Source organism: Adelges cooleyi, unplaced genomic scaffold (assembly GCF_023614345.1).
Source record: "Adelges cooleyi isolate 19-005CV unplaced genomic scaffold, UGA_ACOO_1.1 ACOO_flye_CR_arks_rails_tigmint_CR_PRNA_732, whole genome shotgun sequence".
Lineage (NCBI taxonomy): Eukaryota > Metazoa > Arthropoda > Insecta > Hemiptera > Adelgidae > Adelges > Adelges cooleyi.
The window spans coordinates 1-115,206 of NW_026096439.1; the positions used below are offsets into that span (position 1 = coordinate 1).

The 115,206-nt window shown below is 30.9% G+C and overlaps 2 protein-coding genes across 2 annotated transcripts; one reads left to right on the plus strand and one right to left on the minus strand.

The window, feature by feature from the left end:
- Positions 1-3,037: 3,037 nt before the first annotated feature.
- LOC126845283 (protein mono-ADP-ribosyltransferase PARP12-like) lies at positions 3,038-70,542 on the minus strand. Its single transcript, XM_050583933.1, has 4 exons — positions 70,466-70,542; positions 6,115-6,269; positions 5,172-5,430; positions 3,038-3,492 (listed from the first exon to the last, which is right to left on the minus strand). Exons 2-4 carry the CDS (start codon positions 6,250-6,252, stop codon positions 3,038-3,040), a joined length of 852 nt encoding a protein of 283 aa, XP_050439890.1. The 5' UTR covers positions 6,253-6,269; positions 70,466-70,542.
- A 19,781-nt stretch (positions 70,543-90,323) lies between these two features.
- LOC126845284 (putative uncharacterized protein DDB_G0286901) lies at positions 90,324-101,067 on the plus strand. Its single transcript, XM_050583934.1, has 8 exons — positions 90,324-90,445; positions 90,559-90,581; positions 91,340-91,687; positions 92,021-92,533; positions 93,017-93,253; positions 99,869-100,018; positions 100,953-101,024; positions 101,063-101,067. The coding sequence occupies exons 1-8, from the start codon at positions 90,396-90,398 to the stop codon at positions 101,065-101,067; spliced, it is 1,398 nt and encodes a 465-aa protein (XP_050439891.1). The 5' UTR covers positions 90,324-90,395.
- The last annotated feature ends 14,139 nt before the right edge of the window (positions 101,068-115,206 follow it).

Sequence of the window (115,206 nt, forward strand, 5' to 3'; positions counted from 1 at the left end):
CCGAATACTCGTATGGAATTTGTGTATTTAAAATTAAGGTTGTATGTAATATTGTTGTTGTTGGAAGAAAATCAATAATGTTGTAGGTAAACAGGCAACACCCCGTATCGAGCCACTACGGTCTACGCCGCCTGTGTAGTTGTACTGACATTATCTTCTTAATAATGATACACCGTACAATTTGTTTTTTTATTACATTTAATTACAACTGACATTATGTTTTAGTTAGTTTTCATAATTTAGTTGTTGAAAATTCAAAGCCAGATTTAAATGTTTACATCCTTATTTTTACTGAAACTGATTATTATAATGATTGAAAAATGATGTTGTCGACTCCATATTATTATTATATACAAATCTATATAATCGTATTTAGCTGTTTTTGCATACTTTAGAGAATAGCCCAATAGGATGTGTATGAAGTTGCATAATATTGTTGAAATAGTTCTAAAATAAAAGACATTTTATAAAGTATCTACGTTATCAAATATTAGCACTTCTCAAAATATTACCTTTTTTTAGCTTCGATGTTGGTTTTTCAACATTATCTTGTCAATATACAATTAGGCAGCTCCGACAGTAACACCCAAGTATCATACATTAATCAATATAATAATAATAATACACGACAATAAATAATCTTAATAATAAACCTAAGCCAAGTTCTTAATTTAATAATCAAATTTTATTTATTTTTATTTTCCACGAGTAGCAGAATCATATGGCATCTCAAAAAGTACTGTACTCGACCCATTCATGTTTTTTTTATTTTTTATTTTGATAAGATTCATTAAAACTACGATACTGTTTTCCAAACTCAATGAGAGGGGAATTACAATTTTTTTTTTTTTTAATTAAAAACAAAAATTGTTAAATGTATATATTTTTTTACAACATTTATACCTAGATGCAAATGATAATCTACTAAACAACTTCCTTTGTTCCTTAATTGGATTGAAATATTTTTCAATAGGTTAACAATTAACAAAAATTTAGAAATTCAAATGTCTAGTAAACAATTTACTTTTTTTGTAGTGAAAATAAAACATTACATTAAAATACTAAAAAACAAGCAGAGCTGTGCATTGTTGTTCTAATAAAAAGTTATCTAAACAATCGTCTAGATAGTACAAATGATTCGGATAACTTTCAAACATATTATATTCGAATAAATTTCGAGTGCAGGTTTTCAACTAAATTTTCTTAAAAACATTTTTTTTTTAAAATATAAAAAAAAAACAATGACTATTAAATTATGCTAGAATAGTATAATTATTTTTAAAAAATGGTTTAGAATATTTTTTTTTTTTTTTTTTAGTAAATAAATCTTGACATAATTATTTGAATAACGTTTTATTTAAATAATTTGCACGCAACTCTGATAGCAAGTAAAAAATAATAACTTATGTAGACTTAACAATAGATTGAAAATTATAGAATATTTTTAAAAATTTTTAATTACCTTAGTTCTATATACTCGATAGATCCTGAATGTAGTTTTGCGAATATGCGTCATATTCGCTGTGTTTTGTATAAGTATTTTTTTTTACAGTTATATTGACTAGAGAGAGATGAGAGAAAAATCAAAGTCCATCTGAGTCAGCATAAGTTTTGGACATTAGTTAACTTTATATTATATTCTAGTAAACGTTAATTTGTCAAAATATTATTTCCAAATGTAATTGGGGGTACCTTTATTGGAATAAAATAAAAAAATACTTACACAATCGAGAAACATTTGCTCTGAAGAAAGAGGTAAATTTTGTTTGACCTTTCAGGTATACAGTCGGGACTTGCTTAGTCTGCTCAGTGTGGAATCTACAAAATACTATTAAAAATTGCGCGTAAATTAGATGGTTCTTAAATTTAAAGCCGAACTGAAATAAGCGTGTTAAAAATGACTGGCGCGTTCAATTTTTAAATAAATAATAATACACACACACACACACACACACACACACACACACACACACATACACATATATATACAACGAATAAAATAGCGATAAAGTCTGGTTACAATATAATGTAAAGCTGAAGAATTCATATTTTTTTTTTTTTTAATTACTTATCATCACCCCCCGTAAGAACGTTTGATGTTTTTTTATGTGATTCACGATTTAATGTCTTACTTATATTTGTTGTTGTAAACATAATATAATGTAATGAAAGCCATAATGGCGCATTTGGTGTTGTTGTCGTATGCGTTTGGCTCATTGATAATAATTATCTATTATTATAAATTATCACTATAGACTATAGTCACTTGGGCTATACACAAGCGTGTATAGGTCAGTACAGTACTATACCTAGCACTGACAGTGCTCTCTACATGGGAAATGGTTACCTGGCCAAAATAATTTCTAATACCTAAACTAGTTAATTACCCAGGTAAAAAAATAAATAAATGTATACACAGACTCAGATTAACACTATCCGGCATATTAGGCATACCATACTATGATGTTTTTATATTTTATACTCTTATAGACGTACATTTAGGTGAACCTCCCCCCCTCCCATACAAACATAATTATCTTGACTTCTTGTACTTGTACGAATGCCTATGTATAAAACAAAAGACAGTTTTCAATAGCCCCCCCGATTATGCCTTTTGATTTATGAACAAACCAAAAATAGCTGACCGTAAGGTAATACCGTGTCGTCCATTCAATTATAGTTATAATTATTATAAGATAATACACAATATGTAGAAGTGTGAAGGAATATCAGTGTGGTCGTAGAAAAGTAAAAATATAATAATAATAAAATACAATATATCCGTTAAAAATAGGTAGACATACGTATACATAGGTACTATGTGTGCCGTTTTCAATAATTGCTGTTTAAAAAAAAAAAAAATAATAATAATGTTCAATTATCAAAAATAACAAAGCGTAGTAAAAAAATCAAAGCGAGATTAGTATTTTAAAACTAGACTCAGCTATTATTAGCGCGACTGCAATGTTATGTTTAACATACAGCTAAATGTTTATGTTTTTTAATGGTATCAACACAATTAATATTATATTATAAACTAAAAATATTTAGAACACATTTGTTCGAGGTAGTCATATATTTCGTCGTCCATCGATCCCCAGGAATTCGGCATGTCCACGTGTGATGTGCTACGCGACCGCCCTGTATTCCCACCGGTTGTCGTACCGCCGTCGCCGTTGCTGACCCTAACCGCGGTTGTGGTAACGCCGTCGTTTTCTTCGCGGAACTCTGTGGCCGAAATTGGCCGCACGTACCCTCTGAACTGGCCGACGTTGTTGGTCAACCGGATGCGCACGATATGGTCGTAGTGCACCATGTACATGGGGTAGAACTCGAAATCGTCGTACTTGACGTACACCCGTTGTGTGGAGCTCATTGTCGTGTCGTACCCGTCGCCGGCGTGGTGCACGTCGTGAACGACCATGCGAGACCCGTGGTCCAGCGTCTTTACTTTTGATATCAGCACGGAACACACGATGATCACACGGCCTCCTGGAGACAAGCAAAACAAAGAAAAAAGAAAACATTGTGAATAATCTCGTCCCCGACCAGAGACTATTTTAACACGGATATCATCGGGTTGGTTACAAGACCTTTCGTGTCGCCATTTTCGCGCGTAAGTTCATTCGAAACATTTAAAAACATTGAGGTATGAGTGATAAGAGATAAGTGACAAGTGATAAGAGGTAACATGTCCATGATTCAATGTTTAGGCATTTAATTATCTAGCTGCCAAAATAACAACACACACGTATATTTTACGTTGTATACGAACAATAATAATAATTAAAGGCATAAAAAAAAGAACACGAACAAATTAACTACAGAAATACCAATTAAATAACGTTAACTTACGGGAAGTATTAGGAAAATAAAATAAGCTGCTATCTATAAAACTATGATAGTTAACAAGACTTGATAAGTAAGATGGTCTATTTTATTTTTCCAAAAAAATTCCATAGGAATCGATTCTTCTAACCGAAAGAGATTCAACATTTAAAAAGCTTAATAAGTTGTGTTCTCCAGCAGAATGAGGAGGCCTTTCGATATTAAATTTTAAACTAATGAAGCGAAGGAATGTTTTTATTGTAACTATCCATCATTGTTGGCAATGCCACGTACAGCCGACTCCTATTCGTGTGTATAGTGATCAGATATCAATAATAATTAAATATGTCTTATAAAACCGACATTTGAACAAATTTACACCATCCCTGGGGTTAGGCCATGGTTGAATATACAGGTTAATGCACACCGTCTCTAATTGAAATCTTCAGAAATAAGATGGCAGCGTAAGGGATATCAATTATATTTTACCTTATAATTTACTGTGTACTTACTACTTGTATGTTTGATTTTGATTGGCTAGCTTTTACGTTGACATATTTGTTTTTATCATATCAAATATTAAAGAGGGGGGGGGGCATTGTGCAATAACCTTGTATATTTCAATCATGGGCTGGGTTAGGTTAGCTTTTAGCCGCTTAAAAACTTTAATGCCGCTAGACTCCTTTTGGGGATCTCATGCGAACTTTTACTTCCCTACCATGACATTTAAAAAAAATTATAAACTTCCAGAAAACGATAAGATTTATTTTGTTGTTTTTCGATTCTAATATTTCACATACTTAATATATCAATAGCATCTAAACAAAGAGTTTCCATGGCTTTTTAGAATTTTAAAACGTCAGATCCCATATTGAAGGATCTCGCGGCACTGATTCCAAATGGAATCTCATAGCAGGCAATTGAAGTTTTCAAAGTGGGGCAGTCAATTAGTTAAACATTTAATAAACGATTATAATATGATGTATGAATAATCTGGCTTTTTACTGCCACCAGAGCCTGACTTAGAATTTTTGATGCCCCGGACAAAAGAAAAAAATGGGCATATTATTATAAATTGTAAATTTAACTAAAAGGATTAAATCTAGTAAGTAGGCCCCTGATCCACACGGGCCCTGGACAAATACCTATAATGTTCTTGGCTCTGACTGCCACTCTCTAACGTTGTGGGTCAATCGTTTAAATGATGATTTCTATAAACATATGACACCAGAATCAAAATCTATCACATCAGTGGAGCATCATCCCCATTTCTTGCTGTTCTTCCCTCCTCCCTCATTGGCTCAACACTATTGCCCTAAAGCTAATGCTGTGTCTGTTCTCACCGGTGTTTCTGTTGTCGGCGTAACAATCTGCGTACTTGGCGTGATCGCTAAACGAAACCCCTCGGCCGAACTTGGCTCTTTTCGTCCTGCGCCAGTCCAGCCCTTCTTGCAACGATGCCGTTGCGTTGGCAACACCGGTCACGTGGTACAGAAGTCGTTGCTCCACTCTGCCACCGTTGAGTTCCAGTTCCTCTTTGCGCAGCAAGTACATGCCGTACATTTGTCTGTGGTTCACCGATCTGATCTTCGTTATGGAACACTAAAAGTCATAAATATCATTCATTGAATATTCGTGTATCGTTTGGAAAATGTTTAGAGGTGTTTGATTTTTAACAGCAGGCAAGATGCCCATAGCAAGATTTTTAAAGTTGACAATTTCCTCCGGTAATTTTGAAGATGTATTACTAGCTGATTGCATTAGAGTAAGTTAAAAGATTCTTAAAGGAATTGTGGGATATCAAGAAGGTCTTCTTATTGTGAGGATTTATATTGAGTTTAATTTGACTAAGAAGGAATAGCAATCGTCAGTCTCATTTGCTAATAATAATAATGGTATAACAATAATCTCTCCTATCGTTTAACGATTTAAAATTTTATAATTGGACAGTATTCTCATGACCAGAGTAGGCTTGTCTTGTAATGTTACATTTATAGGTTATATGACGAAGAACTTTGTTCTGAACAGACTCAGTTTGGTTGCTATGACTTATAGTTATGGTTAGGGTCTTTAAACTTATTGTAACGGTTACTTTCTAATTTCTAATGAAAATGTATGTTGAAAAACAGTTTAAAATAAAAATTATATCCAAGATGTTTAGATAAACTCGAGTTAAACTATAATTGGCTAAATTATATTTAAGTGTTATTAGGTTGCGTTGAAATGCCATTATATTCATAGTGGGTTGAAAAAAAACTAACAACTTGGTTTTTGTCTTGTACCTACCGACGGGAAGGTCTCCAGTACACATTTCTTGACCCATTCCTTTTCTTTGCTCTCGCATTCGATCAACACGTTGTCGTCGTCTAACGGTAATTTGCCCAGCTTGGCAGCTTTTTTACTGATTTTTCCCACCAAACTCATTTTGTTCAATCGGCTACCTGCGACAAAACCATATACAGGTATGTAGATTAAGTTCAATTCCTTAACTCCCAAATTGGGAAAACCTTGGAAAACTTTTGTTGTACATTATAATTATTTTATAAATCTATATCTTATATTTTTTACACTTTTATAGAGCTCTGATGTTTCAGGCACGTGTCTGTCTACAAATTGCTTCAAATCCAAATTTTGACGACCCCTAATCCTCCTCGCGGGGGTTTGGATGTTCTAATTTTATTGGGCTGGATACAAGAAATGTCATGTCGCTATTTGCCCTTTACACTTAAGATTAGAGATAAGAGAGACGTGATAAGAAATAAAAAAACAAAATATGAGTGATAATAGATTAGATATATGTGATATGAAATAAAATAAAAAATATAAGTGATAAGAGATAACATAATTATGTGTAAAAATAATTAAAAAAAACAAAAAATGATCCGAATTTTAAATATAGTTATACTTTTCTATGAAATTTCACCTCCTGTTTGTTTCATTTTCGGAGCGTTCTTTCAGAGAACTCAATTTGAAATTTACAAATTTTATGAAGAATTATCTCAGCTTTCCGAAAAGAATATTAGAAAATGTTTCAAATTTTGCGCAACACGAAAAAAACAACTTTTTAGATTATACTCAATTTTAATGACTTTCCGTTAATTGATAAAAAATAAATCTTTTTTTTCAGAAAGTTGAGATTATTTTACATAATACACTGGTTTTATACATTTTTGTGGCAAGAAATAAACTCGAAATATTTTTTACGAGAAAATAATCGAAAACAATTTTTTTCATCGTAACAGACATGCAGTGTGATTAAAAAAAAAAATAAATAGAGGATCGCTTCAAACGTTTGTTCGTATTTGGAGTTCTGACCCATACACGAGGCGCTCAGATGCCAAACCGTTTAACTCCCATTTTTTTTAAAATAGCGAATAATAGCATAGTTAGATTAAATAAGTGTATAATTTTCAGTGGCGAAGATAAATAACTCCATAGTTGAATTTTTCACGATGACGGGAAATAGTAACTTCAATTGTCTATGTTGGCGGCATGTACTAAAGCTTTAGCATACCCCGGCTTTTTCTTGGATCTAAATATTACATTACATTATATTGATCATGTCCCCCTTATTACCCAAGGGTCCCAGTTCCAGATCCCGTTCCAACAGTTAAAAGCTCGCCCAGAATCGTGGTACATAGAATCGGACTGTTCCTTAGGTTAGATACCTTAAGGGTAACACAGGTAACCACGATAGATAAAGGCGGTATCACAGCTATGTCGTCTGTCGTGTCGTGCGATTTAAGAAGTGGGCGTGGCCGCTTTAGGTTACTTATGGTAACTATTTAATACCAGTTTGGTAATTATCGATCGTGGTTACCTAATCAGTGAATGCCATAGAGTACTCGCGAAATAAATTTAAATTTGATAAAATAATTTCTTATAAATATACCGTATACGGCCCATCAACGACAAACCGGCATTTAATGCAGATAGTGATAGTAATAAGTATGTTCAAGTTGATAATTGATAAAAAAATCAATTGACCGTGGTTACCATACTGTAACCACCTATACCACACGATACAAAAGTTGAGCTCAGCTCAACTCTAGCAATAACCCGGTAGGTCATGGTTACTCAATGATACCGTGATTCCAACGGTCAAGAAAGCGGAGCCAAAGCGTTTCATGGGAAAGCGGTATCAGAAGGCGATATAAGGCACACGACAGACGACGTAGCTGCGATACCGCCTTTAACCATCGCCTACCATTCGCTCGAGTACCGTGGTTACCATGGTTACGAACAAAGTGTTTATTTTGGGTTAGCAAAGGAAAATATTTCGTATTTAAAGTACTAAGTTCGTGACTGTTGACTTCAATTCTTATCACTAGTTAGCAATCTAGTTTATTATACATGAATATCTGTGTAGATAAACAATTAGTGATAATAGATTAGAGATAAGAGATAACATATTCGTGATTAAATGTTTTATCCGTGGAGCGGAGAAATTACTAGGTTTTTTTTTTTTGAGTTGTACAAGCGCAGTTCTAGTACTGAAAATTAGACCGAAAGTAGGTCTAACTTATATCTGAAAAAAAATCTGTAAAGAAGTACATTTATGCCCAACTAGAAGATAATAATAATAATTATCCAATACGATTTATAATACTCCCGGCGAGATGTATACATTAATTTACTGGCCTAAAAATAAAATGGATAATTTCTCGAGTGTTCTTATCATTATTATTGTTTATTTTTTTTTTTTAGCTTCGATGCGATATTTTTTTCGAAATTTTGTTACCATGTAGTTATCCAAATTGTTTCTGCAAGCAGATTTTATGTTATCATGCTGGTGGACGATAAAAAATTGAAAGCGGCTGTCGAGCGCGCCTTGCAAGAGGACCCGTACGCCTTGCAAATCCGGTTCGACCAGTTCGTGTCGCAAGCGAACGACTGCAAGCTCGACGACCGGCCGGCGCTGTGTCCCGCCGCTTATCTGACGCCGGACAACGCTTGCGACGTCATCTCGCTGCTGGTGGCCATCAAGGACGTGCCGTCGTTCCCGCTGTTGAAGGCCATGCTGCTCAGGTCGGAGCCCGTCCCTTCGCCGGACATATTCCGGCATCTGTTGTACGGCCTCCCGGCGGAGCCGGACGTGCGGTCCGTGGACGCCGACCGGGCGTCCCGGTTTCTGGAAGCGGCGTTGGGCGGCGCGGCCGTGCCGGACGAGTCGCCGCACTGCACGGTGTTCCAGTTGGGCGGTCGGCTGGTGGACGCGGGCCAGTTCGGTTTCCACGGGTGTCGGCTGTGCGACGTGCACGACGTGCTGTCCGACAGGCCCGAAATCCGCGTCGCCAACAGCCTGGCCGCAGCGGTGGCCGACGCGCCGAAATCGTACGGCTGGGGCAAGAGCCTGTTGGGCGGCGTGCTCCGCACGGTGATCGCGTGCCGCGTGCCGGACGCCACCCGGTGGGACGACGGCGGCAACGCGACCGCCGACAAGTACGTGCCGCGGTATCTGCTGGTGTGGACGACCGGGCCGCCGTTGCCGGTCAACGTCAGGTCCGACTGGCCGCGGAGACTGGCCGGATTCGTTGGCGAAAACATGGACCTGGTCGGCCTGGCCTTGTCCGTCGGGTTTTTAATCGGCGTCAGCCTGGCCACCGACCCGGAGTTGTCCGGTTGTTTAAGCACCCTGTATAAATGGGCCAACGCCCGTGTTTCCAAACACACTGTATAATAAGTAATTGTATTAAAACAAAAAAAAAACGGTTTATCGTTGCTATTTTTTTTTTATGAATATTTTATTAATTGACACAAGTCACGAGTGACGACATTGAAATACACAGACGCACAGAGGCAACGGAAAACAGCTGTTGTTTTTCGAGATGGTAAAAATCCTACAAAGATAAGACGTAAACGCACGTGAACCTAGTACACGCCAGTGTTGGGCAAAATGTAATCAGTAATCATAGTGATTTTAGTGAGTCAATTAATAATTGTAATCGCAGTAATCATAGTGTAAGATTAATATAGGTAATCATAATCAGAAAAGTAATCACGTAGGTATGATTACTGTATCATGTAATAATTGTAATCATGATTACATTAATCACTCAATTTTAATCACGAAATGATTAATGGTTATATTTGTTTAACCGCCTTAGACTCAGTGGCGCAACTAGGGGGAGGGGCTAGGGGGCTTAGCCCCTTGACTAAAATGTAGCCCCCCCCAAAAAAAAATATTCCTTGTTGAGTTGAGTATCAGTTAAACTTTTTTTTGTCGTTTAATGAACGTTATTAAAACTTAAAATGTTTTTTCAAGTATAACAATTTATTATATAAATTCAAAAATTAACAGTAATGGTTTTAGATTTTTTATATTCCAAAAAATAAACTACTTGTTGGCTAACGAAATATTAAGAAAAAGCAGAGTTAAAAAATATTGTTTTTCTAGAGATATTACAAAAGTCAAATTATCATATATATATACATATATATATATATATATATATAATCTATTTTCGAGAAATCCCAAGGAGGTTAGGTTAAACCATGATTTCAGGGTTTTCATGATTACAATTGTAATCACGATTACTGATTAATTTTACAAAATGATTAATGATCATTTTAATAATCAAACTATGTAATCATGATTACATAGTTGTAATCGACTTCGTTTTTTAATCATAAAGTAATTGATTATGCCCGACACAGTTGTGTTAGCATTGGTTATGCTCACAATGTTAACAGTCCTTCTTTTAAGGGGATTCCAAAGGGGTTGGTTTTAAAGAGTAGGGCATAAAATATTTGTATAAGCAATATATTTAAGAAAAAAAAAAGGTTTAAATACATTTTGACCATGTCGATAAATGTATCAGCTAATTTGTCATTTGTAATTTACAATTTCAATCCTGTAATGACATTAGAATTCGTTGACTATTTTACTATGTTTTATAGGATAAACCGATTTTTATTTAAACATTACAGTTTCTTGTAATTAAATAAATTTGCAATTTTTTTTCAGTATTTAACCCAATTTTTTTCCCACAAAAAAAACTAACAATTAAAAATCTGTTTCCTGCATAACCCAGTAAGTTCCAAAAAACTCTCATATCTTTACAGAATTAAAATCAAACTATCCTAAATAGTCGAAATTTTGTCGGGCTTTTTGGTCTAAAACGTCAAAAAAAAACAGACATCACCTAAATATTGAAAACCTGTTTTACCATTTTTTTTTTTAAAAAAAGGTAACTATTATAATTTTAATAGTAAGTTTGAAATAACTGAATCTTGAAACAGTTATTGACATTAATTGTATGTCTTTGCTTTGGCACATAATCGACACCAGTTATTATAACAAAAAAATCAGCTGAGATAACAAATGAAATTGTATAAAAAAAAAAATACGTTAAATTATTTCATTTTCTCATAAAAAAAAAAAACTATTTTAGATTTTATTATAATCAATTATCAAACTCTAAGATATTACAAACCTATTAAATTAACACTTAATAGCTGAATTTTTTAAGATAAAAAATAAAGCATCGTCACAAAATTAGGTCTCTAAAAAGGAGCTGTTCACATTTTAATGATATTTATTTCTTAACTTATCCCTTTTTCCAATAGAAGTTAAAATAGGATAGGAGTAATCGATGGTTTCAAAATTCGTTTATTGCAACAAGAGGCGCAAATCTGGGATAAATAAATTGGTAATAAATATTTTTTTTTTTTGGTGTCTTATTTACCATATAACTTCGTATCGATATAAAATAACATAATATGAGTAATATTCGTACACACATTAAAAAACATAACAATGCGGTCTATGTACCCAGATTTTTACTAAAGACCTTGAAGTATTATAATATGGAAAACACACACAATATTATTTATCATTGTTTAAGAGCACAAAAACACCACATACTAAAGCAACCATATAAACGGTTTACACATTTTAAACAAAGTAAGCAATAATACAACGAAAAAAAACATTTTCAAATCAACATACTTTTCAATTTAAAATCCATAGGGTGAATTTCGTACCCAGAATATTGTTCGTATTATGTAAATCTAAGTCAATCCAATACCAATGGAATTGGCCTGACAGGATATTTTTCTTGATGAACAAAGATTTATATTTATTAAAAAAATAAAACAATTTACCCGTCACCCACATTTAAAATATTTTGATTATATCATATGGATTTATCATTGTTATTATATTTCTGCACAACAATTGTATATTTGCAACATCTTAGACCAGTGTTACACGATTTTCATCTGGAAGTTTTCTGGGTCTAATTTTTTACACAATTTCTTAGCGATAAACGTTGACAAACTAAAAGAATATCATAAAGAAATTATTGATTTAAAACCCTTAACCATAAACTAAATAAGCTGGGAGAGAGTAAACTTGAATAATTCATGTTTTTTAATAAATCAGATGGACCAATCACAGACTACTAAACTAAGGTTGAAGAACTACAAAATATATCTATTGAATCGATAGAAGGTTTTTTTAATCAACCATAATGCAACTTAAATTGGGGTTTATACCATAAAAGCTGTTGAGCTTATAAGCCATCAGAATGTATACATATCCGGTTTCTTAATTAAAACAGAATTAAAAAATTAAAATATCCGTAGATTCGCGTCAGAATGATTTTTTTAATTTTTATAAAATTACTTATATTTATAAATATATATACTTGTAGACGTTTCACCCCCTTAACTGAGTTTGTACTTGTAAAAAGTCAATTAAAAAACAAGTTAAGAGTATCCACACTTCATGCAGATACATATGTGTCCTACAATCTAGTATCTCTAATATCTTACCGCTTATCTATTATCTCTAATCCACTATCTCTATTAATTCACCTCCATAATCCACCCCCATACTCCTCCATACCTCTCCATAGTCCGTGTGTAATTTACAAGAAAATGTATTGTATTTAGAAGAAAGCTTGATAAAGCAAAATAAAAAATCGTTTAACAAATCATTGTAATAGCATAAGAGCCACTATTGATTTTTTTTTTAAATTTTGACTTGAATGGTAAGCAATTTTACAAGTGCTTGAACACTTAAGTGCTTAAATCAAATTATTTGGTATGACTTTATAAAATGTGTAAGCAATATTATAATTTCTGTTGTTTTTTTTTCAAAACGATATATTTACATATATTAGTATGTAACTTTAACATGTTTTGCCTATAAAAACATAACTTTTGTTTTAAAACGATAAACTTGTATTATAAAAACAAAACTATTATTTATTTTGAAAAATAAGACGTAAAATATAATTTTTTATAATATGATTAAGTTCAAAGTGATTTTATCGTAAAAACTATTGGTTTAAATAAAAAAGTATAAAAAAGCATTATTTTAGGAAATCATGTCATAAATAATTTTTGTTTTATGTTTTTTTAAATATTTGTAATGTTTTTCAAGTTATTGACAAAATCTCAAAATTTGTAACTTTCCGCTTATAAAAAAAAAGCTCCAGTTCGATCGACGGGGACTTTTACAATATTTAAAAAAAAATATATCGACAAGGCTTTTAAACAATTTAAGGCTTTTGGTTGGGAATTTTTCCGCTCTTTCATTAAAATTCCAATAATTCCCAAATTTTTTTTCAAAATTGTTAAATAATTGTGTCACTCCGATTTGTAATCAAATTTTAACTAATGGACAACCCGGATTTCGAGGGGGCCGTTCAACTATAACTAATTTATGCATTTTCAAGCATAAAAAACCAGTACAGTGGGGTCGGTGCATAGTGGGGACGGAGCATAGTTGGGTCGGGGCATAGTGGTGACGGGGAGGTCACAGGTTTACAGGAATTTTTAAATCTGAAAGTGATAAAATCACTTTCGAAAAAACGCTTCGATGCAAATCGGTAGTTAGTATTTTCAAGCCAGTACAGTCCAAACCAAGCACAGTATAAACCAGCAAAGTTAGAAAGTTTTAAATGAAGATTCTGTATTTACAAATGAGCATCAAAGCGTTAATTTGAAAGTGATTTTATCCGAGAGGACTAGTACAGTAGAGTATTGGCATAATGTAATCAAAGCAATGAGGAAACGGAGAGGTCACAGGTCTACAAGAATTATTATAAATAAAAGTGATAAAATTGAATAAAATCGCTTTCAAATAAACGCTTTGATGCTCATTTGTAAATACAGAATCTTCATTTAAAACTTTCTAACTTTGCTGGTTTATACTGTGCTTGGTTTGGACTGTACTGGCTTGAAAATACTAACTACCGATTTGCATCGAAGCGTTTTTTCGAAAGTGATTTTATCACTTTCAGATTTAAAAATTCCTGTAAACCTGTGACCTCCCCGTCACCACTATGCCCCGACCCAACTATGCTCCGTCCCCACTATGCACCGACCCCACTGTACTGATTTTTTTTTTTTGCAAAAACTTAGTGGACCAAATAACACATATACAATGTCTTGTTATATTTTGTTGGAATGGTCGACGATTCATGTTTCAATCGTTTGTACTCCATAGTTTAAATTATAATCGCTTATTCTCAATAAAATTAATATTTATGTATTATATACTTCCATTAAAGCAATCTCATACAAACTATTTATACTTCACAGATTATATTATTTCAAAGCTATATTATACTTCTATTTTACTAGATTGACAATGTACAAAATAAAATGCAACTAAAAAAACCTTTTCATAGATCCTTAAAATGTAAAGGGTGGGATAGTGAAACGGGTTTTACCATTTAAATACATTAGAAAATCGCCGTTTTACTGCCTCATCCTGTATATTAATTTCTTGTTATTTTCTAAAGAAAAATCGATTTTCTTACATTTAAATTAAAATAAATCGTATTCTGGTACTGTGATAGAGAAAACAATAAATTTTACCTACATATATTACTTATAAGTTAAATATTACTAACGTGTATAGCGGTCGGCTGTTGCCTGTTATTTAACAATAACCTTTTATGGAGATTTTAAAAATTTTGTTTTTTTAATAATAGAATAGGAGCAGTATCATGATGTTAAATGTTCACGAGATTTGATCTAGCCATAAAATAAAATATTATCATTTATGACTTAATTATTATTAAAATTTATCTTAATAGTAATAGTACATAGTAATAAAATAATGAAATATTTTTTACAAAATTAGAGCTACAAGTTGATAAACTAAAAAATTAAAATTAGCACGAAGCAGATTATCTAATATTAGACAATTTAAACAATCAAGCGTGAATCTCTTTAAATGAATAACAGTATAACATTATACAAAACATTAGTTTTCCTTTAAAAAAATTGTATATTAAAAAAAACATTTTGAGGCGGTATACTGCATAAAAACCAACACTTAATCTGAATACAAAAAACAACAGTCCTCTTCATAATTTGCAGGTAGTTGGAAATTATATACTCATAGTTACACTTCGGTAAGGTTATATAACGCAGGCTATAAAATAACGAGATAACGACAGTGGTTTTGTCGTATCACAATCATCAAGTGTTTTAATAAGTACACGGATAGGTTTTTTTCCAAATAAATCGAGTTTCTACTAAAATCAGTTACACGATTTAGTCGCCTGTGATATCATGTAATAAACACAATATTATGATACCGATCATTGGGCCCTAAACTAATCTAACACGGATAGACGTTACCAACTGATAAATTTTAGTGTCTGTTCGTTTCTCACATCTGGTACACCGGGTTTTGAGTTAAAAAAAAAGAAAAAAAAAAAATTGAATTTGTGTAAACTTTAAGTCAAAAGTGGTACTTGAGCACAAAACCTAATAGTATCATTCTGCATAGATATACATAAAATTGTTTTAATGATTTGATCAATTTTTTTTAAAGATTTTAGGTGTTTTTGTTAAAATATACAAAATCTGCGAAAACACAGTTTCCCGGCAATTAAAAAAAAACTGTAGTGCCGAATTTTTTTCCCGTTTAATATGTTATGGCTACATATGAGTTCCAACTACTGGCAAATTTTCAATCCAAAAGTTTCAAAATTACCGCTAAAAACCCCGAAAAACAATACAAATTGTACCCCCCCCTAGGGGGGTGGGAAATGGGTATAGTTTAAGTTTGACACAACTGACGTGTGCGGGCATACCAAATAATTATTTCTTATACATTTCAACTCGATCCGACTATTTTTCTCGAAATTATAGCCAGTAAAAGTTCTAACTTAAAAACTCGTACGGTTTTTTTTTGTTTTTTCAACTTTCGTCTGTGAAGAATTAAACTTTTTCAACTTTTACCCCCCCCAAAGTACCAACTAGATAAAATTTGCGATTTATAGAGTTGCTACTCGAAGGAATTGGTCCAGTATTAAAAAAGTTACAGTGTATACAGATAAAAAAAAAACACACATCAGAGTAAAACCAATACCTTCTCGCTTTGCATCGAAGCTAAAAATAGTGGATTCGTTCAGCAATGGAGCAATTTATAAATGATCTATCAAAAGTTATGATTCGTTCTATTATATTATTATTCCTAAACGATGCAAAAATATTCAAGGTACTAAAGAATCATTTGGTTATTAGATAATTGAAACGGCCAGTCATTAGTAATAGTAATAATAATCTTTATTAACGGAAATGTATTCCAATTTACAATAACATAATATATACCAGAGCAGTTAAGTATTTATACATAAATTGTAAGTACTTAAAATATTACACTAATACTATAATGTATGAATAAAACACGAAAAACAAAATATAATTTGAAAATTTATCAAAAAACTAATTATAATAGCAATGAAAATTCATTAAGAGTAGAAGAAGAAAAATCGACATAATTTCTAGTGTTGCCTAGAGTCATTAAGACATTACATGGAGAATTTATTTGGTAATTTCTTGCAGTATTTTTTAAATAAAATAGAGACTTGTCGCGTGATCCACCATGTTTATTTTAAAGTAAATACATTCTGGTAATTCAGCCATTCAGGGCAATCGATTAAGTTGTTTAATCATTTTAATAGGAAATTTAGTACATTTTTTTCAAACACTGTTTTCAGATTCGGTAAGTTAAAAAATCCCTCAAGACCCGCATATGCCGAATGCGGTATTCTTTCGACACAACATTTAAATTAAAGAAACCCAACAAAGTTATTTTGAACTCTAGATAACTTTTGAAGTTGACCTGAAGAGTTAGAGTTAGGGAGCCACAAAAGGGGACCATATTCCAATTGTGAACGAACCAAATAGCAATATAATAATTTTAAAGAGGTTTCATCCTGAAAGTCACTGCATGTACGCTTTAATAAGCTTAGTTTATTTAATGCTTTGTTTTTTATAATTTCTAGATGGTTACCAAAAGATAATTTTCTATCAAAATGCATACCAAGGTCATTTACAGTATCTGACCTTTGTATTTCCTGATCATTTAAATAATATTTTACTATGATGGGATTTTTTTCTAGGGAAAAGGATAAATTGATACATTTATTTATGTTCATAGATAAATTGTTTTTAATGCACCACTCATGGATATTATTCAAATCAATTTGTAACATTCTGTATTTTTTAGATTCTTTAGCTATGAATATGTAACAACGACGAGTTGACTTATTTCCTTCAAATGTTATTTATACGTCGTAACCAGATGGTCTTTAATGGTCTTTAACGGTGGTCCATCTATTATACTAACCTCTTAATATGTTGGTTTGTAATCGAGCTACACAATTAGTGACCGGTACCTAATTATAGAACCTTCAATCAAAATATGCTAAATTATATAGAACTAGTTTAGCAGTATGCAGTTCTACTAGATCTGTTATTTAGATCTAGTAGTAATATCACATTCAAGAAAAGGCTTCGAATATAATCAATGGATACTGGACTCCAATTTGGTCAATTCTTACTGTCCTTGGGTTATTTAACTTATAAGACAAGTAGCTTACTTTTCTCCGCCCAAAAAGTTATGTGTAAAATTGAAAACTTATATTAAAATCGTTTTTTTTCCTTATTAGTTTTTGTAATATAATGTTTTTTTTATACATTATGTTATTAAATATGTTTTTATTTATTACAAGCTGTCCGGACCCGGCGTTGCCCGAGATTTAGTCTGCCAGGGCTGAGTAAAATAATTCACATCCTCACCGCCATCCCCAACCTCACCCTAATCCTTCATCTTTAGTCTCTTATCTTTTATCAGATAACAGCGTTTTGACATTTTCATGTTTTAGCTCCGGCACATAACCGAAATCAATGTTAGTGACAAAAGCGTCAAAGACATGAAAATGCTTTTTCGTGGTTGCTGACTTGGCTGAAAAATGATTTATGTATGTGACACTTTTTTCGGTTATTATGTCCTCCTCTTACTCAAGGGTCCAAGTCTTAGTGTCAGATCCTGTTCTAACAGTTAAAAACTTGCCCAGAATCGGCCTGTTCCATTAATCATCACCAACCATTTACTCGAGTACCGTGATTACCATGATTACAAACCAAGTGTTTATTTTGGGTTACATTTAATTTATTTACATTTCGTATTTCAAACACAAAGTTCTTGTGTTGAGGTCATCGTTAGGGGTGGAATTTTCTACTATGCCAGTTATCTTTGCGGGAGTGAACTCAACAACTTCCCAAAGTTTCATGGCGATCGGTTGAATGGTTGACTAATGCATAAAGGACAGACAAACAGACAGAAATTCATTTTTATATATATAGATTAGCAAAACGTCGACTACATTTTTAAGAACGTTGCAGGACCATAAACCAAGTTCAATATAATAAGTATTGCTATATAATTTTAGCAATACACAACAATTATATTACTATATATATTATAACTATAATTGGTGTAATTGATGATAAAAAAATTGCAACGTTTTAGTAAACAATAGCGTACCAGTAGAACCCGGTTATTAAACAGATATTTGCAAACCAATACTTGAATGAGATTTGCACCCTTTACTATACCAACCATCGAGTCAAGCTATACTGATACGGTTGCTGAATTCAATTGCTACTTTGGCATGATCTGTTAATTAACTACTACAAAAGTCAAATTTATTCAGTTTTTGGACAAAGTTTCCTGGCTGATGTATAATAAATAGAACGCAAAATTACAGTGTACTTGTACATATAATTTTTTGTACTAATTTCAAATAAACCCATAACCGAAGTAATAAAAACGAATGTGCATTATGGTGAAATAAAAGTGCCTTATATGAATAATTATTTTTTATGGTTAGATAATATAATATGTTATAGGTCAATTAGCTTCATCGCGAGACGTAGTAGTAGTATTAGGTAGTATTTTTTCAAGGACCATAATCCAAAACGATTTCGCCAACCTGATCGAATGTGGTATAATAAAATTTTCAATTTTATCTACAAACATTTTGCCTACTCTAAAAAAGTCATCAACGGTAGGCTTTGATATTACGTTCTCGCCTTGACAATCGCTCACTATTGATTTGATTTTGGGTAAACGAATATTATTCGTGATTACATTAATCAACCTATACATTTTTTGTTGAACTTTGCTCATGCAATCTATAAATTTAGAGATATCTTTCTTGCACAAGAGGCAACTTGCGAATATATTATAGACGTTTTTGAATGCCACGTTATCGTGCAACGACATTATGTCCATAAACTTGCCTACGATTTGTAATTTGAACGTGTTTGTGTAGTTTAAAAACTCACTGAATTGGTAGGTTTTCAGATCTTGAGATTTAAGAGTGTAAGACAACATCATTTCCAGCATTATTATTTTCAACGTGCCGATAATCTTATGCTGTCTCTTCCAAAGTTCTTTGACTCCCTCCAACCCACTTAAGATATTCGGAAAAGGTGCGCTGATAAAGAGTGTTGACCTATCGGAATTGTCGGCCACAAATTCGTCAATAATCGATTTGTATGTTTTCTTGTCGTGGAAAAGGAACAAGCAGACCGTTAATGATTCGGACATTGAGAACTCCAATAGTCCTTTCTGACGGTTTTCTTGGAAGTTGTAATGCAGTAACCTTTTTTTCTGTCGTATTGCATCTATCACGCTGCCATTGTTTGCAACACTGGCGGATTCAGCTGTTGTACTATTACACAAAGACAGTTGTTGCTCTGCCAACGAAAAATGTTTTTCGTATTTTATATTGAAAGAGTTTTCCAATGGACACATGCAGCATTCCAAGTGTTTTTCTATTTCGGTTAGCACGAATTCGTGCATCCGTCGTGTTTTGTTTAAAACATTCGAACTAAACTTTGCACCGTTATTAACAGTTAGCCCAAAGAAAACCCTTATTTGGCGGGTGTAGATAAAAACTAACCAAAGATTTTTTACCTCATAGTTTTTTGGAACCAACAACGAATCGAGCATCATAGACGCTTCTTTATCGAACAAGAAATCTTCAAGTGTCTCTGGCGTTAGGATATCTCTGATGTTGTCGAAAAGCGCATCGCCCATTAATTTCAAATGAAACAGAGTGCTGTAAAAGTATCCGCACTCCAGGTATCGGTACAAGTCCAAATGTTTTTGGCGCAAATCAACGAGAGACAAATTTTCCAATTTTTTACGATCATATTCGTCGTGGTTATTGTAACCGGTAGCCAATTGCTTTAAGCTTTGTAATTTGTCTAAATAACTCTCCTTTTCTACCTGGTCGTCGGAAGACCATACACTGGTTATTAGAAAAACTATTACATACCATGATTTCAACACAGCCATTTTGTCAACTCTCACAATTATTGCTTAATCTGCGAAAAATTACAATATATTTGTAATAATTATTTACAGCTTTCATCGATAATAGACAATCGTGTCGATTTTACTTACTCAGACTTGTAGATGCGGCTGTCAATGTACTTGTGCGACGTATCGAAACAGTTTTCAAACTAATACCGTCGTTGTTTTTTACATAAAGCACTTATTTAAACAAAAAGTCGCGCGAGGCGCTTACAAATTGTTGATATAATGTTTTTAAAAATTCGTATGTGCAAGGCGTTGTGTTAGTATGACGTGTTGATCGTATACACCTCACTATGCATCAATATACATATACATTTTATCAAAACACCTACGCGTTGCTTACACAAAGCTCTTATTCAAACAATAAGTCGTTCGGTGTGCTTATAAAATATTGTTGTTATCTTTTTTCTTCGCGTTTGTACCATCGAAAAACATAACATATGTGTGTTCCACAAGTATACGATTTCTGTTAATACAACAAAAAAAACATACCTTATATTTTAGTTAAAAAATATGCTAATATTTTCTGTAAAAACTAACGATTCTTTTAGTCTACACACATATTAAATTACATACCGCGAAATACATATCAATAAACAATAGTGTCAATTTATATCAATAGTAGTTAGTATTTTCATACAAGTTAAGTCCAAACCAATCACAGTAAGAAAATATGAGGTGCAGTGTTTACGAATTTGTATCAAAGCGTTTATTTCAAAAAGAACGGTTTTTTTTTTTAAAACGGCTTCTTATTTTTTCAATCAAAAGCCTATTTCATTTACATCAATACAAACATAATAACAAAAAATGTGTTTACTAAAAAATAAATATACAAAGGCGAAAAGACATTTTTTAAGTATTATTATTGGTTTTAATACAAAATTTGTATTTGCTATAATATTTGTATATGTATATGCAAGCAAATTCAGTCGTACTAGAATACAAACTATAAACCAATGTATGTAATTTTTCCCATTTTGGCTGTGTCCCTAAAAACCCTTAATCTTCTACGCCTTCCAGGGGAATAGATTTATGTTATTGATTTGGTTTGTCTTCGTTTAGCGGTAGTTTTAGCATAGTCTAAACCAAGCACAGTCCGAACCAAGTACAAGTCAAATACATGCCCAGTAATAAAAGTGGTCCAGTATCCACAGATTTGTTTTAAAGCGGTTTGTTGAATGTAATTTTGTAGAAACTTTGTATTTTCTGACTACTTTCATTTGATTTTAATACGTTTTACTTTATAAGTTAAAATTGTCTAGGCAGTTGTCCTATAACTTAAAGAGTTATGAAATATCTATTCTTATGACTGGTAGGTAATAACAGCCAGTTCCTCCTATCCTTAAAATGGTATTTCTACTTCCTAATAAGATGGTTTCTAATGTTGGTACAATTTTTATTCTACTATACAGGTTCTATATTTAAGTACCGGTCTTTAATCTTGTGGCTCTGATTACAAACCATCATATCAATAGGTTAGTATTAAAAAATTGGACCACCATTAGAGATCATTTGATTAGGAAGTAGATACTGGACCTCATTTAGGTAAATTATTACTGGAAAAGTTTTTTACTTGTACTTGGTTTGAACTGTACTATGTTTAGACTATGCTAGAAATACCTATAAACGTTGACAAACCAAAAAAATATCATAATTAATATATTAAGAGTTCGGAAAATATATAATGTATCAAATTGCCATATAGAATAAAATGGTCAATGTAGCTTATTGCCTAGTGTTCTGAGAATATTCAACGACTAGTGTCTGCAATTTGCATAAAGTGTCTTCCCAAGGCGAATCCTTGGGTGGTGGGTATCGGTGCATCGTCGGTTGATACGAGCAAATGAAGCAAATTAATTAGTCGGAATTTAGGAGTACTTTTAAGCAGAATCTCTTAATTCTACAGAACTTCTTTAAATTTACATTTTACGTAATAAGTGTTAACCATATATTTTAATAGTTTTAGTTAAGTAATAAAATTATACCGTTTATGTAGTTCATGAAACGTATTGTTTTTTGAATCGGCTTCTCTTTTACAAATTATAAAACAATATAAGTAGTTTTCCTCTTTTGATTTTTGTCTCTAAAACTTCACCTAAAAAGCAAAATAAAGAAGAACTTTCCTTGCTTTTAGGGGAATTGATTTATGATATTTGTTTGGTTTATCAACGTTTATCACTAATTTTAGCTATGAATATGTAACAATGACGAGTTGACTTATTTCCTTCAAATGTTATTTATACGTCGTAACCAGATGGTCTCTAATGGTCTCTAACGGTGGTCCATCTATTATACTAACCTCTTAATATGTTGGTTTGTAATCGAGCTACAGAATTAGTGACCGGTACCTAATTATAGAACCTTCAATCAAAATATGCCAAATTATATAGAACTAGTTTAGCAGTATGCAGTTCTACTAGATCTGTTATTTAGATCTAGTAGTAATATCACATTCAAGAAAAGGCTTCGAATATAATCAATGGATACTGGACTCCAATTTGGTTAACTCTTACTGTCCTTGGGTTATTTCACTTATAAGACAAGTAGCTTACTTTTCTCCGCCTAAAAAGTTATGTGTAAAATTGAAAACTTATATTAAAATCGTTTTTTTTCCTTATTAGTTTTTGTAATATAATGTTTTTTTTTATACATTATGTTATTAAATTTGTTTTTATTTATTACAAGCTGTCCGGACCCGGCGTTGCCCGAGATTTAGTCTGCCAGGGCTGAGTAAAATAATTCACATCCTCACCGCCATCCCCAACCTCACCCTAATCCTTCATCTTTAGTCTCTTATCTTTTATCAGATAACAGCGTGACAGCGTTTTGACATTTTCATGTCTTAGCTCCGGCACATAACCGAAGTCAATGTTAGTGACAAAAGCGTTATGTTAGAAAAGCGTATCTGATAAGAGATTAAAGATGAGGGATTAGAGATGAGGGATGTGGACATGTGGTTGGGGTTGGGAATGGGAAATAGGATAAGATATCCAAGGTAGGAGATGATGTGTAGTGGGAAGGGGTAGGGGTAGGGGTAAGTGATAGGAGCAAAATTAATTTGGTACTTCGACGAGACATGAAAATGCTTTTTCGTGGTTGCTGACTTGGCTGAAAAATGATTTATGTATGTGACACTTTTTTCGGTTATTATGTCCTCCTCTTACTCAAGGGTCCAAGTCTCAGTGTCAGATCCTGTTCTAACAGTTAAAAGCTTGCCCAGAATCGTGGTACATAGAATCGGCCTGTTCCATTAATCATCACCAACCATTTACTCGAGTACCGTGACTACCATGGTTACAAACCAAGTGTTTATTTTGTGTTACATTTAATTTATTTACATTTCGTATTACAAACACAAAGTTATTGTGTTGAGGTCATCGTTAGGGGTGGAATTTTCTACTATGCCAGTTATCTTTGCGGGAGTGAACTCAACAACTTCCCAAAGTTTCATGGCGATCGGTTGAATGGTTGACTAATGCATAAAGGACAGACAAACAGACAGAAATTCATTTTTATATATATAGATTAGCAAAACGTCGACTACATTTTTAAGAACGTTGCAGGACCATAAACCAAGTTCAATATAATAAGTATTGCTATATAATTTTAGCAATACACAACAATTATATTACTATATATATTATAACTATAATTGGTGTAATTGATGATAAAAAAATTGCAACGTTTTAGTAAACAATAGCGTACCAGTAGAACCCGGTTATTAAACAGATATTTGCAAACCAATACTTGAAAAAGATTTGCACCCTTTACTTTACCAACCATCGAGTCAAGCTATACTGATACGGTTGCTAAATTCAATTGCTACTTTGGCATGATCTGTTAATTAACTACTACAAAAGTCAAATTTATTCGGTTTTTGGACAAAGTTTCTTGGCTGATGTATAATAAATAGAACGCAAAATTACAGTGTACTTGTACATATAATTTTTTGTACTAATTTCAAATAAACCCATAACCGAAAAAATAAAAACGAAGGTGCATTATGGTGAAATAAAAGTGCCTTATATGAATAATTATTTCTTATGGTTAGATAATATAATATGTTATAGGTCAATTAGCTTCATCAAGAGACGTAGTAGTAGTATTAGGTAGTATTTTTTCACGGACCATAATCCAAAACGATTTCGCCAACCTGATCGAATGTGGTATAATATGATTTTCAATTTTATCTACAAACATTTTGCCTACTCTAAAAAAGTCATCAACGGTAGGCTTTGGTATTACGTTCTCGCCTTGACAATCGCTCACTATTGATTTGATTTTGGGTAAAAGATTTTTGTTCGTGATTACAGTAATCAACCTATAGATTTTTTGTTGAACCTTGCTTATGCAATTGATAAATCTATAAGTATCATTCTCGCGCAATAGGCAACTTGCGAATTTTTCATAGACCTCTGTGAATGCCACGTTATCGTGCAACGACATTATGTCCATAAACTTGCTTACAATTTGATATTTGAACTTGTTCGTGTTGTTAAAAAAGTCATCAGATTGGTCGCTTTGGCAAGATTTAAGTGTGTAAGACAACATCATTTCCAGCATTATTATTTTTAACGTGCCGATAATCTGACGCTGTCTCTTTTTAAGTACTTTGACTCCCTCCAACCCACTTGTGATATTCGGAAAAGGTGCGCTGATAAAGAGTGTTGACCTATTGGAATTGTCGGCCACAAATTCGTCAATAATCAATTTGTATGTTTCCTTGTCGTGGAAAAGAAACAAGCCGTCCGTTAATGATTCGGACATCGAGAACTCCAATAGTCCTCTCTGCCGGTTTTTTTCGAAATTGTTATGCAGTAATCTTTTTTTCTGTCGTATTGCATCTATCACGCTGCCATTGTTTGCAGCACTGGCAGATTCAGCTTCTGAATTATTACACAAAGACAGTTGGTGCTCTGCCAACGAATTATGGTTTTCGTAATTTATGTTGAAAGAGTTTTCTAATGGACACATGCAGCGGTCCAAGTCTTTTTCAATTTCGGTTAATACGAATTCGTGCATCCGTCGTGTTTTGTTTAAAACTTTCGAACTAAACTTTGCACCGTTATTAACAGTTAGCCCAAAGAAAACCCTTATTTGGCGGGTGTAAATAAAAACTAACCAAAGATTTTTTACCTCATAGTTTTTTGGAACCAACAACGAATCGAGCATCATAGACGCTTCTTTATCGAACAAGAAATCTTCAAGTGTCTCTGGCGTTAGGATATCTCTGATGTTGTCGAAAAGCGCATCGCCCATTAATTTCAAATGAAACAGAGTGCTGTAAAAGTATCCGCACTCTAGGTAACGGTACAAGTCCAAATGTTTTTGGCGCAAATCAACGAGAGACAAATTTTCCAATTTTTTACGATCATATTCGTCTTGGTTATTGTAACCGGTAGCCAATTGCTTTAAGCTTTGTAATTTGTCGAAATAACTCTCCTTTTCTACCTGGTCGTCGAAAGACCATATACTGGTTATAAGAAAAACTACTACATACCATGATTTCAACACAGCCATTTTGTCACCTCTCACAATTATTGCTTAATCTGCGAAAAATTACAATATATTTGTAATAATTATTTACAGTTATCATCGATAATAGACAATCGTGTCGATTTTACTTACATAGACTTGTAGATGCGGCTGTCAATGTACTTGTGCGACGTATCGAAACCGTTTTCAAACTAATACCGTCGTTGTTTTTTACATAAAGCACATATTTAAACAAAAAGTCGCGCGAGGCGCTTACAAATTGTTGATGTAATGTTTTTAAAAATTCGTATTTGCAAGGTGTTGTGTTAGTATGACGTGTTTATCGTATACACCTCATTTATGCATCAATATACATTTATATTTTATCAAAATACCTACGCGTTGCTTACACAAAGCTCTTAATCAAACAATAAGTCGCTCGGTGTGTTTATAAAATATTGTTGTTATCTTTTTTCTTCGCGTTTGTACCATCGAAAAACATATAACATATGTGTGTTCCACAAGTATACGATTTCTGTTAATACAACAAAAAAAAACATACCTTATATTTTAATTAGAAAATATGCTAATATTTTCTGTAAAAACTAACGATCCTTTTAGTCTACACACATATTAAATTACATACCGCGAAATACATATCAACAAACAATAGTGTCAATATATTTGAATAGTAGTTAGTATTTTCATACAATTTAAGTCCAAACCAATCACAGTAAGAAAGTATGAGGTGCAGTTTTACGAATTTGTATCAATGTGTTTATTTCAAAAAGAACGGTTTTTTTTTTTTTTTTGGAAACGGCTCCTTATTTTTTCAACCAAAAGCCTATTTCATTTACATCAATACAAACATAATAACAAAAAATGTGTTTACTAAAAAAAAATATATACAAAGGCGAAAAAACATTTTTTAAGTATTATTATTGGTTTTATAACAAAATTTGTATTTATTATAATATTTGTAACAATATGCAAGCAAGTTCAGTCGTTCTAGAATACAAATTATAAAACAATATATGTGATTTTCCCCTTTTTGGCTTTGTCCCAAAAAACCATAAAACTTCTACGCCTTCCAGGGGAATAGATTCATGATTTTTGTTTGGTTTGTCTTCGTTTAGCGGTAGTCTTAGCATAGTCGAAACCAAGCACACTCCGAACTAAGTACAAGTCAAATACTTGACCAGTAATAAATTACCTATAAGTGGTCCAGTATCCACAGATTTGTATTAAAGCGTTTTGTTCAATGTAATTTTTTAGAAACTTTGTTTTTTCTGACTACTTTCATTTTATTTTAATACGTTTTACTTTATTAATTTTCTAGGAAGTTGTCTTATAACTTAGAGAGCTCTGACATAATCTATTCTTATGACAGGTAGATAATAACAGCCAGTTCCTCCTATCCTTAAAATGGTATTTTTTCTTCCTTACCAGATGGTCTCTAATGTTGGTCCAATTTTTATTCTACTATACAGGTTTCATATTATGCTACCGGTCTCTAATCTTGTGGCTCTGATTACAAACCATCATATCAAGAGGTTAGCATAGAAAAATTAGACCACCAATAGAGACCATCTGGTTAGGAAGCATAAATACTATTTGAAACACCTAAGACAACTGGTCGTCGTTACCTACCTAACATGAGAATAGATTATTTCACAATTCTGAAAGTTATAAAAGACAACTGCCTAAAATAGCATAGATTATTAAGTAAAATATAATAAGCTGAAAGTAGTCAGAAGATGCAAAGTTTCCAAAAATCACATTTAACAAAACGCTTTAATACAAATCTGTGGATCCTGGATCCCTTTTAGATAAATTATTACTGGGCAAGTTTTTGACTTGTACTTGGTTCGGACTATACTAGAATTACCGATAAACGTTGACAAACTAAACAAATATCATAATTCTCCCCTGAAAAGCGTGGAAACAATTTTCTTTATTTCAATTTTCAGATGAAGATTTAGGGTCTTAGGATTGACAATGAGACCAAGAGGAGATGAAAAATGTGCCAATTATATATACATATATCTCAATAATCTGTAGTCCCTTTATGTTTATTAAGGATATCTTGAAAAAGGGAAATAATTCAACTGGTAGCATCAATAATTGTTTTAAATTTGAACAATAAGAGAACTGTTGTTTTTTTACAAACCATTGTATATTTACAATTTTGTTTTGTTTTATGGAAAACAAGTTTTTTTTTAGATATTTTTTGCTTTATAATTTGGGTTTTAGTACGATTAAATTCGCTTGCATGACAGTACCCTATTGTTACAAATATTATAGTAAATAAGAATTATGTGTAATAACCGACAATAATACTTAAATATCATCTCTGCTCCGAATCGAAGTAAAAAAGCTGGGTTTTCCACCTACGTAATGTGTAAAAACACATTTTTTTGTTATTGTGTTCATTTAAATGTAAATAACATAGGCTGAACTATTGGTTGAACAAAAATAAGAAGCTGTTCCCAAAGTAAAACGATTACCAATTTATTTTGTAAGCTAAATAAATGGTAGAATTTTATTAATGCCTATTAAATACGATTTACAATTAAAAAAAAAAATCTTAAATTTTAAGAGTTTCTGCAACATAATAGTCCAACAATATTTTTCGAACTCTTAGCTTCAATTTCGACCAACAAATTAAATTAAACATTAAATTAAAATCCTATGACGACCTGGATCTAGCTGTTAACAATCTCACAAACCTCATTCAAACTGCAGCTTGGTCATCTACAGTCACCTCTCTCAACCCTTCTAAGACTCCTGCTATACCAGTCTACATTCGCGAAATCATTGTTGAAAAACGTAGGTCAAGGGCTCTTTACCAACGAACCCGTCTGCATTCACACAAGCAAAAATACAATAAACTTGCCAACCATCTAAAAAAATTGTTAGCTAAATTCAAAACAAAATCTCTTGAAAGCTTTCTAACTAATCTCTCTAATGATGGTAGTCTTTGGAAAGCAACAAAAAATGCGTGCAAAACTAAAACCCCAAACGTCCCAATAAAAAAAAACGATGGTAGCTTTGCTATATCTGATACAGATAAAGCCGAACTGTTCAAACTCCATCTATCTGAAATTTTTCAGCCTCACCCTGATATTGCCTCTCCTAATAACATCAATTCTGTGGAAGAGTTTCTAAACTCCCCACTACCAGTAGCTCACCCTGTCAAACACTTCACTCCGAATGAAGTTAAATATGCTATTGATAAATACCCTCTCAAAAAATCTCCCGGGTTTGATCATATTACTGCTGAAGTGGCCAGATGCCTGCCAAAAAAAGCGATCATCCACCTCACGCATTTATTTAACTCTGTTCTCAGGCTCTCATATTTTCCTACCCTCTGGAAATTCTCGATTATTATTCTTGTTCCAAAGCCCAATAAACCTCCTGACTCCATCTCCTCTTACCGACCCATTAGTCTGTTACATTTTTTCGCCAAAATCCTCGAAAGACTTTTACTTAAGCGAATTCTACCATGCCTAACTATAAATTCTCCCCAACTCCCAGTTTGGATTTCGATCTACTCACTCAACAATCCATCAAGTTCATAGAGTTGTAGATGCAATTTCTTATGCATTAGAAAAAAAATTATATTGCACTTGCGTTTTTCTAGATATTTCTCAAGCATTTGATAGGGTCTGGCACCACGGGCTCCTTTTCAAATTTTTTTGATATATTCTATTACTTGTAAGTATTTTCTACTAATCTTGTTGTAGATTCATTTTTGACTGTTGAACAACTATAAGTCGGTGTGTAATTAATTTTAATTTATTTAGTAAATTTAGTAAATTTAGTAAATTTTAGACAGTAAATTAATAGACTTTTCAATTTTTAAAAACTGAATTTAGTTGTTAATATATTAGGTTGGTTACAAAAATGTTATCTAAATTAGATCGTTGAAAATGTTACAAAAAGCTTATAATAATGAGCACTTGAACTATAACGGCTTAGACTTGGTGCAAAAGGTAATTTGTTTAGCGGATACGTATACTTGTGCTATATTTATTTTATATACAAGTATCTAAACTAAATATTATACATGTATGTTTGTCCCATATATTTTTTTCAATACTATACTTATATGTATGCAATTATTTTGACTACTAGTAGAGACGTACGCTTATAAATAAATATCAATAATTTTGACAACTCCAATTAAATATTAAATACATAGATTGATGTTATTAAAAAGTCACAAGAAAAATTAATATGTCCCTTAAATAATTAGTATGTTAAAATTTAGAAATTGTTTGTCAATTTTTGGATTAAATATAACAGGGATGACATCAACCTTATAAGTAATATATATTATATTTGTTAAGAACATATTATTGCAAATTATAATTTATGGATAATTATTATTAATTAGTTTTATATTTGTTTTATTTAATATAATATATAAATAATATTTTTGTGTGGATTGATTTTTGTACATATTCATCATTTCAATTAAGAAATAGTAAATAAATAGTTATAAGATAATTATTGCTAAAAAATAAATTGATTTCATTAAAGTAGTAAATCTTAGTACTTCTTAGATTTTTTAAGAGTTATATCAACTATTCAATTGCTTTCTTTGGGAAATTAATATACTTAAAGTTTTACAATGACATAATGAGGTTATTAAAGAGCTAAAAGGCACATACATCAAACATAAAACAAATCTATTATCTAAATAATCTATTATCTATGCATAGAAAAACATATGTAAAACTAAATTGAAACTCAGTTTTACTTTTGGACTACTTATAAATAATCCCCATTTAATAACCGGTAAAAAATAAACAATACCATTTCTAGAACTCGTAATATAGCATAACAACTCATATTAGTTTTACTTGTTAGCTTCTTTTATTAGTAATAAAAAAAATGTCCATTGTTTGTTTTAAAATTTAATTTACCTATGTTGAAAATCTCTTAGCTTTTTACCATGACTGACAGTTTTATACTATAGAATGTTATTTGCTTACATATTATTTAGTTCAAGGAAGCAAAAGCAAAAAAAGTAATAACAATTATACTAACAAATCCATAATTTGCTATTTGCATAATTTGAAATGTATAAGAAATAATTATTTGGTATGCCTGCATACGTCAGTTGTGTCAAACTTAAACTATACCCATTTCCCACCCACTAAGGGGGGGGGGGGGTACAAGTTTTTTTGTTTTTCGGGGTTTTTAGCCGTAATTTTAAAACTTTTGGGTTGAAAATATGCCAGTAGTTGGAACTCATATGTATCCATAACATATTAAACGGGAAAAAAATTCGGCACTACAGTTTTTTTTTAATTGCCGGGAAACTGTGTTTTCGCAGATTTCGTATATTTTAACAAAAACACCTAAAATCTTTAAAAAAAATTGATCAAATCATTAAAACAATTTTATGTATATCTATGCAGAATGATACTATAAGGTTTTGTGCTCAAGTACCACTTATGACTTAAAGTTTACACAAATTCAATTTTTTTTTTAACAAAAAACCCGGTGTACCAGATGTGAGAAACGAACAGACACTAAAATCTATCAGTTGGTAACGTCTATCCGTGTTAGATTAGGTTAGGCCCAATGATCGGTATCATAATATTGTGTTTATAACATGATATCACAGGTGACTAAATCGTGTAACTGATTATAGTAGACACTCGATTTATTGGGAAAAAAACCTATCCGTGTACTTATTAAGACACTTAATGATTCTGATACGACAAAACTACTGTCGTTATCTCGTTATTTTATAGCCTGCGTTATATAACCTTACCGAAGGTCAACTATGAGTATATAAGGTCCAACTGCCTGCAAATAATGAAGAGGACTGTTGTTTTTTGGATTCAGATTAAGTGTTGGTTTTTATGCAGTATACCGCCTCAACATGTATTTTTTATTACACAATTTTTTTAAAGGAAAACTAATGTTTTGCATATTGTTATACTGTTATTCATTTAAAGAGATTCACGCTTGATTGTTTAAATTTTCTAATACTAGATAATCTGCTTCGTGCTAATTTTAATTTTTTAGTTTATCAACTTGTAGCTCTAATTTTGTATAAAATATTTAATTATTTTAGTACTATGTACAAATTAAGATAAATTTTAATAATAATTAAGTCATAAATGATAATACTTTATTTTATGACTAGATTAAATCTCGTGAACATTTAACATCATGATATTGCTCCTGTGCTTTTATTAAAATAACACAATTTTTAAAATCTCCATAAAAGGTTATTGTTTAATAATAGGAAACAGCCGACCGCTAGTGGCTATACACGTTAGTAATATTTAACTAATAAGTAATATATGTAGCTAAAATTTATTGTTTTCTCCATCACAGTACCAGTATACGTATTATTTTAATTTAAATGTAAGAAAGTCGATTTTTCTTTAGAAAATAACAAGAAATTAATATACAGGATGAGGCAATAAAACGGCAATTTTCTAATGTATTTAAATGGGAAAACCGGTTTCACTATCCCACCCTTTACATTTTAAGGATCTATGAAAAGGTTTTTTTAGTTGCATTTTATTTTGTAAATTGTCAATCTAGTAAAATAGAAGTATAATATAACTTTGAAATAATATAATCTATGAAGAATAAATAGTTTGTGTGAGTTTGCTCTAATGAAAGTATATAATATATATTATATATAGTATATAAGTATATAGTATAAATATTAATTTTATTGAGAATAAGCGTTTGTAATTTAAACTATGGAGTACAAACGATTGAAACATGAATCGTCGACCATTGCAACAAAATATAACAAGACATTGTATATGTGTTATTTGGTCCACTGCGTTTTTGCAAAAAAAAAAAAAAAACCAGTACAGTGGGGTCGGGGCATAGTGGGGACGGAGCATAGTTGGGTCGAGGCATAGTGGTGACGGGGAGGTCACAGGTTTACAGAAATTTTTAAATCTGAATGTGATAAAATCACTTTCGAAAAAACGCTTCGATGCAAATCGGTAGTTAGTATTTTCAAGCCAGTACAGTCCAAACCAAGCGCAGTATAAGCCAGCAAAGTTAGAAAGTTTTAAATGAAGGTTCTGTATTTACAAATGAGCATCAAAGCGTTTATTTGAAAGCGATTTTATTAAATTTTATCACTTTTATTTATAATAATTCTTGTAGACCTGTGACCTCTCCGTTTCCTCATTGCTTTGATTACATTATGCCTATACTTTACTGTACTAGTCCTCTCGGATAAAATCACTTTCAAATTAACGCTTTGATGCTCATTTGTAAATACAGAACCTTCATTTAAAACTTTCTAACTTTGCTGGTTTATACTGCGCTTGGTTTGGACTGTATTGGCTTGAAAATACTAACTACCGATTTGCTTCGAAGCGTTTTTTCGAAAGTAATTTTATCACTTTCAGATTTAAAAATTTCTGTAAGCCTGTGACTTCCCCGTCACCACTATGCCCCGACCCGACTATGCTCCGTCCCCACTATGCCCCAACCCCACTGTACTGGTTTTGTTACATTGCAGCGCATAACAGCGTAACGCTTTTTTGGTAACACTTTTTTTACCGGCTAAATCTCACCCTTATCTCTTACCCCCTATTCCACTCCCGTCCCCAACCCTTTCGCTTTTTTCGTTACGCTCTTTCGGTAACGCTTTTATGGTAACGCTTTTTTCGGTCATGTGCCAGAGCTAAGACATGAAAATGTCATTAAAAAAAATTTTAATTTAATTTTTGGGGTCGGTGATTACGAATTTCATATCAGTCCTTAAATTTAATCAGCCAGAAAGAACTGAAGTAAAAAAAAAAAAAATTGAATTTATGTAAACTTTAAGTCAAAAGTGGTACTTGAGCACAAAACCTAAAAGTATCATTCTGCATAGATCTACATAAAGTTGTTTTAGTGATTTGATAATTTTTTTTTTAAGAATTTAGGTGTTTTTGTTAAAATATACGCAATCTGCGAAAACACAGTTTTCCGGAAATTTAAGAAAAACTGTAGTGCCGAATTTTTTTCCCGTTTAATATGTTATGGATACATATGAGTTCCAACTACTGGCATATTTTCTACCCAAAAGTTTTAAAATTACGGCTAAAAACCCCGAAAAACAAAAAAACTTGTACCCCCCCCCCTTAGTGGGTGGGAAATGGGTATAGTTTAAGTTTGACACAACTGACGTGTGTGGGCATACCAAATAATACATATACATATGTCTTATACATTTCAACTCGATCCGACTCTTTTTCTCGAAATTATAGCCAGTAAAAGTTCTAACTTAAAAACTCGTACGGTTTTTTTTTTGTTTTTACAAATTTCTACTGTGAAGAAGTAAACTTTTTCAACTTTTACCCCCCTCAAAGTACTAACTAGATGAAATTTGTGATTTAAAGATATGCTATTCAAAGGAATTGGTCCAGTATTAAAAAAGTTACAGCGTATACAGATAAAAAAAACATACATCAGAGTAAAACCAATACCCTTTCGCTTTGCATCAAAGCTAAAAATAGTAATAATATTAAATTGTGTTTGTAAAGTACAACAGTTGTCTTAATGTAAAAACTTACTGTAACCGTTTGATGCTAACAGTTGTTTGTCTGTTTTCTACATTGTATAATCTATTCCTATAATGAGTAGGTAACAACGGCCAGTTTCTTATATCCTTCAAATGGTATTTATACTTCCTAACCAGATGGTCTCCAATGTTGGTCCAATATTATTATACTAACCTCCTAATATGATGGTTTGTAATGGAGAATTAAGGTTAAAGATAGGTACCTAATTTTAGAACCTACTATCAAATTATGCTAAATTATATAGAACTAGTTTAGCATTATTCAGATCTTGTAGACCTGTGATTTAGATGTAGTAATAACATCACATTTTGGACAACAAAGAATCTTTTGGAAACTTAAATAAAAACTGTGTTTTTTTCTGACTACTGTTTGCAATATTTTTATAATATGTTTTGTTATACATTATGTTTCTAAAATGTATTTTTATTTATTATTAGCAAAACTACGACTAAATTTTTAAGGACATTGAAGGACCAGAGACCAAGTTCTATATAATATGTATTGCTATAAATTATATTTGTTGTAATTGATAATAAAAATAATTGCAACATTTTAGTAAACAATACTGCACCAGTAGAGCACGGTTATTTCACAGGTACTTGCATTTAAACCATACGACATGGTCCATGTAAATAATACCTAGTCAAAACTGAAAAAAACAATATCTGAATGAGATTCGCACCGTTTACTTTGCTAACCATCAAGTCAACAGCTATAAATAATAAATATGTTATAGGTATTTAGCTTCAAAGCGAGACATTTTAGTAGGAGCATTCGGTAGTATTTTTTCACGGACCATAATCCGAAACGATTCTATCAACCAGATTGAATGTGGTATAATATGATTTTCAATTTTGTCTACAAATATTTTGCCTACTCTAAGAAAGTCATCAACGGTAGGTTTTGATATTACGTTCTTGCCTTGACAATCGCTCACTAGTGATTTGATTTTGGATTAACGAAATTCCTTCGTAATTTCATCAATCAACCATTGAATGTCATCTTTTAAATTGCTCATGCAATTTTCAAATTCAGAGGTACCTTAAAACTCTTATTTACACAAAAATTCGCGCGAGGCGCTTACAAATTGTTGTTATAATGATTTTTGAAAATCCGTATTTGCAAGGTGTTTTGTTAATATGACCTTATACGTGTTAATCGTATACATCTCATCTATGCATTAATATACCTATATATTTTATCAAAATACCTGAGCGTCGCTAACCCAAAGCTCTTATTTAAACAATAAGTCCTGCGATGTGATTATCAAATATTGAATTTATTTCTTGTTTTCGCGTTTGTACGATCGAAAATCATATAACAAATGTGTTTTCCACAAGTATAAGATTTCTGTTGATAAAACAAAAAAATGTTAGCTAGGAAATATACTAAAATTTTTTGTAAAAAATAACGATCCTTTTATTCTAATTGTTTATTTGAAACGGATTTTATCACTTTTATTTATTTTAGTATTTCTTGTAGACCTGTGACTACTCCGTCCCACTATGCTTTGATGTTAGTCTGATCGATAGAGACTTTTAGAATAATAAAGTAAATATATTAATAAGGCTTTTGAAGAAAAAAAAACAACTGGTTGGGAATTTTTCCGCTATTCTTTCTTTATTGCTGGCTCTATTGTAATTATTTATAAAAGGAAATTCGGTTATGAGTTTAATTGGCATAATAACCATATAAAATTGATACAATTTACGAGTATACTGTATTTATAATTGTGAAAAATCTGGACATTTTGAGAGCTTTTTATTAATAGATCCAAAGACAATTTTAATAGTTTACGTCTTAATATTTATTAGGACAATTATTGAAGAGATACGTGAAAAACAAATATATTACCTTAAAAAGACTTTTTTAAATGATTTTATTCGTGATGAACGAAAAATATTGCCTAAAATTTACTGCTCATTTACTATGCACACAATAACAAAAAATGTGTTTTTCCACATTACGAGACATACGTAGGTGGAAAAAGCAGCTTTTTAGCTTCGATGCGAGCAATTCGATACACATTTTACGTAACACATAGCAACTTACACATTGACTATAGTCAATAAGTAATTTTTTCTCTTTTTTGGATTTCCTTAGATCTACTCTTGGTCTATTTGCCAGACATAAAACCCTAAGACTTCACATAAAAAGCGAAATAAGGATGAAGTTTTCACGCCTTTCAGGGGAAAATATATTTATTATTATTTGAATTATTATTACTTCTTATTATGATATTTGTTTGGTTTGTCAAACGTTTATCAGTTGAGTTATATAAATTACTGAGTTGTGAAATAATCTATTCTTATCATACGTAGGTAACGACGGCCAGTTGTCTTATATCCTTTAAATGGTATTAATACTTCCTAACCAGATGGTCTCTAATGGTGGTCCAATTTTTTTATACTAATCTCTTAAAATGTTGGTTTATAATAGAACCACAAAATTAGAGACCGGTACCTAATCATAGAACCTACTATCAAATTATGTTAAATTATATAGAACTAGTTTAGCAGTATGCAGTTCTACAAGATCTGTTATTTAAATGTAGTAAAGATATCACATTCAAAAAAGGCTTCAAATATAATCATTTATACATTTATTTGTACTAATTTTAAATAAATACACAATCGAAAAAATTAAAATAAAGGTGCATTATGGTGAAATAAAAGTGCCATAGTGTTGTAGTATGAATAATTATTTTTTATGGTTATATAATATAATATGTTTTAGGTCAATTAGCTTCATCGCGAGACGTAGTAGAAGTATTAGTTAGTATTTTTTCACGGACCATAATCCAAAACGATTCCGCCAACCTGATCGAATGTGGTATAATATGATTTTCAATTTTATCTACAAACATTTTGCCTACTCTAAGAAAGTCTTCAACGGTAGGCTTTGATATTACGTTCTCGCCTTGACAATCGCTCACTATTGATTTGATTTTGGGTAAAAGAATATTATTCGTGATTTCATTAATCAACCTATAAATTTTTTGATGAACCTTGCTCATGCAATCTATAAAATTATAGATACCTTTCTTGCACAATGGGCAACTTGCGAATATTTTATAGACGTTTTTGAATGCCACGTTATCGTGCAACGACATTATGTCCATAAACTTGCCTACAATTTGTAATTTGAACGTTTTTCTGTAGTTTAAAAACTCATTGTAATGGTAGGTTTTCCGATCTTGTGATTTAAGAGTGTAAGACAACATCATTTCCAGCATTAATATTTTTAACGTGCCGATAATCTGACGCTGTCTCTTTTTAAGTACTTTGACTCCCTCCAACCCACTTGTGATATTCGGAAAAGGTGCGCTGATAAAGAGTGTTGACCTATTGGAATTGTCGGCCACAAATTCGTCAATAATCAATTTGTATGTTTCCTTGTCGTGAAAAAGAAACAAGCCGTCCGTTAATGATTCGGACATCGAGAACTCCAATAGTCCTTTCTGACGGTTTTTTTCGAAATTGTTATGCAGTAATCTTTTTTTCTGTCGTATTGCATCTATCACGCTGCCATTGTTTGCAGCACTGGCAGATTCAGCTTCTGAATTATTACACAAAGACAGTTGGTGCTCTGCCAACGAATTATGGTTTTCGTAATTTATGTTGAAAGAGTTTTCCAATGGACACATGCAGCGGTCCAAGTCTTTTTTAATTTCTGTTAACACGAATTCGTGCATCTCTCGGGTGTCTTTTAAGGTTTCTGCATTGAACGTACCACCGTCATTAACAATTTGCCCAAAGAAAACCCTTATTTGGCGGGTGTATATAAAAATTAACCAAAGATTTTTTACCTCATAGTTTTTTGGAACCAACAACGAATCGAGCATCATAGACGCTTCTTTATCGAACAAGAAATCCTCAATTGTCTCTGGCGTGAGAATATCTTTGATGTTGTCGAAAACCGCATCGCCCATTAATTTCAAATGAAACAGAGTGCTGTAAAAGTATCCGCACTCCAGGTAACGGTACAAGTCCAAATGTTTTTGGCGCAAATCAAAAACAGACAAATTTTCCAATTTTTCACGAACATATTCGTCTTGGTTATTGTAACCGGTAGCCAATTGCTTTAAGCTTTGTAATTTGTCGAAATAACTCTCCTTTTCTACCTGGTCGTCGGAAGACCATACACTGATTATTAGAAAAACTATTACATACCATGATTTCAACACAGCCATTTTGTCAACTCTCACAATTATTGCTTAATCTGCGAAAAATTACAATATATTTGTAATAATTATTTACAGCTTTCATCGATAATAGACAATCGTGTCGATTTTACTTACTCAGACTTGTAGATGCGGCTGTCAATGTACTTGTGCGACGTATCGAAACAGTTTTCAAACTAATACCGTCGTTGTTTTTTACATAAAGCACTTATTTAAACAAAAAGTCGCGCGAGGCGCTTACAAATTGTTGATATAATGTTTTTAAAAATTCGTATGTGCAAGGCGTTGTGTTAGTATGACGTGTTTATCGTATACACCTCATCTATGCATCAATATACATATACATTTTATCAAAATACCTACGCGTTGCTTACACAAAGCTCTTAATCAAACAATAAGTCGCTCGGTGTGTTTATAAAATATTCTTGTTATCTTTTTTCTTCGCGTTTGTACCATCGAAAAACATAACATATGTGTGTTCCACAAGTATACGATTTCTGTTAATACAACAAAAAAAAACATACCTTATATTTTAGTTAGAAAATATGCTAATATTTTCTGTAAAAACAAACGATCCTATTAGTCTACACACATATTAAATTACATACCGCGAAATACATATCAATAAACAATAGTATCAATATATATCAATAGTAGTTATCTTTTTTTTTTTTTTAAAAACGGCTTCCTATTTTTTCAACCAAAAGCCTATTTCATTTACATCAATACAAACAAAATAACAAAAAATGTGTTTACTAAAAAATAAATATACAAAGGCGAAAAGACATTTTTTAAGTATTATTTTTGGTTTTAATACAAAATTTGTATTTGCTATAATATTTGTATATGTATATGCAAGCAAATTCAGTCGTTCTAGAATACAAACTATAAACCAATATATGTAATTTTTCCCATTTTGGCTTTGTCCCTAAAAACCCTTAATCTTCTACGCCTTCCAGGGGAATAGATTTATGATATTGGTTTGGTTTGTCTTCGTTTAGCGGTAGTTTTAGCATAGTCTAAACCAAGCACAGTCCGAACCAAGTACAAGTCATATACATGCCCAGTAATAAAAGTGGTCCAGTATCCACAGATTTGTTTTAAAGCGTTTTGTTGAATGTAATTTTGTAGAAACTTTGTATTTTCTGACTACTTTCATTTGATTTTAATACGTTTTACTTTATTAGTTAAAATTGTCTAGGCAGTTGTCCTATAACTTAAAGAGTTATGAAAAAATCTATTCTTATGACAGGTAGGTAATAACAGCCAGTTCCTCCTATCCTTAAAATGGTATTTCTACTTCCTAATAAGATGGTTTCTAATGTTGGTACAATTTTTATTCTACTATACAGGTTCTATATTTAAGTACCGGTCTTTAATCTTGTGGCTCTGATTACAAACCATCATATCAATAGGTTAGTATTAAAAAATTGGACCACCATTAGAGATCATTTGATTAGGAAGTAGATACTGGACCTCATTTAGGTAAACTATTACTGGAAAAGTTTTTTACTTGTACTTGGTTTGAACTGTGCTTGGTTTAGACTATGCTAGAAATACCTATAAACGTTGACAAACCAAAAAAATATCACAATTAATGTATTAAGAGTTCGGAAAATATGTAATGTATCAAATTGTCATATAGAATAAAATGGTCAATGTAGCATATTGCCTAGAGTTCTGGGAATATTCAACTACTAGTGTCTGCAATTTGCATAAAGTGTCTTCCCAAGGCGAATCCTTGGGTGGTGGGTATCGGTGCATCGTCGGTTGATACGAGCAAATGGAGCAAATTAATTAGTCGTAATTTAGGAGTACTTTTAAGCAGAACCTCTTAATTCTACAGAACTTCTTTAAATTTACATTTTATGTAATAAGTGTTAACCATATATTTTAATAGTCTCAATTTTAATAGTTCCAGTTAAGTAATAAAATTGTCGTACGACAAAAAGATAATAATAGAAATACTCAAAGCTCTATTCTTGATGTATACACTGGTTATTTAACTGAAACACTGATACTTATCAAAGCACTGTACTATAATGGATTGCCGTCCGGGTTCTTCGCGGATGTCGTAGAGCCGTTGCTTACACTAGATTAAAAAGAATTAGAGATTGAGAAAGGATAGTTACAAGGTGCGAACGAATCGCAAGACACGAGTACTTTAAGATAGGAATGTGCACTGTGCGAACGAATCGCAAGACAAGTGCACGAGGAAAGAGGATAGACTACTAGGCGTTAATGAACGAACTCTCGAACTTAAACCTGGTAGACGGACAGCGACAACCGAGTACTCTTGACTGATGACATATGGCTACGGTAAAGTCGACTGACAAAAGATCATTGAATTTAATTGTCTTTTATATTGTTTTACATTTTGCAACTAAGCATTAAGTTAATTTAATTGTTTAGTAATCAGTCTCGAGTCGTCGGAAGCACTGCCGATATTTATTTTTATAAATTTACCTATATTGATGAAGTGGTCATCATATAACAAAGGGTTAATTAGTTTATAAAACATATTTTTTTTTTTTGGAATCGGATCTTATTTTTTTAACCAAAAGCATAAAAATAAACACTAAAATATTAGCCAGATAATTGATATGTTTACTAGCCACCTCAGATACCAGCTTTATCTATATGCATTAGTACACCATTCATCCGATCGCCATGAAACTTTGGGAAGCTGTTGAGTACACTCCCGTCAACCTAACTAGCATAGTACTTTTCTAAAATTTCACCCCTTAAGATGGTCTCAAACACGAACTTTGTACTTTAAATACGAAATATTTTCCGTTTCTAACCCGAAATTAACATTTGGTTTGTAGCCATGGTAACCACGGTACTCGAGCGAATGGTAGGTTAAAGAAACAGGCCGATTCTATGTACCACGGTTGTGGGCAAGCTTTTAACTGTTGGAACGGGATCTTGGACTGAGACTTGGACCCTTGAGTAAAAGAAGGACATAATAACCGAAAAATGTGTCACAAAAACGCTTTCACGCTGTTATCTGATAAGAGATTAGAGATGAGGTAAGGGAGTAGGAATGGGGATAGGGATAGGGGAGGAATGGGAATTATTTTACTCAGCCCTGGCAAACTAAATTTTGAACTACGCCGGATCCGGACAGCTTGTACACGGTAAAAATAATTTCAACAGTTTTCAAAAAAATACCTTCGTTGTTTTTTACATAAAGCACTTATTTACACAAAAAGTCGCGTGAGACGCTTATAAATTGTTGATATTATGTTTTTGAATACTCGAATTTACAAGGTGTTTTGTTAGTATAACCTTATTACATGTTAATCGTATATATATTATTACGGGATAAACGTATATGGAAAAACCAGCTTGTTTAGCTTTGATGCGAACAATAAATGATATTTAAGTATTATTGTCGGTTATTATACATACTTTGTATTTGCTATAATATTTGTAACGATATGGTACTATCATGCAAGCAAATTCAATCGTTCTAAAACACAAATTATAAAACAAAATATGGCTAAGAAACAGCTTGTTTTCCATAAAAAAAACCAGAACAGTCGGGTCATAGTGGGAACGGGGAGGCAAAAGTTTCACAGGAATTTTCAAATCTGAAAGTGATAAAATTACTTTCGAAAAAACGCTTCGATGCAAATCGGTAGTTTGTATTTTCATGCCAGTACAGTCCAAACCAAGCACAGTATAAACCAGCAAAGTTAGAAAGTATTTAATTGAGATGCTGTACTTACAATAAGCATCAAAGCGTTTATTTGAAAGTGATTTTATTCAATTTTGTCACTTTAATTTATAATAATTTCTGTAGACCTGTGACCTCCTTCTCCTCGTTGCTTTGATTCCATTATGCCTTTATTCTACTGTAATAGTCCTCTCGGATAAAATCACTTTCAAATAAAAAAAATTTTAATTTTATTTCTGGGGTCGGTGATTACGAATTTCATATCAGTCCTCAATTTTAATCAGCCAGAAAGAACTGAAGATAAAAAAATTTAGTGATTTGATAAATTTTTTTTTAAGAATTTAGGTGTTTTTGTTAAAATATACGCAATCTGCGAAAACACAGTTTTCCGAAAATTTAAGAAAAACTGTAGTGCCGAATTTAATTTCCGTATGATATGTTATGAATACATATGAGTTCTAACTACTGACAAATTTCAACCTATAGGTCTTAAAATTATGGTTAAAAAACTAAAAAAACTAAAAAATTGAACCCCCGCTAGGGGGTGGAAAACGGGTTTAATTTAAATTTGATAGAACTGACGTGTGCGGGCATACCAAATAAATATTTCTTATAAATTTCACCTCGATCCGACTTTTTTTCTCGAAATTATAGCTAGTAAAAGTTCTAACTTTAGGTCAATTAGCTTCATCACGAGACGTAGTAGTAGTATTAGGTAGTATTTTTTCACGGACCATAATCCAAAACGATTCCGCCAACCTGATCGAATGTGGTATAATATGATTTTCAATTTTAACGACAAACTTTTCGCCTTCTCTAAGAAAGTCTTTAACGGTAGGTTTTGATATTACGTTCTCGCCTTGACAATCGCTCACTATTGATTTGATTTTGGGTAAAAGAATATTATTCGTGATTTCATTAATCAACCTATAAATTTTTTGATGAACCTTGCTCATGCAATCTATAAAATTATAGATACCTTTCTTGCACAATGGGCAACTTGCGAATATTTTATAGACGTTTTTGAATGCCACGTTATCGTGCAACGACATTATGTCCATAAACTTGCCTACAATTTGTAATTTGAACGTTTTTCTGTAGTTTAAAAACTCATTGTAATGGTAGGTTTTCTGATCTTGTGATTTAAGAGTGTAAGACAACATCATTTCCAGCATTAATATTTTTAACGTGCCGATAATCTGACGCTGTCTCTTTTTAAGTACTTTGACTCCCTCCAACCCACTTGTGATATTCGGAAAAGGTGCGCTGATAAAGAGTGTTGACCTATTGGAATTGTCGGCCACAAATTCGTCAATAATCAATTTGTATGTTTCCTTGTCGTGAAAAAGAAACAAGCCGTCCGTTAATGATTCGGACATCGAGAACTCCAATAGTCCTTTCTGACGGTTTTTTTCGAAATTGTTATGCAGTAATCTTTTTTTCTGTCGTATTGCATCTATCACGCTGCCATTGTTTGCAGCACTGGCAGATTCAGCTTCTGAATTATTACACAAAGACAGTTGGTGCTCTGCCAACGAATTATGGTTTTCGTAATTTATGTTGAAAGAGTTTTCCAATGGACACATGCAGCGGTCCAAGTCTTTTTCAATTTCTGTTAACACGAATTCGTGCATCTCTCGGGTGTCTTTTAAGGTTTCTGCATTGAACGTACCACCGTCATTAACAATTTGCCCAAAGAAAACCCTTATTTGGCGGGTGTATATAAAAATTAACCAAAGATTTTTTACCTCATAGTTTTTTGGAACCAACAACGAATCGAGCATCATAGACGCTTCTTTATCGAACAAGAAATCCTCAATTGTCTCTGGCGTGAGAATATCTTTGATGTTGTCCAAAACCGCATCGCCCATTAATTTCAAATGAAACAGAGTGCTGTAAAAGTATCCGCACTCCAGGTAACGGTACAAGTCCAAATGTTTTTGGCGCAAATCAAAAACAGACAAATTTTCCAATTTTTCACGAACATATTCGTCTTGGTTATTGTAACCGGTAGCCAATTGCTTTAAGCTTTGTAATTTGTCGAAATAACTCTCCTTTTCTACCTGGTCGTCGGAAGACCATACACTGATTATTAGAAAAACTATTACATACCATGATTTCAACACAGCCATTTTGTCAACTCTCACAATTATTGCTTAATCTGCGAAAAATTACAATATATTTGTAATAATTATTTACAGCTTTCATCGATAATAGACAATCGTGTCGATTTTACTTACTCAGACTTGTAGATGCGGCTGTCAATGTACTTGTGCGACGTATCGAAACAGTTTTCAAACTAATACCGTCGTTGTTTTTTACATAAAGCACTTATTTAAACAAAAAGTCGCGCGAGGCGCTTACAAATTGTTGATATAATGTTTTTAAAAATTCGTATGTGCAAGGCGTTGTGTTAGTATGACGTGTTTATCGTATACACCTCATCTATGCATCAATATACATATACATTTTATCAAAATACCTACGCGTTGCTTACACAAAGCTCTTAATCAAACAATAAGTCGCTCGGTGTGTTTATAAAATATTCTTGTTATCTTTTTTCTTCGCGTTTGTACCATCGAAAAACATAACATATGTGTGTTCCACAAGTATACGATTTCTGTTAATACAACAAAAAAAAACATACCTTATATTTTAGTTAGAAAATATGCTAATATTTTCTGTAAAAACAAACGATCCTATTAGTCTACACACATATTAAATTACATACCGCGAAATACATATCAATAAACAATAGTATCAATATATATCAATAGTAGTTATCTTTTTTTTTTTTTTAAAAACGGCTTCCTATTTTTTCAACCAAAAGCCTATTTCATTTACATCAATACAAACAAAATAACAAAAAATGTGTTTACTAAAAAATAAATATACAAAGGCGAAAAGACATTTTTTAAGTATTATTTTTGGTTTTAATACAAAATTTGTATTTGCTATAATATTTGTATATGTATATGCAAGCAAATTCAGTCGTTCTAGAATACAAACTATAAACCAATATATGTAATTTTTCCCATTTTGGCTTTGTCCCTAAAAACCCTTAATCTTCTACGCCTTCCAGGGAATAGATTTATGATATTGGTTTGGTTTGTCTTCGTTTAGCGGTAGTTTTAGCATAGTCTAAACCAAGCACAGTCCGAACCAAGTACAAGTCATATACATGCCCAGTAATAAAAGTGGTCCAGTATCCACAGATTTGTTTTAAAGCGTTTTGTTGAATGTAATTTTGTAGAAACTTTGTATTTTCTGACTACTTTCATTTGATTTTAATACGTTTTACTTTATTAGTTAAAATTGTCTAGGCAGTTGTCCTATAACTTAAAGAGTTATGAAAAAATCTATTCTTATGACAGGTAGGTAATAACAGCCAGTTCCTCCTATCCTTAAAATGGTATTTCTACTTCCTAATAAGATGGTTTCTAATGTTGGTACAATTTTTATTCTACTATACAGGTTCTATATTTAAGTACCGGTCTTTAATCTTGTGGCTCTGATTACAAACCATCATATCAATAGGTTAGTATTAAAAAATTGGACCACCATTAGAGATCATTTGATTAGGAAGTAGATACTGGACCTCATTTAGGTAAACTATTACTGGAAAAGTTTTTTACTTGTACTTGGTTTGAACTGTGCTTGGTTTAGACTATGCTAGAAATACCTATAAACGTTGACAAACCAAAAAAATATCACAATTAATGTATTAAGAGTTCGGAAAATATGTAATGTATCAAATTGTCATATAGAATAAAATGGTCAATGTAGCATATTGCCTAGAGTTCTGGGAATATTCAACTACTAGTGTCTGCAATTTGCATAAAGTGTCTTCCCAAGGCGAATCCTTGGGTGGTGGGTATCGGTGCATCGTCGGTTGATACGAGCAAATGGAGCAAATTAATTAGTCGTAATTTAGGAGTACTTTTAAGCAGAACCTCTTAATTCTACAGAACTTCTTTAAATTTACATTTTATGTAATAAGTGTTAACCATATATTTTAATAGTCTCAATTTTAATAGTTCCAGTTAAGTAATAAAATTGTCGTACGACAAAAAGATAATAATAGAAATACTCAAAGCTCTATTCTTGATGTATACACTGGTTATTTAACTGAAACACTGATACTTATCAAAGCACTGTACTATAATGGATTGCCGTCCGGGTTCTTCGCGGATGTCGTAGAGCCGTTGCTTACACTAGATTAAAAAGAATTAGAGATTGAGAAAGGATAGTTACAAGGTGCGAACGAATCGCAAGACACGAGTACTTTAAGATAGGAATGTGCACTGTGCGAACGAATCGCAAGACAAGTGCACGAGGAAAGAGGATAGACTACTAGGCGTTAATGAACGAACTCTCGAACTTAAACCTGGTAGACGGACAGCGACAACCGAGTACTCTTGACTGATGACATATGGCTACGGTAAAGTCGACTGACAAAAGATCATTGAATTTAATTGTCTTTTATATTGTTTTACATTTTGCAACTAAGCATTAAGTTAATTTAATTGTTTAGTAATCAGTCTCGAGTCGTCGGAAGCACTGCCGATATTTATTTTTATAAATTTACCTATATTGATGAAGTGGTCATCATATAACAAATGGTTAATTAGTTTATAAAACATATTTTTTTTTTTTGGAATCGGATCTTATTTTTTTAACCAAAAGCATAAAAATAAACACTAAAATATTAGCCAGATAATTGATATGTTTACTAGCCACCTCAGATACCAGCTTTATCTATATGCATTAGTACACCATTCATCCGATCGCCATGAAACTTTGGGAAGCTGTTGAGTACACTCCCGTCAACCTAACTAGCATAGTACTTTTCTAAAATTTCACCCCTTAAGATGGTCTCAAACACGAACTTTGTACTTTAAATACGAAATATTTTCCGTTTCTAACCCGAAATTAACATTTGGTTTGTAGCCATGGTAACCACGGTACTCGAGCGAATGGTAGGTTAAAGAAACAGGCCGATTCTATGTACCACGGTTGTGGGCAAGCTTTTAACTGTTGGAACGGGATCTTGGACTGAGACTTGGACCCTTGAGTAAAAGAAGGACATAATAACCGAAAAATGTGTCACAAAAACGCTTTCACGCTGTTATCTGATAAGAGATTAGAGATGAGGTAAGGGAGTAGGAATGGGGATAGGGATAGGGGAGGAATGGGAATTATTTTACTCAGCCCTGGCAAACTAAATTTTGAACTACGCCGGATCCGGACAGCTTGTACACGGTAAAAATAATTTCAACAGTTTTCAAAAAAATACCTTCGTTGTTTTTTACATAAAGCACTTATTTACACAAAAAGTCGCGTGAGACGCTTATAAATTGTTGATATTATGTTTTTGAATACTCGAATTTACAAGGTGTTTTGTTAGTATAACCTTATTACATGTTAATCGTATATATATTATTACGGGATAAACGTATATGGAAAAACCAGCTTGTTTAGCTTTGATGCGAACAATAAATGATATTTAAGTATTATTGTCGGTTATTATACATACTTTGTATTTGCTATAATATTTGTAACGATATGGTACTATCATGCAAGCAAATTCAATCGTTCTAAAACACAAATTATAAAACAAAATATGGCTAAGAAACAGCTTGTTTTCCATAAAAAAAACCAGAACAGTCGGGTCATAGTGGGAACGGGGAGGCAAAAGTTTCACAGGAATTTTCAAATCTGAAAGTGATAAAATTACTTTCGAAAAAACGCTTCGATGCAAATCGGTAGTTTGTATTTTCATGCCAGTACAGTCCAAACCAAGCACAGTATAAACCAGCAAAGTTAGAAAGTATTTAATTGAGATGCTGTACTTACAATAAGCATCAAAGCGTTTATTTGAAAGTGATTTTATTCAATTTTGTCACTTTAATTTATAATAATTTCTGTAGACCTGTGACCTCCTTCTCCTCGTTGCTTTGATTCCATTATGCCTTTATTCTACTGTAATAGTCCTCTCGGATAAAATCACTTTCAAATAAAAAAAATTTTAATTTTATTTCTGGGGTCGGTGATTACGAATTTCATATCAGTCCTCAATTTTAATCAGCCAGAAAGAACTGAAGATAAAAAAATTTAGTGATTTGATAAATTTTTTTTTAAGAATTTAGGTGTTTTTGTTAAAATATACGCAATCTGCGAAAACACAGTTTTCCGAAAATTTAAGAAAAACTGTAGTGCCGAATTTAATTTCCGTATGATATGTTATGAATACATATGAGTTCTAACTACTGACAAATTTCAACCTATAGGTCTTAAAATTATGGTTAAAAAACTAAAAAAACTAAAAAATTGAACCCCCGCTAGGGGGGTGGAAAACGGGTTTAATTTAAATTTGATAGAACTGACGTGTGCGGGCATACCAAATAAATATTTCTTATAAATTTCACCTCGATCCGACTTTTTTTCTCGAAATTATAGCTAGTAAAAGTTCTAACTTAAAAACTCATACGGTTTTTTTGGGGTTTTTCAAATTTCGACTGTGAAGAAGTAAACTTTTTCAACTTTTACCCCCTCCAAAGTACCAACTAGATGAAATTTTGTGATTTAAAGATATTCTATTCAAAGGAATTGGTCCAGTATTAAAAAAGTTACAGTGTATACAGATAAAAAAAACATACATCAGAGTAAAACCAATACCCTCTCGCTTTGCATCGAAGCTTAAAATAGTAATAATATTAAATTGTGTTTGTAAAGTACAACAGTTGTTTTAATGTAAAAACTTACTGTATACGTTTGATGCTAACAGTTGTTTGTCTGTTTTCTACATTGTATAATCTATTCCTATAATGAGTAGGTAACAACGGTCAGTTTCTTATATCCTTCAAATGGTACTTATACTTCCTAACCAGATGGTCTCCAATGTTGGTCCAATATTATTATACTAACCTCCTGCAATATTTATATAATATGTTTTGTTATACATTATGTTTCTAAAATTTATTTTTATTTATTATTAGCAAAACTACGACTAAATTTTTAAGGACATTGAAGGACCATAAACCAAGTTCTATATAATTTGTATTGCTAGTAAATAATACCGTACCAGTAGAGCACGGTTATTTCACAGGTATTTGTATTTAAACCATACGACATGGTCCATGTAAATAATACCTAGTCAAAACTGAAAAAAACAATATCTGAATGAGATTCGCACCGTTTACTTTGCTAACCATCAAGTCAACGGCTATACGATTGCAGTAATTCAATTGTTACTTTGAAATAATTTGAACCACTACAAAAATCAAATTTCTGTTTGGACTGAAAAATGTGCAGACCAAAGTAATACCTCTTGAAAGGCACAATGGTTTTTTTTTCTCGACGCTTAACCTAATAAGTTCTTGGACTCCTGACGTATAATAAATAAAATTCTACATGTACATGTACATACATTTATTTGTACTTTTTTTATGATTATAAATAATAAATATGTTATAGGTATTTAGCTTCAAAGCGAGACATTTTAGTAGGAGCATTCGGTAGTATTTTGTCTTGGACCATAATCCAAAACGATTCTATCAACCAGATTGAATGTGGTATAATATGATTTTCAATTTTGTCTACAAACATTTTGCCTACTCTAAGAAAGTCATCAACGGTAGGTTTTGGTATTACGTTCTTGCCTTGACAATCGCTCACTAGTGATTTGATTTTGGGTTAACGAAATTCCTTCGTAATTTCATCAATCAACCATTGAATGTCATCTTTTAAATTGCTCATGCAATTTTCAAATTTTGAGGTACATTAAAACTCTTATTTACACAAAAAGTTGCGCGAGGCGCTTACAAATTGTTGATATAATGATTTTGAAAATCCGTATTTGCAAGGTGTTTTGTTAAGATGACCTTATTACGTGTTAATCGTATACATCTCATCTATGCATCAATATACCTATATATTTTATCAAAATACCTATGCGTCGCTTACACAAAGCTCTTATTTAAACAATAAGTCCTGCGATATGATTATCAAATATTGATTTTATTTCTTGTTTTCGCGTTTGTACGATCGAAAATCATATAACAAATGTGTTTTCCACAAGTATAAGATTTCTGTTGATAAAACAAAAAAATGTTAGCTAGGAAATATACTAAAATTGTTTGTAAAAAATAACGATCCTTTTATTCTATACACATATTAATAAATAACATACTGTGAAATACATATAATTAAATTAATACATATAGAAAAGGCCAGTACAGTGGAGTCGGGGCACAGTGGGGACGTGAAGATCATAGATTTACAGGAACTATTACAGCTGGAAGTGATAAATCACTTTCAAATACACCCTTCATAGGGAATCGGTAGTTAGTATTCTGAAACCAGTTAAGTCCAAACCAAGCACAGTATAAACCAGCATATTAAGTATGAGGTAAAAGTTTACATATTAGCATGAAATTGTTTATTTGAAACGGATTTTATCACTTTGATTTATAATATTTCCTGTAGACCTGTGACTACTCCGTCCCACTATGCTTTGATGTTAGTCCGATCGATGGAGAATTTTAGAATAATAAAGTAAATATTTTAATAAGGCTTTTGAAGAAAAAAAAAACTACTGGTTGGGAATTTTTCCGCTATTCATTCTTTATTGCTGGCTCTATTGTAATTATTTATAAAAGGAAATTCGGTTATGAGTTTGATTGGCATAATAACCATATGAAAATGTCTAAAATTGATATAATTTACGAGTATACTGTAGTTATGTTTGTGAAAAGTTTGGACATAGCCAAAAAATATATTTTTTTTAAATTTATAAAATTAGTAAGTATTTATGATTGTGAAAAATCTGGACATTTTGACAGCTTTTTATTAATATATCCAAAGACAATTTCAATAGTTTACGTCTTAATATTTATTAGGACAATTATTGAAGAGATACGTGAAAAACAAATATATTACCTTAAAATAGACTTTTTTAAATGATTTTAATCGTGATGAACGAAAATATTGCCTAAAATTTACTGCTCATTTACTATGCACACAATAACAAAAAATGTGTTTTTCCACATTACGAGACATACGTAGGTGGAAAAAGCAGCTTTTTAGCTTCGATGCGAGCAATAGATGATACTTAAGTATTATTGTTAGTTATGATACATCCTTTGTGTTTGCTATAATATTTGTAACAATAGAGTACTATCGTGGAAGCGAATTTAATCGTTCTAAACACACAAATAATCATAAAACAAGATATGGCTAAAAACGACTCGTTTTCCATAAGAAAAAAACAGTTTTCCGATTATAAAAACTTAAAAGAATGTTTTATGCTAACAGTTGATTGTCTTTGGCTACATTATCAAACGACACAAAACGTATCGTTTTAAAAGGATAAAGTTCCGCGAAATAAGGATAAAGTTTTCACGCCTTTCAGGGGAAAACATATTTATTATTATTTTAATTATTATTACTTCATATTATGATATTTGTTTGGTTCGTCAAACGTTTATCAGTTGAGTTATATAACTTACAGAGTTGTGAAATAATCTATTTTTATCATACGTAGGTAACGACGGCCAGTTGTCTTATATCCTTTAAATGGTATTAATACTTCCTAACCAGATGGTCTCTAATGGTGGTCCAATTTTTTTATACTAATCTCTTAATATGTTGGTTTATAATAGAACCACAAAATTAGAGACCGGTACCTAATCATAGAACCTACTATCAAATTATGTTAAATTATATAGAACTAGTTTAGCAGTATGCAGTTCTACTAGATCTGTTATTTAAATGTAGTAAAGTTATCACATTCAAAAAAGGCTTCGAATATAATCATTTATACATTTATTTGTACTAATTTTAAATAAATCCATAATCGAAAAAATTAAAATAAAGGTGCATTATGGTGAAATAAAAGTGCCTTAGTATTGTAGTATGAATAATTATTTTTTATGATTATATAATATATGTTTTAGGTCAATTAGCTTCATCACGAGACGTAGTAGTAGTATTAGGTAGTATTTTTTCACGGACCATAATCCAAAACGATTCCGCCAACCTGATCGAATGTGGTATAATATGATTTTCAATTTTAACGACAAACTTTTCGCCTTCTCTAAGAAAGTCTTTAACGGTAGGTTTTGATATTACGTTCTCGCCTTGACAATCGCTCACTATTGATTTGATTTTGGGTAAAAGAATATTATTCGTGATTTCATTAATCAACCTATAAATTTTTTGATGAACCTTGCTCATGCAATCTATAAAATTATAGATACCTTTCTTGCACAATGGGCAACTTGCGAATATTTTATAGACGTTTTTGAATGCCACGTTATCGTGCAACGACATTATGTCCATAAACTTGCCTACAATTTGTAATTTGAACGTTTTTCTGTAGTTTAAAAACTCATTGTAATGGTAGGTTTTCTGATCTTGTGATTTAAGAGTGTAAGACAACATCATTTCCAGCATTAATATTTTTAACGTGCCGATAATCTGACGCTGTCTCTTTTTAAGTACTTTGACTCCCTCCAACCCACTTGTGATATTCGGAAAAGGTGCGCTGATAAAGAGTGTTGACCTATTGGAATTGTCGGCCACAAATTCGTCAATAATCAATTTGTATGTTTCCTTGTCGTGAAAAAGAAACAAGCCGTCCGTTAATGATTCGGACATCGAGAACTCCAATAGTCCTTTCTGACGGTTTTTTTCGAAATTGTTATGCAGTAATCTTTTTTTCTGTCGTATTGCATCTATCACGCTGCCATTGTTTGCAGCACTGGCAGATTCAGCTTCTGAATTATTACACAAAGACAGTTGGTGCTCTGCCAACGAATTATGGTTTTCGTAATTTATGTTGAAAGAGTTTTCCAATGGACACATGCAGCGGTCCAAGTCTTTTTCAATTTCTGTTAACACGAATTCGTGCATCTCTCGGGTGTCTTTTAAGGTTTCTGCATTGAACGTACCACCGTCATTAACAATTTGCCCAAAGAAAACCCTTATTTGGCGGGTGTATATAAAAATTAACCAAAGATTTTTTACCTCATAGTTTTTTGGAACCAACAACGAATCGAGCATCATAGACGCTTCTTTATCGAACAAGAAATCCTCAATTGTCTCTGGCGTGAGAATATCTTTGATGTTGTCGAAAACCGCATCGCCCATTAATTTCAAATGAAACAGAGTGCTGTAAAAGTATCCGCACTCCAGGTAACGGTACAAGTCCAAATGTTTTTGGCGCAAATCAAAAACAGACAAATTTTCCAATTTTTCACGAACATATTCGTCTTGGTTATTGTAACCGGTAGCCAATTGCTTTAAGCTTTGTAATTTGTCGAAATAACTCTCCTTTTCTACCTGGTCGTCGGAAGACCATACACTGATTATTAGAAAAACTATTACATACCATGATTTCAACACAGCCATTTTGTCAACTCTCACAATTATTGCTTAATCTGCGAAAAATTACAATATATTTGTAATAATTATTTACAGCTTTCATCGATAATAGACAATCGTGTCGATTTTACTTACTCAGACTTGTAGATGCGGCTGTCAATGTACTTGTGCGACGTATCGAAACAGTTTTCAAACTAATACCGTCGTTGTTTTTTACATAAAGCACTTATTTAAACAAAAAGTCGCGCGAGGCGCTTACAAATTGTTGATATAATGTTTTTAAAAATTCGTATGTGCAAGGCGTTGTGTTAGTATGACGTGTTTATCGTATACACCTCATCTATGCATCAATATACATATACATTTTATCAAAATACCTACGCGTTGCTTACACAAAGCTCTTAATCAAACAATAAGTCGCTCGGTGTGTTTATAAAATATTCTTGTTATCTTTTTTCTTCGCGTTTGTACCATCGAAAAACATAACATATGTGTGTTCCACAAGTATACGATTTCTGTTAATACAACAAAAAAAAACATACCTTATATTTTAGTTAGAAAATATGCTAATATTTTCTGTAAAAACAAACGATCCTATTAGTCTACACACATATTAAATTACATACCGCGAAATACATATCAATAAACAATAGTATCAATATATATCAATAGTAGTTATCTTTTTTTTTTTTTTAAAAACGGCTTCCTATTTTTTCAACCAAAAGCCTATTTCATTTACATCAATACAAACAAAATAACAAAAAATGTGTTTACTAAAAAATAAATATACAAAGGCGAAAAGACATTTTTTAAGTATTATTTTTGGTTTTAATACAAAATTTGTATTTGCTATAATATTTGTATATGTATATGCAAGCAAATTCAGTCGTTCTAGAATACAAACTATAAACCAATATATGTAATTTTTCCCATTTTGGCTTTGTCCCTAAAAACCCTTAATCTTCTACGCCTTCCAGGGGAATAGATTTATGATATTGGTTTGGTTTGTCTTCGTTTAGCGGTAGTTTTAGCATAGTCTAAACCAAGCACAGTCCGAACCAAGTACAAGTCATATACATGCCCAGTAATAAAAGTGGTCCAGTATCCACAGATTTGTTTTAAAGCGTTTTGTTGAATGTAATTTTGTAGAAACTTTGTATTTTCTGACTACTTTCATTTGATTTTAATACGTTTTACTTTATTAGTTAAAATTGTCTAGGCAGTTGTCCTATAACTTAAAGAGTTATGAAAAAATCTATTCTTATGACAGGTAGGTAATAACAGCCAGTTCCTCCTATCCTTAAAATGGTATTTCTACTTCCTAATAAGATGGTTTCTAATGTTGGTACAATTTTTATTCTACTATACAGGTTCTATATTTAAGTACCGGTCTTTAATCTTGTGGCTCTGATTACAAACCATCATATCAATAGGTTAGTATTAAAAAATTGGACCACCATTAGAGATCATTTGATTAGGAAGTAGATACTGGACCTCATTTAGGTAAACTATTACTGGAAAAGTTTTTTACTTGTACTTGGTTTGAACTGTGCTTGGTTTAGACTATGCTAGAAATACCTATAAACGTTGACAAACCAAAAAAATATCACAATTAATGTATTAAGAGTTCGGAAAATATGTAATGTATCAAATTGTCATATAGAATAAAATGGTCAATGTAGCATATTGCCTAGAGTTCTGGGAATATTCAACTACTAGTGTCTGCAATTTGCATAAAGTGTCTTCCCAAGGCGAATCCTTGGGTGGTGGGTATCGGTGCATCGTCGGTTGATACGAGCAAATGGAGCAAATTAATTAGTCGTAATTTAGGAGTACTTTTAAGCAGAACCTCTTAATTCTACAGAACTTCTTTAAATTTACATTTTATGTAATAAGTGTTAACCATATATTTTAATAGTCTCAATTTTAATAGTTCCAGTTAAGTAATAAAATTGTCGTACGACAAAAAGATAATAATAGAAATACTCAAAGCTCTATTCTTGATGTATACACTGGTTATTTAACTGAAACACTGATACTTATCAAAGCACTGTACTATAATGGATTGCCGTCCGGGTTCTTCGCGGATGTCGTAGAGCCGTTGCTTACACTAGATTAAAAAGAATTAGAGATTGAGAAAGGATAGTTACAAGGTGCGAACGAATCGCAAGACACGAGTACTTTAAGATAGGAATGTGCACTGTGCGAACGAATCGCAAGACAAGTGCACGAGGAAAGAGGATAGACTACTAGGCGTTAATGAACGAACTCTCGAACTTAAACCTGGTAGACGGACAGCGACAACCGAGTACTCTTGACTGATGACATATGGCTACGGTAAAGTCGACTGACAAAAGATCATTGAATTTAATTGTCTTTTATATTGTTTTACATTTTGCAACTAAGCATTAAGTTAATTTGATTGTTTAGTAATCAGTCTCGAGTCGTCGGAAGCACTGCCGATATTTATTTTTATAAATTTACCTATAGTGATGAAGTGGTCAAAAGTGGATAAAATCACTTTCGAAAAAACGCTTCGATGCAAATCGGTAGTTTGTATTTTCATGCCAGTACAGTCCAAACCAAGCACAGTATAAACCAGCAAAGTTAGAAAGTATTTAATTGAGATGCTGTACTTACAATAAGCATCAAAGCGTTTATTTGAAAGTGATTTTATTCAATTTTGTCACTTTAATTTATAATAATTTCTGTAGACCTGTGACCTCCGTCTCCTCGTTGCTTTGATTCCATTATGCCTTTATTCTACTGTAATAGTCCTCTCGGATAAAATCACTTTCAAATAAAAAAAATTTTAATTTTAATTCTGGGGTCGGTGATTACGAATTTCATATCAGTCCTCAATTTTAATCAGCCAGAAAGAACTGAAGAAAAAAAAAAAATTGTATTTGTGTAAACTTAAAGTCAAAAGTGGTACTTGAGCACAAAACTTAAAAGTATCATTCTGCATAGATCTACATAAAGTTGTTTTAGTGATTTGATAAATTTTTTTTTAAGAATTTAGGTGTTTTTGTTAAAATATACGCAATCTGCGAAAACACAGTTTTCCGAAAATTTAAGAAAAACTGTAGTGCCGAATTTAATTTCCGTATGATATGTTATGAATACATATGAGTTCTAACTACTGACAAATTTCAACCTATAGGTCTTAAAATTATGGTTAAAAAACTAAAAAAACTAAAAAATTGAACCCCCTCTAGGGGGGTGGAAAATGGGTTTAATTTAAATTTGATACAACTGACGTGTGCGGGCATACCAAATAAATATTTCTTATAAATTTCACCTCGATCCGACTTTTTTTCTCGAAATTATAGCTAGTAAAAGTTCTAACTTAAAAACTCATACGGTTTTTTTTTTGGTTTTTTCAAATTTCGACTGTGAAGAAGTAAACTTTTTCAACTTTTACCCCCTCCAAAGTACCAACTAGATGAAATTTTGTGATTTAAAGATATGCTATTCAAAGGAATTGGTCCAGTATTAAAAAAGTTACAGTGTATACAGATAAAAAAAACATACATCAAAGTAAAACCAATACCCTCTCGCTTTGCATCAAAGCTTAAAATAGTAATAATATTAAATTGTGTTTGTAAAGTACAACAGTTGTTTTAATGTAAAAACTTACTGTATACGTTTGATGCTAACAGTTGTTTGTCTGTTTTCTACATTGTATAATCTATTCCTATAATGAGTAGGTAACAACGGCCAGTTTCTTATATCCTTCAAATGGTACTTATACTTCCTAACCAGATGGTCTCCAATGTTGGTCCAATATTATTATACTAACCTCCTGCAATATTTATATAATATGTTTTGTTATACATTATGTTTCTAAAATTTATTTTTATTTATTATTAGCAAAACTACGACTAAATTTTTAAGGACATTGAAGGACCATAAACCAAGTTCTTTATAATTTGTATTGCTAGTAAATAATACCGTACCAGTAGAGCACCGTTATTTCACAGGTATTTGTATTTAAACCATACGACATGGTCCATGTAAATAATACCTAGTCAAAACTGAAAAAAACAATATTTGAATGAGATTCGCACCGTTTACTTTGCTAACCATCAAGTCAACGGCTATACGATTGCAGTAATTCAATTGTTACTTTGAAATAATTTGAACCACTACAAAAATCAAATTTCTGTTTGGACTGAAAAATGTGCAGACCAAAGTAATACCTCTTGAAAGGCACAATGGTTTTTTTTCTCGACGCTTAACCTAATAAGTTCTTGGACTCCTGACGTATAATAAATAAAATTCTACATGTACATGTACATACATTTATTTGTACTTTTTTTATGATTATAAATAATAAATATGTTATAGGTATTTAGCTTCAAAGCGAGACATTTTAGTAGGAGCATTCGGTAGTATTTTGTCTTGAACCATAATCCAAAACGATTCTATCAACCAGATTGAATGTGGTATAATATGATTTTCAATTTTGTCTACAAACATTTTGCCTACTCTAAGAAAGTCATCAACGGTAGGTTTTGGTATTACGTTCTTGCCTTGACAATCGCTCACTAGTGATTTGATTTTGGGTTAACGAAATTCCTTCGTAATTTCATCAATCAACCATTGAATGTCATCTTTTTAATTCTCATGCAATTTTCAAATTCAGAGGTACATTAAAACTCTTATTTACACAAAAAGTTGCGCGAGGCGCTTACAAATTGTTGATATAATGATTTTGAAAATCCGTATTTGCAAGGTATTTTGTTAAGATGACCTTATTACGTGTTAATCGTATACATCTCATCTATGCATCAATATACCTATATATTTTATCAAAATACCTATGCGTCGCTTACACAAAGCTCTTATTTAAACAATAAGTCCTGCGATATGATTATCAAATATTGATTTTATTTCTTGTTTTCGCGTTTGTACGATCGAAAATCATATAACAAATGTGTTTTCCACAAGTATAAGATTTCTGTTGATAAAACAAAAAAATGTTAGCTAGGAAATATACTAAAATTGTTTGTAAAAAATAACGATCCTTTTATTCTATACACATATTAATAAATAACATACTGTGAAATACATATAATTAAATTAATACATATAGAAAAGGCCAGTACAGTGGAGTCGGGGCATAGTGGGGACGTGAAGATCATAGATTTACAGGAACTATTACAGCTGGAAGTGATAAATCACTTTCAAATACACCCTTCATAGGGAATCGGTAGTTAGTATTCTGAAACCAGTTAAGTCCAAACCAAGCACAGTATAAACCAGCATATTAAGTATGAGGTAAAAGTTTACAAATTAGCATGAAATTGTTTATTTGAAACGGATTTTATCACTTTGATTTATAATATTTCCTGTAGACCTGTGACTACTCCGTCCCACTATGCTTTGATGTTAGTCCGATCGATGGAGAATTTTAGAATAATAAAGTAAATATTTTAATAAGGCTTTTGAAGAAAAAAAAAACTACTGGTTGGGAATTTTTCCGCTATTCTTTCTTTATTGCTGGCTCTATTGTAATTATTTATAAAAGGAAATTCGAATATGAGTTTGATTGGCATAATAACCATATGAAAATGTCTAAAATTGATATAATTTACGAGTATACTGTAGTTATGTTTGTGAAAAGTTTGGACATAGCCAAAAAATATATTTTTTTTAAATTTATAAAATTAGTAAGTATTTATGATTGTGAAAAATCTGGACATTTTGACAGCTTTTTATTAATAGATCCAAAGACAATTTTAATAGTTTACGTCTTAATATTTATTAGGACAATTATTGAAGAGATACGTGAAAAACAAATATATTACCTTAAAATAGACTTTTTTAAATGATTTTAATCGTGATGAACGAAAATATTGCCTAAAATTTACTGCTCATTTACTATGCATACAATAACAAAAAATGTGTTTTTCCACATTACGAGACATACGTAGGTGGAAAAAGCAGCTTTTTAGCTTCGATGCGAGCAATAGATGATACTTAAGTATTATTGTTAGTTATGATAAATCCTTTGTGTTTGCTATAATATTTGTAACAATAGAGTACTATCGTGGAAGCGAATTTAATCGTTCTAAAACACAAATAATCATAAAACAAGATATGGCTAAAAACGACTCGTTTTCCATAAGAAAAAAACAGTTCTCCGATTATAAAAACTTAAAAGAATGTTTTATGCTAAAAGTTGATTGTCTTTGGCTACATTATCAAACGACACAAAACGTATCGTTTAACGATACACATTTTACGTAACACATAGCAACTTACACATTGACTATAGTCAATAAGTAATTTTTTCTCATTTTTGGATTTCCTTAGATCTACTCTTGGTCTATTTGCCAGACCTAAAACCCTAGGACTTCACATAAAAAGCGAAATAAGGATAAAGTTTTCACGCCTTTCAGGGGGAAACATATTTATTATTATTACTTCATATTATGATATTTGTTTGGTTCGTCAAACGTTTATCAGTTGAGTTATATAACTTACAGAGTTGTGAAATAATCTATTTTTATCATACGTAGGTAACGACGGCCAGTTGTCTTATATCCTTTAAATGGTAATAATACTTCCTAACCAGATGGTCTCTAATGGTGGTCCAATGTTTTTATACTAATCTCTTAATATGTTGGTTTATAATAGAACCACAAAATTAGAGACCGGTACCTAATCATAGAACCTACTATCAAATTATGTTAAATTATATAGAACTAGTTTAGCAGTATGCAGTTCTACTAGATCTGTTATTTAAATGTAGTAAAGTTATCACATTCAAAAAAGGCTTCGAATATAATCATTTATACATTTATTTGTACTAATTTTAAATAAATCCACAATCGAAAAAATTAAAATAAAGGTGCATTATGGTGAAATAAAAGTGCCTTAGTATTGTAGTATGAATAATTATTTTTTATGATTATATAATATATGTTTTAGGTCAATTAGCTTCATCACGAGACGTAGTAGTAGTATTAGGTAGTATTTTTTCACGGACCATAATCCAAAACGATTCCGCCAACCTGATCGAATGTGGTATAATATGATTTTCAATTTTAACGACAAACTTTTCGCCTTCTCTAAGAAAGTCATCAACGGTAGGCTTTGATATTAAGTTCTTGCCTTTACAACGGTTCAATATTGATTTGATTTTGGGTAAACGAATATTCTTCGTAATTTCATTAGTCAATTTTTGAATTAGAGTTATAACAATATCCATGCAACTGTCAAACCTCGCTTCTAAAATGGAACCTTTGAACCCTCTATTGAGATATGAGCAATATTCGAATTTTGCATAGACGATTTTGAATGCCCCGTTATCATGCAACGACATTACGTCCATAAACTTGTCTAAGATTTGATATTTGAACGTGTTCATGTTGTTCAAAAAGTTATTGGATCGGCGCCTTTGGCAAGTTTCAAGGGTGTACGACAACATCATTTCCAGCATTATTATTTTTAACGTGCCGATAATCTGACGCTGTCTCTTTTTAAGTTCTTTGACTCCCTCCAACCCACTTGTGATTTCCGGAAAATGTGCTGTGGTAAAGAGTGTTGACCTATTGGAATTGTCGGCCACAAATTCGTCAATAATCAATTTGTAAGTTTCCTTGTCGTGAAAAAGAAACAAGCCGTCCGTTAATGATTCGGACATCGAGAACTCCAATAGTCCTTTCTGACGGTTTTTTTCGAAATTGTTATGCAGTAATCTTTTTTTCTGTCGTATTGCATCTATCACGCTGCCATTGTTTGCAGCACTGGCAGATTCAGCTTCTGAATTATTACACAAAGACAGTTGGTGCTCTGCCAACGAATTATGGTTTTCGTAATTTATGTTGAAAGAGTTTTCCAATGGACACATGCAGCGGTCCAAGTCTTTTTCAATTTCTGTTAACACGAATTCGTGCATCTCTCGGGTGTCTTTTAAGGTTTCTGCATTGAACGTACCACCGTCATTAACAATTTGCCCAAAGAAAACCCTTATTTGGCGGGTGTATATAAAAATTAACCAAAGATTTTTTACCTCATAGTTTTTTGGAACCAACAACGAATCGAGCATCATAGACGCTTCTTTATCGAACAAGAAATCCTCAATTGTCTCTGGCGTGAGAATATCTTTGATGTTGTCGAAAACCGCATCGCCCATTAATTTCAAATGAAACAGAGTGCTGTAAAAGTATCCGCATTCCAGGTAACGGTACAAGTCCAAATGTTTTTGGCGTAAATCAAAGACAGACAAATTTTCCAATTTTTCACGAACATATTCGTCTTGGTTATTGTAACCGGTAGCCAATTGCTTTAAGCTTTGTAATTTGTCTAAATAACTCTCCTTTTCTACCTGGTCGTCGGAAGACCATACACTGGTTATTAGAAAAACTATTACATACCATGATTTCAACACAGCCATTTTGTCAACTCTTACAATTTTTCCTTAAACTGCGAAATATTATAATACTTTTGTAATAATTATTAGCTGCTATATCTTCGATAAAAGACAATCGTGTCGATTTTACTTACTCAGACTTGTAGATGCGGCTGTCAATGTACTTGTGCGGCATATCGAAACAGTTTTCAAACAAACACCGTCGTTGTTTTTTACATGAAGCACTTATTTAAACAAAAAGTCGCGCGAGGCGCTTACAAATTGTTGATATAATGATTTTGAAAATTCGTTTTTGCAAGCTGTTTTGTTAGTATGACTTCACGTGTTTATCGTATACACCTCATCTATGCATCAATATACATATATATTTTATCAAAATATCTACGCGTTGCTTACACAAAGCACTATTCAAACAATAAGTCGTTCGATGTGCTTATAAAATATTGTTGTTATCTTTTATCTTTACGTTTGTACGAACGAAAAACATATAACAAATGTGTTTTCTACATGTATACGATTTCTGCTAATACAACAAAACAACAAGCTTAATTTTTAGTAAGAAAATATGCTAATATTTTCTGGAAAATCTAACGATCCCTTTAGTCTACACACATATTAGATTACATACCGCGAATAACATTTTAATAAATCAATACCTATAGAAAAAGCCAGTACAGTGGGGTCGGGGCATAGTGGGGACGGAGCATAGTTGGGTCGGGGCATAGTGGGGACGGGGAGGTCACAGGTTTACAGGAATTTTTAAATCTGAAAGTGATAAAATCACTTTCGAAAAAACGCTTCGATGCAAATCGGTAGTTAGTATTTTCAAGCCAGTACAGTCCAAACCAAGCACAGTATAACCAGCAAGGTAAGAAAGTTTTAAATTAAGGTTCTGTATTTACAAATGAGCATCAAAGCGTTAATTTGAAAGTGATTTTATCCGAGAGGACTAGTACAGTAGAGTATTTGCATAATGTAATCAAAGCAATAAGGATAATTAAAAGTGATAAAATTGAATAAAATCGCTTTCAAATAAACGCTTTGATGCTCATTTGTAAATACAGAACCTTAATTTAAAACTTTCCTACTTTGCTGGTTATACTGTGCTTGGTTTGGACTGTACTGGCTTGAAAATACTAACTACCGATTTGCATCGAAGCGTTTTTTCGAAAGTGATTTTATCACTTTCAGATTTAAAAATTCCTGTAAACCTGTGACCTCCCCGTCCCTACTATGTCCCGACCCCACTGTACTGGTTTTTTTTTTTTCAAAAACGTAGTGGACCAAATAACACATATACAATGTCTTGTTAAATTTAGTTAGAATGGTGGACAATTCATGTTTCAATCGTTTGTATTCCACAGTTTAAATTATAATTGTTTATTCTCAATAAAATTAATATTTATATTGTATATACTTCCATTTGAGCAATCTCACACAAACTATTTATACTTCATAGATTATATTACTTCAAAGCTATCTCATTCAAGCTACCTAATAGTATCATTCTGCATAGATATACATAAAATTGTTTTAATGATTTGATCAATTTTTTTTAAAGATTTTAGGTGTTTTTGTTAAAATATACGAAATCTGCGAAAACACAGTTTCCCGGCAATTAAAAAAAAACTGTTGTGCCGAATTTTTTTCCCGTTTAATATGTTATGGATACATATGAGTTCCAACTACTGGCAAATTTTCAACCCAAAAGTTTTAAAATTACGGCTAAAAACCCCGAAAAACAAAAAAACTTGTACCCCCCCTAGGGGGTTTGGAAATGGGTATAGTTTAAGTTTGACACAACTGACGTGTGTGGGCATACCAAATAATACATATACATATGTCTTATACATTTCAACTCGATCCGACTCTTTTTCTCGAAATTATAGCCAGTAAAAGTTCTAACTTAAAAACTCATACGGTTTTTTTTTTTGTTTTTTCAACTTTCGTCTGTAAAGAAGTAAACTTTTTCTACTTTTACCCCCCTCAAAGTACAAACTAGATGAAATTTGCGATTTATAGAGTTGCTACTCGAAGGAATTGGTCCAGTATTAAAAAAGTTACAGTGTATACAGTTAAAAAAAAAACACACATCAAAGTAAAACCAATACCTTCTCGCTTTGCATCGAAGCTAAAATGTGTTCACTGAAAAATAAATATACAAGGGCGAAAAGACATTTTTTAAGTATTATTATTGGTTTTATAGCAAAATATTTATTTAATACAATATTTGTAACAATATGCAAGCAAGTTCAGTCGTTCTAGAATACAAATTATAAAACAATATATGTAATTTTCCCCTTTTTGGCTTTGTCCCAAAAAACCATAAAACTTCTACGCCTTCCAGGGGAATAGATTCATGATTTTTGTTTGGTTTGTCTTCGTTTAGCGGTAGTCTGAGCATAGTCGAAACCAAGCACAGTCCGAACCAAGTACAAGTCAAATACTTGCCCAGTAATAAATTACCTATAAGGGGTCCAGTATCCACAGATTTGTATTAAAGCGTTTTGTTCAATGTAATTTTTTAGAAACTTTGTATCTTCTGACTACTTTCATTTGATTTTAATACGTTTTACTTTAGTAATTTAGTCAGAACATGCAAAGTTTCCAAAAATCACATTTAACAAAACGCTTTAATACAAATCTGTGGATCCTGGATCCCTTTTAGATAAACTATTACTGGGCAAATTTTTGACTTGTACTTAGTTCGGACTATACTAGAATTACCGATAAACGTTGACAAACTAAACAAATATCATAATTCTCTCCTGAAAAGCGTGGAAACAATTTTTTTAATTTCAATTTTCAGATAAAGATTTAGGGTCTTAGGATTGACAATGAGACCAAGAGGAGATGAAAAATGTGCCTATTATATTTACATATATCTCAATAATCTGTAGTCCCTTTATATTTATTAAGGAAATCTTGAGAAAGGGAAATAATTCAACTGGTAGCATCAATAATTGTTTTAAATTTGAACAATAAGAGAACTGTTGTTTTTTTACAAACCATTGTATTTTTACAATTTTGTTTTGTTTTATGGAAAACAAGTTTTTTTTTTAGATATTTTTTGCTTTATAATTTGGGTTTTAGTACGATTAAATTCGCTTGCATGACAGTACCCTATTGTTACAAATATTATAGCAAATAAGAATTATGTGTAATAACCGACAATAATACTTAAATATCATCTCTGCTCCGAATCGAAGATAAAAAAGCTGGTTTTTCCACCTACGTAATGTGTAAAAACACATTTTTTTGTTATTGTGTTCATTTAAATGTAAATAACATAGGCTGAACTATTGGTTGAACAAAAATAAGAAGCTGTTCCCAAAGTAAAACGATTACCAATTAGTTTTGTATGCTAAATAAATGGTAGAATTTTATTAATGCCTATTGAATACGATTTACATTTAAAAAAAAAATCTTAAATTTTAAGAGGTTCTGCAACATAATAGTCCATCAATATTTTTCGAACTCTTAGTATTAATTTAATAAACAACTTATCAAAATCATAAACTAATTTCCTCATTTCTCACTAATTACCATAATAATAAATTATATACTATTCTACAAATACCTATATTGCGGCTATATCTTATAGTCTCTGTTTTCTATACTAATTGGACTTTATGCCCGTTAAATAAATAAATAAATAATTTAACGGAATAATCGTCAAAAACGTTAATGATTTTTTACAATTTCAATTCCTCACGGTATTACATAATACTAACATATTTTACTACCAAAAGCCAAGGTAAAAGGTCTTCATAAATAAATAGGATATTAAATTGGAGATGGCTTGATTTTAAAAAAAAATGGTTGTTCCTGGAACTATGACATGTTAAGTGTCACAGTGTTGATGTCTTTACCATGAAATATGGAGTATGAAGGTATTATGGAGGAGGATATCGAGGTTAATTAATAAAGATAATAGTACTAACTTTCATTATAGTCCTACGATACAAAATTTGAAAAATTCAAAATCTTACAGCTCCTAGTAAAAAAAAAGTCTCTATTATAAAACGTTTACCAAAGGTTCTACATACATTTAAGTAAGTGCTGTACACAATTTAGAATTTTTAAATTATTCATGACCCTATTGTGGAAATTGGTAGGTGCCCTGCCTGAGACCTATTGTAGCAATAAATGAAAATAAAATTATCGTTTTCATAATAACTATTATTTATATAGTTTTTTAGTAAAAAACAATAATGATACTGAGTACCATATTTTTTTATACTAGTCAGTTTTATTTTATTTTATATTTGTTTAATAGTGATCGTCAAAAAGTGCTATTTTTAACGGGTTGGTTCTACTTTTGATTTCTACCCTTATTTTTCTACTATTAATCAAAGTCTATGCTAACGTGAGTGACAGGTCAAATGTATTTCGCCGTATGTAATCGTCGTGTAGACTAAAATTATCGTTAGTTCTTACAGAAAATATGACTATATTTTCTTACTGAAAATTAAGGTACGTTTTGCCGTTGTATTATCATAAATCGTATACACGCGGAAGACACATTTGTTTTACGTTTTTAAAGCGCCTCGCTATAATACAAAAGTATTATAATATTTCGCAGATTAAGCAAAAAATGTAAGAGGTGACAAAATGACAGTGTTGAAATTATGGTATGCAATGGTTTTTCTCATAACCGGTGTGCGGACTTCCAATGACAAGGAAGAAGTGGAGAATGATTTGGATAGAATACAACAAAGCTCGAAAAATCAATTGGCTACCGGTTACAATGACGACGGCCAATCGATATGGTACCGGTTTTCTACGACATCAAAGGCGTTCTCAGGCCTGATACAATTGAGGATTTTTTGTTCGATAAAGAAGCGTCCATGATGCTCGATTCGTTGCGGAAGCCAAAAAACTATTTGGCAAACAATCCGTGGTTACTTTTTATATACGCCCGTCAAATAAGGGTTTACTTCGAGCAAATTCCGACAATTCCGACAGGTCAACACTCTTTGACAGAGCACCTTTTCCGACAGGTCACAAGCGAGTTGGAGGGTGTCGAAGCTCTTGGCAGGAGACAGCGTCAGATAATTGGCGAGAACCTACTATCAAAGCCTACCGTTGATGACTTTCTTAGAGTAGGCGAAATGTTTGTCGTTAAAATTGAAAATCATATAATACCACATTCGATCGGGTTGGCGGAATTGTTTTGGAAATTGGGCAAAGTGCTACCGAAAACTACTGCTACGCTGTCTCGCGTTAAAGCTAATTGACCTATAACATATTATATTATAATCATAAAAAAAAAACAATCGTTCGTATTACAATATCAAGGCACTTTTATTTAATCATAATGAACTTTTTTTTTATTATTTCGGTTCTGGGTTTATTTGAAATTAGTACAAATAAATATATGTATGTACAAGTACAAATTTATAGCAATACAGAACTTGGTCTATAGATCCTTCAACGTACTCGGAGAAAATCGCTGTCAAAAAAACGCTTAAATGCTAATTAAAAAAAAATAAGACAAAACTTGTACTTGAATATTGAAAGGTTACCAGGATCACCCTGAAGAGAGTCCATACAAATATTTTTTAATTAAACAACATAATATATAACAAAAGCAAATTCAGTCGTTCTAAAATACAAATTATAAAACATTATATGTATTTTACCCCTAGTTGGCTTTGACCCTAAATACCCTAAAACTTCACCTCCTAAAAATCGAAATAAAGAAAAAGTTTCCACGCCTTCCAGGGGAATAGATAGATGCTAAATTATGTAGAACCAGTTTAGAAATATTCAATTCTACTAGACCTGTAATTGAGAGTTAGTAATAAATCCACATACAAGAAACGCTTTGATTATAATCTGCAGATATTGGACACCAATTTGGTAACTTCTTACTGCGGTGGTTTGAAAATACCAACTACTGATTCGCATCGATGCATTTATTTGAAAGTGATTTTGTCTTAAAAATGTGTTAATTCTTTGATCCCATTTTGCCTCTACGCCACTGACATGCTCGGATAAAATAATTTTCAAATAATCGCTTTGATGCTAATAAAAAAAAAAAAAAAAAATAAAGACATAAAACTTGTGCTAAAAACTTACTAGAATCACTCTAAAGAGAACTTTTACCAACCCTCCCCTCCCCTCCAGTTACCAACTATATATAATTTGTGTTTTATAGCGTTGTTACTTGAAGGAATCGGCCCAGTATTAAAAAAGTTACAGTGGATAAAGACACAAAAAAAATATTACTCGTAATACGGATTTTGTATTTTTAACTTAAGATAATTGTATTTTGATTTTCAAGGTACACGTATCTTGTGTTTTTGTTATTTAGTCGACAAAACACTGTATTTTGCCCAACCTTGGATGTAGCTCCACGCCAGATTTACCTTCAGTCAAATGTCCAGACCTTGAGACTTGATACTTTCCTTGACCAACAGAAAAATAATAAAAGTTTCTATTCTTTTTAGAAGATAGGTGATATTCTTTTAGTTTTTCATAGTTTATCGATAGTACTTGCAAAAATGAAGTGTAAAAAATTTCAATTCAAAACATTTCCAGTTGAAAAATATTGATTTTGGTCTAAAACGTTATAAAATATTTTGACGATTCGTTTTTTTACCAAAAACAGGGGTTTTTTTTTCGTATGTCACACGATCAGTATGATCCTTCTTATTATTGAAAAATTATATTAATTTATTATTATTTTATTAATAATAATAATGTAAATAATGATCAATAGATTTTGGTCACAAAGTCTCTGTTATTACATTATATTTAAAAGTGATATTTTAAAAGGTTGAATAAAATCCATATATGTTGTTTTTAAGAATTCCATGTACAATAGAAGTTTTTAAAATACACCATCAATTGTATAGGCGTATGTGAGAGAAAATAATAAAAAATTTGAATATAATTAAAAATGAAGAATAAAAGAGAAATAATAATAATAGTAGTTTATTATTATTATTATTATTATATTATTAATTTTTAAATCTTCAAAGTATTATTTTAAATATAAATCACTTTTTCTATTGGAAAAAGCCTTTTTTGTTTATTTTAGACAAAATTCCGACTACATAGAATGGTACAATTTCTATTATTCTGTAAAAAGATTCGAGTTCTTTGGTTACTTTACTATGTTATGTAGGAAGCAAATTTTCATTTAAAAACTTCAATTTCGTGTAATTAAATAAATCAGATTTGCAATTTTTTCCATATTAAAACCCAATTGTTTTTACATAAGAAAAGCAAAAGATCAAAAATCTGTTTCCTACATACCCTAGTTAAGTTGCAAAGAACTTATGTATCTTTATAGAATTAAAATCGGACCATTTTGAGTAGTCCAAATTGTATCTCGCTTTTTGGTCTAAAACGTAGGGGTTAAAAAAAACAATATAAGTTACAGCTTTTAAAGCAATACGATTTGTAGAATAAAATATGGACAGTTACAATATATTTAACTAAAGGCACTAGTCATAACAGTTGTGTTGCTACACTTTGAATTTGTTGATGACAATAATGTAGCGCATTTAAAAGTTACTAAGTAAGTATTGCATGAATTTGGAAACAAACTATCTAAAACGTCCATGACATAATATTTTAGGTTAAATAGGCCATTTTTTTTAGTTAAATTCCTTATAAGCCATCTGTTACTAATACAGAAATAAAATAATTATTTTATCGACAAAAATCTAAATATTTGTTTTACTTTCATTTTCACTTCCTTCGATATTATTCAATAATTAAAAACAATAATTTCATTAATCGAATTATTAAAAAGCTGTGTCAATATATAACATATTGAGATCTAAGTTTAACGTCAATCACATGACACACACAGTTTTTTTTTTTTTATAATTCTACAGCAGAAGATACAAGCTCAATATTGCACTCATGACTAGTTTCAACAACGAAGAACAAAAAAAAAAAAAACACTTACTTCGAGTGGTTGAAAATCATAGAAATTGTAGAAAAAAAAGTTTTTTTAAAAAAAACTAATTAATACGAATGTTATTAAAATATGGTAACTAAATATGTTCAATATTACAATTTTCTTTTTAGTATTTTGCTATTTCAATGTTGCAGTAGAGTGATAAATATGCAAAACAGATTTAATTTATCATATACTACAAATTGAATACAATTTCGGATTATATCCTAAATATGTGATTTTAAAAACAAAATACTCAATCTTTTTTTGCACCACCCTATACTATATACTATATCCTGTATATTATGTACAAAAAAATCCCCGTTCTTAGACTTTTTCTTATAAAATCCTCGATTGCTATTAGAGGGTAGAAATTTGATAAAAAAAAATGCAACTTACCGGAACAGCAAATTTGTAAAGGTGTATGAACAATGCACAATCCGAACTTGCCTCGCACTCGCACTACCACGGTGGTTGGACACTTGGATATTACTGATGGTGTAGGGAGTACAATTATCTGATAACACTATTGACCGTGTGCAGACATTAAAAACAATAATATAGCAACGTCTCGTCAACGATTAAAACCGCCGTTTATTGTATAATAACAGTAACAAGGTTTCACACTGTGTTCTGTTTGCTTACAGCGCAAATAATTGAGTATCGCGTGGGTAAAATAATATAATATGTACATATAAGATAAGCGTTTTTAATGTTGCTGTTGTTCAAGAATATCGTAGTATTTTTTAACGCGCAATAGAAATTAGAAAAAAATGTTAGGTTCTCAAAGTGGTGGAAATTGTTATTTCGCTTCAAGTCGGTCGGGTAAGAACTGAGATCACCGTGTACAGTAATATGTGCTGTTCTATCGTCCGAAGGACAAGTCAGGCTGTGCAAAACAAGGGGTGTTAATATATTGTAAAAGTGGTGTAATTCCAAATTTTTAAAACATACATAGTTTTGCTTAACGGAGTCACGCCTTTAGTTGTCATATCTTTTGTTAAAAAAATAAAAAGAAGAAAACTACAATAAATACAAAAAAAAAAAAAATAGAAAACACTGAATGAATACTTGTATTTGTTTTCCTACTGATTAATTTGCAAACAGCTAGTTATTTCAAAATCCAATTACAAGGAAATAATTCACTGTTACAATGAACGACACATTAATTTAGTAATAAAATAGCAAACGAAAAAAAAATAATTGGGGAGGTATTTATTTAATTTATGGCGACTCCAAAACGGTGTAAGAGGAAAATATTTTTGACGTCACTACTTGAAAGTTCATTTAAATATAAAAGTTCTGTTTTTTAAGTTAGTAAATCGTTTAGTTACAAAATAAAACAATAATAACAAATCAAATATTTTTCACGTCATGTACTGTTTCAAAGTTTTATTGACATAATATTTCCAACGAACCCACTCCAAGTATTGTAGCTTCAAAATCGATTAAGACAATATATTATAGTCAAAAGATGTAAATCTTCACACGTTTTATTCAAATGGACAAAATAGCTTAGACTCGCCTCTATATATATATAATTATTATCTAATCGAGTTCATATTTTGACATTTTCTATTTTTTTGCCATAAATTAAAAATTTATGTGGCGCGCAAAAAAAAATGTTTGAGTAGGTCTAATATAATATACAAACCAACCTACTTTGCGCCAAGTAAAGGCGAACAATTTTTTATCAATGTGTCAGTGTATTTTTCATGAAAAAAAAAACATATTTAAATTTAAGGTCATTCGTGTTTTTCCTATGAAGATTCCATGTTATCTTTGCACTTTAAACACACTGTACAATATCTATATATTATTATGTACATTAAAGTATAATGTCTTTGACTACGGTTTAATTATGTATGTATTTGTTCCAGAACCAAAATAACAACAAACATTGGTAATTATCGGTGGACTTTGAAATCGACGATAATACTGAATTAAATGTATCTATTTGTTGTATGATTGTATTATTATATATTTAATATTATTATGAGTGGCTGGTCTGGATTCATAACCTATGTATAATATCTCACGTGTAATTGGAGGAAGTAGTCAAACATATCACAAGTGGAGAGACCGTTGGTGCTAGAAACTGATAAGTACCTATAGTTGTAAGAAGTGTGGGTATAAACGTGGACCAAGAAGCTGCTCTGCATATGGAAAAAATTATAACAAATCTGGAAGACCTAATCATTTAGGCCTAATTTTTAAAATTAGACGCAGAGCTAATCAACATAAGGTTTTGAATATTGTGAAAATAATATTGTAAATAGTGGGTCTGAGCATAACTTAATTGATATTTGTTCAGTAATAATATCGAATGTAAGTGAACAGAATATTATTCTGAGTTGTTGTACTGAAGTTAATAAATTAATAAATACAAATGAAACAGTGTATTTAAGTTATTAAATACTATAATAATTAATAACTAACATCAATATTTTTTTAAAGTACCTACTATGGAATTAATGAAAAAAAATATTTTTTTTGAATTGTTAAACAACAAAGTTTAATTCCATGCAAAATCTGATTATAAAATTTAAATACAATTAGACTTAAAAAAATACTTGATATGAATACGGATGAAAAATAAAAAAAGTTATAATTTATTTATTTCTATTTATTGTTTCAATTGTTTTTTTTTTTTAAATACATTTTAATTAAATTGTGTATTATTATTTTTTATTTACATAAGCTTTTTGGTTATAACTAGTCTTTAACGTTATGCAAAAATTTAAAACTTCAAAACAATATTTAAAAACATAAAAAAGCAATGTTTTAAGTGTATAATGTACGGAGTTTATACATACTTCTGGGTATATATTATTGTTCTTTGAATGATGTATAAAATTATATTTTTTTGTATTAATTAATAACAATTGTTTTTAGGAAATGTTTTAAAAAGAAAATAATTAAAAAACGCTCCTGAAATTAAATGTAGCCATTTTATTTACCGTAATAAAATAAGAAACACTTGACCCACCAAAATACAAATCGCATACGATTACAGATCATTACATTTGCTATGTAATTTAATCAGTCCACAGTAAAATATGTAATAATGACTTCAGAAACCAACTAAAACGAATCGTTGTAAAAGCTAGACCATTGATTATAAATAATATACTGCACTAGCTAAAATGGTCAATACCAATGTTTTTGAGATAATACACGACATCACTATGAATATCAAATTTAAAATAACTAATTTAAACAACTTTTTTTGATAAATTCTATTACTTGTAAGTATTTTCGACTAATCTTCTTGTAGGTTAATTTTTGACTGTTGAACAACTATATGTCGGTGTGTTGAATGGCTCACTTCTTCATGTTTTTCGGTTTTAATTTCCGGCACCGTCCCATTTTCAATTATACTAGAAAATTAAAAATTACATAAGTCTTTAAAACTAATAGTAAAATATAACATTTCTTTTCAATTTTTATTCCATGGACAACCTTACAACTCTATCTATCTCTTTCTAACGTTGTTCATAACGCGGCAATATAGGCGGGGTGTGTGGGAGGCGCAGTCCATATCTTTATAGGTCTATGTCTCTTTTATTCTTAATATTATCAAATACTATAGATAATTATCTATTATGTAAAATTATTATACCTTCAAAATGTATTACTAATAAAATAAGTAATTAACAATATTTGTTAAACATATTTACTGCCAACTATATTAATCGTTTTTAATTGAAGTGTCTTCATTTTTAAATATTAGTCCAAAAATCATCTATAATGGATATTAACTACTTCCTGGATTCATTTTAGTCAGTATGAAATAATAAAAATTCAAAATCATGATAAGGATCATTTTTAATTAGGTACTTACAATTTATACATTATTTGTACATAATTATTATATACACACACTATTTAAATATGAATTCTTTTACTGTGTTGGTACCAATTTAGCCAATTTTTTTTTCTTGGTATTTTGCATATGAATATTGTCTCATACGTATTGTTATATACATTATATATATATTGGTCATGATTTCACCTTTATGTTTATTACAGCCCCACATTAATTTGAAATTTGTATTTAATCCATCAAACGTATCATTAAATACATTCAACTAATCAGCATGTTTTTCAAAGCTTAACTCAAAAATGTTTATAAAAATTTAAAGGTTATGATTTGGGTGAGTCAAGTATCTTCTAGTTTTTTAATTTACTAATTCTGCTGCTGGGTGTGATACCTCTCCAACTTGTGTATTTAAATAATTTAAGCAGTCTCCACATTTAGTATTTTTTTTACAGCTATTATACCTGTTAAAAATGTAATTTTTAGTCATGCAATTGTTTGAAAATTAAGGAATATATTTAAAATAATTACCCTGTCAAAAAATATATTACACATTTAAACTCTGTGGATTCTGATTTGTTACAATAATTGTGATCTTGAAAAATGTCGTCAAATTCCCATTGACCTTCTTTTACTATATTGTCAAATTTTGTTTGTAGTCTTTCAATTTTTTCTGTTCTCTCTAATTTTGAATTTTGTTCATTTACTATTTCTTTTAAATCGGCTATAGTTATAATTGGTATATTTTCTAAATAAAATGGGAATGATATTGCTGTTTTAAAGAATACAATTAATAATTACTATGTAGGTATTGTTACCTTTAAGGATAGAATAATTTCCTGATTTAGGAGGTTTGACTATAGAATATACAGAGAGCATTCTATATAATTGTAAAAATGTTGTTGATGATGGATGATTATTTGGCCCATTTACTTGTCTTACTATCCCGAAAAATCTTTTAACATAAAAGAAAAGTGCAGTTTTATATAAAATTTAATTAGTTTAACTTTATATTGATATAAATAATTATGATATATCTACCTCAAGACAATCTTGATTCATTTTGGCTGTTAAAACATACACAAACCCGCACTGATCAAGTAAATAATTAGTCAAGTCTATGGTTGACGTAATGGTCATTCTTAATCCTTCGGCTGTTTGTCTAGTAAGAAATTCATCTTCTGTGGTTAATTTTGTATTCAAGTTATCTTCCCAATTGTTTAACCAATTTAATGCATTATTCAATACCTTAAAAATAAAATAAATTTAATAAATGGTACCTAAATCTATTTTATGTTTCATAAGAGAAAATTACATCACTATAAATATTTTGAGACTTACATGCATGTAAAAAATTGAGTAAAGTGTTAAACACATATTTTATAGCAAAGCACTATATAAGATTGGTAAATGGTTTACACCATTACTTTTTATGAAAACAATTTTTATGACATTTATATTGTATTATCTTTTATATTTTATAATATGTACTTTATCAACAATTGTTAAATGCTTTTATGGTAAAAAAACAAAATAATATCAAAACTAAGTGGTCTTTCTTTCTTACGTTGTACGTCCGTTATTTTTAATATGCACAAGGTATTAAGTCACTTAAAATGATATAGTTTATTGGTGTGAAGATAGTCTTGATTAATTTAACAATATAATGATATTCTATTTAGGATAAATAGTTGTTAATAGTGTCTGTTAGCATATGCAAACAGGATATTTGTACTTTCCTGATATTCGTTTCACAAAAGCGACATGCAACACAAAATGCAATGAACCCAAATAACCTCTAGATCTTGGCTATTTGGTTTTATTCCTTCCATAAGAAATTTTCTGCCGAGAGCATCACACGAATTGTTTATTATTTTAGTAAATTCTACTGTTTCATCACAGTTTTCAACGCCATCAGATTTTTTTTGTTTCATAAAAGTGTATCCCAACTGCCATAGATGAACTAAATATCTAAAAACATTTTTATATTAATATTTGTTATATGATGACCACGCCATCGATATAGGTTACATGTTTTTTAAATAAATGCGGGCAGTGCTTCCGGCGACTTGAGACTGATGACCAAACAATTAAATTAACAATAACGCTAAATTGCAAATTGTAAAAATATATAAAAGTCAATGAGAGTCAATAACATTTCGTCAGTCGACTTTACCAGATCTATATATGTCATCAGTCAAGAGTAATCGGTTGCCGCTGTCCGTCTACAAGGTTTAAGTTCAAGAGTTAGTTCATTTGCACCTAGTAGTCTATCCTCTTTCCTCGTGCGCTTGTCTTGCGATTCGTTCGCACCGTGTACCTATCCTTTCCAATTCTCCAATTCTTTTTAATCCGGTATAAACAACGGCTCTTCGACATCCGCGAAGAACCCGGACAGCTATCCGTGTTACTCTTGTATCAGTGTTCACCAGTGTACATCAAGAGTCTAGAGAGGTTTACCATTTTTATTTCTTTTTGTCTTACGACAAAGTGGCGCCCAACAAACGTAACGTTTTTATTCTTATATTACGTTAGGGTCGTTGTTATAGTGTGTTTAAAAAGATAAAAAAAAAAAAAGAAAATAAATAATTTTTTTTTGTTAAATACAAAGTAACTTAACTTTTTTTTTTATAAAAATAAAAAACAAAAAGGGATCAAACCCACATAAAGCATAAAAAAGGGAGCAAACCACATAAAGCATAAAAAAGGGAGCAAACCCACATAAAGCATAAAAAAGGAGCAAACCCACATAAAGCATAAAAAAAGAGAAAACCCACTAAAAAGCTAAAATAAAAGGGGTACAAACCTTCTTAAACAAAAGCTAGTAAAAATCAAAATAAGATTTCACAAGAGATCAAATAAAAAAGGGAGAAAACCCGCTAAGAAGGTAAAATAAAAGGGATACAAACCTTCTTAAACAAAAGCTAGTAAAAATCAAAATAAGATTTCACAAGAGATCAAATAAATATAACTTTTTTTTCCCCTTTAAAAAAAAAAAAAAAAGGGTAGGTAAAATCGGTATAATGCTTAAAGTGTTCAACGATTGGTGGATAAAAAAAAAACAGAAGACATCACCAATTTCAATCAAGAGGACGAAGAATACTGAAGAAGCCTTCGTTCAACATGACCAAAAGAAGAGTGTTAAATTAGTTCTAAGGAACGCATATACCTTCAACCTTAGCAAAATTAAAATATCAAGATATAACAAATAATAATGACATTCAGATCTTAAAGAAAAGTCAAAATAAGAAAAAAGAACACATTCAGTCTGTAAACTTATATTCGAACGCAAAAGCTCTTTACATTATGGCAACATTAAACCAAACGGCAATAGCAGTAACGATAGACACAGGAGCAAATCTGAACTTTCTAAACAGATTATTAGCAAAGACAAACAATATAGAAAAAGTTGAAAATATGCTAATAACAGGAGCAGATAATAAGCCCTTACAACTATACGGAAAATCAGCTATAAACGTTTGGATTGAAAACAAAGAATTTAATGTAACCGTATATGTATTAGAAGGTATTATAAGTTCGTTAATATTAGGGAACAGATTTTTACATGACAATAATGCACAAATTAAATTCTCGAATAACATAATGATATTAAATTACAATACAATGACTAAAACATTTAATGCAGACCAGGCTAAATTAAAAATGGTAAAAAGTTTACCATTTTCATTTCTTTTTGTCCTACGACATATTATGTATTAAAAATATTGCTACCAGAATAAATGAAAATGTGTGATTGATATTATTAACTACTAATACGATGGAATGTATTATACCTGTGATGCAAATTTGACCTTCATTTTTGTTAAATTGTTCAAATCAAAATTACTTTTCGTAATTTTTGGACAAACTTTTGGAGTCATAAAAAAAAAAGCTTTTCATAATAACTCCATTTTATGCATTGTTTGTTGGGATGTACCTACTAATTAATAGTACTTGTATTGAATAAAAATAATTATAATTAAGAAAAACTTACTCTCAATGCTTTCTTTGTAAATAATCGATTTCCTATTGTTTTTATCAAATGTGGTGCATCAGCAAATGCATACACTTGACGTTTTGGGTCAAAGGGATTTTCAAACCAGTTTTTAAAATTGTCAGCTTTACCACTTACACCTCATGCATTCCACATAGTTCGATTTGTGGATGCTCCATCACTTGTAATCCCTACTATTTTAATGTCAGCATTTTCGAGGAGTAAAATGGTTTTAAGAATAATTTTTGCTAGTTCTTTTCCTAACAATAAATACATTTCTTATTAACATTTTACCCTATATATATATATATTTATTTATTCATATTTTTTTTGCCTCAAATTCGGTAATTAATTGAAAACTTATATAACAATAAAATAGTTAAAAGAAAATAGTAATACTAAAATGTTTAAATTACTATTACCTTTTACAAGTCCTTTTGAAGCAAACATAGCAATATGTTGATGTATACTATCAGCCAAACATTGAATCATCAATACCAAAACATGGTTGGCATATTCTGATGTATTTACTTAAAGTCATTGCCGAAATCCTCAAGACCGTTACGGTTCTTGTATTTACATTTAAACTTTAACTTACATAAACTTCGTCAAAAACTAGAATGACTTTTTTTTAATTATCTGATTTTCCCTTCTTCTTCTTCTGGGCTTTTGCAGGCTTTTAAGGCCCATCGCCGCAACAAAATATTGTCTCTCTATCGTTTGCACATTCTTCTGCGTTCCTTACGTTCAGAAGTTTCAAATCTTCTTGTACTCTATCCATTAATCTTTGTCTAGGGCATCCTCTAGGTCTCTTACAGTCGGGTTTCCATTTAGTTATTGATCCAATCATTCCCTCCGATCTCTATACGTGCTCCGCCCAACTTATCCTCGTGCTCTTCAGGGACCCAATAATGGTAGGTTCCTTATAGAGATTATCCAATTCTTCGTTGTTTCTCATTTCTTACTCTCCATCGTTATATCTCTTTGGACTGAAGATTATCCTTAATATCTTTCTTTCAAACACTCCTAACTTTCCTTCGTCCGATTTTGTCGTGGCTTAAGTACCACATGCATATAGAGCAATTGGTTTAATTATTACTTTGTATAACGTTATTTTAGACTTTATTGATAGTAGTCGTGATTTGAATAGTGGCATTAGACTATAGTAGCATCTATTTGCTGCCATAAGTCGTTTTTTAACTTCTTCGTGGATATTAGCATTTTCATTGATCTCTGCCCCTAGGTAATAGGTGCCTCTCTGTACCCTTTCAAATTTGTAATCATCAACTTTTAAATAATTAGTATTGTGATTTCGTATCGAAAGTATCATATATACTTTGTTATATTTTATAAACATCCAAATTCAAGTAAAACCAAAATTTATAAGCGAATTTCGTCTTTCTGTACTCAAAATTGTATTGTAAAAAAAAATTACAGGGTTCAGCTAACCCTAAAAAGCCTCAGGTAATGAGAGGTGGCTGATGCTCTGATGAAGCTGATGAAACCAGTTAAGTTGTGGCACCCGCAACTTTAAGTTCTTTTTCTTTTGATGGCTAGTAAAGAAACAAGTTTTCTTTAAAAAATGTAAAACGAGATAAACTATAATAGACTGTATTATTTTATATCTTATCTATATGAAAATCAATTTAAATCCTGAATAAACATATTAGGGTGAAGGAAGGTATTTTCGTGGCATAAGCAATTTCGTGATATAGTTTGTTGATCGTATCGCGTAATTTCCTATTAGAAAATTGTCTTGAAAATCACACTGATTGTTAAAATAACTGTGTTTTAAGAATCAGTGTGATTTTCAAGACAATTTCCTTATAGGGAATTACGCGATACGATCAACAAACTATAACACGAAATTGCTTGTGCCACGAAAATATCTTCCTTCACCCTATAATACAGAGGTTGCCCAATTTAGGAACTTTTTATAACCAGAGATAAATGTTATTAATTAAGAAAAAAATGTGGTTAAATTCCATGTTTTTGGGTTTGTTGATTTCGAATATGTATATATCAATTTTCGATTTTGACTGGCCAAAAAAAATCTAAAAAATTAAAGTTAACTAAAACCTAAAACTTGTACTACTCTTACTTAAGTATTAAAAACATACTAGGATCAGAGTGATCCTAGAGCAAATGGGTATTCATCAAAATATTGACACAAACTGATAATTTTTTTCGAATTTAAAACATGTTTATGTTAAAATATAGAAACACTTAAAAAAAATATATTGTATATATATTATATTGTACTCGGTAGACAGCGAGTCGATCTGAAAAATATCTGAAACATTTTTCTGCGCTCATGTTTGACGTGACCAAATAAAAACTTCCAACAAAATGTTAACGTTTTGTTCTTTCAGCTGCATTATGTATAATTATAGCCATTATGGTACTACTATTGTTTCATATGCAAAAATATCGCTGGAGTCGTTACAAATTTCGGTCAGACCTTTTAGCTTCGATGCAAAGCGAGAAGGTATTGGTTTTACTCTGATGTGGGCTTTTTTTTTCGCTGTATACACTGTAACTTTTTTAATACTAGACCAATTCCTTTGAATAGCAACTCTATAAATCACAAATTTTGTCTAGTTTGTACTTTGGGGGGGTAAAAGTTGAAAAAGTTTAAGTCTTCACAGACGAAAGTTGAAAAAACAAAAAAAAAACCGTACGAGTTTTTAAGTTAGAACTTTTACTGGCTATAGTATCGAGAAAAAGAGTCGGATCGAGTTGAAATGTATAAGAAATATTTATTTGTTATGCCCGCGCACGTCAGTTTTGTCAAATTCAAAATATACCCATTTCCCGCCCCCCTAGGGGGGGTACAAGTTTTTTTGTTTTTCGGGGTTTTTAGCCGTAATTTTAAAACTTTTGGGTTGAAAATTTGCCAGTAGTTGGAACTCATATGTATCCATAACATATTAAGCGGGTGAAAAATTCGGCACTACAGTTTTTTTTTAATTGCCGGAAAACCGTGTTTTCGCACATTGCGTATATTTTAACAAAAACACCTAAAATCTTTAAAAAAAATTGATCAAATCATTAAAACAATTTTATTTATATCTATACAGAATGATACTATTAGGTTTTGTGCTCAAGTACCACTCTTGACTTAAAGTTTACACAAAGTTTAAATTTTTTTTTTTTTTTTACTTAAGTTCTTTCCGGATGATTAAAATTGAGAACTGATATTAAATTCGTAATCACCGACCCAAAAAACATATAATTTGACCACTTTTGATGTCTTTTACACAAAAATCCAGAAAAATGTTTTAGCTTCGATGCAAAGCGAGAAGGTATTGGTTTTACTCTGATGTGGGCTTTTTTTTTCGCTGTATACACTGTAACTTTTTTAATACTAGACCAATTCCTTTGAATAGCAACTCTATAAATCACAAATTTTGTCTAGTTTGTACTTTGGGGGGGTAAAAGTTGAAAAAGTTTAAGTCTTCACAGACGAAAGTTGAAAAAAACAAAAAAAAAACCGTACGAGTTTTTAAGTTAGAACTTTTACTGGCTATAGTATCGAGAAAAAGAGTCGGATCGAGTTGAAATGTATAAGAAATATTTATTTGTTATGCCCGCGCACGTCAGTTTTGTCAAATTCAAAATATACCCATTTCCCGCCCCCCTAGGGGGGGTACAAGTTTTTTTGTTTTTCGGGGTTTTTAGCCGTAATTTTAAAACTTTTGGGTTGAAAATTTGCCAGTAGTTGGAACTCATATGTATCCATAACATATTAAGCGGGTGAAAAATTCGGCACTACAGTTTTTTTTTAATTGCCGGAAAACCGTGTTTTCGCACATTGCGTATATTTTAACAAAAACACCTAAAATCTTTAAAAAAAATTGATCAAATCATTAAAACAATTTTATTTATATCTATACAGAATGATACTATTAGGTTTTGTGCTCAAGTACCACTCTTGACTTAAAGTTTACACAAAGTTTAAATTTTTTTTTTTTTTTTACTTAAGTTCTTTCCGGATGATTAAAATTGAGAACTGATATTAAATTCGTAATCACCGACCCAAAAAACATATAATTTGACCACTTTTGATGTCTTTTACACAAAAATCCAGAAAAATGTTTTAGCTTCGATGCAAAGCGAGAAGGTATTGGTTTTACTCTGATGTGGGCTTTTTTTTTCGCTGTATACACTGTAACTTTTTTAATACTAGACCAATTCCTTTGAATAGCAACTCTATAAATCACAAATTTTGTCTAGTTTGTACTTTGGGGGGTAAAAGTTGAAAAAGTTTAAGTCTTCACAGACGAAAGTTGAAAAAACAAAAAAAAAAACCGTACGAGTTTTTAAGTTAGAACTTTTACTGGCTATAGTATCGAGAAAAAGAGTCGGATCGAGTTGAAATGTATAAGAAATATTTATTTGTTATGCCCGCGCACGTCAGTTTTGTCAAATTCAAAATATACCCATTTCCCGCCCCCCTAGGGGGGGTACAAGTTTTTTTGTTTTTCGGGGTTTTTAGCCGTAATTTTAAAACTTTTGGGTTGAAAATTTGCCAGTAGTTGGAACTCATATGTATCCATAACATATTAAGCGGGTGAAAAATTCGGCACTACAGTTTTTTTTTAATTGCCGGAAAACCGTGTTTTCGCACATTGCGTATATTTTAACAAAAACACCTAAAATCTTTAAAAAAAATTGATCAAATCATTAAAACAATTTTATTTATATCTATACAGAATGATACTATTAGGTTTTGTGCTCAAGTACCACTCTTGACTTAAAGTTTACACAAAGTTTAAATTTTTTTTTTTTTTTACTTAAGTTCTTTCCGGATGATTAAAATTGAGAACTGATATTAAATTCGTAATCACCGACCCAAAAAACATATAATTTGACCACTTTTGATGTCTTTTACACAAAAATCCAGAAAAATGTTTTAGCTTCGATGCAAAGCGAGAAGGTATTGGTTTTACTCTGATGTGGGCTTTTTTTTTCGCTGTATACACTGTAACTTTTTTAATACTAGACCAATTCCTTTGAATAGCAACTCTATAAATCACAAATTTTGTCTAGTTTGTACTTTGGGGGGGTAAAAGTTGAAAAAGTTTAAGTCTTCACAGACGAAAGTTGAAAAAAAACAAAAAAAAAACCGTACGAGTTTTTAAGTTAGAACTTTTACTGGCTATAGTATCGAGAAAAAGAGTCGGATCGAGTTGAAATGTATAAGAAATATTTATTTGTTATGCCCGCGCACGTCAGTTTTGTCAAATTCAAAATATACCCATTTCCCGCCCCCCTAGGGGGGGTACAAGTTTTTTTGTTTTTCGGGGTTTTTAGCCGTAATTTTAAAACTTTTGGGTTGAAAATTTGCCAGTAGTTGGAACTCATATGTATCCATAACATATTAAGCGGGTGAAAAATTCGGCACTACAGTTTTTTTTTAATTGCCGGAAAACCGTGTTTTCGCACATTGCGTATATTTTAACAAAAACACCTAAAATCTTTAAAAAAAATTGATCAAATCATTAAAACAATTTTATTTATATCTATACAGAATGATACTATTAGGTTTTGTGCTCAAGTACCACTCTTGACTTAAAGTTTACACAAAGTTTAAATTTTTTTTTTTTTTTTACTTAAGTTCTTTCCGGATGATTAAAATTGAGAACTGATATTAAATTCGTAATCACCGACCCAAAAAACATATAATTTGACCACTTTTGATGTCTTTTACACAAAAATCCAGAAAAATGTTTTAGCTTCGATGCAAAGCGAGAAGGTATTGGTTTTACTCTGATGTGGGCTTTTTTTTTCGCTGTATACACTGTAACTTTTTTAATACTAGACCAATTCCTTTGAATAGCAACTCTATAAATCACAAATTTTGTCTAGTTTGTACTTTGGGGGGGTAAAAGTTGAAAAAGTTTAAGTCTTCACAGACGAAAGTTGAAAAAACAAAAAAAAAACCGTACGAGTTTTTAAGTTAGAACTTTTACTGGCTATAGTATCGAGAAAAAGAGTCGGATCGAGTTGAAATGTATAAGAAATATTTATTTGTTATGCCCGCGCACGTCAGTTTTGTCAAATTCAAAATATACCCATTTCCCGCCCCCCTAGGGGGGGTACAAGTTTTTTTGTTTTTCGGGGTTTTTAGCCGTAATTTTAAAACTTTTGGGTTGAAAATTTGCCAGTAGTTGGAACTCATATGTATCCATAACATATTAAGCGGGTGAAAAATTCGGCACTACAGTTTTTTTTTAATTGCCGGAAAACCGTGTTTTCGCACATTGCGTATATTTTAACAAAAACACCTAAAATCTTTAAAAAAAATTGATCAAATCATTAAAACAATTTTATTTATATCTATACAGAATGATACTATTAGGTTTTGTGCTCAAGTACCACTCTTGACTTAAAGTTTACACAAAGTTTAAATTTTTTTTTTTTTTTTACTTAAGTTCTTTCCGGATGATTAAAATTGAGAACTGATATTAAATTCGTAATCACCGACCCAAAAAACATATAATTTGACCACTTTTGATGTCTTTTACACAAAAATCCAGAAAAATGTTTTAGCTTCGATGCAAAGCGAGAAGGTATTGGTTTTACTCTGATGTGGGCTTTTTTTTTTCGCTGTATACACTGTAACTTTTTTAATACTAGACCAATTCCTTTGAATAGCAACTCTATAAATCACAAATTTTGTCTAGTTTGTACTTTGGGGGGGTAAAAGTTGAAAAAGTTTAAGTCTTCACAGACGAAAGTTGAAAAAACAAAAAAAAAACCGTACGAGTTTTTAAGTTAGAACTTTTACTGGCTATAGTATCGAGAAAAAGAGTCGGATCGAGTTGAAATGTATAAGAAATATTTATTTGTTATGCCCGCGCACGTCAGTTTTGTCAAATTCAAAATATACCCATTTCCCGCCCCCCTAGGGGGGGTACAAGTTTTTTTGTTTTTCGGGGTTTTTAGCCGTAATTTTAAAACTTTTGGGTTGAAAATTTGCCAGTAGTTGGAACTCATATGTATCCATAACATATTAAGCGGGTGAAAAATTCGGCACTACAGTTTTTTTTTAATTGCCGGAAAACCGTGTTTTCGCACATTGCGTATATTTTAACAAAAACACCTAAAATCTTTAAAAAAATTGATCAAATCATTAAAACAATTTTATTTATATCTATACAGAATGATACTATTAGGTTTTGTGCTCAAGTACCACTCTTGACTTAAAGTTTACACAAAGTTTAAATTTTTTTTTTTTTTTTACTTAAGTTCTTTCCGGATGATTAAAATTGAGAACTGATATTAAATTCGTAATCACCGACCCAAAAAACATATAATTTGACCACTTTTGATGTCTTTTACACAAAAATCCAGAAAAATGTTTTAGCTTCGATGCAAAGCGAGAAGGTATTGGTTTTACTCTGATGTGGGCTTTTTTTTTCGCTGTATACACTGTAACTTTTTTAATACTAGACCAATTCCTTTGAATAGCAACTCTATAAATCACAAATTTTGTCTAGTTTGTACTTTGGGGGGGTAAAAGTTGAAAAAGTTTAAGTCTTCACAGACGAAAGTTGAAAAAACAAAAAAAAAACCGTACGAGTTTTTAAGTTAGAACTTTTACTGGCTATAGTATCGAGAAAAAGAGTCGGATCGAGTTGAAATGTATAAGAAATATTTATTTGTTATGCCCGCGCACGTCAGTTTTGTCAAATTCAAAATATACCCATTTCCCGCCCCCCTAGGGGGGGTACAAGTTTTTTTGTTTTTCGGGGTTTTTAGCCGTAATTTTAAAACTTTTGGGTTGAAAATTTGCCAGTAGTTGGAACTCATATGTATCCATAACATATTAAGCGGGTGAAAAATTCGGCACTACAGTTTTTTTTTAATTGCCGGAAAACCGTGTTTTCGCACATTGCGTATATTTTAACAAAAACACCTAAAATCTTTAAAAAAAATTGATCAAATCATTAAAACAATTTTATTTATATCTATACAGAATGATACTATTAGGTTTTGTGCTCAAGTACCACTCTTGACTTAAAGTTTACACAAAGTTTAAATTTTTTTTTTTTTTTTACTTAAGTTCTTTCCGGATGATTAAAATTGAGAACTGATATTAAATTCGTAATCACCGACCCAAAAAACATATAATTTGACCACTTTTGATGTCTTTTACACAAAAATCCAGAAAAATGTTTTAGCTTCGATGCAAAGCGAGAAGGTATTGGTTTTACTCTGATGTGGGCTTTTTTTTTCGCTGTATACACTGTAACTTTTTTAATACTAGACCAATTCCTTTGAATAGCAACTCTATAAATCACAAATTTTGTCTAGTTTGTACTTTGGGGGGGTAAAAGTTGAAAAAGTTTAAGTCTTCACAGACGAAAGTTGAAAAAACAAAAAAAAAACCGTACGAGTTTTTAAGTTAGAACTTTTACTGGCTATAGTATCGAGAAAAAGAGTCGGATCGAGTTGAAATGTATAAGAAATATTTATTTGTTATGCCCGCGCACGTCAGTTTTGTCAAATTCAAAATATACCCATTTCCCGCCCCCCTAGGGGGGGTACAAGTTTTTTTGTTTTTCGGGGTTTTTAGCCGTAATTTTAAAACTTTTGGGTTGAAAATTTGCCAGTAGTTGGAACTCATATGTATCCATAACATATTAAGCGGGTGAAAAATTCGGCACTACAGTTTTTTTTTAATTGCCGGAAAACCGTGTTTTCGCACATTGCGTATATTTTAACAAAAACACCTAAAATCTTTAAAAAAAATTGATCAAATCATTAAAACAATTTTATTTATATCTATACAGAATGATACTATTAGGTTTTGTGCTCAAGTACCACTCTTGACTTAAAGTTTACACAAAGTTTAAATTTTTTTTTTTTTTTTTTTTTTAACTAAAAACCCAGTGTACCAGATGTGAGAAACGAACAGACACTAAAAACTATCAGTTGGTAACGTCTATCCGTGTTAGATTAGTTTAGGGCCCAATGATCGGTATCATAATATTGTGTTTATTACATGATATCACAGGCGACTAAATCGTGTAACTGATTATAGTAGACACTCGATTTATTGTGAAAAAAACCTGGTCGTGTACTTATTAAGACACTTAATGATTCTGATACGACAAAACCACTGTCGTTATCTCGTTATTTTATAGCCTGCGTTATATAACCTTACCGAAGGTTAACTATGAGTATTTAATGTCCAACTACCTGCAAATAATGAAGAGGAGTGTTGTTTTTTGGATTCAGATTAAGTGTTGGTTTTTATGCAGTATACCGACTCAAAATGTTTTTTTTATTACACAATTTTTTTAAAGGAAAACTAATGTTTTGTATATTGTTATACTGTTATTCATTTAAAGAGATTCACGCTTAATTGTTTAAATTGTCTTATATTAAATAATCTGCTTCGTGCTAATTTTAATTTTTTAGTTTATCAACTTGTAGCTCTAATTTTGTATAAAATATTTCATTTTTTTATTACTATGTACTATTACTATTAAGATAAATTTTAATAATAATTAAGTCATAAATGATAATACTTTATTTAATGACTAGATCAAATCTTGTAAACATTTAACATCATGATACTGCTCCTATGCTATCATTAAAAAAACACAATTTTTAAAATCTCCATTAAAGGTTATTGTTAAATAACAGGCAACAGCCGACTGCTAGTGGCTATACACGTTAGTAATATTTAACTAATAAGTAATAAATGTAGGTAAAATTTATTGTTTTCTCCATCACAGTACCAGTATACGATTTATTTTAATTTAAATGTAAGAAAATCGATTTTTCTTTAGAAAATAACAAGAAATTAATATACAGGATGAGGCAGTAAAACGGCGATTTTCTAATGTATTTAAATGGTAAAACCCGTTTCACTAACCCACCCTTTACATTTTAAGGATCTATGAAAAGGTTTTTTTAGTTGCATTTTATTTTGTACATTGTCAATCTAGTAAAATAGAAGTATAATATAGCTTTGAAATAATATAATCTGTGAAGTATAAATAGTTTGTGTGAGATTGCTATAATGGAAGTATATAATACATAAATATTAATTTTATTGAGAATAAGCGATTATAATTTAAACTATGGAGTACAAACGATTGAAACATGAATCGTCGACCATTCCAACAAAATATAACAAGACATTGTATTTGTGTTATTTGGTCCACTAAGTTTTTGCAAAAAAAAAAAAACCAGTACAGTGGGGTCGGTGCATAGTGGGGACGGAGCATAGTTGGGTCGAGGCATAGTGGTGACGGGGAGGTCACAGGTTTACAGGAATTTTTAAATCTGAAAGTGATAAAATCACTTTCGAAAAAACGCTTCGATGCAAATCGGTAGTTAGTATTTTCAAGCCAGTACAGTCCAAACCAAGCACAGTATAAACCAGCAAAGTTAGAAAGTTTTAAATGAAGGTTCTGTATTTACAAATGAGCATCAAAGCGTTTATTTGAAAGCGATTTTATTCAATTTTATCACTTTTACTTATAATAATTCTTGTAGACCTGTGACCTCTCCGTTTCCTCATTGCTTTGATTACATTATGCCAATACTCTACTGTACTAGTCCTCTCGGTTAAAATCACTTTCAAATAAACGCTTTGATGCTCATTTGTAAATACAGAACCTTCATTTAAAACTTTCTAACTTTGCTGGTTTATACTGTGCTTGGTTTGGACTGTACTGGCTTGAAAATACTAACTACCGATTTGCATCGAAGCGTTTTTTCGAAAGTGATTTTATCACTTTCAGATTTAAAAATTCCTGTAAACCTGTGACCTCCCCGTCACCACTATGCCTCGACCCAACTATGCTCCGTCCCCACTATGCACCGACCCCACTGTACTGGTTTTTTGTTTATTTATTCGTTCCATAGCATGACTTATTTATGTTCAAAGTTGTCTAATGTAATATTTTAAACAGATTATAATGGTTGAAATTGATTGAAAACAAGAACCAATAATTGAAGATAACAGTTTGTCTTTGAACCATTCAGACTCAGTCTGTTGTATTCGCTCATGTTGGTAACATTGTCTTAGGTGTATTAGATATTTAATAATTTTATAATATATAACAGTGTAGTTATACCTACATGTTGCTTAAGTTTTTTCTACATTTTTATGATTTTGCTGAATTTCATTACTATATTAAATTGTATAAATGACAAAGCTAGGCGGCGTAGGTTGAGTAGTTGCTTACTTTACGGCAAGCAACATTGGAAACTTAAATTTTTACCATCTAACTTCAAGAAAATATATAAAATTTGCATTTGCGTTTAGCACACCGGTGCGATGAAAAATTGGAAAGTCGCACAAAATGTGTACTTAGGTGTTTTCCAAGTATGCTAAATTTCATTAAACGATACCCGGCTAAAGTGATTTTTTACATTACATTAAATTTAAAATTTTTCTTTTATAATGTTCAATAGTTATTATTCATACCTACAGTTGATTTTTTTGTTTGTATTACTTTATACGTGGGGGCAGAGGGTACGGGGTACAAACACCTTAAAACTTATAGGCAGTGTTTTCGAAATACATAAATTTCTAGGGTTTTTTTAAACGAGAGATTTTTCAAATGTTATCGAATTTTAGCTGTTTTAAGTATACACTATAGTCTATAGTCTATACCTAGCTCATATGTCTCCTCCTCCTCTTCGGTTCAAATTTAAAAACTATAATTTATGTTTCATATTTCTTTTTATCATGCATGTCAATTTATAATTCTTAAGAATACCACAATAGCGAGCCCTATAATATTGTGTTATATTATTAACAATTAAATATGAAAACTCTTTCTACCCATTCTATGACTAAACTAAACTCAATAAAGCCAACCCATAAATATTGAAAAGTTTTTACCATTCACCAATGTATACCAACAATACATTTTAAATCATTAATAAATTTAAACTGTTGGATGCTAACCCATTGTGCAATAGTAAGCTATTACGCTGCTATTTTAAGCAAAAAGCTGACCCTAAAAATACAATTTTCCCAAAACGGAAATCGATAACATTTTGAAAATTAAATTATGGAAATATTTATCCATTAAATAATTAATTTATTATCAACGTGGCGAAATCTCCAAATTGAGTATGTGATGGAGTTTTTTTTCGTCTTTTAAAATAACTTTTTATACGTGATTTCTGACTAAAAACTCAATAAAAAAATATTAATTTATTGCTCTAAGTAAATACATAGTTTTTATTATAACTATTTCACACTGTAATAAACAACAAATTGATACAGACAATAATGTTAAAAGGATGCTCATAATAACGCGGGTGTTATTGTAGACAGTTATATTGTCTTGAAAACAAAGGTTAATGTGTAATTTATGCGTGCAAACCACCTGTATTAATGCAAAAATACTTAAAACCTTTTGTATCCCCTACATTGTATTAAACACTTGTAGTCGTGTCGTTGACTTTGGTCTTATAAGTACTGAAATTACACTGCATATTTTAGTGCAATTAAACAGTACACTATAACTGTTACTATGATAAATATTAAAATTATTCTTTTGCTCGGTTTGGCGGCGTACGTGGCGTAAGAATTTTTTTTGTTTTTACTATTTCTTTTTTTTTTTAACGATTTGGAAATATTTCATCAAACCTAGAGTTTTTGTACTTATACATTTTTATTTTTTATATGATTTACAGGTGTCGTAGCGGTAAAATAAAAGGTAACTTAACATTTAGTATAAAATAAATTACCGAGTGAGGTCGGGGCATAATGGGATCTATACATATTGCTGACGTGGAGAACATAGGGGTTTTTTTTTTTGTAACTATTATGACTTAGTTTAGAAATAACCTTTGATGCCGAAATTATAGAAAATAAAAACTGCAAATATAATCCATATTAATCACAGTAAAATATGATACAATTATGAATACTTTTGGTAATAAAAATTTAACTAAAATTTCAAAAATAAATTGCAGCGTCGGCAGAGTTGCATAATATTTAATTTATAAACATTTTTAAACAAAAGTGGACTATTCATATAAGTATATAACCATACGAATAACAACTTTACTTAACTTTTATACTTGATTGATTTCGTTTATTCATGACTAATTTTACTGGTTATTATTAGATTAAAATAGTCATGATTAAAAAGTTTACATTATGTATTTGAGTAAAATAAAAAAAATCCTAATTCAGCGTGTTATTATCTTTTTTTGAGAATAAAGTTTGAACTAGTCGAATGGATAAATTATAATGTTGGAAAAACTACTAAATTACCATAGAAGTTTTATAAAATATAAAGTATTAAGAGTCCCGTGTAAAATAAAAGTATCAAAATCAATAAAAATGACTAACATAAATATAAACAGTACAAGCCTATAATTTATTATTAAACTATTTTGTTTTTTGTCCAGATTTAGTTGTTATTGTGGTTTTTCCTAAATTAAAAATTAAAAATATTTTTACATAAAGGTACTACAAACAAAAATTGGTACAATGACGACAGCGACTCCAGTGAATCGATTTCATCAAGCGAAGATAGCGAAGATGAAGTTTATTGGCCTAAACAACCTAATGGACTCAACAATAAACGTAAAGGAAACGCCAAGGTTACGGCTGGAGATAAAGATTTTTCAAGAACCGGAGTGGGAAAACAGGGTTTAAGCGTAGAATGTACCGACGACGGAGCCCTGGTCAACGGCAAATTAGCTCCAGAATATGATGTAAGAAACCAACCTCACTTTGACATGACTGGTAATGGAATGAAGATCAATGGCCAACAGGTTGGGGATACCGGGTCAAGACAAGGCTCAAAAACAGGTTATAAAAAATAACTATAATACTTTAAGGTCTAAACAAGTAAAATATTGTACCAGTTATAATCATCTAGTTATGTTTTTACATGGTGATTTATAATCAAATTTTTTTTATTATAACAAAAAATTACAAAAAATATAAGCGAGACTCATAAAAAAATGTTTATTTTAACAAAAAATCTGACTATGTGAGGTCAGAACAAAAATTAGTAAAATAAATATTGAAATAATAACTGAACTAATTTAAAATACCATAATATTTTTTTTATAAAAACAAAATTTAGAATACATATTAGTATAACATTTTATTGACTGCAATTCTCCTATTTTAATCTAGATAAAAGATATCAAAGGAAAGGTGGGAACAATATTGGACTTCCCAATTCAAATAACATAAACACAAACAATGTTAACTGGAATAACATGAACTCGAGTTCACCAAGGCCTAAACAACACGGCAAAGCAAAATCAAATATCCCTGCGAAATCACCAAAACAAAAAACAACAGTTGCAAACAATCAAGGATGCGGGGCTGGTGGAACCTTAAGTAACTTTGGTAATTTTGGAAATCAAGGTGTGAGCTCAAACATCACGGTAGCAGGGAATTTAATTGGAAATCCAAAAATAAACATTGAAAGAACTGCCGACGGCTTTAAGATCAACGGTAAAATAGTCCCAGGAGTCAATCCATACAACGTTATAGAGATCGATTGGTACCCACAAGGAGGGATCGCAGTGAACGGTGATTACAAAACAGGATTCGAAGATATAATATATAGCGGAAGAACGATTTTGGCGTCAATATCAAATCCAGCTTATAACAACGGTTCTGGGCCAAGTCAAGCACCAGGTAATAAAAAAATATTTCATAAAACGTTGAATTCGTTTTTCCACTTTTAGCTACTTTAAATTTTGAAAAAAAAGTTTTAAGGATAGAACTAAAAATAATACTTGAATATCACTAAAAAATTACAACTTTTCAATGAAAAGTCCATTTTGATATCAAAATTAGTACTAAGGTAACGTGGTCGTAAACTTGGTGTTTTTACAATAATTTACAGAAAATGTTATCGCTTAAGTTCAAACAAAATGTTTTATCACTGATGAAAATAAATTTATTGTTATGCCAAAAAAAGTAATCGAGACCTATACCAAAAATATTTATTTTAACAAAAAATATGACTATGTGAGGTCAACACAAAAATAATTAAAATAAATATTGAAATTAATACTGGACTAATAAAAAATACTATAATGATTGTTTTAAAAACAAACTTTAGAATACATATTAGTATAACATTTTATTGACTGCAATTCTCCTAATTTAATCTAGATAAAAGATATCAAAAGAAAGGTGGAAACAATATTGGACTTGCTAATTCAAATAACATAAACTCAAGCAATGTAAATTTGAATAACATAAACTCGAGTTCACCAATCGAAGATAGCGAAGATGAAGTTTATATGCCTAAACCATACGGCAAAGCAAAATCAAAGATCCCTACGCAATCACCAAAACAAAAACCAACAGTTGCAAACATTCAAGGATACGGGGCTGGTGAAAACTTTGGTAATTTTAGTAATTTTTAAAATCAAAGTGTAAGCTCGAACTTCACTACATATTAGTATTGACTGCAATTCTCCTATTTTAATCTAAATAAAAGATATCGAAAGAAAACTGGGTAATATATAAAGGGCTGCGGGGAAAAAAAAATCAACGTCAATTTGTGTTCATTCTGAGAAAATCATGTTTTTAATTTCAAAACGTAATACATTTTGCTTGTATGCCTAACTTTCGGCGGTCGTTACTCTCGACTAATCTGTTTTTTCCCTGGTTCGACCGCATAAAATATACAATACGTCAATACAAATAATTTTATACCAAAATCTTATTTTTAAAAAAAATTGAAATTTAACGGTAATAATACAGGTTGGCAGTATAATAACAGAAATAATAAAGGTATGCAGTTTAACAACGTTGGTAATAGAGGTCGGCAGATTAATCGTCAGGGTAATGGAGGTGTGCAGTATAAGAACAGTGGTAAAAAAAATGAAAAATTCAATGGAATACCAGGAAGAGGAACCATGAATTTCTAAACATTCACGAAGCAATATATCTACATTAATAAAAAAAAAAACCCATGAATCTTAATTAAAAAGTTTTAAACTGTTTATATTCTCATAAAAAATATGAATGTAAAGAATATAAAAAATACCGTGTTTCATAGTACTATATGTAATCATTTCCAACTGAATAATACTTTTAACATATGATCTGTAATGCATTTATTATTTACAAATATATTTATTATTGTGCATTAAGTATTGAATTTACTTATTAGTATATATAGTATTCGTTAGTATAGCACTTTGGACATAACAGACTTATAAATAAAACAAATTTGCAGCAGCGTTCTGAACATTTAGAAGTCTTTATAGAACAACAACAACCATAATTGCTTAAACATTGAAATATAATCTATTGTGCATGGTAAACACAATTGCATATTCGTCGCAAGTTGGTGTAAAACTTAGTTAACCGGCTTGAGTGTGGATCATACAAAGTAAAATTAACTTCCGGGTCGATCTCGTGTAGAGCATCAGCTATATCCGTAGATAATAGGGTCCAAGGAACGTCCAACCAAATGACTAACCAGGTATAAGAAACCATGCTCGGAGGTTGGCACTGTCTTTTCGAGACACTGGAAATCATTATTTTACTTCATCTGGGACAGCCGCAAATATTCTCCAGACTCAATATAAATGTTAAACAAAATTACGATGGAAATTATGATTGTTTCCCAAAAAAAAAAAATATGTAAAAAAAAATAAGAAATAAAATTCTAGATTATCAAGTTTAAACGTTTCCAAACATTTATCATACCAAAACAAATTAATAGAAGCCAATCGACAAACAGTATTGTATTGAATAACTGTTGTATAACATTCACTAACTAATTTATTGAAAAATGTTTTCCTGATAAACTTTAGCCTAAATAGTCTCTCGACAATGTGTATGTTACGGTCTTAACTAAAGTTTTAGGATAACTCGTGAGTATATAACTAGTAATTATTTTATAACTCAAGTGTTAATTGCAAATACCTAGCAATAATTGCAGTGGGCTCAAGGCATAGTAGGGACAGAGCATATTTCTAATAAAATAATTTATTTCTGAACGCCTTTAACCTTTCAGTCTCTAATATGAAGTCCAGTCGAGGCACTTGATATTATTTTTAAATAAAACAATTGACGTTGGTTTAAAAAAAAAAAAATTGTAGCATCGATGAACAAATTCTTTATTATATTAGTTTTTGCAAAGTATATACTCTGACGGTGCTATCGAGGCATTCGCAAGGTAAACGTTATTTTCATCAAATCAAATATGTTACATTTTTATAATAATAAAAAAAAGATGTAAAAGTTACAAACACGACGCACGTTAAAATTATTCTACAGCTATACTATACAGATATAGGTTTTATCAGTGTTCAAAATATCAGTGTGCCATAAATTCTAATATTGTATGTTAGATATGTGAATATTGTCAACCTTTGAATTATTTCTACCTTTGAATTTTGAGATATCAAGTTATATAAACAGGTGCTTACACTAAAACATTAATTTACCGGCAATGACATAAAAGTATAATGCAAATTGCAAGTATAAAAAATCCAGAACAGTGAGGTTCAGGCACAAATAGGGTTACAGAATATTATAACAACTGAAAGTGATAGCTGATAACATTTACTTTCAAATAAACGCTTTGATGCGAATCCATAATGGTAGAATACAAATATCGATAAAAGCGTTGTGCCTAATAATGTTTTTAAAAATGTAATTTTGTTATTAGGGTAGACAAGTCTATAATAATTATTTTAGCCAATTAGTGTAGTTAAACAAACATTCGGTTTGCTACATTGTAAAAAATATGTAAGTACAAGTTAAGAATTTGAACAGTTCGCATCATTCCCTTGACTCCACTGAACTGGCTTTTTAAATAAATTATTTGATATTGTACATACATCAATCCATCAAACAGATAAACAATTTACAATTTTCCATTAACTATTTGAAATAAACTAATATAACCATAATTAATAGATATGTTCGTTTTAATATAATATCTGTACTCTCATTCCATTTAATGATGAAGAAAAAAAACACTTCTCATTATTTATTATTTTATAATTATAACGGCTGATCGTTGAATGTTGTTGGTTGAATTTTAATTTAGTTGTACTGTAATAGTACATAATATTATAGTATAATTTACATTCAACTATGTGTTATAAAATATAAAGGCACTACTACACAACTAGGTATTCACCAAGGTTGGACAAGTTAAATAAAATTTCATTAAGTCAATAAAGATTTCTCGAAAAAAAAAAAAAATGTTCTATTCAAAGTTATGTCTTATAAAAATGTAGTACCTCTTTTTGGAACACGCTGTGTGTGATATTAAATAACAATGATACATGCCTAATTTATTATAAATTTCATGACTACAATCATTTGCGTCCGAACTTTTAGTGTGTTATACCACAATCTCTTTCACCTTTAATAATTTGTTATTGTATCTGAACTTAGGGTCTCATAAATACAACTTGGCTGCAGCTACATGCTGTTAAAATATTTCAGAACAAAAATTATATTTCTTACTATCGTTTGAAACAAATTAATAAAAACCAGTGTTTTAAGCATGCTCACAAATAACTCGGGCGTTATAACAGACAGTTATATTGTCTTGAAACCAAAACTTAATATGCATTTTTTTCATGCGAACAAACATAAAGCCATTCTCAAATTTTTATTTATTCGACGTAGATGTATTCGTTGAAATCGTTCTTTTAAATACTGAAAGCACTGACTATTTAGTTACAGTTGAACTAAACAGTATATTATAACCGTTAATATGATAAATATTCAAATTATTATTTTGCTTAGCCTAGCAGCATACGTTGCGTAAGTATTTTTTCAGACTATTTATTTTTTAAAAGCTTTTAAACATATTTCATAAAATCTAGAGTTTTCGTGTATTAATTTTGATTTTTTATAAAAACGTTTGCTTTTCAGAGGCGGTATCTTGTTGTCTAGAGGTAACTATATATTATAAGATTTATTATAAAAAAAAATATTTCAATGTGGATGGGGCATAATGGGGTCCAAGCATATTGGTGACATGGATATAATAGTTTTTTTTTTATTAATTATTATGGCTGTGTTTATAAATAACCTTTGATGGGAAATTATAGGTGGCAAAATTATTAAGTATAAGGCATATTTTACACAGTTAAATATATTAGAACTCTCGTAAATAATTAAATTAAAAATTGAAAAAAAAATCGCAGCCTCGTGTTGGCAGAGCTGCCTTGTAATTAAAATTTAATAATATTTGATTTAAATAAGTTTCCAACATATAACGCGTCAGACATAAAATTGACCATTTTAAAACCAATATCTTCTAAGCCTCGCGTTAAATCTTAAAATTATTAAGTTCAACTGTTTTATTTTATTATAATTGACTGATGGTATCTCTGGTATCTACATAGTTTTTATGGTTATATTCTTACGTATACAGATACTACAGCAAAAAGTTGGGATGTTGAAATCAACGGGTCCAGTGAAGCCGGTTCACTGAGCGTAAATGTCGATGATGAATCCGACTCGAAAGGCAAAGACTCTGAAGAAATCTACCGCGACAGCACGAACATTCCAAGACAATCTGGGAACAATTTCGGTAACTTTGGTAATTTTGGAAATCAAGGTGCAAGCTCGAACTCTATACAAGATGGAATCTATGGAAATTTGATTGGGAATCTAAATATAAACTTTGGAAGAACTGCCGACGGCTTTAAGATCAATGGTAGAATAGTTCCAGGAGTCAATCCATACAACGCTATAGAGATCGATTGGTACCCACAAGGAGGGATCGCAGTGAACGGTGATTACAAACCAGGATTCGAAGATATAATATATAGCGGAAGAACGATTTTGGGGCCGATATTAAACCCATTTGATAGTGACGGTACCGGGTCAAGTGAACACTCAACAGCAGGTAATAAAAAAAAAAAAATAAATAAAACATTGAATAAGATAAAATCATGTAATTATAATTTCACATGGCGATTTCCAATAAAATATTTTGGAAATAGTATTTATGTGCCCTCACCGATGAAAATAAATGTATTATTATGCCTATAAAGTATAGCAAGCATGCGAGACTCTTAAAAATATGTTTATTTTAACACAAATCAGACTATGTGAGGTCAGAACAAAAATGAGTCTAAAATTAATACCTATTGGACTATTCAAGAATACTATAATGATAGTTTCGAAGACAATTTTTAGGCCTCCGAATAAATATTGATGTATCATTTCATTTATTACAGTTTTAATATTTTTATCTAGGTGAAAAATCGCATAAGAAAAACGACTACCAAAGTAGATATCAAAACCGTGGAAGGCTATTTAGAGAGCCAACTATACCAACTGATAACGCTACCAAGACGACTTACGACGACTTGATGAATCCTATTGAAAATATCACCTCTTTTAACAAAGGACTCAACAATAAACGTAAAGGAAAAGCCAAGACTACAACTGGAGATGAAGATTTTTCAAGAACCGGAGTGGGAAAACAGGGTTTAAGTGTAGAATGTACCGACGACGGAGCCCTGGTCAACGGCAAATTAGCTCCAGAATATGATGTAAGAAACCAACCTCACTTTGACATGACTGGTGATGGAATGAAGATCAATGGCCAACAGGTTGGGGATACCGGGTCAAGACAAGGCTCAAAAACAGGTTATAAAAAATAACTATAATACTTTAAGGTCTAAACAAGTAAAATATTGTACCAGTTATAATCATCTAGTTATGTTTTTACATGGTGATTTATAATCAATTTTTTTTTATTATAAAAAAAAAATTACAAAAAATATAAGCGAGACTCATAAAAAAATGTTTATTTTAACAAAAACCTGACTATGTGAGGTCAGAACAAAAATTAGTAAAATAAATATTGAAATTATAACTAATTTAAAATACCAAAATATTTTTTTTATAAAAACAAATTTTAGAATACATATTAGTATTACATTTTATTGACTGCAATTCTCTTATTTTAATCTAGATAAAAGATATCAAAAGAAAGGTGGAAACAATATTGGACTTCCCAATTCAAATAACATAAACACAAACAATGTTAACTGGAATAACATGAACTCGAGTTCACCAAGGCCTAAACAACACGGCAAAGCAAAATCAAATATCCCTGCGAAATCACCAAAACAAAAAACAACAGTTGCAAACAATCAAGGATGCGGGGCTGGTGGAACCTTAAGTAACTTTGGTAATTTTGGAAATCAAGGTGAGAGTTGAATTCGTTTTTTAACTTTTAGCTACTTTAAATTTTGAAAAAAAAAGTTTTAAGGATAGAACTAAAAAGAATGCTTGAATACTACTAAAAAATTACAACTGTTCAGTGAAAATTCCATTTTGATATCAAAATTAGTCAGAAAGTAACTTGGTCGTAAACTTGGTATTTTTACAATAATTTACAGAATATGTCATCGTTTAAGTTCAAACGAAATGTTTTATCACTGATGAAAATAAATTTATTGTTATGCCAAAAAAAGTAATCGAGACCCATACCAAAAATGTTTATTTTAACAAAAAATATGACTATGTGAGGTCAACACAAAAATGATTAAAACAAATATATTGAAATTAATACTGGACTAATAAAAAATACTATAATGATTGTTTAAAAAACAAATTTTAGAATACATATTAGTATAACATTTTATTGACTGCAATTCTCCTATTTTAATCTAGATAAAAGATATAAACAGAAAGGTGGAAACAATATTGGACTTACTAATTCAAATAACATAAACTCAAGCAATGTAAACTGGAATAACATAAACTCGAGTTCACCAATCGAAGATAGCGAAGATGAAGTTTATATGCCTAAACTATACGGCAAAGCAAAATCAAAGATCCCTAAGAAATCACCAAAACAAAAAACAACAGGTGCAAACAATCAAGGATGCGGGGCTGGTGGAACCTTAAGTAACTTTGGTAATTTTGGAAATCAAGGTTTGAGCTCAAACATCAATACAAACAATTTGATGCCAAAATCTTATTTTAAAAAAAAATTGAAATTTAACGGTAATAATACAGGTTGGCAGTATAATAACAGAAATAATAAAGATGTGCAGTTCAACAACGTTGGTAATAGAGGTCGGCAGTTTAACAACATTGGTAATAGAGGTACGCAGATTAATAATCAGGGTAATGGAGGTGTGCAGTGTATAAACAGTGGTAATATAGGTAAGTCTGATTTAGTGTCAGGGTCGAATTACTATCATACCTTATATCACATTCTATTGATACGGTGTAATAACGTTGCAAGTGAAAGTTTGGCTCTCACAAATAGCACGAAATTGTCAAATTTTGTCATTTTTGAGCAATAATATAACAATAACTACTTGGCAGAAATTTAAAATTTGATCAAAATTTTCTTTAAAAATTAATAATCTAACAGAATATCTAAAAAAAAATTGGGGTTCACATTTAAATTTCAAAAGTTGATACCGCGCATGCACAAACTACTTAAGGTAAGATTTTGGAATTAAGCCTTAAATGTGCATAAAATAACACCTACTAACACACAAAAGTCAAAATTTAAAAAAAATCAATAACGGCTCGAAAAATTGGCCGTTTTCGAACTTTTAGAACACCCTGTACATAGCTATTGCTAGTATAATATTATAGGATATAGGCACTGTTATTTTGTACATTATGTCATCTAAGTTCCCTAATTAAACATATATATTTTAATCAAGTTGCTACGTTAAGTCAAAAATAACAATTAGAAGCAATGTGATTTAAACTGCATAAATTTCAAGCGTAATATAGAAATCCGATCAGCAGTTTAGAAAATTTAGTGGGTTATACCAATTTTTTTTTACATACTTAAACGGGTTCATCATCAAACATTCTGTGTGTGTGTATTTACAGATTTGTTATTCTGAAACATAAATTGTTTAAACATTATAGGCATTGATTCATACTATTTTAACACAATATTTACAGTGCTGTATGAATTTCATTAGAAATTCACTCTAAAAAAAAAAAGGTTTGTTTAAGAAATAAATTGAATTTAGTGAATCTATGAGCACATCCTATGGGTACTATTATGGCAAAAATAACATATTGTATCAAATTGTTTCAACTACTTTTATTTTTATATGATTTCTAAAAGTAGACTACAGTGGCAGTGAATCATCCGGGTATGACACTTCAGACTCCATGCAATTTGATGGTTATAATACAGGTTGGCAGTATAATAACAGAAATAATAAAGATATGCAGTTTAATAACTTTGGTAATAGAGGTCGGCAGATTAATCGTCAGGGTAATGGAGGTGTGCAGTATAATAGCAGTGGTAATGTAGGTAAGTCTGATTTAGTGTCAGGGTCGAATTTATTACTATCATACCTTTTATCACATTCTATTTATTGAAAACGTTTCAGGATATGCAACTTTTACCCAAGATAATGTAACCGTAGAAATGAATGGTGATGCACTCACGATCAACGGCATAAAAGTCCCAGAAGTTAAAGCGAAGAATTTAAAGCAGGTAAAATGGAGAAAAGGTTCACTCAAGATCAACGGTAAAATAAATGAAAAATTTACTGGAATACCAGGAAAAGGAACCATGAATTTCTAAACATTCACGAAGCATTATAATATCTACAATGATAAAAAATAAAAAATCAATGTATCTTAATGAAAAAGTTTCAAACTGTTTATATTCTCATAAAAAATATAAAAAATACCGTATTTCATAGTACTATATGTAATCATTTTCAACTGAATAATACTTTTAACATATGATCTGTAATGCATTTATTATTTACAAATATATTTATTATTGTGCATTAAGTATTGAATTTACTTATTAGTATATATAGTATTCGTTAGTACAGCACTTTGGGATACATAAGACTTATAAATAAAACAAATTGGCAGCAGCCTTTTGAACATATAGAAGTCTTTATAGAACAGCAACAACCATAATTGCTCAAACATTGAAATATAATCTATTGTGCATGGTGAACACGATTGCATCTTCGTCGCAAGTTGGTGTAAAACTTAGTTAATCGGCTTGAGTGTGGATCATACAAAGTAAAATTAACTTCCGGGTCGATCTCGTGTAGAACATCAGCTATATCTGTAGATAATAGGGTCCAAGGAACGTCCAACCAAATGACTGACCAGGTCTAAGCTCGGAGGTTGGCACTGTCCCTTCGAGAAGCTGGAAAACTTTATTTTACCACGACAGTTACTTAGATGATCCATTCGGAGACTTCATCTGGGACAGCCGCAAATATTCTCCAGACTCAATATAAATGTCCTAACCTCATATATTCTATACTGCGGTCTGAAAATTATAAAAAAAAAAAACAGAACTCAATTATCTTGGATTTGACATTAAAAAAAGTAGAATTGGTTTTTCCTAAAAATAATAGATTTGTGGGTAAAGCTCTAATGACTCTAATGACGCTATGCGCTTCGTATGTAGTTGACAGATAAAATAAAAAAATATATATATAAGAAGTATACTTCTTAAGTATTTGAATTCTACCGCGTTAGTTGATAAGGTAGAGTACTGACAAAACAACATGTGATAGGAGAAGGTGATTATAAAGTAACTATCAGGTTTAGAGCAATATTAAAAGTTAAAATAATTTGTTAAAATTAATTTGTAATCTGTGAGAGACAATATTGTGATCAATAAACATTGAATGTTGTTTCTCATTTTTACAGGTTTGTAAATTATCTTATAAATAAGTTGTAAATAGCCTTATAATATAATAAACTCATTTTTACAGAGAAACGTTTCAGTTTGTTGTTATATTAATCTTGCCCCAGATTAACAATAAATAAATTACATATTTTATATATATATATATATAAATACCCTTTACCACAAAAAGTAATAGCCTTTTCAGTAGTAGTATGTTCATGATTTGGTACCCGGGCATTGTTTGCACGAAATTGCATATTTGCACAATTATGTAAACAAGTACATTTCGAGTATATTTGTTGTATAAAATCCATACTAACATACCGATGTCTTTTGTGAGGCGTGTAAATGTATTTTTTGAAATTTTACAGAAACTGGGAATGGTACACCATTCATATATCTAACTTCCATGCTACCGAATATCAAGATTATGAATCTCTCTTTATTCCTGCTTGTCGTTATTCTTAACCACGGTACCGGATGGGTTGCCAACAGTTGCCCTAGGAAAATTTCTGGTTCGATTATCGGTTCTCCCCCGTAAAATATCCGATGTTTTGTCTGCTGACCGTGTACCGCGTGTCACATCAGTTTCATACTACAGTATATTTATTATGTTAGTTAGGTTTTTTCTAGGGGCTTGTTAAAATTATTTCCAAACTTCGAAAAGTATTATCTATTTTATATAAGCCCGGCGCCACCGCCAAACCTGTCTGTTTGGCTAGTTGGCTAGGTTAGGCCGAAACGACATTCGATAGGGTTTTTAATTGGTAGACCCGAAGACGGCACGGTCCACGGATGGCTAAGCCGGATCTACACTTAAATATCCTTTAAAGTCCCAAAGGAAACAGGTTTACTAAATAAGTGAATCTATAATATATATACACATATATATATTGCACCTCTTCCTGGATTCTAAAATGACTATGTGTTATAAGTTTAAACACAAAACAGAAAACAATTATAAACATTTGTAGGTTGGTTAGCTAGACCGAATCAGGTTGAATCTTTTCCTAAGCATACTCTGGGTTTTTAGTCTCTACTGGCGTGTGGCCAAGCAACGACCGGTTAAGTGTAAAACTCGAATAGCCAATAAAATATCCTCAACTGCTTTGACGTTAATATATAAAAAACAGGGAGGAAAAACAAACAGGAAGTAAATAGTGTGAAGTTTAGGTTTTTTTTAAATAGCAATAAAAATAGAACACTTTTGCGTAGGTAACTAAATGACTGACGGCTTGCCACAGCCTGTACCCGGAAATATTTTACTGATTTCAACAGGTAATGAAAATATTTTCATCATACTATTAATAACGATATATGGGTAGATCAACCCTAATCGTATCCACCCTTAGACTACAAATTTATTTTTAAGCACAATTGTCATTAGGTACAATGTTTTTATCGATATTTGTATTTTTGTCTGTTAACACTGTACCTCCCTTACTTTCTCACTTATTACTGCTCATTCTCTTACATATAGTACTTTATTACTGTGCTAATTTATACTGTGATTGGTTTGACCCTACTATCCACGGACTGGCATTGAAGTATTTATTTAATAGAGATTTTATCACTTTCAGTAATAATAATTTCTGTAAGCCCGTGACCTCCCCACTCCCACTATGCCCCGACCTAACTGTACTGGCTTTTTATGGCTTTTATTTTCTAACGTCTACAGATTTCTTTATTCAGAGGCCCAAAATTTTGAATTTCAAATTGATAATGTACTAGGTTTTATTTTATACTCTGAATTATCGTCGTATGAATTGTACTAGTATATTATAAAAAACGGTAAAGTGTGTAAACAACACACGGTTAGTAATGTTTTTTTATTGCGTCTATTCACCTTAAATTCGTATAGGTATAAAAAAAACGTATCAGTCATAATAACCACTCCATATTATTGCACATAGAAAAATTCAATACAAATGACTCCTAGCTGACATTGTCCTTGTAGTCGTTTATGCCTTTAATCGATGAAAAATACTTAAATATACAAAAATGGTTACCATTATCTTTTAACTCAAAACTTTACCGATCCGGTTCAACGGTAATATTTGTTTTTTAACGTGCCTCTATATGAAATGTAGGTACGCTTAAATAATTTTTCTTTTAAAGAAAGTTCGATATTATTTTAAACGCAATGATATACAAGGTGATCCAACTAACATAAGACACTAATTTTCTCTGAAAATATGAACATTTTGACAATTTTTTTTCCCTTAACTTTTAGGCGCATATTTTAATGTAATATAACTTTTGCTTTGAAATCAAATTTTAGAGGTACAAAATAATTAAAACTTAACACTTCAATAACATAAAAATTATCATCATGAAATTAGAGTAGACCTTGCATAGTAGATTATGGCCGTTTCGTGAACTGTTTTGGCGTTTAAGTCTCAACACTTATTTATGAACATTTCAAACTTATAAAAATAAAGAGAGCACAGTGGGGTATGGGCAAAGTGGAGATGAGGCGGTCACGGCACTATAGAAATTATTATAACTCAAAGTAATGAAATAATTTTTAAACAAACGCTTCGATGCCAATCTGTGGACAATAGGTTCAAACCAGTTCAGTCTAAACCAAGCACAGTATACACGTGGTTTATATTAAAAAAAAAGTTTGAATACAGGTTTTTGAGAAAATTGTATATGTTAGAGCCCCATATTAGATCTACCTTTCAAACTTCTATCCCTAAAACTTTGGTTGAAAAAGTGAAATATAGAAAAAAAATTCTTGTCCTACTAGGGGAAAGGGTTTAAGATATTTTGTTGCTTTGTCAATGTTTATCGGTAGTACTATGTTTAAACATACATATGTCAAAATTACAAAATGAATAGTCATTCTCGACAAATTTATTTTTTTTGTTTCGTAATAACCCTTCACATATGATATTAAGTTGAAACTTAATCACGAGAGTCGAATATTTAGTTTTTTGCACGATATAATATTGTTTAAAATTAACTATTTGCTTTATTTTTAGTTATAACATATTTTTACATTACAGCCTTTTACACATGGAAAAGGAAAGTATGGTCTTTATATTTATACGATTTTTTATCATTTTACACATATATTACCTTTAACTCTATAAACATTATGTTTTGGGAATTAGGGTAATTTTTTTTTTTACCTGTCGTGCCTTGTCGGGCAACATTTCACTAACCAATGATTAATTAAGTCTCTCCTTAAATAGATTAAAAAAAAAAATATATATCCGCATCTTTTTGCCATTTTATTTTAAGGCAACAAATTTAATGTCAAGTTCCAGACCCCCCCCCCCCCAATAAAAAAGTCATCCTATCAAAGTAGTGATATCTACATTGTGGCCAAGTATTTTATTTCTTTAGTTCATAATCTCACTTCACTCTTACTTTTATGAGCAACACTGCTCTTTTATTTGTATTGCTTAATACTTGACCAGTATCCAAATGAAAATTAACCTTTCTGAATGAGGCTAAAACCGACTTGGCCGCAATGTAGATTTCACTACTATGATTGGCTTACTTTTTTTTGGGAGGGAAATTTAAACCTTTTTTCATTTCTTCTGTGTTATCTCAGTAAGTAAATTTGATAATGATGTTTACGCTTCATTCACAGCGGCAATAATTTTGAGAAAATTGCAACTTTCAGATTTTCTCATTCAGTTACACTGTAGGACCTATCTTTGTGCCAAATTTAACGTTTCTACCTTTATAGGAAGTGTTTAATAATTTTGGTAATGAGTGAGTGAGTGAGTCACTAACAAAAATAATAACTTTGAAATTCTCCCTTCTTGAAAAGGCTTACTATTAAGGGCTCATTTTTTTTTACAGTATCCAAAGCTACTCGAGCTTAATCTGTGTTTAAAATTTCAAAATCTAACTTAAGAGGAAACTTTGGGTGAATTAATTCGCGTAAAAATACACTGGCATGTTGAATGTGTGGAAGTTGAATTTTTTTTCCTGCTATAGTTTTCCAACTATGTCTCTATCATAACAAGTGCTGTATTTACTATGTAGGAAGTAGGAAAACCGACTTACTACTTCCGGCCAAGTAAATTAAATTTCGATTTTTTCATGACTGGTTTGATATGTCGACTGATTTTATTTGTTAACAACGATGTATAATAAATATATTACATTATGTTATTTACTTAGCTCCTAAATTATATCACAAATTTTAAGGCTTATGTTAAAAAACTTCTTTTTTTTTTTTTACTTAACGACCATTTACACTGAGTTAACGAAGAGTTTTTTTTTGGGTCGAAACTACTAGAAATCTTTGCGTTATTATGATTGAAATATTTGCCTATACACGTGTCCCTAATTATCCATAATTTATCAAATTACTAAAGATGGGTATATGATTTAATATTATATACAGCCGAGATTCGTATCATCCGTTGTTCTACTTTGATCCACAAAAAAAACTTCAAATAGAATTACATAATTAAAAAGTAAACGTCCTATTGAAGTTACACTGATATAGGCTTAGGTATCGATATTTTTTTCCTACATATGTTATATGGTGTTTGTTAGACCTATTTTTAGGCTAATTTTCAGTTCTTTAATCTTAAATTTGCGCCAAACAAAATTTTTAAAACTTTTATCTTTTCTCCCGGTGGGTTGTCGAAAATGCTAAGGTTGTAATAAATCGAAAATATTTTCAAAAATCATTCAATTTCGGCACTTGTGCAAATACATTTTTTTTCCGTCGATAAATATTCATAAATTCAAGCAGAAAAATGCGTCGATCCAACGACAACAACAATATATAAAATTGTCAATGTTCGAATTTCACATTTTTTTTTCTGTGCACATCTTAGCGTTAAATTGTTACGTTGAAAATTTGAAGGGCATACCAAATTGTCAAAACTTGAAAATGTCATCGAATCGGATGTACGATTTACGCACATGGATATTTTTTAAATTACTGTGCTTTTAATAGTCCGTAAAACAAATAGTAACCTAACCTCATGTATGACTACCGACGGATATTCACAAAGGAAAAAGCCATTACAGTTGGGTTTTGGACTTAAGTTGACCAAACTGACTAAATATGATAAAATCACTTTTAAAACAATTAAAACTAAAAATCTATCACTGCTACTTGAGCACTTAAAAATTGCTGAGACCACACTAAATAGTAACCGTAAACATAAGAAAACAAGATTTGATTTTTAGTAACGATAAAATATTTTAATTGGTTTTGTATTTTTTCGATTTATAATATATAGTGATATTGTTTGTTTAAGTAACCCAATAATTACAGATGTTGCACTTAAAAACGATTGATAACTTGCTTAACAACGGACAAATGTAAAATTGCCAAATTGATAAGAAACTATAATCATTACTTTAACGTAGACCCAAACGATTATTTTTTCTTTATAAAGTTTACTGATTTCTTTAAAAGTTTTATTTTATTTTGCTTATACAGGGACTTTTCAAATTAAAAAAAGTGACGGATTATACCTAAATATTATTATAATATTGTTTTTCACAAACAACTGCTGTTGAAATATTCCGTTTGTCGATCAATTATTTGAATATATGTTTATGGTTTATATTATTATTGTTATTATCATTTATACAGTATTTATTTAGTACCAAACAGGATAATTCAAACATAAGTTTTATACGGCTATCTAATATTCTTTACCGGTTAGTATCAACATTTTATCTAAATACAATTTAATTATTTTAATATACGTTTGAAGTGAAAATGAGAAATCGAAAATCCGGATTTAAAAAAATTATTTTAGGCACTTTAAATATCTTAAAATTATTTAATAACGTTACAGTATAAAACTGTAAGTAAAATATTCTGGTGATTGGTGAAAATTATATAAAAAAAACCCATAACTTTGACAACTATTAATTGATATCGGACTCTTAATTTCGTTACAACAAAGCCGAAATCCAAAAAGCAATTTATCTTTTTATTGTTGTGTTTTATTTTTACAATTTTATCGATTATATTTAACTTAAGTATACATCTATATATATATTGTAATATTTAATACTTGTATGATTTGTAAGTGGCTTAAAAAGCTTTTATTTTTGTGAAAATATAGATTTTTGAATTTCCATCACTATGGTTGATATATTAATATTTGGTCGTTATACACGACTATAATAATGTGCTTAGCGACGGACAAAAGCAAAATCGCTAAGTCGATAAATAAACAATAATCATTACCTACGATTTTTACTTTTGCATCAACTCGAGCAATTATTTTCTTCCTGATGGAACTCAATTATTTCTTTAGCAATTTGTTTCGTATTGTTTGTTTTTTGTGGCTTCTTAAATATAACAGTAATTGAAACTCGAAAGGATTACCGATTGTGTTTTCTGAGATGGAGAAATTTTGAAAACGTGCGGCGACTATTGAAAAATCATTTGTCGACCAATCCAATACAAGTTTGATTACATTTATGTTATTTAAACAGTATTTATTATTTAGTAGAAATTAGAAAATATTCAAGCAAGTTGTATACTTTCTTATATTCTTTTAATATTATTCCATAGTTTCAACAGTAATCTTACAAAAATTAAAAATACTTTCTACCTTTAAACTATTTATTAGGTTACGGCAATATACATATTATATTCAAACGTTTTATGAAGTTTGGTGGGAAATCAATTCAAAAGTAATTAAGTATATACACATACAAAACATCGTAATGATTTTTATATTTTAAAAATTACATTAAATCAAGAACGATCAGCTAATTGACGATTTTCGACGGAGATAAACCCAACACGGCGACAAATTGCAATAGACAGACAACCGACCCTAATCTTAACCGGTCTAATTTTTATAAATACTATTTTAGGCACATTATTATGTAAATAAAATGCACTTATACGCAGTGAAGTTTCAATAATAATTCACCCAAGTATAAAATACATTTTTCAATAATATTGTAAAAATATTTTAAATATACTTTGCTCGTAAACGGTTAAGTGATTTGTCGCTACTTGCCAACACTTAAGTGCACAACAAGTTATAATAAAAATAGGTAATGTTTTGTTAAGTGTAATTTGTAATTATTTTGTTGTAATTTGTATAGTTATACAAAGTATGAAGTTATAAAAAGAATATTTTTAAACAAAAGTTTTATTTTACAAAAAAAAAAAACACAATTTTTTACACAAGGTTAAATTTATAAAATAATTAAACAACAATAAATAGTTTTAGGAAATACAAAAAACAATGATATTTGGTCGTTTTTTTTTTGGGGGGGGGGTTTTCAACTTCGGCATCACTTAACAAGCGTGATTTATCGCTACTAGCCATCGTTTTAGCGCAGAACAAGTCATAATAAAGAATAGATAAAATGTAATTTGTAATAATTTTGTAAAGTGTAAAGTGAATATTTTTAATCAAAAGATATATTTTACAAAAAAAGATACCTACACAATTTTATACATAAGGTTAAATTAAAAAAATAATTATACAACAAAAAATAAACAATAATTATACAACAATAAATATTTTTGGAATTAACTTTGTATTATTCTAGTGTAATTTGTTATAGTTATACAAAGAATGAGATTCTAAAAAGAATATTTTTAAGCAAAAGATATATTTTACAAAAAAAGATACATACACAAGGTTAAATTTATAAAAAAATTAAACAACAAAAAATAGTTTTGGGATTCACATTGTATTATTCTATTGTTCACAAGTTGTAGGATTAACAACAATATAGGATTGTTTAACTACACAAACTATTTTATAATGACTTAACCATCGAATTTCTATTGCTTCGAGTATTTTTAATATTGGATCATTTAAAACTATTTGAACTTTATGAAGCAGTTCTTCTCGTTTAGGAGACTGTTGAAACAGTTTATAAAAATCACATTATGAAACACACGTTTAATTTTGGCAAATTTGTTGAGCATATTAGTCAGTTTTTTCAGAAACAAATCTACGATCTCCGCCTTTATTTCCAGACATATTTGATGTCCCATCGAAATCACAAGCGATAATGTTATCGTAGGACAAATTATGCATAATTAGCTCATTGCTTATTGCGTCTAAAACTGCTTGAGCTTCGGTATTAGAAAAAAAAACAACAATATTAAGAAATCTCTCAATTGGTCAATTATCTTTTACAAAACGAACTACATAGATAATTCAGATTTATTCTTTATATTTGTACTTTCATCGGCTAGTAAAGAAAATTGTTTACTGTAAATTTATTCGTCTAACTTAGCATATAAAAGTTCAGAAGCGCAACATTCAAAGTTCACTAGCTGTAGGTTTACTCGTGTAACATGAGCAAATGTTGACAAATTTTACGTATTATATTATGTAAATTTGTTAATAAATTATATATATATATATATATATATATATATATATATATGCAACATAAAGTCGCACTAAAAGCTGGTAGTACTTGGCCAGGTATGTTAAAAGACATACCGTCCTATGCGCGCTTATTACAAGTAGCTTGATTTCTCTTTTTGCCAATAAAAAACAAGCGTTGTACACATCCAGTCATTTGTGTTGAAAAACATAAAACCGTTGTAAACACGCAGCACGTAACATTGTGTCCGTAGACGATTAACGGTGGTAGGAACATCTTAAATAAAATGAACAAAAATGTTTTCAAAATTGAAATTAACAAAAAAAGAAGAGTAGGAATCAAACTTGTCCGACAGAACTAATAGCCCATATACATATATATATATATATATATATAATATACGTACGGGGTTTTTTGCTTTGTCGTGATTTGTTTCCTGCGAGGAAAATTGAACCGATATTAATTGATTCGTGTTGTATGTACTTTTAGCTCCCGTAGAAAAGATAGTAAGCCTCTAATAAACAAAATAAAAATTGAAATCCGTCCAATAGATAAGTCGGAAATGTACATTTCATCGATAAGTGGGGTTTTTCAACCAAAAAGTCACCTTCTGAAGTGTTTAACGTACCTATTCCGGGTATAATAACATTTTTATAAACAGAAAAATTACAATAATACATACATGAGTAACAAAATATATAAAAATTTAACAAAATTTGTGCCTATATACCGACATTTTTATAAAAAGAAAGTATACACACACGTCCCTCCACAGTTATATACGCCCCTCTCCTCTAAGGTGGGTAGGTGAGTAGGTACATACCTATATCAAGTTCCATCAGCGCATATACTGATTCTCACTCCGCTTCGTCTATATCATCTTCACTATCGGAGTCGATAGTGGCGGTCCGTTTGCACAGGTAACCGTTTAATGTTTCATCATAAGCTGGGTCAATGTTTTCTTGCTTGATATTCAAGACTTGATATTCCATGGAACGGAGCTGGTCGTTTTCTACCTTGGTAGTCAGAGGGTTATCTGTTTCCGCTTTGTCTGAATCAGATTTCATCAGACGTTTTTGGATAAGTTCCTCCGTAGTTCAGTGGAAGTACACTAGGATCTATGTAAGTTTTCAGTTCTTCGACCGATTTGTGAATAAACACCTATAAAACATATTATTTCATTGAAATGCATCCTAATAACTTTTAAAACTCAAATAATTTACACTTTCGGAAATTTTCTTTTTTAGATCACTAACAACCATATTTAATACTGGCTGTACGAAACTGTTTGTATTAACTACGTGAATTGAATGTACCCGAGATGGAAATCCTGCCTAAAATGTTATAACATACTAATTTATAAACTGATCCAAAAAAATGTATGGAACTGGGCAAGTACCCAGAGATTTTACAAAGTGCATAATTGTACCAATTCCAAAGAAAATAACGGCAAAAACACGTGAATAACATAGAACGCTAAGTTAAATATCGCATTGCGACAAAAATCCTTACCCGTATTGTGTTAAAAAGAATGGAACATATTGAGTACATATATTTGGGAAGTAAGATTGCCGTAGTACTAGGGAGATCATAAGAAGAATAAACCAGACTAAATGTATATACATTTTTAGAGGGTGTTTTAAATTTTGTAAGAGAAGCGGTGAACTTAAAAGTGTGCTAATACAGCACTGATAAAATCACTTATGATTACCTATCACTTAATACTTTATTGGTATTTAAATATCGTATTCGATTACCACAGTGGCCATTATAACATTATTCTAATCTAGATCACAACGCAGAATTACTAAATATAATTATAAAATTCCGTTAATGCACACCTCTAAATTTTACATATATGTAAATATATATATCCTCCAGGTTTAATGCTAGGGGTTTTTATTCTAGAAGTAGTCAACATTCTCTAAAAACCTATCAAAATGGCCATGTTTTCAAAAAAAAATTTACAGGTGTAACGTTGTCTTTAGATTCATTAATCATAATATTTTGTAAGCCCCCCTGTAGTTTCCTTAGTGTGTAAAATAATACTTAGAGCTCGAATCAAAAATGTACTTACATGATAACTTGCAACGACTTTCTTAATACTCTGTAACATGGCAGCTACGTGATTCATTGTCAAATTTTTATCATCCAAAATGGCAATATTTTTTTTACACATGTCTAACTTACCGATTCTGAGATCGAGTGTCATAAAACTTAATTTAACAATATCATTAAATACATATTTACAATCGGCATATCCATCCCTTACACAATACAGGCTTACTCTGTAGCCTTCGTGTGTTGGTTTTGGAAATGGAAAGATACATCTGAAAAACAATTTACCTATTAGTTAACGTTTATTAATCAAATATTAGTAAATTACTCATAACACCTAAGGACGTTTTATTTAAAATTTATAGATCGTTCTTAAAACAAAGCATTTTTCAGACGAGTATGCAATCACGAAAGAGCATTTTCATGTTTCGTTGAAGTACCGAATAATTTTTTTAAAAAACTAAACATCCTCATCCCCATCACAACCCCCATTCCCATTCCCACCCCCAGCCCCATTTTGGACAAGTTTTTGGTAACAATATTTTCGGTTATGTGCCAGAGCTAAGACATGAAAATGTCAAAAACTAAAAACATTATAAAAGTCAATGATTTATCCTATTCCGTATGTGAAGAATCGCCGTTTTGTTTATTAAAAACGACAAACATTACCATTTAAATTGACCGAAATATATATATAATACATACATTTAGATACTAACGATTGTTCCATTGATGGAGTTAACTCTGGATTAGTGGGATCCCAATTGAAGAAATACTCGAGTACTAAACGTTTTATAGTGTAGTGTTGGTCCAGTGCTGTTTTGGTTTTCTCCAAACTATTCTTGCACATCAACAAAATATTTTTGATTCGATATTCATCCACGTTTTTTTCACCGTCTAAACAATATTATATTATTATTATTCGATAACTTTGTAATAAGAATGCTATATCGTTACGAGATTAAGATATGTTAAAATGCAAAAAAAAAACATGATTTTACCCTTAACTTGGCGATGTACCTATATAAAGATACCCAAAATTGAAATAAATATTCCAGTGTAAACATACATGGAATATTTTTTTGGAGAGACCATTACGGTTATTGATATCATGGATTACATTTGTAATATCGTTTCTAAAAACATGTTATCAACTATCATTTCAATTTTTTTTTTTTTGGACTGACTTTTAGCATATTTTATTTACATTTTAAAACTTAAATATATTAAATTCAGCTCTTAGAATCAGATCACATACGTCTAAATATTAAATTAATATTAAAATAAAGCCAATCACTTATTTGGTTTTTTATGTATAAAATGTCATGTATCCTAAAAGATACTATGCTTCGTACACCAGAATTATTGATTGTATCCAAAAATTTAAGATGTCCTAATAGTCAAATACTTAAAGTTTTATAAAAATAATAAATAATTAGATATATTTTAATTTTTTTTGTACTAATAGATATTTATTTTTTTATTACAGTAAATAAAATATCCATTTTTTAAATTCGGGTTCATTTTTATCTTATTTTATTTTTAAGAAATTTCCTAAAAACAATTGTTCTTGATTAATACAAAATACAAACAAACGTATACATACAGTTAAAGAATAATACCTACTCTACGTAAACTTATTATAAAATACTATTTTAAATATTTTTATTGTTTTTTTATTCTATTAGTTCTAATAGATAGTGTATTTTAAATGATACGATTATTGAATACGTCAAATACACGCTTTAATAAAAAAAATTCTAGGGGTCTTAGTTAGTAGAAAAACCATGGTTTGGATTTTTTTTTTAAATTCTGCCAAGTATAGGGATAAAGTTTAAAAAAAATTCAATTTTATCGTCCGGGTTAGGAAGGTGAGGTTGTTTTCGCTTCCATTCCTTTAGAATTTCTACGCCGAGGTCTATTCTTGTCTCGGTCGTGCCCAACTCACTGTACATTTCATTGATCGCGTCCAGAGTTGGTAACATCAACGCTTTAGATTCCATTTCTATCGAAGCGATAATATGATAATATTACACGTGATCCTTAAGTGTAATAATAATTATTGGTTAGCCTACAATGCCAATAATAAAATAACGTTCAGTGCATATTAACAACTAGTTTTAAGCGGTTTTATGCAATAAGCGAACAACACACAAGGTTGTTATATATATATATTTTTTTTTGGTTTTTAAAAGAATTATCGCGATTATATCCTTTGTTGAATTGTGTACTTACACATACACCTCGTCGAAAAAGTTACAGTCATGAAATATTAATTTTGTTCTCATTTATATTATATGAATGGTGTACTAATGCATAACGTTGTACGTTTTTTTTA

What these genes read in the sequence shown, in the direction of transcription:
- LOC126845284 (XM_050583934.1), top strand. Translation starts at nt 90,396, where the DNA reads ATGATAAATATTAAAATTATTCTTTTGCTCGGTTTGGCGGCGTACGTG. An exon ending in TCGTAGCGGTAAAATAAAAG is followed by an intron (nt 90,582 to 91,339) that starts GTAACTTAACAT and finishes TTTTACATAAAG; the next exon opens with GTACTACAAACAAAAATTGG. An exon ending in TATAAACAGTGGTAATATAG is followed by an intron (nt 100,019 to 100,952) that starts GTAAGTCTGATT and finishes GATTTCTAAAAG; the next exon opens with TAGACTACAGTGGCAGTGAA.
- LOC126845283 (XM_050583933.1), bottom strand. Translation starts at nt 6,252, where the DNA reads ATGAGTTTGGTGGGAAAAATCAGTAAAAAAGCTGCCAAGCTGGGCAAA. An exon ending in TACTGGAGACCTTCCCGTCG is followed by an intron (nt 5,431 to 6,114) that starts GTAGGTACAAGA and finishes TATGACTTTTAG; the next exon opens with TGTTCCATAACGAAGATCAG. An exon ending in CGCCGACAACAGAAACACCG is followed by an intron (nt 3,493 to 5,171) that starts GTGAGAACAGAC and finishes GCTTGTCTCCAG; the next exon opens with GAGGCCGTGTGATCATCGTG.